Source organism: Heteronotia binoei, chromosome 2, assembly GCF_032191835.1.
Source record: "Heteronotia binoei isolate CCM8104 ecotype False Entrance Well chromosome 2, APGP_CSIRO_Hbin_v1, whole genome shotgun sequence".
Lineage (NCBI taxonomy): Eukaryota > Metazoa > Chordata > Lepidosauria > Squamata > Gekkonidae > Heteronotia > Heteronotia binoei.
In genome coordinates, this window is record NC_083224.1 from 199792965 (window position 1) to 199914860 (window position 121896).

The following is a 121896-nucleotide window of genomic DNA, read 5'->3' on the forward strand; positions in this document are numbered from 1 at the left end:
TTTCTGCTTTCCCTACTTGACTTCTTTCCCATTTCTACCGAAAAGACATGGGCTTTTTAGGTAGGAAAAGCTCAGCGGGAACTCATTTGCATAGTAGGCCACACCCCGACATCATTGTTTCACACATAGGGTTGCCAATCCCCAGGTGGGGGCAGGGATCCCCCGGTTTGGAGGCCCTCCCCCCGCTTCAAGGTCGTCAGAAAGCGGGGGGGGGGAGGGGAGGGAAATGTCTGCTGGGAATTCGTATTATTTCCTATGGAGATTTATTCCCATAGAAAATAATGGAGAATTGATCTGTGGGTATCTGGGGCTCTGGGAAAGCAGTTTTTTGAGGTAGAGGCACCAAATTTTCAGTACAGCATCTAGTGCCTCTCCCCAAAATATCCCCCAAGTTTCAAAACAATTGGACCAGGGGGTCCAATTCTATCAGCCCCAAAAGAAGGTGCCCCTATCCTTCATTATTTCCTATGGAAGGAAGGCATTGAAAAGGTGTGCCGTCCCTTTAAATGTGATGGCCAGAACTCCCTTTGAAATTCAATTATGCTTGTCACAGCCTTGATCTTGGCTGCACCCCTAATGTCTCCTGGCTCCACCCCCAAAGTCCCCAGATATTTCTTAAATTGGGCTTGGCAACCCTATTCACACAGGGGTTTTTTTGTAGGAAAGGGCCAGCGGGAACTCATTTGCATATTAGGCCACCCCCCCTGTGTGCTTCCAAAATCCAAACAACTGTTTGAAAAAAACATTTCCCTATGCAAATTTCCCCTCACTGCCCTCCCCCCAAAGATTTCAGTGGCAGATACAGAAGTGGAAAACATACTTCCTTCACTCGAGCTGTTTTTGTTCAAAGGTGGAAAAGGTTTTGGAAGCGGCCACCCTAATCAGGAGGACACCAACAATGTTTGAAGGTTCATGAGGACCACCCATGTGTTTCTCCTTCATTTCCCTCTTGAGAGTTCCGGCACTTCTTTTTCTAGAAAAATGCCCTCCCTAGGGAGCTGGGGTTTGGTGGTCAGGAGTGTGTGTTCGGGACAAGAGACCTTAGGTGAGGGAGCGGGCATGTTATGGGGGACATCTCACTGCCAGATTCACCCCCTGGCTCCTTTCTGAAATAACAGCCAGCTCGAAAGACGAGCAAAATAAGGCACCATTCGGAAGCCTGAGGGCCAAACCGTTTTTCTTTTCAGCTCAGAACAGGTGAGAGGCCAGGAGATCGGTAACTGGATCTTTCCAGTCTTTTAAAATAACTTTTTGAGGCCAAGCCAGCTGATGGCTTGGAGAATGCATTTAAAGTTGCTTTCTTCCCACCTCCCTCTGCCCCATCTATTTCCCTCCTTCCTTCATGCTCTCAAACATCTGATCTTCATGTCTTGCGGCTCTCAAACATCTGACATTTATTCTATGTGGCTCTTACGCTAAGTGAGTATGGCCACCCCTTTCTATGGTATTTAGTCATTTTAAAGGAATTTTTAAAGCCAGGTACGAAAGAGATGCTCTTCCTCCCCCTTAAATGTTTAGCAAAAGTTCAAGAGGGAAGAACAATTCACAAAAACACAAAGGGGTGGAAGGATTGTTGATGTCGCAAGGGGTTCCTCAAGCATCCCCTGTGTTTCTCAGAGGTAGAAGGAGGGGGGGGGGCTTGTGAATTATGAAGCTGGCTGCACTAGTGATACGGAAGCGCCAAAATGGAGGCCACCATCCCATAAGAACAAAACACACCACTGAGAGGACAACTGCAGCGTCAGAAGTGACATAACATGGAAATACATAAAGGTGGCATTGGCTACTAGCAAAAAGGGGAACCGCCAGAAAAGGAAAAGTATGACTTTTTCATTTTTATTATTTCCCCCTTGCTTTGCACTGCTATTATATTTGTATATTCCCTACACATTTCTTTTAAGAGGCCTTATTGATTATACTTCTGTTGTGTTTGTGGTGGTATTTGGGGTTTGGGGTCTTCAATTTATATCCAGTATCTTGGCCTACATTTGCTACAGCTGCCACAGCAATTGCTTTGGAGAGCCAGTTTGGTGTAGTGGTTAAGTGTGTGGACTCTTATCTGGGAAAGAGGGATTTGATTCCCCACTCCTCCACTTGCACCTGCTGGGGTGGCCTTGGGTTAGCCAAGGGCAGCTCCTGTTAGAGCTCTTGAAAGGGCAGCTTCTGGGAGAGTTCTCTCAGTCTCACCCACCTCACAGGGTGTCTGTTGTGGGGGAGGAAGGGCAAGGAGATTGTACGCCGCTCTGAGCCTCTGTCCTTGAAAGGGCGGCTTCTGGAAGAGCCCTCTCAGCCCCACCCACCTCACAGGGTGTCTGTTGTGGGGGAGGAAGGGAAAGGAGATTGTAGGCTGCTCTGTCCTTGAAAGGGCAGCTTCTGGGAGAGCCCTCTCAGCCCCATCCACCTAACAGGGTGTCTGTTGTGGGGGAGGAAGGGAAAGGAGATTGTAGGCCGCTCTGAGCCTCTGTCCTTGAAAGGGCGGCTTCTGGGAGAGCTCTCTCAGCCCCACCCACCTCACAGGGTGTCTGTTGTGGGGGAGGAAGGGGAAGGAGATTGTAGGCCGCTCTGAGCCTCTGTCCTTGAAAGGGCGGCTTCTGGGAGATCCCTCTCAGCCCACCCACCTCACAGGGTGTCTGTTGTGGGGGAGGAAGGGGAAGGAGATTGTAGGCCGCTCTGAGCCTCTGTCCTTGAAAGGGCGGCTTCTGGGAGAGCTCTCTCAGCCCCACCCACCTCACAGGGTGTCTGTTGTGGGGGAGGAAGGGGAAGGAGATTGTAGGCCGCTCTGAGACTCTGTCCTTGAAAGGGCAGCTTCTGGGAGAGCTCTCTCAGCCCCACCCACCTCACAGGGTGTCTGTTGTGGGGGAGGAAGGGAAAGGAGATTGTAGGCCGCTCTGAGCCTCTGTCCTTGAAAGGGCGGCTTCTGGGAGAGCTCTCTCAGCCCCACCCACCTCACAGGGTGTCTGTTGTCGGGGAGGAAGATAAAGGAGATTGTGAGCCACTCTGAGATTTGGAGCGGAGGGCAGGATATAAATCTGCAGTCTTCTTTTTCTTTTTTTGGAACTCAACTTGCAAGCATCCTATCTTGCAAGGCTGGCTTCTTGATTAATACCAGGTGAGGCTGGAGACTCTGTCCCTGGGACTTTTAGCTGGAGGGTTCGTCAGAGGGGCTGGTGGAGGCTTGTTCCCCTGGGCACTGAAGATCCACTCTCCAACATTTTGTGTTCTGATCTCACCTGACCTTTCAGTGCCTGCAGCAGAGAAGAGCAAGAGCCCAGTAGGGCCTTAAAGACTAACAAAACTGGTGGCAAGGTACGAGCTGTCGTGAGTCTTCAGGTATATGAAGAAGTGAGCAGTGACTCACAAAAGTCATCTGCGGCTGAGTCATGTGTATGGAAGTTAAGGACTAGAGCAGGGGTGTCAAACATGCAGCCTGGGGGCTGAATCAGGCCCCTGGAGGGCTCCTATCAGGCCCCCAAGCTACTGGCTGTCATCTGCTTCTTCCTTCTCCCTCTTTCTTGCTTCCTTCTGCATCACAACTTGCTTTTGAGGCTTGCTCAATCACACAGGAGCAACAGAGCAAGGCCTCTATTTTTTCCATTGGCTGAGGCTCCTCCTAATTCCCTAGAAATGGAAGGAAAGAGCCAGAGTTTCCTTTGCTCAGTTTCCTGGAGCCCATAGGAGAGATACAAACAAAGCATCTTTAAGACCAACAAGTGCTAATATTTTAATCTTAAACAGGTACACACATGGCCTGGCCAGGCCAGACAAGGTCTCATTTGTGTCAGATCTGGCCCTCATAACAAATGACTTTGATATCCCTGCACTAGAGTCCATGCATGTCGATCTATTCTGCTTGCCTGCTTCGCCTTTTCAAATTCTGTGGGTTCTGGTTCGTGGCAACCTTCTTTTATATGTTTAGGCATCTATTTTACTTCTGATTTATTGTATCATTGTATTATTTATTTGTAATATTCACAAATTATTATTATTATTTGTAATATTTATTGTAGTATTGTGTTGGATTATTATGCCATTAAAGGTGGAATTCACTGTTGCAGGAGGTGGTGGTGGCTACAAACATAAAAATATGGAGCAGAGGTCCGTCAGTGGCTCTTAGCCACAGCATATTGTTGGAACTCTCTTTCTGGGGCAAGTGATGCTCTGTATTCTTGGTGCTTGGCGAGGAGGGGGCAAAGTAGAAGGGCTTCTAGCCCCAATTGTGAATCTCCTGACGGCACTTGGGTTTGTTTGTCTTTTGTTTTCTTTTTTGGCCACTGTGTGACACAGAGTGTTGGACTGGATGAGCCATTGGCCTGATCCAACATGGCTTCTCTTATGTTCTTATGTGACCCAGAGTGTTGGACTGGATGGGCCACTGGCCTGATCCAACAGGGCTTCTCTTATGTTCTTATGTGACCCAGAGTGTTGGACTGGATGGGCCACTGGCCTGATCCAACAGGGCTTCTCTTATGTTCTTATGTGACCCAGAGTGTTGGACTGGATGGGCCACTGGCCTGATCCAACAGGGCTTCTCTTATGTTCTTATGTGACACAGAGTGTTGGACTGGATGGGCCACTGGCCTGATCCAACATGGCTCCTCTTATGTTCTTATGTGACACAGAGTGTTGGACTGGATGAGCCATTGGCCTGATCCAACATGGCTTCTCTTCTGTTCTTATGTGGCACAGAGTGTTGGACTGGATGGGCCATTGGCCTGATCCAACATGGCTTCTCTTATGTTCTTATGTGACCCAGAGTGTTGGACTGGATGGGCCATTGGCCTGATCCAACATGGCTTCTCTTCTGTTCTTATGTGACACAGAGTGTTGGACTGGAGGGGCCATTAGCCTGATCCAACATGGCTTCTCTTATGTTCTTATGTTTGTTTGTTTGACTGGAATTGACTCACAAAAGCTCACCCTCTGCTGCAAATTTGGTTAGCCTTTAAAGTTAGTCTTTAAAGTTGGACTTTGCTCTTTTCTCCTGCTCCAGGAAGACTAACACGGCCACCCATCTTGACTTATCTGAAGAAGTGACCAGTGACTCACGAAAACTCACCCCCTGCCACAAATTTGATTAGCCTTTAAGGCGCTGCTGTACTCTTGGTCTTTTCCGCTGCTACAGGCAGACTAACACAGCTCCCCATCTTAGGGTTGCCAAGTCCAATTCAAGAAATATCTGGAGCCTTTGGGAGTGGAGCCAGAAGCAAGGCTGAGACAAGCAGGATTGAACTCCAAAGGGAGTTCTGGCCAACACATTTAAAGGGACAGCACACCTTTTCAATGCCTTCCCTCCATTGGAAATAATGAAAAATAAGGGCGCCTTCTTTGGGGGCTCATAGAATTGGGCTCCCTGGTCCAATCTTTTTGAAACTTGGAGGGGATTTTGGAGAGAGATACTGGATGCTGTGCTGAAAATCTGATGCCTCTAGCTCAGAAAACAGCCCCCAGAGCCCCAGAAACCCCCAGATCAATTTTCCATTCTATCCTATGGGAATCGGTCTTCATAGGGAATAATGGAGTGCCCAGCAGACATTTCCCTCCCCCCCTGCTTTCTGATGACCCTGAAGCAGGGGGAGGGCCTCCAAAGCGGAAGGTTACCTGGAGATTGGCAATCCTAGCCCATCTTGATCTGCCACAAACGGGCGGCAGGAACTGGTTCAGGAATTAGACACAATGAGAACATGGGAGGAGGACCTCAGGCGTGATACAGAAGAGGGGAGTGGGGCTAGCAAGGGGAAGTAACAGTAGATATGAAGATGCCAGGGATTAAAAGACTCAGTCGTTTAGTGATGCAGGATTTAAGGTGGTGGCCAGTGATGAGGGACAAATCCTGCCAACATGAGGGAGCTGTGGAAGGTATCAGAGGTGAAAACGTCCCAAACATTTCTTCGTGTTGCTTATTGTCGGGTCCGAGCAGCACCCACTCTCCTCCGGGGGCTAGGGGGGCGACGGGTCTGCGTGGAGAACATGGTCCGCAACCCGGATGGGTAAGCCACCACTTGGGAAGAGCCCCGCAGCTGTTCGTTGCCTCTCATTTCACGCTGGATCTCAGTCAGCGTCTGGGCAGGGAACTCAAGCAGCCGTTGGAAGAAGCTCTTTCGCCCCACTGGCTTCTCGTGGCAGGTGAACGTCACGGCGACCCCCGTAGTGGACTTCATCTCGCGCGAGAAACCATCCGAAGTCCCATCGAAGCAGCGGCCAATGGCGATCTCCTTGGCTAGGCGCGGGTTCTGGTCTGTCACGGTGTAGATGCCATAGTTGTGGCCCAGTGGATCCACTGGCGCCAACATGTTGAAGACTGCAGTGTCGTTATTTTCCACCAGGGGTGGGTGACGGCCTAGGTATTCCCTCAGGTAGCTGTTGACAGACGTGCGCCGGCAACTTCCCTGAGGGATGATGGACACCAAAGTCCTGTCCACCAGATCTTGGTCAAACAACATCCCACTGCACTTGAATTCGACACAAGCCGCCGAGCTGTTATAGATGGTGAGGTCTCGGACACTACGGGCGTCCCGTAGGCCATAGAGTTGTCCTCGACTCCTTGGATGGCTGCCGCCCACATTCCGTGACCGCACCATGTATTCCTGAGGCCCGTTGATCTTCACTTTCATATAGCAGGCACGGAACTCCTGAGGGTTGGGCCACCAGGAGAGGTAGTCTCCCATCCAGGTGGTCAAGTCACTCTCCTTGAAAGGCACCACATTGTATTCGTACTTGTCCACTTCTACCCTGTAGAACCGGAAATGGTTGGCTGTGACCGGGGCCTCTTCACATTGCTTCAGACTCCGGTATGCATAGATGGGCCCATTGGTCTCATCGATGTTGTTCTGGTTGGGTTTGGCCAGGTTAATCTTGAAGGCCGTCTTCTTGAGGGCAGGGTCATCGTGGTCGGTCCGCCGGTAGCCAAGTTTATTCAAGTAAGGCTGGGAAACTCCAATAGCCCCAGGATTGAGCATTGGGCTCGACGGTACAGCCTCCAGTTCCTCCCCTCCCATGGTAGCTGTGATATAGGCTGTGTAAGCGTCAGCTCGTTGTCCATCACAGAAGGCAGGCAAGCAAGCCCCGTTGGGACCAGTCACCACGCTGTCGAACCTCCCCCAGGCCTGAGGATTGGATGGATAGCCAGGCCTGGGTTCAAGGTTGATGAGGGTGACTACTATCCCTTCCATCTGCTCATCAGGCATGAAGTGCTCATTGATGTAGGCCCGGACTTTGACGAAGCAGCGGCGGTTCTCTGGAACGTCTAGGTTGAAGAGGCGGCGTTCGCGGATCTCCAGGTTGCCGATGAGAAAGGCCCTCTCCTCACGCTTCCCCCTCTTCTCCTTTGTCTGCTTGAAGGACCCTTCTTCCTCCCACAGGCCTGTCGTGGGGTTGAGGGACCACAGCTTCATTTTCTGGATGTGTTCTGGCATCTTGATCATCTCGGCATCCATCTTGACTTCCACGCGCCCCATTTCTAGTGCCTGGTTGGTGTCTTCTTCCCAGAAGTCAACTGAAAACATGCCATAAGTCCTGAGTGGGAAGACATCTCCTTCTGCATTGATGTAATTCAGGTCGCTGGAGGCTGTGTTCACAGTGGTGATGTCCCGGGGGTCCACAAAGGTAACGCTGGCTTTTACAGTGCCGTTGTACGCTCGCCCATCGGGCCTGAAGAAAGACGCAGGAGGGATGACAATTTCCCCAATGGGATCCTCTCCAGCCACCTCTCCCAGAGGAATGACGTTGGTCTCCATCGCTTCCAAATGAACAGGGTCTTTCCTCCTCATCAGTTTGACATCCTGGAAGACAGCTCCGCCACGCTGGTCGAATGGGAAGACCTTGACAGCGTCCACAAATTTCTGCATCCGGTCCACAAACTTGACCACCATGCGCTGTGTGTTGGGTGGCACCTCAATGGTGAAGGTTCCCTTGTAGCCGGTGAAGCCTATCTTCTCAGCGCCTAGGTAGATCTCGCCAAAACGCAGGGGCTCCCCGTTGTCGGCTGCCGAAACTTTCCCACGGACCAGCACCTTGGGTTGGGTACAGGAGGCGCACCCGCACTCGGCTACCACCTTGATGGGCAGGATGTAACCGACACAATGGATCTCCCGCACCTCCATCCGGAGCGTCCCGCAGCAGTGCTCCACCCCATCTTGGCACTGCAAATTGTCCGCCAAGCTTCCATCGCAAAGGGCCCGGGGGCAGCGTCCCACGTTGTAGAAGTGGGAACCTGTGCTTTCTTGGAAACACTCATCCGGAAGTCTGATGAGATACTCCTCTGGCTGAGCCATGCAGGCAGGCACTTCTGGCTCTGCAACGGGAGAGAGGACAAGAATGTGAGATATTAGGATGTATTGTAGGCAACGTTCCCTCTAAGCTGCAGAGTCCTGTGAGCAAAAATTCTACTTTGTGAGATGCTGGCATTAAAGCTGGGAGCTCCTGCATAAACTAGTGTGCTCTGGGGTCATCCTTCCTGAGCTAAGGCAAAAAGGTGTGAGCTAGAGGCTAAAAATCTGTGAGTTAGCTTAGAGGGGACACAGATTGCAGGTGTCTCCAGCGTGGTGCTCTTTTCTTGGCGTTGGCCAAGTGCAGGGCCGGTGCGAGGGTTTTTGGTGCCCTAGGCAAGCCGCCCACTAGCGCGAGATGAGTGTGAGATGAAGGAATAAAAATTGTGAGAATACTATTTGATCCTTTTAGTTGGAGGTGCCAGGGACAAGACCTTGTGCATGCGAGAAAGATGCTCTGCTACTGGGCTGTGGCTCCCACCCCAGGGCTCTGTTAAAGTAGAGGAGGAAGGATGAGTGGCAGCAGACAACTTCAACAGTAGCCAGTTTCTAGAAGCTGTCATTGGCTCTTCTTCAGCTTTTACAATTGGTTAATTTATCCCTGCCGGGCTCCTCGGAGCACACTACACAGGTGCTGTCCGCTTTCATATTTCATGGGTCTGTAACAGACCCAAGGAACGCAAAACCGGCCGAGCAGCATCTGTGCTTCATGGAGTCTGCTTTCCATTGGGGAAGGCGGGCTCGAAGGAGCACATATGCTGCGCATAGGAGAGGGGGTGCCTGGTGGTGCCCCTTTGGCCAGCTGGCACCCTAGGTGGTCACCTACTTGGCTACATCCATGTACCGGCCATGGCCAAGTGTTTTAAGAAAGTGAGTGGGGCAGGGCAGGGCTTGTGTCCAACAGTGCTTCTGATTTGCCACTGGAGACCTGTTCCGATTAAAAGGACCCCTATTAAGCAGAGCTTTTGGCTGAAATGTTGATGAGTTCCTATTAGATTTCATAGAAGGGACTCTATGATTCATCTAGTCCAACCCCCTGGGCAATGCGGGAAATTTACAAATGGTTCCTCCATATGCACCCCCAGTCACCTCTACTCCATGCCCAGGAAATGGCATTATTACTGAAGAACGTTTCTTGAACTGAGACCAGTTTTGCACTAGACCTATAATCCTGGTTTATCCCTGTCCCCAAACTGTCATTCTACACTAGAATAATAGAATCAGAGAAACCAACTCTATGACTCTATGATTTTAGTGTAGAATGTCAGCTTGGGGACAGGGCTAAACCAGGATTAAGACTGAGATAAACCAGGATTAAAATTGAGATATTTAGTTCTTGGTGTAGTGGTTAAGTGCGTGGACTCTTATCCAGTTTGGTGTAGTGGTTAAGTGTGTGGACTCTTATCCAGTTTGGTGTAGTAGCTAAGTGCGTGGACTCTTATCCAGTTTGGTGTAGTGGTTAAGTGCATGGACGCTTATCCAGTTTGGTGTAGTGGCTAAGTGCGTGGACTCTTATCCAGTTTGGTGTAGTGGTTAAGTGCGTGGACGCTTATCCAGTTTGGTGTAGTGGTTAAGTGCATGGACGCTTATCCAGTTTGGTGTAGTGGTTAAGTGCGTGGACTCTTATCCAGTTTGGTGTAGTGGTTAAGTGCGTGGACTCTTATCCAGTTTGGTGTAGTGGTTAAGTGCGTGGACTCTTATCCAGTTTGGTGTAGTGGTTAAGTGCGTGGACTCTTATCCAGTTTGGTGTAGTGGTTAAGTGCGTGGACTCTTATCCAGTTTGGTGTAGTGGTTAAGTGCGTGGACTCTTATCCAGTTTGGTGTAGTGGTTAAGTGCGTGGACTCTTATCCAGTTTGGTGTAGTGGTTAAGTGCGTGGACTCTTATCCAGTTTGGTGTAGTGGTTAAGTGCGTGGACTCTTATCCAGTTTGGTGTAGTGGTTAAGTGCGTGGACTCTTATCTGGGAGAACCAGGTTTGATTCCCTACTGGGTTTGATTCCCTACTTGCACCTGCTGGAATGGCCTTGGCTCAGCCATAGCTCTGGCAGAGGTTGTCCTTGAAAGGGCAGCTGTTGTGAGAGCGCTCTCAGCCCCACCCACCTCACAGGGTGTCTGTTGTGAGGGAGGGAGATAAAGGAGATTGTAGGCCGCTCTGAGACTCTGTCCTTGAAAGGGCAGCTCCTGGGAAAGCTCTCTCAGCCCCACCCACCTCACAGGGTATCTGTTATGGGGGAGGAAGGGAACGGAGATTGTGAGCCGCTCTGAGACTCGGAGTGGAGGGCAGAATATAAATCCAGTGTCATCTTCTTCTTCTACTACTACTACTTGTATCTGAATTGTGACCACAGTTCTATTTCATTATCTGCATTTACTATGATTATGTTCAGTAGACTGATGTCCACTGGTACTTGTGAATTTTTGAGAATTTTTTGATGGTCTACCCTTGCGTTTTCCGTATTTCCATGCCCAGAAGATGGCAGAAAGCCTCCAGGCTCCCTGGCCAAACCGGCCTGGAGAAAAGTTGCTTCCTGATCCCAAGGTGGTGACCATCATTTCCCTGGGTGTAGAAGAAAGGACCGTGAGAACTAAGCACTGATGCTACCCTTCCAACCCCACACTGGAACTGCTCATTCGAGTACATCGAGGTCCCCAACCTTCTGGAGTCTAATGGCATATTTGGAATTTTGTCACTGGTGCAGTGTGGGACACTGCAGTACTGCAGCCCAAACTCTGAAGCTGCCTCCCCTGCAAGGGGAGACAGCCTCAGAGCAAGGCAGGCAATCCTGCTGCCCTTTCCTCCACCGGCAGCTGGGCGGATGAAAGGAACCGCAGCCTTGGTGGACCCACCAGACCCATGGTGGGGCGCAGCCGTGCGAGTGGCCTGGGGCAGCAAAAACCCCAGCCCCCAGAGTGGACGAGAGCTTTCCCTGGCTGGGATGAGGCAACTGCTCACCTACGATTGTCAAGTGGGCGGAGGACGATTTGATGGCACCCAGGTCGCTGCTGGCTTTGCAGTGGTAGGAACCCGCCTGATGCAGCCCCAGGTCTTTTAGCACCAAGCTGCTGTCGTATTTGTACACCTTCCGATCCAGGAGAGTCCCGTTGTGATACCTGGAGAATCAGGAAAGGGAGCAGTTGGAGACTGACCAATCAGGAGCCCGGTGGCATTACAGCAGATTCCCCACACTTTGTTTATTTATTTCATAGAATCATAGAGTTGGGAGGGACCTCCAGGGTCATCTAGTCCAACCCCCTGCACAATGCAGGAAACTCACAAACGCCTCCCCCTAAATTCACAGGAACCTCATTGCTGTCAGATGGCCATCTAGCCTCTGTTTAAAAACCTCCAAGGAAGGAGAGCCCACCACCTCCCGAGGAAACCTGTTCCACTGAGGAATTGCTCTAAGTGTCAGGAATCAAAGACTTGGAAGGGACCTCCAGGGTCCTCTAGTCCAACCCCTTGCACAATGCAGGAAACTCACAAACGCCTCCCCCTAAATTCACAGGATCCTCATTGATGTCAGACGGCCATCTAGCCTCTATTTAAAAACCTCCAAGGAAGGAGAGCCCACCACCTCCCAAGGAAGCCTGTTCCACTGAGGAACCACTCTAACGGTCAGGAAGTTCTTCCTAATGTTGAGCCGGAAACTCTTTTGATTTAATTTCGACCCATTGCTTCTGAAATTTATTGGTTTACAAAATTCAATTTGTCCGCTGCCTTTCCTCGCAAGCAGGGCTCAGAGGGGCTTACATCAGAAAAAATACGATAAATAATAAAAGTAAAACCACATTAAAATATTAAACATCGATACTAAAACAACATACAGTCCAAGATGGCAATAAATATTTCAGCATCCACTGGGCCCCCTGGGGGAGAGGAAATGTGTAGAGGTAAAGGGGGGGGGAGGCTGGGACTGGGAGTGTGACCATCACTGTCCTCAAAAAAATGCCTGGAGGAACATCTCTGTTTTGCAAGCCCTACAGAAAGATAATAAATCCTGTAGAGAACAGATGTTCTCTGGCAGAGAGTTCCACCGGGCAGGGGCCAGGGCCCCAAAAGCCCTAGCCCTAGTTGAGGACAGCCAGATCTCTCTCAGGCCAGGGACCCAAATATATGTGAGTCCCTGACTGCTAAGGGCCTTGAAAGTCAGAACCAGAACCTGTTAAGGGGTCGTTTTGTCTCAGGCTTTCCTGTTGTTCATCTGTAAGTGAAGACAGAGGTACTATTTTGCTTAGCAAAGAATGAAGACTAACATTTTGTAAGTGAAGACAGAGGTACTATTTTGCTTAGCAAAGAATGAAAACGGAGTAACATTTTTTAAGTGAAGACAGAGGTACTATTTTCCTTAGCAAAGAATGAAGACGGAGTAACATTTTTGATTGTAGGCCACTCTGAGACTCACATGGACATCTCCTGATGAGCAACAGAAATCAGATTGATTATATACTCTGCAGTCAAAGATGGACAAGCTCCTTGCAGTCAAAGATGGACAAGCTCCTTACCTGGAGCTGACTGCGGCTCAGATCATGAGCTACTCATTGCAAATTTCAGGCTTAAACTGAAGAAAACTGGGGAAGCCATTAGCCCATTCAGGTTTGACCTTGATCACATCCCTTATGAATATACAGTGGAGGTGAAAAATAGGTTTAAGGAACTAGAGTTGATAGACAATGCCTGAAGAACTATGGGCGGAGTTTTGTGACATTGTACAGAAGGCAGCAATCAGCACCATCCCAAAGAAGAAGAATATGCAAGAAAGCAAAGTGGCTGTCTGATGAGGCTTTACAAATAGCTGTGGAAAGAAGGAAAGAGAAAAGCAAAGGTGAAAAGGAAAGGTTCACTCAACTGAATGCAGATTTCTAGAGAACAGCAAGGAGAGATAAGGAAGTCTTCCTGAAGGAACAATGCAAAGCAAAAGAGGAAGATAATAGAATGGGAAGGACAAGAGATCTCTTCAAGAAAATTGGAGAAATCAAGGAAATGTTTCATGCAAAGATGGCCACGATAAAGGATAAAAATGGTAGGGACCTAATAGAAGCAGAAGAGATTAGGAAGAGGTGGCAAGAATACACAGAAGAATTATACAAGAAGGATCTTAATGTCCTTGACAACCATGACAGTGAAATTGCTGACTTTGACCAAGACATCCTGGAGTGTGAAGTCCAATGGGCCTTAGAAAGCATTACTAACAACAAAGTGAGCGGAGACGATGGCATCCCAGTTGAGCTATTCAAAATCCTAAAAGACGATGCTGTTAAAGTGATGCACACATTATGTCAGCATATTTGGAAAACGCAGCACTGGCCACAGGATTGGAAAAGGTCAGTTTATATTCCAATCCCAAAGAAGGGTAATGCCAAGGAATGTTCAAACTGTCACACCATTGCACTTATTTCACATGCCAGCAAGATCATGTTAAAGATCCTACAAGCAGTATGTAGATCGGGAACTACCAGAAGTTCAAGCTGGGTTTCGAAGCAATAGAGGAACTAGAGATCAAATTGCCAACATTCGCTGGATTAGGAAGAAAGCAGAGGGGTACCAGAAAAATGTCTATTTCGGCTTCATTGACTACATTAAAGCCTTTGATTGTGTGGATCACAACAAATTGTGGCAAGTTCTTAAAGAGAACTTGTGGGCATTCAATGAAATTGCTGAGCAGTCAAGTTAAAACGGATAAAAGGAAGTACTTCACCCGAAGGGTGATTAACGTGGAATCCACTGCCACAGGAGGTGGTGGCAGCTACAAGCATAGCCAGCTTCACGAGGGGGTTAGATAAAAATATGAAGCAGAGGTCCATCAGTGGCTTTTAGCCACAGTGTGTATGTGTGTGTGTGTGTATATATATATATATATATATATATATACACACACATACACACACACATACACACTGTGGCTAAAAGCCACTGATGGACCTCTGCTCCCTGTGTGACACAGAGTGTTGGACTGGATGGGCCATTGGCCTGATCCAACATGGCTTCTCTTCTGTTCTTATGTGACGCAGAGTGTTGGACTGGATGGGCCATTGGGCTGATCTAACATGGCTTCTCTTATGTTCTTACCATCCCACTTCACATGTCTCCTGAAAAACCTTATACAGAAGCCAAGAAGCAACAATCAGAACAGGATATGGAACAACTGATTGGTTTAGAATAGGAAAAGTTTGACTTATTGGTATCCAATAAGTATTTGAACACCACTGAACTGAAAGGATATCAGGATATTAGCACCGTATTTTTTAAAATTGGAGGACGGTGGAAGACAGGAGGGCCTGGCGTGACTTGGTCCATGGGGTCGCAAAGAGTCCGGCTTGACTGTGCGACTGAACAACAACAATTAAATATACTCCTTCCCCACCTGTGCCATTTCAAAAAAATTCATTTAAAGTTTTTTTTTCCTTTTTCAAAAAGTTCAGCCAGAACTGCTGCATGAGAGCCCCCACTCAGCCACCCAAAGTTATATGTCCCACCCTCCTGCCCCCAAATCCCATCACTCACCAGTAATATTTCCCTGGCTCAGGGCTGCCTTGGGCACTGCAGCAAAATCGCACCTTTGACCCAACTTTCCTCACCTTCGATTCAGGATGGACCACCATGTAAGGCTTTTCTGCCAAATGTGGAAATGCAACATTATTGGCTTGCTTTTTATACATTACAGCCCTCTGAAATCAAAGGCATGGAGGAGAACTTTATCAGCAACTCCTAGCCATGGTGACTGAGGGGAACCTTCACAGTCAGAGAAGAAGACTGCAGATTTATACCCTGCCCTTCCCTCTGAATCAGAGACTCAGAGCAGCTTACAATCTCCTTTATCTTCTTCCCCCACAACAGACACCCCTGTGAGGCAGGTGGGGCTGAGAGGGCTCTCCCAGAAGCTGCCCTTTCAAGGACAACCTCTGCCAGAGCTATGGCTGACCCAAGGCCATTCCAGCAGCTGCAAGTGGAGGAGTGGGGAATCAAACCCGGTTCTCCCAGATAAGAGTCCTCACACTTAACCACCACACCAAACTGACAGTCAACCTCTGAATTCCAGAGCCAGGAGACAACATCAGGGGAAGGCCTTGGCCTCTATGCCCTGTTGTCAGCCCTGCAGAGGAAATGGATGGCCACTTTGTGAGACAGGATGCTGGACTAGATGGACCTTCACTGGTCGGATCCAGCAGAGCTCATCTGATGTTCTTATGAAGGCCTCAGCCTCTATGCCCTGTTGTTGGCCCTCTAGAGGAACTGGTTGGCCCCTGTGTGAGACAGGATGATGGATTAGATGGACCAGTGGTCTGATCCAGCAGGGCTCTTCTGATGTTCTTATGAAGGCCTCAGCCTCTCTGCCCTGTTGTTGGCTGTCCAGAGGAACTGGTTGGCCTCTATGTGAGATGGGATGATGGACTAGCTGGACTACTGGTCTGATCCAGCAGGGCTCTTCTGATGTTCTTAATGAAGGCCTCAGCCTCTATGCCCTGTTGTTGGTCCTCCAGAGTAAATGGTTGTCTACTGTGTGAGACAGGATGCTGGACTAGACGGACCACTGGTCTAATCCAGGAAGGCTCTTCTGATATTCTTAATGAAGGCCTCAGCCTCTCTGCCCTGTTGTCGGCCATCCAGAGGAACTGGCTGGCCACTGTGAGACAGGATTCTGGACTAGATGCACGATTGGTCTGATCCAGCAGGGCTCTCCTTATGATCTTAAGGCAGCTTATAATAAAACAGCAGTAGAGAGCTAACTGAAATATTTAAACATTAATACGACAGAGAGCTGGCGCAGCAGACTGTCTGAGCTCAGTGGTCTAGGCAGCCTGTTTGGATCTCACCAAAGCCAATACCTGACTTGTTTCAGATGCCATGCAAAACCAGGGTTTAATTAAACTAAATGGTTAGTTTGATTATCTTAATGTGGGACTTCAGGGTCTGTCAGAGCAGGGTCAGAAGCCATGCAGTGGAGTTACCACGAAGCACATTGCTGTGGAGCTTGGAAATAGTCTCTCTCTCTCAGCCTAACCTATCTCACAGTGTGGTTTGAGGATAATGGCGGAGTGAGCGACTCAGCATGCGTGGTCATTGGGGGGGGAACTACATCGCTCTAAGTTTGCATAGATGCCATCTCCTTGAATGGGATGCCTCTCGTCAGGGGTCGTTTTGTAGAAAAATAGGTGGCGGAGCTCATTAGCATCACTCATTGGCATATGCAGCCATCCTCAGCCAAAAGCATCCTGATGCAAGAAAGGAGAGCCCCAGGCGAGCGAGGCCTGCTTGGGCTGGCTAGAGATCCAGCCAGCCAAGTAGGCCTCACTCACCTGGGGCTCTCCTACCCACCTCCCTAGTCAAAAGGCCAGCAAGCCACCCGCCAGCCAGAAATCACAGAAGCTGAGAAAGGGTGGTGCGGGCTTCTCCAGGGGTTAATGAAGGCTGCTGGGGGTGTGGCAAAGCCCCTGGTGGCTGGCTGGCTGCCCGCTCTCCTAATCCAGGGATTGTTATGCAGCTGCACCTCCTATTCAACGGACAAGGTAGGTGGGGAGGAAGAGGGGGAACCCTCAGAAAGGTTCAGGAGCTGTGCTCCTGTGAGCTCCTGCTGAATCTGAGGCCTGCCTCCCATTGTCCTAGCCTGAGAGCTGCCCTCTGACCCTTCCTCTTTCACTTTGTCCTCTCACTCACTGCACATGGCCTTCCATGGAGATGAAGGTCTCCCCTGGAGAGACAATGCCCTCATACTCCCAACACGTGTGATGCTGGACAAGGTGTGATAGGGAAAGCACTCTTTAGATTAAACTTCTCTCTCCTTTTGATTGCAACCTGAATGGACTGGAACTGGATCCAGTTGAATAAATGTAAATTTACGAAGTTTCCCTTTTTGCAATATGCTTCTTGGGAGACCTATTTAATGCACTCAGTTATCAGGCTTCTGTGACTAGGTAAACTCTGCTATATTGACCAAAGATCCCACTAGATCAGGGGTGTTGAAACTCATTTGTTATGAGGGACGGATCTGACATAAATGAGACCTTGTCAGGCTGGGCCATGTGTGTCATAAAATGGAATGTCAAGTAGAAGAGATTATAAACTTTACAAAGGGCACAGACAAACAATTTTTTTTAAAGATTTCAGGTTTTCACGGCTGGTAACATCATTAGGGTTTGTAGAATCTTTCGGGCTCAAGTGCCGTGTTCTACTGGAGAAAGTTTTCCTTCCAGACGTTTCGTTCTCAGCTGCGGAGAACATCCTCAGTGGCGTTGCAGCCGGAGCAGGTGCTCTGACCTTCTTGGCTGCTGTGCATTGAGTGAGGCCAGGGCTGCTGGAGAGCTGCTATTTCTAGGCTGCAGGGGCTGTGATGAAAGGGCAATTGGTTTGTGGATTTGCCCATTGTTTGGTGGGGCTTTCCTTTAACAGAAAGGAAGAAGGCATTTTCATCCACCAATCTTGGTACCCAGCTCTGCAAAACACCCTACAGACTATAAATTGCAGAAAGTCACAGAACAACCAGCACATTACACAGAACAATCAGCACAGTCAACAACCATCTTCCTTATCTTCACACCCCTTCCAACCCTCCCAGCAATTAACACAGAACAATGGTCACATTCAACAGCCAGTTTCCTTATCACTACCCTTCCAGGAAGCCCCACCAAACAATGGGCACATCCACAAACCAATTGCCCTTTCATCACAGCCCCTCCAGCCTATAAATAGCAGCTCTCCAGCAGCCCTGGCCCCACTCAATGCACAGCAGCCAAGAAGGTCAGAGCGCCTGCTCTGGCTGCAACTCCACTGAGGATGTTCTCGGCAGCTGAGAACGAAATGTCTGGAAGGAAAACTTTCTCCAGTAGAACACGGCACTTGAGCCCGAAAGATTCTACAAACCCTAATTTTTTTTAAGCTTAAAAGATGCTTAAAAGATTAGCACTCTTGCAATCTTTTGCTTAACGGTTTCTGATAACTGACATCTCTTGCTCTGAATTATTGCATCAAAATCTGGAGGAAAATGTCTGTGCTATAGCAATCTTGAATATGCTGTTCAGGTGTTGTTCAGGTGTAGTGTCTGTAAACTGCAAACCTACTTTTTGATTTATTGAGATTCATTGCAGAAATCTCATGGTCAGTGCTTTGATCCTAAGACCCAGGGGAAAACATGAAATGGCTGGACATTGTGAGCTTTTCTACATAAGTTGCTTCATGTGCTGGTCAGCCAGTGGAGATGTGGAGAAACACCATTTTAGTCAATGTTGGTGCTTCATTGTGAGGGAACAGTAAACTGCTAGGCAGGCTTGGGCCTAGCCTTCCCCTCACTCCCCCCCTCCCTTACAGAGCCAAACCAACAACGCTAGGGGGAAAGTCTCCTAGAGCGGCAGGAAGTTCTTTTGTTCTTGGCATGTGTTAGGCAGGAAGAGAGGCAGTTTGCAGCTGGCGCTCTGGAAGAGAGGTTGCTTGCCTGTGAGCTCCTGCCTGTGGGGGAGGCCTGCTCAGGAAAATGAGGCCTCCAGGCAGTAAGACCAAGTAAGTCATCCAAAAAGGCAGGGTGTGTTTAGATCAGGGACAGTAAAATGCGTTTATAACACATTTTGTTTGTCAGGCTGTTTGCTGTACGGGTGCTGTGCTGTGCTAACTTTTTAAATGCAACTGTTTTTGTTTTGTTTTTCTTTCCCTTTCTTTTTCTCTTTTAAATAAATATTTTTTTTGCTGTTTTAAATGCTGGCAGTCAATCTCTGTACCACATAGATCCCCGACCGCTTAGACCACGCTGTGTTAGGAAGGGGGCCCCGGGGAAGGGGGAAGGCATGCAGTTGGATAAGGTGCCAATCCTCCAGGGGTGCCCCAAAGAAGTGCTGAGGTCTCTGTAAAACCCAAGTGCAGGGTGGCAGAGGACCTTGAGGCCTGGCCTCATAGCTGGAGAGGGGGATTGGGAGTCCTGTTCCTCTCAATCTGAACCCCTAGACTGAGCAGGTGGTGGCAGCGAGCCCAAGGGGCAGGAGGAGAAATAGCTCCCTCCAGGAGTTGGCGACTCAATAGGGAGCTGACGGGACCGGGTCTGAAGGCAGAATCGGGCCAGTTCCGCCACAGGAGAAAACAGAGGCTTTGCTCTGTGGCTCCTGTGCAGTTGAGCAAACCTGACAAAGCAAACGGTGATGCAGAAGGAAGCAAGAGAGAGAGAGAGAGAAGGAAGCAGAGTGCGTTGCGGGCCTGATAGGAGCCCTCTGGGGCCCTAATTCAGCTCTTGGGCCACATGTTTGATACACCTGCACTAGATAAAGGCAGCAAGACAGAGGACAGCAAGGCCATATTCATCCTTAGAAGGAGGGTGTGTCAGACAGACAGATAATTCCCTCTCACCAAGTCTGCGGAGCACGATCTCTGCCAGGGATGTCCGAGGGCCGTCAGCAACAACAGAGATGCTGCCTGTGGCAAAACGCTCTAGCCTGGCACTAATATTGGTGCCACTCCCAGCACAAATGCCATGGATGGTGAACCGGCCCTGGTGGTCACTCTTTGCTAGCACAGCCGCTGGCCGGTCCGTAAGAAAGATCCGGGCATTGGCGAGAACCATCCCGCTGGAGCTCCATACAGTCCCCGAAAGGGTGTGGTTAGGGCAGATGCAACCATTGCAGTCCTTGTCGGGGATGCCCACGTCGCAGCTGAGTTGACAAGCTAAGAACAAGGAGGCAAGATGGCATTTTTAGAAGCGGAGGGTACAAATTTGGAGTCTCTAGCAGAGGGGGCAGCGCTCGGTGACAGGGCACGAGCTTTGCAGAAAGCCTAATCCCAACACGGCCAGTTAAGGATGTTACAGATGTTGACCAAAGAATTTGCTTTGCCAGAGACAATCCTGAACTGGAAGGACCAAAGGACTGAGTCTGCAGTAAGCAGCTTCATGTGCACAAGAACAAAAACTGACGCATGAACACATGGAACTGCCTTATTCTGAATCACCTTCATCCGTCAAAGTATTGTCTACGCCAGGAGTGGCCAAACCGCAGCTCAGGAGCCACGTGTGGCTCTTTCACACATATCCTGTGGCTCTCAAAGTCCCAGCCCTCCCCACACACACACACACACACACACACACACACACCATTCGCCAGCTTGGAGAAGGCATTTCTCTCTTTAAATTAGTTCTCCAAGCCAAGCCAAGTGCTTGGAGAATGCATTTAAAGTTAAAGTTGCTTTCTGTCCACCTCCCCCATCTATTTTCCTTCCTTCCTTCCTTCCTTCCTTCCTTCCTTCCTTCCTTCCTTCCTTCCTTCCTTCCTTCCTTCCTTCCTTCCTTCCTTCCTTCCTTCCTTCCTTCCTTCCTTCCTTCCTTCCTTCCAGAAAATCCCTGCAGACGGCAACATCTGCCTCCCGGAAGGAGAAGGGCGCACACAAGGTGACTTGGCAGTGTGGAAGCACCAAGCTGCGCCAAACCGTTTCTGGCTTTTCCCCCCAAGCAAGCCAATGGGAGTGCTTGTGTGCAGGAACATTCTGCCCCTTTAAAAAACACCGAGCAGCGGCTTCTGAGGCACCTCCTCGTGCGGAGGCACCCGCCCGCTGCATGGATGAGATGGGGCCGCCTCCCTGGTACGGTGGGGAGGCTTCGGGCCGGCACTTTTTGAGCCGTCCCTCTTTCAGCTGCCTGCTACCCGCCCCAGAATGCCTGTCTGCTATCAGCTGTGGACTCACATTCTAGCTGTATCTGAAGATACGATATGGTTGCCAAGTCTAACTCAGATAGTACCTGGGGGCTTTGTGGGGTGGGGCCGGGAGACTTCAGGGGTGGGGCCGGGAGACTTTCCCTAAAACAAACAAATAAAAACACAGCAGTGCAGTTCCCCTGAATAGTCTTCATTTCCTCATCCAAGCAGCTGCAAATCATCTCTCTCTCTCTCTTTCACACACACCACACACACAGAGAAGCAAAAACAAAACAGTTTGCAGTCCCACACTCTTGTGGTCTCACTGGGGCAATTCACTCACGAGTTGCTGAACTTCCAATAACACAGGGAAACCAAAGGTTCGAGTTTACCTTTTGCTGTGCAGACGACCTCTGAAAAGCTTGTGCAACAAACGGAGGGTCTGGGCTGCTTTCACAGCTCCTGGGAGCAGCCAGGTTGTTCTGCCTGCTCACCCTGCCCCCATTCAGCCTTAAAGACACAGACACACCATCCAAACAGGAAGCCTTTGCAAGCTTTCCCCTAGCATTCTGAAGGGGAAAAGCACATGGTAGCTGGGGGTCGGAGCTTCTCCCTGCTGGCCAGCTGACTGGGGACGGGAAAGAGCCTGGGAAAGCAGGAGAACCCCTGCTGGGACCTGGGGGTTGGCAAGCCTAATTAATGTGAGCAGTGACTCATGAAAGCTCCTCCCCTTCCACAAATGTTGTTAGTCTTTAAGGTGATGCTGGACTCTTGCTCTGTTTTACTGAATCAGGCAAGACAACCAATGAACAAGGCAGTTGAGCTAAGAGAGAATCCAAAAACGGCACGGGAGGTGCCCTCACCACCCTTGCCCCCCCCTCTTTCTGCTGAAGACGTCACACACCTGGGCAAGGTGTCTGGGAGCACTTCTGAACCTCTGACGGACGCCCGACGCAGCGCGAAAGCTTGGACTTCTGGCAGTTCCGCCTCCTCACCTGTTTCCCTCCACTGCCGCAGGTCTTGGGACAGGGACTCCAGGGCCCCCAGGAACTCCATTTGGTCTCTAGGGGGGAGTCAGAATTTAGCGTTAGAACACTCTCACTGTTTAGGTCTACATCCTAAGGCAGGGGTGTCGAACCCACTTGTTATGAAGGCCAGATCAGACGCGAATGTGGCCTTGTTGGGCTAGGCCATGTGTATCATAACATGTAATGCCAGGTAGCAGAGATATAAATTTTATAACGGAGACAGAGATGCTTTCTTTCTTTTTTTTAAAAAAGTGCTTTATTTCTATCTCATGGGATCGAGGGAACTGGGCAAAGGAAGCTCTGGCTCTTTCCTCCCTTCCCCAGTGGACCAGAAAGGGGAGGAGCCTCAGCCCATAGAAGAAAGAGAGGTTTGGCTCAGTAGCTCTGCTGTGTGACTGAGAGAGCCTAGCAAAGCAAACTCTCACTCCCTCTCCTAGAGAGTAGCCTCAGCCAGTGCAGAAAATAGAGGCTTGGCTCAGTAGTTCTGCTGTGTGACTGAGAGAGCCTAACAAAGCAAACTCTCACTCCCTCTCCTAGAGAGTAGCCTCAGCCAGTGCAGAAAATAGAGGCTTGGCTCAGTAGTTCTGCTGTGTGACTGAGAGAGCCTAACAAAGCAAACTCTCACTCCCTCTCCTAGAGAGTAGCCTCAGCCAGTGCAGACAATAGAGGCTTGGCTCAGTAGTTCTGTTGTGTGATTGAGAGAGCCTAGCAAAGCAAACTCTCACTCCCTCTCCTAGAGAGTAGCCTCAGCCAGTGCAGACAATAGAGGCTTGGCTCAGTATTTCTGCTGTGTGATTGAGAGAGCCTAGCAAAGCAAACTCTCACTCCCTCTCCTAGAGAGTAGCCTCAGCCAGTGCAGAAAATGGAGGCTTGGCTCAGTAGTTCTGCTGCGCGATTGAGAGAGCCTAGCAAAGCAAACTCTCACTCCCTCTCCTAGAGAGTAGCCTCAGCCAGGGCAGAAAATAGAGGCTTGGCTCAGTAGCTCTGCTGTGTGATTGAGAGAGCCTGGGAAAACAAGCTTAGATGCAGAAGGAAGCAAGAGAGGGAGAAGGGAGAAGATGACAATGAGTTGCTTGTAGGCCTCATAGAAGCCCTGTGGGGGCCTGATCTGTCCTGTGGGACGCACGTTTGACACCCCTGTCCTAAAGTATCAAAGAAATCTCGGTCTCCAGCAAGCTGGTACTTAACCTTAGAAGCTCACAGTCTAGGTTGCGTTGTCAAGATGAAGGTGTGAAAAGCATTGCAAAACTGGTAGTTTTAAAGAAGAAGAAGAAGAAGATATTGGATTTATATCCCGCCCTCCACTCCGAAGAGTCTCAGAGCGGCTCACAATCTCCTTTCCCTTCCTCCCCCACAACAGACACCCTGTGAGGTGGGTGGGGCTGGAGAGGGCTCTCCCAGCAGCTGCCCTTTCAAGGACAACCTCTGCCAGAGCTATGGCTGACCCAAGGCCATTCCAGCAGCTGCAAGTGGAGGAGTGGGGAATCAAACCCGGTTCTCCCAGATAAGAGAGCCATGGCTGCCCCAAGGCCATTCCAGCAGCTGCAAGGGGAGAAGTGGGGAATCAAACCCGGTTCTCCCAGATAAGAGTCCGCACACTTAACCACTACACCAAACCAGCTCTCCTGGCTAAAGAGAGAGAAATACACAGAAGACAGGACTCTCGAGGGCTGTAAATGGAACCTCCATGTACAGGGGCAGTGTACAACTGGGAAGGACAGTTGCTGCTTTGGGTTTCCTGGAAGCATCTGGCTGCCCACTGTGGGAAAAGGATGCCAGACCTGTGAGCTTCAGAGGTCAGAGCAACAACTCATGCAGAGACACAACAGGGCAACCTCTTCTAATGGTGGCAGAAGCCTCAAAAATGGTATATTCTATGGCTCAAGACAGCCCACAGCGATTGGCTCTATTGCCTCTGGATCCATTTAAAACTCTCCTTCCCCAAGTGTCCTCCTGGGAATGTTTTCTCTCACAACAGAAATGAGGATCTGCCTACAGGTAAGGACTTCTGGAAGCTTGGCATCACTCCGGAAAAGGATCTGTCATAAATATGTGAAGGCAGAGAGTCCTGTTACGCTCTACATCGGGAATTATCTTGTCACACCTGTCGAACTCATGGGATCGAGGGAACTGGGTTTGACACCCACACCCCGAAGGCGTGGCAAGACAAACCTCATTCCGGGCTGGAGTGAAACCAGCAACTCATGCAGGGATGCAGCCGGCAGCCTCTCAGCACAGCCACCCCTTAGAGCAGGGGTGCCAAACATGCAGTTCGAGGGCTGAATCAGGCCCCCGAAGGGCTCCTATCAGGCTCCCGAGCAACTGACTGTCATCTGCTTCTTTCTCCCTCACCCTTGCTTCCTTCTGCATCACAGCTTGCTTTGCCAGGCTTGCTCAATTGCACAGGAGCTACAGAGCAAAACCTCTATTTTCTCAATTAGCTGAGGCTCCTCCCTTGGGGAGGAAGGGGGGGGAGGGAGAGCTTGTTTTTCCAGGCTCTCTCAATCGCACAGCAGAGCTCCTGAGCCAAGTCTCTCTTCCTTCTATTGGCTGAGGCTCCCCCCCCCAGTCCCTTGGGGGAGGAAGGAACGAGCCACACTTTCCTTTGCCTTTAAGACCAATGAGTGCTAATGTCTGTGTTTGTCTGTGGCCTTTATAGAGTTTATATCTCTGCTACCTAATCTTAAATAGGTATACGCAAGGCCTGGCCCAGCCCGATGTGACCTGGCCTAACCTGACATGGCTAAACCCAACAAGGTCTCATTTATGTCAGATCCGGCCCTCATAACAAATAAGTGTTACACCCCTGCCTTACAGCTTTCCAGAGACTTCCAGCACTTTGAGTCTTAATTTCTCAGCCCAAAGTTTTCTCTCGTGGTACTCAGGGGTGGGAATTGCCAATCTGTTTTTCATTTCTGGGATTTCAATTACAACTGCCCCCCCACCCCCCCACCCCCGGGGAATAGCCTCACTGCTGCTTTGAATTGATTTTAAAAAATAAAAAATAAAGTGACAGGAAGATGCTTTTTTCTTTTTTTTTTAAAGAAGCACTTTCTTTTCTTCACCCCATTAAAAGAGATCAGGTGTCTCTTCTGCGCAAGAATGTTTGAGGTTCTCCAAACGAACTGCCCAAAAATGTACTTGGCTTTTAGACATCCTTGCCTTGGTCATTAAAAAAAATACCTTTGGTCATTCAAACAAGCCTTCCAAAAACTTTAAGGCAATCGCTGACATTCCTTCCCAGTGACACACTGGCACCACTGGGGAACCAGGGTGTTCTACCAAGCACCTCTCCCCATCCACAATACAAAAAACGGGTTTCTTTTCAGCCCTGCATTATCTTCCAAATAATTGCATTTCATTATCCCCACATTCCAATGCCAACAACCCGAACCCCCACCCCTCATCGGAAGCAGAAAAGTATAAGAAATGACCCCTCGGCCCCAATCTTTGTAGCTGGCTTTGGACTCAGCCTGTTAGAAGAAGAGAAGAGGGAAGGGATTGGATTTAGACCCTGCCCTTCCCTAGCCAAAGGAGTCTCAGAGCAGCTTACAAATCTCCTTTCCCTCCTCCCCCACAACAGACACCCTGTGAGGTTGGTGGGGCTGAGAGAGCTCTCCCAGGAGCTGCCCTTTCAAGGACAGAGTCTCAGAGCGGCCTATAATCTCCTTACCCTTCCTTCCCCACAACAGACACCCTGTGAGGCGGGTAGGGCTGAGAGGGCTTTCCCAGAAGCTGCCCTTTCAAGGACAGAGTCTCAGAGCGGCCTACAATCTCCTTTTTCCTTCCTCCCCCACAACAGACACCCTGTGAGGCAGGTAGGGCTGAGAGGGCTCTCCCAGAAGCTGCCCTTTCAAGGACAGAGTCTCAGAGCAGCCTACAATCTCCTTTTTCCTTCCTCCCCCACAACAGACACCCTGTGAGGCGGGTAGGGCTGAGAGGGCTCTCCCAGAAGCTGCCCTTTCAAGGACAGAGTCTCAGAGCGGCCTACAATCTCCTTTTTCCTTCCTCCCCCACAACAGACACCCTGTGAGGCGGGTAGGGCTGAGAGGGCTCTCCCAGAAGCTGCCCTTTCAAGGACAGAGTCTCAGAGCGGCCTACAATCTCCTTTTTCCTTCCTCCCCCACAACAGACACCCTGTGAGGTGGGTGGGGCTGAGTATCAATCTTGGGGGTGGGTGGGGAATGCAATAGTGCAGGGGTGGTAAACAGTAGCTCTCCAGAAGTTTTTTGCCTACAACTCCCATCAGCCCCAGCCAGCATGGCCACTGACTGGGGCTGATGGGAGTTGTAGGCAAAAAACATCTGGAGAGCTACCGTTAGCCACCCCTGTCCTGTATCACGGCCCTGGTGCATTTATACCAATTTGGGTACCAGGTTGCTGTAAGTCAGTTGCAACTTGCCAGCACTGTCTACCACCACCAGGGATTCTCTAACATCTATTCCTCTCCGCCCCCGAAAGAGCGATGACTGGGGTAAGTTGGGATTTATTAATGCACTATTGCAGGGGTGGCCAACGGTAGCTCTCCAGATGTTTTTTGCCTACAACTCCCATCAGCCCCAGTCAGTGGCCATGCTGGCGGGGGCTGATGGGAGTTGTAGGCAAAAAACATCTGGAGAGCTACCGTTGGCCACCCCTGCAGTATTGCATTCCCCACCCACCCCCAAGAATACTACTGTTGGAGTGAGCGGCTCAGCATGCCTAGACATTTGGGAGGGGAGGGGGGTGCTATATCACTCCAATGAAAGGGCAGCTTCTGGGAGAGCCCTCTCATCCCCACCTGCCTCACAGGGTGGTGGCAATATATGACTTGGGAAATTTATTTATTGCACTCAGTATCATGCATCTATGACTGGATTGTTTTATGTTTTTATTTATTATGTATTTATATATTTTTATGTCTCTGGTTTATATCAATATTGGTTTTTATATGACTTTTGTGGAATGTAAGTCGCCCTGAGCCTGCATTGGCGGGGAGGGCGGGATCTAAGCCAAACAAACAAACAAAGAAGGTAGATTTATACCCCGCCCTTCTCTATGAATCAGTCTCAGAGTGGCCTACAATCTCCTTTATCTTCTTCCCCTACAACAGACACCCTGTGAGGCAGGTGGGGCTGAGAGAGCTCTCCCAGAAGCTGCCCTTTCAAGGACAACTCTTGCGAGAGCTATGGCTGACCCAAGGCCATTCCAGCAGGTACAAGTGGAGGAGTGGGGAATCAAAACCAGTTCTTCCAGGTAAGAGTCCGCGCACTTAACCACTACAACAAGCCACTACATCAAATAAATACTCTACTACATTAACCAAACATTCCAATACTTAGTGCCTCATGTTTTGGCCTATTTTTGCTGCTGGTCTTTCCAATTCCTTGACACTCTATGTCAGGGGTTGCCAACGATAGCTCTCCAGATGTTTTTAGTCTACAACTCCCATCAGCCCCAGCCAGCATGGCCAATGGCTGGGGCAGATGGGAGTTGTAGGCAAAAACCATCTGGAGAGCTACCACTGGCCACCCCTGCTCTATGTCACTGACATAAAAACAGGTGCCAATTTTCACAGTAACGTTTCTGTAAAATTCCAGTAGTGCGGCTGGGGAGGATAAAAGGCAACCGTGGTTTTGTCCCAAGTGGGGAGAAGCTTGCCAGAAACTGGGACATCAGAACCAAAACAGTATGACCAAAAAACATATCCCCAAAGATGAATATAAAGGGGGGAAAAACAAGCTTATTCGATTCATTATCCATAAGCGCCCAAATTTTGCCTTTCTAGGTCTTGTAGATATATCATAATGAGGCTGGTAATGCAAAGACATGAAGTCCCCCCCAAAAAACAGAAAAACGTTTGGGCTACCTTGGCATGGTCCGGAGCTGCAGGTTCGACGTTCTGTGGGTTTCCCCAAACATTTCAGCCGCTTCCCCAGAACTGAGCCAGAGCCATTCACGCACGTCCGGTTCCGAATCTGGACACCGCTAACACCACAGGCAGTCCGCGAACAAGCGCTCCAGGGTGACCACTCTGCCCACCCCAACCAATCTGTGGGATCTGTTGGAAAACGAGAGATGGAGGAAGGGCAGGGTTCGGAGACAGGGATGATGTTAGAGGATGGGATAGCAATGGCCAAGGGTTATATTGTAGAAAAATAGGTGGAGGAGCTCATTAACATAACTCTTTAGCATATGCCGCCGCCCCCTCCAGCCAAAAGCAACCCAATGCAAGAAAGGAGAGCCCTGGGCAAGTAAGGCCTGCTTGGGCTGGATAGAGATCCAGCCAGCCCAAGCAGGCCTCTCTTGCCTAGGGCTCTTCTGGGCCTCCCCTCTAGGCTTCCCAATCCCCAGGTCCCAGCGGGGGATCCCCCGTTTTTATAGGCTTCTCTTCGCCCCCAGCCAGCTGGCCAGTGGGGGAAGCCCCACCCCCACAGTCATCATGCAGTTGTAGAGCTCCTGCAGGTTTAGAAACCTGCAAACTGATCCGTTTGTAAAATGTGTGCCTTTAAGGCTGAGCAAGAAACAGGAAGGGCTTCATGGGAAAGGGTCAGTAACAGTTTCGATGGAGAACGACCCCTCCCTTTCTTTTGCTTTTGTTTTCACAGCAAGGAAAGTTCTGCAGGAACAAGATCTAGTAAGTATTTGTGTGTGTGAGAGAGGGAGGGGGCAGGGGATTCCCTGGTTTGGAGGCCCTCCCCCTGCTTTAGAAAGCGTGGGGGGAGGGAAATGTCTACTGGGCACTCTGTTATTCCCTATGGAGAACGATTCCCATAGGGAATAATGGGGAATTTGTCCGTGGGTATTGGGGGCTCTGGGGGGGCTATTTTAACTCTATGAGGTAGAGGCACCAAATTTTTAGTATAGCATCTAGTGCCTCTCTCCAAAATACCCCCCAAGTTTCAAAACGATTGGACCAGAGGGTCCAATTCTATGAGCCCCAAAAGATGGTGCCCCTATCCTTCATTATTTCCTATGGAAGAAAGGCATTTAAAAAGGTGTGCTGTCCCTTTAAATGTGATGGCCAGAACTCCCTTGGAGTTCAATTATGCTTGTCACACCCTTGTTCCTGGCTCCACCCCCAATGTCTCCTGGCTCCACTCCCAAAGTCTCCTGGCTCTGCCCCCAAAGTCCCCAGATTTTTCTTGAATTGGACTTGGCAACCCTACTCCCCTCCCCCCCCCCCAGTCAAAAGGCTGGCAAACCACCCACTGCCCAAAATCCCATAAGAAGTGGAGAAAGGGTGGTGTGGGCTTCTCCAGGGGTTAATGAAGGCTGCTGGGGGCGTGGCAGAGCCCGTGGTGGCTGGTTTGCTGCCCACTCTCCTAATCCAGGGATTGTTATGCAGCTGCACCTCCTATTCAATAGGGAGGGAGGAGGAGGCGGGACCCTCAGAAAGGTTCAGGAGCTGTGGTCCTGTGAGCTCCTGCTGAATCTGAGGCCTCAAGGTCACCCAGCAAGCTTCATGGCTGAGATTTCAAACAGCTTCGGGTTCCAGTAGCACAGCATAGGAGCCATGCTGAGAAAAAAACCTGAGGCCCACGTTTGACAAGCAAACCTCTTTTCATGCCAAACTCACCTGCCGGACACAGGAAGCGGACGTGGTAATTGGAGCAGCTCTTGCCCCCTGGCTGATCCCGGTTGAGGCATCGGAAGCCCTCCTGGGGACTGTAGCGCACCACCTCGCCCACCTCTTCGGGCAGCTCCCACTCCGTGGTCCGGGCTTGGATTGCTGTTGGCTGGGAGCACAGCCGCTCCCGGTAGTAGAAGCGAATGGCCTCTAAGGTCTCAAAATCCCCCTCGCCCCCAGGATGGTCCACGTTGAACCACGATGTCCATTCGCCTACGAGAGAGAGGCAAACTGGCTGTTTCTCAGAATAAGACTAGGAAACAAGCAACATCCTTTCCCCTGACTCTCGAAGAGGGTACAGTCACCTTTAATCAGCCACTAAATTAAATAATTGCATTAGTTTTATGCAGAGCCTTTTTTGGTAGAAAAAGCCCAGCAGGAACTCATTTGCATAGCAGGCTACACCCGCTAATGCCAAGCCAGCCAGAACTGTGTTCCTGTGCTTTCCTGCTCAAAAAAAAGCCCTGATTTTGTGTTGTTTTGAGCAAAACACAAGAACTGCAGGGGAAGCATTCATGATGCTTGTATTTTGGAGCTTCCACAATTTATTATTTGTTTGTTTTATTCAATTTTTAGCCCGCCCTTCCTGTAGAACAGGCTCAGGGCAGGTTACATCATAAAAACAATCAACAGTAAAAATACCAATTTAATATATAGAAAATCTAAAATTACGGAAAACAATAGGCACTAAAATGGCAAATTTTGCCTCACAAACATGGTGTGATTCTGCCCCCTTGAGCACAGATCTGAAAACACCTGAGCTGTTATTTAGCAGAATGACTTGCTTTCATGAGAGGTGTCTCTCTGTGTGAGTTGCTGCTCTGGAAGAGCCTCCTAATTAGGAGGCAGCAGCAATACCTCAGCCTTCTCTTCTGAGGAGAACAGTATTCAACATGGCAAAAACAGAACATATAAAGAGGGTATGAAGTTCCAACCTAGGATCAGCGTAGCGTAGTACATAAACACCTAGTTTCTTTAAATGAAACTAAGCTCTCAGGGCCAGATGAATTACATCCAAGGGTTCTAAAAGAGCTTGCGGATGTAATTTCTGAGCCTCTGGCTATTATTTTTGAAAATTCTTGGAGAACAGGAGAGGTGCCAGAAGATTGGAGGCGGGCCAAGGTTGTCCCCATCTTCAAGAAGGGGAAAAAAGGCAATCCAGGTAACTACCAACCCGTCAGCTTGATGTCTATACCTGGAAAAGTTTTAGAACAAATCATCAGTCAGTCCTGGAACATTTAGAAAGAATGGATGTGATTACTAAGAGCCAGCATGGTTTTCTCAAGAACAAGTCATGTCAGACTAACCTGATCTCTTTTTTTGAGAAAGTAAATACCTTGCTGGATCAGGGGAATGCTGTAGACATCATGTATTTTGATTTCAGTAAGGCTTTTGAAAGGGTTCCACATACTATCCTTGCTGACAAGTTGGTAAAATGTGGTTTGGATCCCGTTACTGTTAGGTGGAGCTGTAACTGGTTGACAGTTTGCACCCAAAGAGTGCTTGTGAATGGTTCCTCATCCTCTTGGAGAGGAGTGACAAGTGGAGTATCTCAACGATCTGTCCAGGGACCTGTTTAATTCAACATCTTTATCAATGATTTGGATGAATGAATAGAGGGAATGCTTATTAAATTTGCAGATGATACTAAATTGGGAGGGACTACAAACACAGAAGAAGACAGAAACAGGATACAGGATGACCTTGACAGGCTGGAAAACTGGGCTAAAATCAATAAAATGAATTTTAACAGGGATAAATGTAAAGTTCTGCATTTAGGTAGGAAAAATCCCATGCATGGTTAGAGCATGGGGGAGACTTGTCTTAGCAGTAGTATGTGCGCAAAGAATCTAGAGGTCTTAGTGGATCATACGCTGAACATGATTCAACGGTGTGATGCGGTGGCTAAAAAGGCAAATGCAATTTTGGGCTGTATCAACAGAAGTATAGTGTCCAGATCACGTGATGTGATGGTATCACTTTACTCTGCTCTGGTAAGACCTCACCTTCAGTTTTGGGCACCACATTTTAAGTAGGATATAGACAAGCTGGAATGGGTCCAGAGGAGGGCAATGAAGATGGTGAGGGGTCTGGAGACCAAGTCCTATGAGGAAAGGCTGAAGGAGCTGAGGCTGTTTAGCCTTGAGAGGAGGCGGCTGAGAGGATCACCATCTTCAAGTACTTGAAGGGCTGTCATATAGAGAATGGTGTGGAATTGTTTTCTGTGTCCCCAGAAGGTAGGACCAGAACCAACGGGTTGAAATTAAATCAAAAGAGTTTCCGGCTCAACATTAGGAAGAACTTCCTGACTGTTAGAGCGGTTCCTCAGTGGAACAGGCTTCCTCGGAAGGTGGTGGGCTCTCCTTCCTTGGAGGTTTTTAAACAGAGGCTAGATGGCCACCTGACAGCAATTAAGCTCCTGTGAATTTAGGGGGAGGTGTTTGTGAGTTTCCTGCATTGTGCAGGGGGTTGGACTAGATGACCCTAGAGGTTCCTTCCAACTCTCTGATTCTATGAATACAGTAATTTTTTTGAGTGCGAATAACTTCTGAAGCAGTCAGGCATACTTCTCCAGTTGTTTCTTCTACTCTGTTATCCGTATTCCTTGTTCATCTTTGGACTGGGTCATTTATTTAAAGGGGTAGAGCATCTGCTTGGTAAGCAGAAGGTCCCAGGTTCAATCCCTGGCATCTCCAACTAAAAAGGGTCCAGGCAAGTATTCTGCATTCACATTCTTGTTCATCTTTGGACTGGTCGCTTATTTAAAGGGGTAGAGCATCTGCTTGGGAAGCAGAAGGTCCCAGGTTCAATCCCTGGGATCTCCAACTAAAAAGGGTCCAGGCAAGGAGGCATGAAAAACCTCAGCTTGAGATCCTGGAGAGCCGCTGCCAGTCTGAGTAGACAAGACTGACTTTGATGGACTGTGGGTTTGATTCAGCAGAAGGCAGCTTCATATGTTTATAATCACCAGGTAATTCTCCCATACAAGGCGTATCAATTACCAGGTTTAAAAAAAACCAGATTTCATATTATCCTATTTTCTCTTTGTTTTTAACTCTATAGTCCTCATCATCTCTTTATTTGGTGGAACTATTGTTTTATTTTATTCCTGTAGAAAAGAACAGGGGTTTTTTTTGTAGCAGGAACTCCTTTGCATATTAGGCCACACACCCCTGATGCAGCCAATCCTGCTGGACTTACAGTAGGCCTTGTACTTAAAGCCCTGGAAACTCTGGGAGGATAGGATACATCAGGGGTGTGTGGCCTAATAGTCAAAGGAGTTCCTGCTACAAAAAAAGACCTGGGGAAAAAATAAACAAAGCATGTCACTGAACAATTTGCTCTTTAAAAACCTCTGTGAATCTGGATGTGTTTTCAGGATTTGCCCAGAGTTCAGAATGTGACATTTTTGGCTCTGATGTCATTCCCCATCCAAAGAAGGACTTAAATTATAACCCACCCCCAAATCGTGGGATATAATGAAAGAGACCCACCAGTCATTTCCATAGGGAGATTGCTTCTGGGGGTCCCTGTTTTCTTCTGTTTGTATGACTGCTTGAGTTTGGCTGAATCATTTCTCCTCTGCACATCTGCTGGGAAACCAACAAGTTCAAAGAGGCAAAGAAGTAATACCTGTAAAGACTTACACAGGTGTTTTTGTAGGCAAAAGCTTATTTCATCAGGTGCATGAAGCAGACAGCAAAGGTGTATGTGTTTGCATCTCTTTGTTTATCTATTTCATATCGTGGGCTTATATTCCGCTCTTTCCTATAAGAACATAAGAGAGGCCATGTTGGATCAGGCCAATGGCCCATCCAGTCCAACACTCTGTGTCACATAAGAACATAAGAGAAGCCATGTTAGATCAGGCCAATGGCCCATCCAGTCCAACACTCTGTGTCACATAAGAACATAAGAGAAGCCATTTTGGATCAGGCCAGTGGCCCCTCCAGTCCAATACTCTGTGTCACATAAGAACATAAGAGAAGCCATGTTGGATCAGGCCACTGGCCCATCCAGTCCAACACTATGTGTCACATAAGAACATAAGAGAAGCCATGTTGGATCAGGCCAATGGCCCATCCAATCCAACACTCTGTGTCACATAAGAACATAAGAGAAGCCATGTTGGATCAGGCCAGTGGCCCATCCAGTCCAACACTCTGTGTCACATAAGAACATAAGAGAAGCCATGTTGGATCAGGCCAATGGCCCATCCAATCCAACACTCTGTGTCACATAAGAACATAAGAGAAGCCATGTTGGATCAGGCCAATGGCCCATCCAGTTCAACACTCTGTGTCACACAGTGGCCAATATATGTGTGTGTGTATATATATATAGATAGATAGATACACACACACATACACACACACAAACATATATATATATATACACACACACACTGTGGCTAGTAGCCACTGATGGACCTCTGCTCCATATTTTTATCCAATCCCCTCTTAAAGCTGACTATGCTTGTAGCCGCCACCACCTCCTGTGGCAGTGAATTCCACATGTTAATCACCCTTTGGGTGAAGAAGAATTTCCTTTTATCTGTTTTAAGCTGACTGCTCAGCAATTTCATTGAATGCCCACGAGTTCTTGTATTGTGAGAAAGGGAGAAAAGGACTTCTTTCTCTACTTTCTCCTGGAGAGCCAGTTTGGTGTAGTGGTTAAGTGTGTGGACTCTTATCTGGGAGAACCGGGTTTGATTCCCCACTCCTCCACTTGCACCTGCTGGAATGGCCTTGGGTCAGCCATAGCTCTGTTATCTGGGAGAACCGGGTTTGATTCCCCACTCCTCCACTTGCACCTGCTGGAATGGCCTTGGGTCAGCCATAGCTCTGGCAGAGGTTGTCCTTGAAAGGGCAGCTGCTGTGAGAGCCCTCTCCAGCCCCACCCACCTCACAGGGTGTCTGTTGTGGGGGAGGAAGGTAAAGGAGATTGTGAGCCGCTCTGAGACTCTTCGGAGTGGAGGGCGGGATATAAATCCAATATCTTCTATCTTCTTCATTTTCATCCCATGCATAATCTTGTAAACCTCTATCATGTCACCCCGCAGTCGACGTTTCTCCAAGCTAAAGAGCCCCAAGTGTTTTAACCTTTCTTCATAGGGAAAGTGTTCCAAACCTTTAATCATTCTAGTTGCCCTTTTCTGCACTTTTTTCCAATGCTATAATATCCTTTTTGAGATGCAGTGACCAAAACTGTACACAGTATAACGGGCTCAGGGCGGATCACAGCATAAATTAGACAATAAAACCTAGAATTCAAATTTAAAACAATACAATAAAACCAAAACAGTTGAACGATAAAATGAAATAAAGTCCATCACCAGCAGAAAGGGCACATTTCACAAAGTACAGTTTTTGGCCCAAGAAAAAGTGATGGTGTTAATAATCAGATTTAGCATCATAACAAGGCTATAAGCCTGACGTTGCAACAAGGGAGGCCGACTGATGGAATAGTTGGTGGAACAGGACGCCCACTGCCTCAACCAAAGCCTGTCAGACCAGCTCCGTCTTAAAGGCCTTACGAAATGACAGTAGCTCAGGTAGGGCCCAGATCTCCACTGGGAGCTGATTGCACCAGGCAGGGGCCAAAGCCTATAAAACAGGATATTGAAAAACTGGAGTGAATCTACAATCGCAGATAAATTGTATCCAAAAAGAGATATGCAGGTCAAAGGCGATGTCTGGCTTTCACCGATAACCTGTTTAAAAAACTGCAACAGCACAAAAATCCCACCGATAAACAATGAAAAATGTATGAAAAGTCTATTTGGAAAACACATACAATTAACAGAGGAAAAAAACATAGATTCAGGTGGGTCACCGTATTGGTGTGAAGCAGCAGAATAAAGTTTGAGCCCAAAGGCACCTCTAAGACCACCAAAGTTTCATTCTGCGTATAAGCCAGGGGCGTCGAACTTATTTGTTATGAGGGCCAGATCTGACATAAATGAGACCTTGTCGGGCTGGGCCATAGGTGTCGTAAAACGTAAGGCCAGTAGGGTTGCCAAGTCCAAGAAATATCTGGGGACTTTGGTGGTGGGGCCAGGAGACTTTGGGGGCGGGGCCAGGAGACTTTGGGGGCGGGGCCAGGAGCACGGGTGTGACAAGCAGAATTGAACTCCAAGGGAGTTCTGGCCATCACATTTAAAGGGACAGCACACCTTTTAAAATGCCTTCCTTCCATATAAAATAATGAAGGATAGGGGCACCTTCTTTTGGGGCTCGTAGAATACGAGTTTTGAAACTTGGGGGGTATTTTGGGAAGAGGCACTAGATGCTATACTGAAAATTTGGCACCTCTACCTCAAAAAACAGGCCCCCCAGAGCCCCCGATACCCACGGATCAATTCCCCATCATTCCTTATGGGAATTGTCCATGGAGGTGCATAATGGCTGTGGGGGTGGGGCTTCCCCCGCCGGCCAGCTGGCTGGGGGAGGGGGGAAGCCTGTAAAACCGGGAGATCCCCCGCTGGGACCTGGGGATTGGGAAGCCTAAAGGCCAGGTAGCAAACAAACTTTATAGAGGACACAGACAAATGCTAAGATTTTTTAACAGCCTGAAATAAAACATGCTTAAAACATGAGCACTTGTTGGTCTTAAAGGTGCTTTCTTTGTATTTCTCCCATGGGATCCAGGGAACTGGGCAAAGGAAGCTCTGGCTCTTTCTTTCCTTCCCCAGGGGACCAGGAAGGGGAGGAGCCTCAGCCAGTAGAAGGAAGAGAAGTTCGAAGTGATTGAGCAAGCGTGGCAAAGCAAGCTGTGATGCAGAAGGAAGCAAGAGGGAGAGAAGGAAGCAGATGACAGCCAGTTGCTCGAAGGCCTGATTCAGCCCACGCACCGCATGTTTGACATCCCTGGAATAAGCTATCTATCACAAGCACTCACGCTTCTTCAGATATCAAGATGAAACCAAACCCCAAGAAAATCCAATGACGACTCATAAGGAAACATGAATAAGCAAACTGCAAACAGTGAATTACATCGCTGACAGTCAGCCACAGATCAAAAAGCTGAAAGCTTAATGAACAACATATATTACAGGACATCTGGCGTTATCTTCCTCAAATTAATAAACGTTATTCTTTTCTTCAAATATACAGTGTGCTTCTCTCTGTCTCTCTGTGACCTAGCATTGAGTGAACCTGTCTTCAGGTATTTGTTTTATTGCCTGCTTGTTTTGAAGGGTTGCCTTTTTCTTTTTCTTGGCTTCTGCTGATACATATCCAAGAAATAAGGGGGGGAAACACCTTTTTTGGGGGGCATGTTTGCCAAATTCAATGGGGATTTTCAACAATTCTGTGCAAATCTTGCCATTCATCAATGTGGGGACAATCCTTGATTTCTTTTATTTGTTTGGGGAAATTCATAACCTGTTGTCAAGCATTGTTTATTCCTTTCTGATTTTAGTTGCCAGAATGTAGAAATGTTACTAACCATGAATTGAGCTATGCACATCAAAGTAGCACCGCCCCCCCCCCCCCCGTTCCTTTGCTTCTAATAACAAATGCAGGAATGTACTCTTTGAAGATAAAACCTCCTGGGACTAATTCCCAGACCAGCAAGGCTGGAACCCAGGATGCGCCATCCGCAGTAGAGATAAGAAAGTTACAGTGAGAAGTTTCACACGTGAATGTAGGGTTGTTTAGAGAATGTAGAATTGTTTATAGAACCTTTGATGTGCCATCTTTAAGTATGCATTTTACTGTTATACTGTAAGAGTTCCAATACCTAGCTCGGCTGAGCCACATAGATTATCAATAAACCAAACTTTGTTTCACAATTCAAGGACTGGTTACTTTGAGATCTAATGCTTGACACCTGCACTCCGATTTCCCACTAGCATTACGCCACTCTCCCTCTCCTCTTCTCTGTGGGGCTGCTGATGGATTTCGCCCCACCTCTCTTCAAGTTCCCTCCGCAGCAGGCAGGAACCTCTGAAAACCGGTTTCTGTCTGCCGCGGAGGGAACTTGAAAAGGGGTGGGGCGGCTCACTGGCTCGGGGCAGCTCGTGCAAAATCCAGCAGCGGCCCCGCAGGGAAAAGGAGCAAGGAGACTGAAACAAGGTGAGTGGGAAATGGGTCTCTGCCTCTGTGTTTGTGAGACAGTGTAGGGCAGGGGTCCCCAACCCCTGGGCCGCGGACCGTTGACAACTGGGCCATGAGTTGTATAATTATTTCATTATATATCACAATATAGTAGTAGTAGATGATGATGATAACAATAATAACAATAACAACAACAGCACCAATAATAATAGGATTTTTATCCTGCCCTCCAAATCTCAGAGCGGCTCACAATCTCTTTTATCTTCCTCCCCCACAACAGACACCTCTTGAGGCAGGTGGGGGTGAGAGAGCTCTTATAGCAGCTGCCTTTTAGCTATAGCTGACCCAAGGCTATTCCAGCAGCTGCAAGTGGAGGAGTGGGGAATCAAACCTGTTTTTCCCAGATAAGAGTCCACAGATTTAACCACCGCAGCAAAATAAAAGCACAATTGTATCATCCCGAAACCATTGCCCCTCCGCTCCGGTCCGTGGAAAAATTGTCTTCCACAAAACTGGTCCTTGGTACCAAAAAGATTGGTGTAAGATATCACTGCAGCAATTAAAAAGCAGGCAAAAATTAATATCTAACATGTTTATAAGGGCAGACTTATACAGAAAAGCCTGGTTCACACATAGGCTTGCCAATCCCCAGGTCCCAGCAGGGGTTCTTCCGCTTTCCCAGACTCCTTTCCACCCCCAGTCAGCTGGCCAGTGGGGGGAAGCCCCGCCCCCACAGGACCATGTGCCTTTGCACCTCCGGAGGCTTCAGTCTCCGATGGAAAGGCTTCCTCTTGGGATGGTGTGTCTGTGTTACTTTGAAGAAGTTGGCAGCAACTCGTGAGTAGAGAGGCCGATCCCCCTTCAGAGTCACCAGAAACGGGGGAGGGGGGGAGGGAAACATCTGCTGAGCACTTCATTATTCTCTATGTGGAGATCGATTCTCATAGGGTATAATGGAGAATTGATGTGGAGGTTTCGGGGGCTCTGGGGAGCTATTTTTTGAGGTAGAGGCACCAAATTTTCAGTATAGTATCTAGTGCCTCTCCCCAAAGTACTCCCCGAGTTTCAAAACGATTGGACCAGAAGGTCCAATTCTATGAGCCCCAAAAGAAGATGCCCCTATCCTTCATTATTTCCTATGGAAGGAAGACATTTTAAAAGGTATGCTGTCCCTTTAAATGTGATGGCCAGAACTCTCTTGGAGTTCAATTATGCTTGTCACACCCTTGTTCCTGGCTCCACGCCCAAAGTCTCCTGGCTCCACCCTCAATGTCCCCAGATATTTCTTGAATTGGACTTGGCAACCCTATTCACACTTGAGGTGGCAGAGACTGGAGGTGCTTCAGATGGTGGGGGTGGGGTGGAGGGGCATTCCATGCAAGTAGAACACTAGCATCGCAAGCAAAGAGAGCAAGGCAACTAGAATGATTAAAGGGTTGGAACACTTTCCCTATGAGCTTGGGGCTCTTTAGCTTGCAGAAATGTCGACTGAGGGGTAACACGATAGAGGTTTACATGATTATGCATGGGATAGAGAAGGTAGAGAAAGAAGTACTTTTCTCCCTTTCTTACAATATGAACTCGTGGGCACTCCATGAAATTGCTGAGCAGTAGGTTTAGCATGGATAAAAGGAAGCAGTAGGGTTGGAATGGATTAAAGGAAGTAAAAATCACGAAGAGTGATTAACCCATGGAATTCACTGCCACAGGAGGTGGTGGCGGCTACAAGCATAGCCGGCTTCAAGAGGGGATTGAATAAACATATGGAGCAGAGGTCCATCAGTGGCTATTAGCCACAGCGTATTGTTGGGGGCAGCAATGTCTGGGGCAGTAATGCTCTGTATTCTTGGTACTTTGGGGGGGGCACAGTGGGAGGGATTCTGGTGTCCTGGCCCCACTGGTGGACGTCCTGATGGCACCTGGGGTTTTTTTGGCCATTGTGTGACACAGAGTGTTGGACTGGATGGGCCATTGGCCTGATCCAACATGGCTTCTCTTATGTTCTTGCATTTGGGGAAGTGATGCTCTGTATTCTTGGTGCTTTGGGGGGGGGGGGCAACAGTGGGAGGGCTTCTGGTGTCCTGGCCCCCACTGATAGACCTCCTGATGGCCCCTGGTTTTTTTGGCCACTGTGTGACACAGAGTGTTGGACTGGATGGGCCGTTGGCCTGATCCAACATGGCTGCTCTTAAGACAGATTTGGAGGATGGAATCTGAAGAATCCCCACATTAATAGTGTCTGTTGTGTGGGAAGAAGATAAAGGAGACTCTGCTCTGAGACTCTGGTTCAGAGAGAAGGGCGGGGTCTAAATCTACGGTCTTCTTCTTCTTGATCCCTAGCTACTGGGGAGGGGTGCTATTGGACAAGTAGTGTGGTGTTCAAAGGTGTCCAGGGAACTGGGCGGGGGGGGGGGGAGACTTTTGCTGCTTTTGGCTGAGGCAGTGGTGAAACACACTGGGGCTGGAAGAGGCAGGCAGAGGTGGGAGAAATTCTGTATTCCAGGGAGAAAGTCAGATGATGAAGCATTTCGGAAGCTTCCTTATTCACTTGACAGCCGTGGAGTAGTGATTAAGAGTGGTGGACTCTAATCTGGAGAACCAGGTTTGATTCCCCGGCTTCTCCAGTTGCAGTCAGCTGGGTGACGTTGGGCCAGTCACAGTTCTCTCAGTGCTCTCTCAGCCCCACCTACCTCACAGGTGTTTGTTGTGGAGAGAGGAAGAGAAGGTGATTGCGAACTGCTTTGAGACTCCTTCAGGTAGTGAAGGAAAGGAAAGGTCCCCTGTGCAAGCACCAGTCGTTTCCGACTCTGGGGTGACGTTGCTTTCACAATGTTTTCACGGCAGACTTTTTACGGGGTGGTTTGCCATTGCCTTCCCAGTCATTCACACTCCCCCCCCCCACCCAGCAAGCTGGGGACTCATTTTACCGACCTCAGAAGGATGGAAGGCTGAGTCAACCCCAAGCCGGCTACCTGAAAACCCAGCTTCCGCCGGGGATCAAACTCAGGTCGTGAGCAGAGCTTAGGACTGCAGTAGTGCAGCTTTAACACTGAAGAGCAGAGTATAAAACCAAGACTGATTCCTCACTAGCCTTATGCCGCTCTCACTCTCCTCTTTTCCATGGGGCTTCAGTCGGATTTCACACTATCTGTCCGGGGGGGCTGCAACTCGATCCGCCTCTTTCGCACAGCAAACAAGATCTTCGAAAAACCAGTTTCTGTTTGCCGTGCGAAAAAGGCAAAGCGAGTTGCAGCCCCGGGGAAGATAGTGTGAAATCCTATGGAAGCCCCACAGAGAAGAGGAGCGGGAGAGCGGGATAAGGCTAGTGGGGAATCAGTCCAACTCTTCTCCTTCTATGAGGGAGGGAAGAGATCTCTTCTGCCCCACAAACATTCCTGTTTTATAGCAAAAGGACAATTTCTTTCAACAGATCGGGACCAGCAGGATTCTCCACTTCTGCACTTTGCACACTGTACAAACAATAGGGTTGCCAAGTCCAATTTAAGAAATATCTGGGGACTTTAGGGTGGAGCCAGGAGACATTAGGGGTGGAGCCAAGAGCAAGGCTGTGACAAGCATCATTGAACTCCAAAGGGAGTTCTGGCCATCACATTTAAAGGGACACCTCTTCAATGCCTTCCTTCCATAGGAAATCATGGATAGGGGCACCTTCTTTTGGGGCTCATAGAATTGGACCCCCTGGTCCAATCGTTTTGAAACTTAGGGAATATTTTGGGGAGAGGAACTAGATGCTATACTGAAAATTTGGTGCATCTACCTCAAAAAACAGCCCCCCAGAGCCCCAGATACCCGCGGATCAATTCTCCATGATTTTCTATGGGAATAATTCTCCATAGGGAATAACAGAGTTCCCAGCAGACATTTCCCTCCCCTCCCCCCGCTTTATGATGACCCTGAAGCGGGGGGAGGGCCTCCAAACCGGGGGATCCCCTGCCCTCACCTGGGGATTGGCAACCCTAACAAACAATGACAATTCCAGTATAATATGACTCTTATCCAGGGGTCGTTTTGTAGAAATATAGGTGGTGGAGCTCACCCAGGGATTGTTATGCAGCTGCACCTCCTATTCAATGGACAAGGTGGGGGGGGGAGGAGGGGAAACCCTCAGAAAGGTTCAGGAGCTGTGCTCCTGGGCGGTCCTGCTGAATCCGAGGCCTGCTCTTATCCAAAATGGGCCATGGCTGGGCAGCCAGTAGAGACAGAATACCATGTTCTGGTGGTAGACTTCTTCCTTATCCTCTCCAGAAATACTGACGTCTGGCTCTAGAGCCAGGAGAGCAAAGTGGAATCTCACGTTCAAAGGCAGTATAACTGAAGACAGCTGACAGTTTGAGGGGGGGCGGGGATTAGAATTAGGTGCCCAACAGTTGGCTGTGTTCCCTCTGTGTCTACACATGCTTCCACTCTGGAGGAAAGGGACTGTGGCCCCTTCTAGCATGGCAGGCACTGCCCGAGAAGCCTAAGGGGGAACAAATGAATTAATGAACAGTGAATGGTGCTCCACTGTGTTCGGTGGCTGGAAGAGGCACCTGCCTGCACAGAGGCCTTGGGTGTCCCACAGCAGAGCTGATCTGAGCTTCTGTTAAGTCCTGCTTACAGGATCGCAACACAACCATGCTCCACTTCCTCTCCGCCCTCCGCTCCGAATCTCAGTCTCAGAGTGGCTCACAATCTCCTTTCCCTTCCACCCCCACAACAGACACCCTGTGAGGCAAGTGGGGCTGAGAGAGCTCTTACAGCAGCTGCCCTTTCAAGGACAGAGTCTCAGAGTGGCCTACAATCTGCTTCCCTTCCTTCCCCACAACAGACACCCTGTGAGGCAAGTGGGGCTGAGAGAGCTCTTACAGCAGCTGCCCTTTCAAGGACAGAGTCTCAGAGCGGCCTACAATCTCCTTTCCCTTCCTTCCTCACAACAGACACCCTGTAAGGTGGGTGGGGCTGAGAGAGCTCTCCCAGAAGCTGCCCTTTCAAGGACAGAGGCTCAGAGCGGCCTATAATCTCCTTCCCATCCATCCTCCTCCATATCAGATAACCTGTGAGGCCGGTGGGGTTGAGAGATGATGATATTGGATTTATATCACGCTCTCCACTCCGAATCTCAGAGTCTCAGAGCGGCTCACATTCTCCTTTATCTTCCTCCTCCACAACAGACACCCTGTGAGGTGGGTGGAGCTGAGAGGGCTCTCACAGCAGCTGCTCTTTCAAGGACAACCTCTGCCAGAGTTATGGCTGATCCAAGGCCATTCCAGCAGCTGCAAGTAAAGGAGTGGGGAATCAAACCTGCTTCTCCCAGGGAAGAGTCCGCACACTTAACCACTACACCAGAGAGAGCTCTTACAGCAGCTGCCCTTTCAAGGACAGAGTCTCAGAGCGGCCTACAATCTCCTTTCCCTTCCTCGCCCACAACAGACACCCGGTGGGGCAGGTGGGGCTGAGAGAGCTCTCCCAGAAGCTGCCATTTCAAGGAAAGAGTCTCAGAGCAGCCTACAATCTCCTTCCCCTTCTTCCCCCGCATCCTGTGAGGCAGGTGGGACTGAGAGAGCTTTCACGGAAAGCTGCCCTTTCAAGGATAACCTTTGCCAGAGCTCTGGCTGACCCAAGGCTATTCCAGCAACTGTAAGTGGAGGAGTGGGGAATCAAACCCAGTTCTCCCAGATAAGAGTCGCACACTTCACCACTACACCAAGCTGGCTCTCAGAATTAGCAGGATTCCCTTACCATTTCTGCCCCATCGCGCAGATTGTGCTGCTTTGTAAGTTCATGCAAGGTGATCGATTTCCAGGTAGCCCAATGTGGCTTTGACATTCCGAGATTCCATGCTATAATTCTGCGCACCATCCCGCCACCCCTCTTCCCGACCGGTGCACTTTTGTATACTGAATGCCGGAAACTAGAAGAATTACCTTGAGCTGAGGCGGCATCTAACACAACAACGAGGAAGAGAAAAGCAGACTCAGGTGGCAGCATCCCTCCACACCAGAGCTGGGGTGGGACGGGCAGGAGAAAAGTCAGCAGCTGAACGTCTCTGGAGCAGGCGGCTTTGAAACTGGAGCTGGAAAGAACAGCAGGGATTTATAGGAGGTTTCCCCTCTGCTCCCTCTTCCATTGGTTTGACCGCTTCTTTGGCCAGCAAACCCTTGATGGGGGAAATAAGAGCTACCGGGAAAATAAAGTTCTTTGACTTGACCAAAGCTGGAAGAGCATCTGATTGCTTTTTCTTTTTCTTTTCTTTTGGCATTGTTATTTTTGGGAGATCTTCCACAGTAGCCTTTATGGACTGAGCTGCAAAAAGCAGATTGTGCTTGGAAGAATGAGAAAAGGGAATAAAACCACACCGAATGAGCTAATGCAAACCAGAGACCCGGCAAGCTTCAGCTGCGGTTTGCTGATTAGAGACTCGGTTTGCGACTGGTGTTTTCACGACAAGGAGGTCTTGCGCCTGACATTATTACAGCCCGCTTCTCTTCAGCTGGGTTCAAAAGAGGGGCTGAAAATAAAACTGCCACCGTTCTAATTGCCTCCCTAAAAATGCAGCCTCAGTTGGAACTCTATGAAGAGTGCTGGTTGTCCCATTGTAAAAAAGGGAACATTTATTGGAAATATCTGTTCCATTAGATAGAAGAAGAAGACATTGGATTTATATCCCGCCCTCCACTCCGAAGAGTCTCAGAGCGACTCACAATCTCCTTTCCCTTCCTCCCCACAACAGACACCCTGTGAGGTAGATGAAGATATTGGATTTATATCCCGCCCTCCACTCCGAAGAGTCTCAGAGCGGCTCACAATCTCCTTTACCTTCCTCCCCCACAACAGACGCCTGTGAGGTAGATGAAGATATTGGATTTATATCCTGCCCTCCACTCCGAAGAGTCTCAGAGCGGCTCACAATCTCCTTTCCCTCCCTCCCCAAAACAGACACCCTGTGAGGTAGATGAAGATATTGGATTTTTATCCCACCCTCCACTCCGAAGAGTCTCAGAGCGGCTCACAATCTCCTTTCCCTTCCTCCCCACCACAGACACCCTGTGAGGTAGATGAAGACATTGGATTTATATCCTGCCCTCCACTCCGAAGAGTTTCAGAGCGGCTCACAATCTCTTTCCCTTCCTCCCCCACAACAGACACCCTGTGAGGTAGATGAAGATATTGGATTTATATCCCGCCCTCCACTCCGAAGAGTCTCAGAGCGGCTCACAATCTCCTTTCCCTTCCTCCCCACAACAGACACCCTGTGAGATAGATGAAGATATTGAATTTATATCCCGCCCTCCACTCCGAAGAGTCTCAGAGTGACTCACAATCTCCTTTCCCTCCCCTCCCCAAAACAGACACCCTGTGAGGTAGATGAAGATATTGGATTTATATCCCACCCTCCACTCCGAAGAGTCTCAGAGCGGCTCACAATCTCCTTTCCCTTCCTCCCCCACCACAGACACCCTGTGAGGTAGATGAAGACATTGGATTTATATCCCGCCCTCCACTCCGAAAAGTTTTTGAGCGGCTCACAATCTCCTTTACCTTCCTCCCCACAGATAGGCTCAAGTGCTTTTCTCTCAGTGCTGGGGAAGGAATTGATCAGGTGTTGGGTTTTCTGTTTTCAAAAGGAGAAGGGCCATGTTTGAATTCTCTGTTCCAGTAAGATTCAAATCCAGTACCATCTGAAAGACCAGCAAGATTTCAGGGTATAAGTCAGGGGTGGCCAAACTATATTCTGAAGCCTATATTCTGTGGCTCTTGAAGCCCCGTCAGCCGGCTTGGAGAAAGCATTTGTCTCTTTAAATCACTTCTTCGAGCCAGCCGGAGGCTTGGAGAATGCATTTCAAGTTAAAACTGCTTTCTTCCCACCTCTCTCTCCACCAACCAACCTTTCTTCTTCCTTCCTTCCTCTCTCAAACATCTGATGCTCATGTCTTGTGGTTCTCAAACGTCTGACATTTATTCTGTGTGGCTCTTACATTAAGCAAGTTTGGCCACCCCTGGGGTAAGTTCTCAACAGCCAAAGCTGAGGGGAGTTTTGACTCTCGAAAACAGGTCCCTGGAAATCTTGCGGGTCTTTAAGGTGCCACTGGGTTTGAATCTCGCTCTTCTACGGCAGACCAATGGAGCTACCCACCTCAAACTGCCCGTCCCAGTAGGTAGTTTTAGGTAGGGTTGCCAATCCCCATGTGAGAGCAGGAGATTCCCTGGTTTGGAGGGCTTCCCCCCGCTTCAGGGTCAACAGGGAAGGGAAGCCCAAAATCACATCAGGGGAGGCGGCGGGGGGGGGGGGAGGAAATGTCTGCTGGGCACTCCATTCCCTATGAAGATCGATTCCCATAGGGTATAATGGAGAATTGATCTGCGGGTATCTGGGGCTCTGAGGAAGCACCAGATTTTCAGCATAGCACCCAGTGCCTCTCCCCACGATACCCTCCATGTTTCAAAAAGATTGGACCGGGGGGGGGGTCAATTCTATGAGCCCCCAAAGAAGGAGCCCTGAGCCTTCCTTATTTCCAATAGAGGGAAGGCATTTAAAAGGTGTGCGGTCCCTTTAATGTGATGGCCAGAACTCCCTTTGGAGTTCAATGATGGTTGTCACACCTTTGCTCCTGGCTCCACCCACAAAGTCTCCTGGCTCCACCCTAGGGTTGCCAAGTCCAATTTAAGAAATATCTGGGGACTTTGGGGGTGGAGCCAGGAGACTTTGGGGGTGGAGCCAGGAGACATCGGGGGCGGAGCCAAGAGCAAGGGTGTGACAAGCATAATTGAACTCCAAAGGGAGTTCTGGCCATCACATTTAAGGGGACTGCACAAATTTTTAAATGCCTTCCTTCCATAGGAAATAATGAAGGATAGGGGCACCTTCTTTTGGGGCTCATAAAATTGGACCCCCTGGTCCAATCTTTTTGAAACTTGGGAGATATTTTGGGGAGAGGCACTAGATGCTATACTGAAAATTTGGTGCCTCTATCTCAAAAAACAGCCCCCCCCCAGAGCCCCCAATACCCGCGGATCAATTCCCCATCATTCCCTATGGGAATCGTTCATGGAGGTGCATGATGGCTCTGGGGGCGGGGCTGCCCCGCCAGCCAGCTGGCTGGGGGAGGGGGGGAAGCCTGTAAAACCCTCTGGGACCTGGGGATTGGGAAGCCTACTCCACCCCCACTGTCTCCTGGCTCCACCCCCAAAGTCCCCAGATATTTCTTGAATTGGACTTGGCAACCCTAGTTTCAGGTGGGTAGTGTGTTAGTCTGTAGTTGCAGAATAAGATGCTAGTTCAGTGACGCCTTAGACCAATAGCATTTTCCAGGGAATCAGATTCATTGAGTCAGACTTCAGATATCTGACAAGAGCTTTGACTCACGGAACCTGATACGGTGGACATTTTTCCTGGCCTTTAAGGTGCTATCGGGCTCAAATTTTGTCCTGTCCCAGTAGTATCCAGTAGGAATCCAGTAGTATCCAGTAGTGTTCAGTAGGAATCCTGAACACCAGGACTCATTTTGTAGAAAAATAGGTGATGGAGCTCATTAGCATCACTCATTAGCATATGCCCCCCCCCAGCCAAAAGCAACCCGATGCAAGAAACGAGAGCCCCAGGCAAGCGAGGCATCCTTGGGCTGGATAGAAATCCAGCCAGCCCAAGCAGGCCTCACTCACCTGGGGCTTTCCTGGGCCGCCCCCCACCCCATCAAAAGGCAGCAAGCCACCCACCACCCAAAATCACATAAGAAGTGTAGAAAGGATGGTGCAGGCTTCTCCAGGGGTTAATGAGGGTTGCTGGGGGCGTGGCAAAGCCCCTGGCTGCTCGCTCTCCTAATCCAGGGATTGTTATGCAGCTGCACCTCCTAGTCAATGGGCAAGGTAGGTGGGGAGGAAGAGGGGGAACCCTCAGAAAGGTTCAGGAGCTGTGCTCCTTTGAGCTCTGGCAGAATCTGAGGGCTGCTGAACACAGTTCCGAATCTAACACCATCAAACCTTTTTTGCTTTCCATGGAAAAGATCTCAGATTCAGCCCCACGCCTCCATTTAAAGGATCTCAGAATGCTGAAAGGGATGTTCTTGACCTGGAAACCTGGAGGGCTGCAGAATAGACAACAGATATCACAGGCAGCTTTGTGTGTTCTAAGAGAAGGACCATGGCTGGAGGGAAATGTTCTATTCAGCTGCCTTTATCGACTATCTCTTCCAGTGTCTTAAAAGCCCAGACGGTGTTTAACCAACAAAGCTATGTTAGAAAAACAAAGGGGGCGACAGTATGCTATATGCAGCGCACAACAGACATCGGCAGCTGCAGTGTGTAAAAAGTCAGGCTGCAACGTACAGTGGGTTCCTGTGCCCACACTGTCATGTGGGAGCACTAGAAGCAAGATGGGATTGAAATGTTGTGGAGATAGGCTTTTGACAGTCCCTCAGTCCGGGCATTCCTTATTCTCAGGAGAGAACTTTTGAAGAAAACATTGGGAGTGTGTGTATTGTTACATTATTTCTAGGGAAAACCTGGAAGTGACAAAGGGTAGTTTGGTGTAGTGGGTGAGTGTGTGGACTCTTATCTGGGAGAACCGGGTTTAAGAACATAAGAGAAGCCATGTTGGATCAGGCCAATGGCCCATTCAGTCCAACACTCTATGTCACACAGTGCCCCCCCCCCCAAAATTATATATAAATACACTGATGGACCTCTGCTCCATATTTTTATCTAACCCACTCTTGAAGCTGGCTATGCTTGTAGCCGCCGCCACCTCCTGTGGCAGTGAATTCCACATTTTAATCACCCTTTGGGTGAAAAAGGACTTCCTTTTATCCGTTTTAAACCGACTGCTCAGCAATTTCATTGAATGCCCACGAGTTCTTGTATTGTGAGAAAGGGAGAAAAGTACTTCTTTCTCTACTTTCTCCATCCCATGCATAATCTTGTAAACCTCTATCATGTCACCCCGCAGTCCAAGCTAAAGAGCCCCAAGTGTTTTAACCTTTCTTCATAGGGAAAGTGCTCCAACCCTTTAATAATTCTAGTTGCCCTTTTCTGCCCTTTTTCCAATGCTATAATATCCTTTTTGAGGTGTGGTGACCAGAATTGCACACAGTATTCCAAATGAGACCACACCATCGATCTATACAGGGGCATTCTGATACTGGCTGATTTATTTTCAGTTCCCTTCCTAATAGTTCCCAGCATGGTGTTAGCCTTTTTTATTGCAATCGCACACTGTCTTGACATTTTCAGTGAGTTATCTACCATGACCTCAAGATCACTTCCTTGGTCAGTCTCTGCCAGTTCACACCCCATCAACTTGTATTTGTAGCTGGGCTTTTTGGCCCCAACATGCATTACTTGGCACTTGGCCACATTGAACCTCATCTGCCTTTGAGTCCCCACTCCTCCACTTGCAGTTGCTGGAATGACCTTGGGTTGGCCATAGCTCTTGTAGGAGTTGTCCTTGAAAGGGCAGCTGCTGGGAGAGCTCTCTCAGCCCCACCCACCTCACAGGGTGTCTGTTGTGGGGGAGGAAGGAAAGAAGACTGTAGGCCACTCTGAGACTCTGTCCTTGAAAGGGCAGCTTCTGGGAGAGCTCTCTCAGCCCCACCCACCTCACAGGGTGTCTGTTGTGGGGGAGGAAGGGAAAGGAGATTGTAGGCCGCTCTGAGACTCTGTCCTTGAAAGGGGCAGCTTCTGGAGAGCTCTCTCAGCCCCACCTGCCTCACAGGGTGCCTGTTGTGGGGGAGGAAGGGAAAGGAGATTGTAGGCCGCTCTGAGACTCTGTCCCTTGAAAGGGCAGCTTCTGGGAGAGCTCTCTCAGCCCCACCCACCTCACAGGGTATCTGTTGTGGGGGAGGAAGGGAAAGGAGATTGTAAGCTGCTCTGAGACTGTCCTTGAAAGGGCAGCTGCTGTGAGAGCTCTCTCAGCCCCACCTGCCTCACAGGGTGTCTGTTTTGGTTGGGGGGGGGGGCGGGGAGGTAAGGGAGATTATGACCGCTCTGAGCCTCTGAGATTCAGAGTATAGGGCAAGATATAAATCCAATATCTTCTTCTTCTAGTTCTAGGAATCATTAGAACCAATGCGGTTTTACCACAGAGTTTCTGGAGATTCCTAGAACTACCCTCTGTCACGTCTGTGCTTTCTCCAGAAGTGATGTAATTATGTGTGCACAGGCCTGCATGTCCCAAAACCTCCTGTCAGTCGCCAGGCAGATAACCTGTGTGGGAAGTGGTTGAAGGCAACTTAAGGACTGAGAGATCAAGGTATGAATCTCCATACTGCCTTAGAAGCTTTTTGGGTAACCTTGGCATCAGGTTGCCAGCCTCCAGGTGGGGCCTGGAGAGTCCCTGGAATTACAACTGAACTGCAGACTACAGAGATCCCTGAGGAAAATGGCTGCTCTGGAGGGTGGCATTAGCCTTTGTTGGGGTCCTTCACTAAATTCTGCCCCTCCCAGGGTCCACCCCCAAATCTCCAGGAATTTCCCAACATGGAGTTGGCAACCCTAGCTTCTGCTATGGTATGTCCGAGGCTCTTTTCATGTTCCTTTCCAGGGGGGCGGGGGAGAGACCATTTATTTTTTAAAAAATCAGCTTTGAAATCAAAGCATCAGCAACATCCCGGAACGAAGGCATATTTTCAGTGCCATGAACTTCCACTTAGGTCCAGCCATCTTCTGTCACTCGTTAGAGCCTGTCACCCGGGCCTCAGATTTGGCAGGAGCTCACAGGTGCGCAGTTCCTGAACCTTTCTGAGGGTCCCCCCTCTTCCTCCCCACCTACCTTGTCCATTGAATAGGAGGTGCTGCTACATAACAATTCCTGGATTAGGAGGGTGGGCAGCCAGCCAGCCGCCGGGGGTTTTGGCACACCCCCAGCAGCCCTCATTAACCCCTGGAGAAGCCCGCATCACACTTTCCCCACTTCTTATGGGATTTTGGGCAGTGGGTGGATTGCTGGCCTTTTGACTGGGGGGGAGGGCAGACCCAGGGCCAAGGAAAAGACAAGTAGAGTTCAAGATCTTTATTCCAGCATCATGGGCATACACACGCGTTGTCGGAACTGACCTTCCCGCCAGTCCCTCCAACTTGTAAACCTTTGCCCTGGCTGTTAGAATTCAAGCTAAAGTGTGCCAAGCTAAAGAAGGGGTTTTGCGTGGGGTTTCTATTAAGCTCTCATCACCACAGGTGTCGTTATCAGCTCCCGGGTCGCATCTCCTCCAGCTCCCAGACATACCATCCTCCACTCTGATAAGCAGCAAGCAATGAGCTACATCAAAAGCAGCATAGCTAGCACAAGTACAGCATTGTATGATTTCATACGTATGGCAAGAGGAACAAAATGGAATGACTCTTGACAAGCCCCAGGTGAGCGAGGCCTGCTTGGGCTGGCTGGATCTTTAGCCAGCCCAAGCAGGCCTTGCTCGCCTGGGGCTCTCCTTTCTTGCGTCAGGTTGCTTTTGGCTGGTGGTGGGTGGTGGCATATGCAAATAAGTTCCACCACCTATTTTTCTACAAAACGAACCCTGCTAACCTCTGAACACTTTCAAAGTGGGCCCTGATATTTTCTGGGAGGGAGAGGCATAACCCACGTTCCTGCCCACATCCCAGAAAAAAATGGCATCAAATTCCCTTTGCATTTTATCTTCTCCTTCAGCCTGGGGATAGACTTTCTCTCAGCAGCTCCTTTCTAGTTCCCCAAGAGAAGAGCTGAAGGTAGCCAACCAAGAGAGATAACAGACCTTTCACAGCCAGCTGGGCGTAGGGTTGCCAAGTCCAATTCAAGAAATATCTGGGGACTGTGGGGGGTGGAGCCAGGAGACATTGGGGTAGAGCCAGGGGCAAGGGTGTGACAAGCATCATTGGACTCCAAAGGGAGTTCTGACCATCACATTTAAAGGGACCCCACACCTTTTAAATACCTTCCTTCCATTGGAAATAATGAAGGCTAGGGGCACCTTCTTTGGGGGCTCATAGAATTGGACCCCCTGTTCCAATCGTTTTGAAAGTTGGGGGGTATTTTGGGGAGAGGCACTGGATGCTATACTGAAAATTGGTACCTCTACCTCAAGAAACAGCCCCCCCAGAGCCCCAGATGCTCGCAGATTAATTCTCCATTATTTTCCATGGGAATAAGTCTCCTTAGAGAATACTAGAGTTCCCAGCAGACATTTCCCCCCCCCCCCACCTCCGCTTTCTGATTATCCTGAAGCAGGGGGCGGGCCTCCAAACCGGGGGATCCCCTGCTCCTACCTGGAGATTGGCAACCCTCGTTGGGTGTAATGGTAAGTGTGTGGACTCTAATCTGGGAGAATCGGGTTTGATTCCCCACTCCTTCACATGGAGTGATCTTGGGTCAGTCATAACTCTTTCAGAGCTGTTCTCTCAAGAGCAGTTTTCTCAGAGCTCTCTCCACCCCACCTACCTCACTGGGTGTCTTTGTTGTGGGGAGCGGAAGGGAAAAGAGATTGTAAACAGACTCCGAGACGCCGAAAGAAGGGTGGGGTATAAGTCCCATCTCCTCCTCCACCTCCTCCTGCTTCCAAAAATGAATCTCAAATTTGTTACTTGCAGTAATTGTGAGGGCATTGACTGGGGCACGGCTGAGGCTGCTCCGGGGATATAGGTTAGCCAGCTTCAAGTTAGGAAATTCTTGAAGATTTGGGGCTGGAGCTTGGGGAGTAGTGTTGCCAGCTTCCAAGTGGGGCCTGGAGATCTCCCGCTTTTACAGCTGATCTTCAGCTGCCAAGAGATCAGCTCCCCTGGAGAAAATGGCTGCTTGGAAAGGTGGACTCTATAGCCTTGTACCATGCTGAGGCCCCTCCCCTTCCCAAACCCTGCCCTCCACAGGCTCCACCCCCAAAATCTCCAGGTATTTCCCAACACAGACAGGGCTGGCGCACCCATTAGGTGACCTTAGGTGGTCGCCTAGGATGCCGGCCTTGGGGGGTGCCAAATTGGGCACTGTCTGGGAGGGTGGAGGCCGTCCCCTCCCTTGTGGGTGATTTAAATCATGCGGGAGGGTAGGGGCGACTCCCACCCTCCCAGCCTAGGATGCCAGAGAGCCAAGCACCAGTCTTGAACACAGACACGGAAACCCTACTGTGGCTCAGAGAGCCTAGTCTAACATTCTGAGAACCATGTGGTATAGTAACCAAATATCTCCTGGTTCGACTCCTGTCCTTATCTATACAAACCAAAGATTCTCCCCTCCTTCGTCTGATCCTTTCAACAACCTCCCCATGGGATAGGTCGGGATGAGAACATGTGATCTGTCCCAGGTCACAGCAGTGTGGAGATTAAACATCTGTTATTTCATGGTGCAACTTGGCACAGAGGCAACCAGGCTCGGGAAATGTCTCTCCTCTTCCACCTGTTCCTCTTCACTCCCCTCTCTCAGGTTGCTGACCTCCAGGTGCGGCTAGGACAGGGGGGGCCAGACTGCAGCCTGGGAGTCACATGTGGCTCTTTCACGCATCTTGTGTGGCTCTCAAAGCCCCCACTGCTCAGTCAGCTGGCTGGGAGAAGGCATTTGTCTCTTTAAATCACTTCTCCAAACCAAGCCAGTCAGCAGCTTGGAGAATGCACTCAAAGTAGAAGTTGCTTTCTTTCCACTTCTCCCTCCCTCCTCCCTTCCCCCATCTTTCTTTCTTTCTTTCTTTCTTTCTTTCTTTCTTTCTTTCTTTCTTTCTTTCTTTCTTTCTTTCTTTCTTTCTTTCTTTCTTTCTTTCTTTCTTCCTTCCTTCCTTCCTTTCTCTCTCCCTCCCTCCCCCCCTTCCTTCCATCTTGCGATTCTCAAACATCTGATATCCGTATTTTGCGGATCTCAAACATCTGACATTTATTCTGTGTGGCTCTTATGTTAAGTGAGTTTGGCCACTTCTGGACTAAGAGATCTCCCAGAATTGCGTGATACTGAGGTCCCTCCGCTCCCCAAACTTCGGCCCCACTTATCCAAGAATTTCCCATCCTAGAGTTGGCAACCCCACCCCCTTGGACTGAAGCCCCCAGGTAAACCTCCCTACAAAGAGGAAGTCCAGGCTGAGGAGCCTTGGTGCCAGTGTTCCCTCTGAGCTGAGTTAGTGTGAGCTAGCTCACAGATTTTTAGCCTCCAGCTCACACATTTTTGTCTTAGCTCAGGAAGGATGACCCCAGAGTGCATTAATTGATGCAGTCGCTCACCACTTTAACGCCAGTAGCTCACAAAGTAGAATTTTTGCTCACAAGACTCTGGAGCTTAGAGGGTGCCTCCATGCAGAAGGCCAATTTCTGGGGGATTTCCCATGACTCACCTGGGGCGGTCGCTTATCCACACTGCATAAAATATCCTTCCGGTTTTGTCCGTCCAAACTTTGCTGGAGTCACTGCCGCTGCAAACACATTCCAAATTGCTCGCTGAATCAGCAGAAGAGAGGGGAGGAGGTCAAGCGCTGGTCTATAAAAAGGGTGGGTGGATTTTGCACCGCCCTGCCCCAACGGCCCCTGCTGCAGCAGCCAAGAGCTTAGAGTCGGGAGGTTGGGCTAAAACATCCATGCGCCAACCCTTTGGAGCACTCTGTGTGCTGCTTTGCAGCATATTTCCTCCCACTGCGCGAGACCCCAAGCAGGGGCATCACACCCCACCTCCCAAAAGGTGTGACCTCCACCCCAAGAGGTCTTAAAAGTTGCAGCATTTATAGGGAAGGGCCTGTAGCGTGGTGGGTAGAGCATCTGCTTTGCACGCAGAAGTGGTTCAGTCCCTAGCATCCTTAGAAGGAGAAGGTACCAAGTGATGTTAAAGAACTCTACTTGAGGCTTGGGCGAGCCACTTCCCAGGCAGAGGAGAGAACTCTGATTCCATATAAGGGAACTTTATATGCTCCACCCCCAAAGTCTCCTGGCTCCATCCTCAGATATTTCCTGAGATGGCAACCAGTGTTCCCTGTAATCTGAGTTAGCGTGAGCTAGTGAACGGATTTTTTAGCCTCCAGCTCACACATTTTTGTCTTAGCTGAGGAAGGATGAGCCCAGAGCACAATAATTTAGGCAGCAGCTCACCAGTTTCATGCCAGTCGCTCACAACTTTAATACCAGTAGCTCACAAAGTAGAAATTTTGCTCACAAGATTCTGCCGCTTAGAGGGAACATTGATGGCGACCCTAGCCCACCTTCAGGGTAGGGTTGCCAATCCCCAGGTGGGGGCGGGGGATTCCCCGGTTTGGAGGCCCTCCCCCCGCTTCAGGGTCATCAAAAAGCGGGGGGCGGGGGAGGGAAATGCCTGCTGGGCACGCCGTTATTCCCTATGCAAATTGATTCCCATAGGGTATAGTGAAGAATTGATCTGTGCGTATCTATGGGGGGGGGTGCTGTTTTTTGAGGTAGAGGCACCAAATTCGAAGCATACCATCCAATGCTTCTCCCCAAAAGACCTAACAAGTTTCAAAAAGATTGGACCAAGGGGTCCAATTCTATAAGCCCCCAAAGAAAGTGCCCCTATCCTTCATTATTTCCAAATGGAGGGAAGGCATTTAAAAGGTGTGTGGTCTCTTTAAATGTGATGGCCAGAACTCCCTTTGGAGTTCATTTATGCTTGTCACACCCTTGCTCCTGTCTCCACCCCCAAAGTCTCCTGGCTCCACCCCCAAAGTTCCCACATCTTTCTTGATTTGGACACGGCAACCCTACTTCAGGGAGTGACCTTCTGCCTGGTCTTGCCTGTTCAGGGCCTTATATACTGTTCAAGCTCCACCTCCTCACCAGTGATTGGTTCCTCCATTTCCCTCCATTTTCCCCCTCAGCCCAATCATAAGGCTTGGAGGGTGCTTTGAGAACTGTAGGCCTCTAGGAAAATGTACAAGAAAGCCTCAGGCCTTTGTTGAACGAGAGGCTTCCTTGAGGCCTACAGGCCGCTCATACTTAGGCTTCCCAACCCTCCCGCCCTGGCGGGGGACCCCAGAATTTCCACCCTCTTCCCCCGCTCCCCAAAAAAACGGAAGCGGGGGGAGGGAGTGGAAATGGCGCCGGGGAGCATGGCGAGCCGCCCCATCCCAGAGCAGGTGAGGCCGCTGCGCCGCTGCCGCCCCCTCCCCGCCCACCGCAGCTGCTCCTCCGAGATGGGCCCAAGCTGAGCCCATCTCGGAGGAGCAGCCAAGAGGCAGCAGCAGCGCAGGGGAGGGCGAGGCAGGCCAGGAGCATGGCGAGCCGCGAATCCGGGCCCTTCTAGGACCCGGACTCGCGGCTCGCCATGCCCCCGGCCCGCCTCCACCCCCCCTCCAATTCCACGGCGGAGCGGGCGAGGCCGCTGCGCCGCTGCCGCCTCTTCTCCGCTCGCCGTGGCTGCTCCTTTGAGATGGGCTCAGGCTGAGCCCATCTCGGACGAGCAGCCACGGCGAGCGGAGAAGAGGCGGCAGCGGCGCAGCGGCGGTGCCCACTCCAAGACGGGGCAGCTCGCCACGCTCCCCGGCGCCGTTTCCCCCCTCCCCCCTAGCTCCACCCCAGTGTCTCCTGGCTCCACCCCCAAAGTCTCCTGGCTCCACCCCCAAAGCCCCCAGATATTTCTGGGGTTGGACTTGGCAACCCTACTCATATTGCAGCCTGAAGCCCAGGATCGTGACAGAACACCTTACATAGCTTAAAGGCCAAAAAGTGGGGCATGAAAGAAAAAGAGGAGTGTTATGGCTTACTAACATAGTTGCTTCATAAATCAGTGGAAATTAGGGTTGCCAATCCCCAGGTGAGGGCAGGGGATCCCCCAGTTTGGAGACCCTCCCCCTGCTTCAGGGTCGTCAGAAAGCGGGGAGGGGGGGAATGTCTGCTGGGAACTCCCTTGTTTCCTATGGAGACCGATGGTAGTAGTTCCCAACTTTTTTGGCATCAGGGACCAGTTTTGTGGAAGACAATTTTTCCAGGGACTTTGGGTAGGCTTGCTAATCCCCAGGTCCCAGCGGGGGGTCTTCCACTTTCCCAGTCTCCTTCCCGCCCCCAGTCAGTTGGCCGGTGGGGAGAAGCCCCGCCCCCAAAGCCACCATGTGATTTTTTCCCCCCTCCGGAGGCTCCAATCTCAGATCGGAAAGGCTTCCTCTTGGGATGGAGTGTCTGTGTTACTTGGAAGAAGTTGACTGCAACTCGTGAGCAGAGAAGCCAATCCCTCGCTTCAGCGTCGCCAGAAACACGGTGGGGGGAGGAAATGTCTGCTGAGCACTTCATTATTCCCTATGTGGAGATCGATTCTCATAGGGTATAATGGGGAATTGATCTGGAGGTTTTGGGGGCTCTGGGGAAGCTGTTTTTTGACGTTGAGGCAGCAAATTTTCAGTATAGTATCTAGTGCCTCTCCCCAAAGTACCCCCCCCAAGTTGCAAAACGATTGGACCAGGGGGTCCAATTCTATGAGCCCCAAAAGAAGGTGCCCCTATCCTTCATTATTTCCTATGGAAGGAAGACATTTAAAAAGGTGTGCTGTTCCTTCAAATGTGATGGCCAGAACTCCCTTGGAGTTCAATTATGCTTGTCACACCCTTGTCCCTGGCTCCACCCCCAAAGTCTCCTGGCTCCACCCCCAAAGTCCCCAGATATTTCTTGAATTGGACTTGGCAATCCTAACTTGGGGGGAATGGTTTCAGAATTATGCAATTGTGCACTTTATTTCTATTAGTTTGGTGTAGTGGTTAAGTGTGTAGACTCTTATCTGGGAGAACCAGGTTTGATTTCCCACTCCTCCACTTGTAGCTGCTGGAATGGCCTTGGGACATAGCTCTCACAGAGCTGACCTCGAAAGGGCAGCTTCTGGGAGAGCTCTCTCAGCCCCACCCACCTCACAGGGTGTCTGCTGTCGGGGAGGAAGGGAAAAGAGATTGTAGGCCACTCTTAGACTCCGTCCTTGAAAGGGCAGCTCCTGGGAGAGCTCTTTCAGCACCACCTCCCCACCCTCCCGCCGCCTCACAGCATGTCTGTTGTGGGGGAGGAAGGGAAAGGAGATTGTAGGCCACTCTTAGACTCCGTCCTTGAAAGGGCAGCTTCTGGGAGAGCTCTCTCAGCACACACACCCCCGCCGCCTCACAGAGTGTCTGTTGTGGGGGAGGAAGGGAAAGGAGATTGTAGGCCACTCTTAGACTCCATCCTTGAAAGGGCAGCTTCTGGGAGAGCTCTCTCAGCACCCCCACCCCCGCCGCCTCACAGCATGTCTGTTGTGGGGGAGGAAGGGAAAGGAGATTGTAGGCCACTCTTAGACTCTGTCCTTGAAGGGGCAGCTTCTGGGAGAGCTCTCTCAGCCCCACCCACCTCACAGGGTGTCTGTTGTGGGGGAGGAAGGGAAAGGAGATTGTAGGCCACTCAGACTCTGTCCTTGAAGGGGCAGCTTCTGGGAGAGCTCTCTCAGCCCCACCCACCTCACAGGGTGTCTGTTGTGGGGGAGGAAAGGAAAGGAGATTGTAGGCCACTCTTAGACTCTGTCCTTGAAGGGGCAGCTTCTGGGAGAGCTCTCTCAGCCCCACTCACCTCACAGGGTGTCTGTGGTGGGGGAGGAAGGGAAAGGAGATTGTGAGCCACTCTGAGACTCTGAAATTCAGAATGGAGGGCGGGATATAAATCCAATGTCATATTATTATTATTATTACTACTACTACTACATTGTAATATATAATGAAATAATTATACTACTGACGGCCCAGCTGCTAACAGGCCATGGACTGGGGACCCCTGCCATAGGGTGTAATGGAGAATTGATCCGTGTGTATCCGGGGCTCCAGGGGGCCTGTGTTTTGAGGTAGAGGCACCAAATATTCAGCATAGCATTCAATGCCTCTCCCCCAAATACCCTCCAAGTTTCAAAAAGATTGGCCCAGGGGGTCCAATTGTATGAGCCCCTGAAGTGTGGGTAAACTCAAGAAAAACTCAGATAGTGGACGACCACACATGACAGTGTCGCGCGGAAGTCAACTTTAAAGCTTCTGATAGGAACAATTCCAAGCAAGAGGTTCATGTGAAAACAGCAGCTGGCTCACCGTCTCCCCCACACTTATTTTCAAAAGTGCCACAAGAATAATATTCATGCATTTATCCATTCATTCGTGACATTATTGACAGGTTCTTAAAGGGGACTTTTTTAAAAAAAAATACAGAACTGCTTCGGGCACTGGGGAGGGGTGTCATGGTGAGGTCATAGGCGGTCAGCCAATCACAACCCTCCTCAGACTTGCAGACTAGGCTATTTTTCAGGGCCCTCGCCCTCCTGGTTTAGAGAGGTGCTGTTTCTAAAGGGCTGTTTCTAAAACAGCACCATTGCTCTCAAAAAGCGAACGAAAAGGGACAAGCTTGGGGTCTGGAAAGTGAAAACATCCACTAAGAGAAGAAAAACAATAAGACAGTTGGATATGTTTTTTTAGGAAAAAAGCACTCTGCTCTCAGCAAAATGTAAAACATTGGTGGAAACTTTAATGGGAATCATAAAAGCTATTTTAAAATGCATCTATACAGGAATTCTATAATTTATTTTAAAACCAGAGGCCCCTCCTGAGGCAGACGGGGCGTACCCAGACTCCCTGTTCGCCTGGCTTACACAACATAACTAAGCATTGCTTTTAATCCCACCCACCCCTGAAATATTCCAATGCGCAGAAGCTGACATGGGACTCCACCCAGCTGCACCATCCCAAATATGCAGTTGTTTGGGGGCGGGGGCAGAGAAAACCCAGTTCAACCTGACAGCGAAAGCCTCTGGATCCTTAAAGAGAAACCACACATTCCGTGCCAATGTACTCCGGCAAATTGAGTTCAAATTTCTTCTGCACGTCGTAAGGGAGAAAACGCCCGGCCACCAGGTGGTGCTTGCCCATGAATCGGGTGGCGCACTGCTTGGGGGCGGCCAACGAGACGAGGACGTCGGGACTGATTCCTTCACTGCTGCCTGCCTCCACGTCCCACCCTGAAGAAAGAAACAGGAGAAGGATTCAGCGATCACTGGGCCGGGTCAGATCAGAAGATCCCATCTCATTCATAGTATCCTAGACTTGGAAGGTACCTCCAGGGCCATCTAGTCCAACCCCCTGCACAATGCAGGAAATTCACAAAGACTTCCCCCTAAATTCACAGGATCCTCATTGCTGTCAGATGGCCATCTAGCCTTTGTTTAAAAACCTCCAAGGAAGGAGAGCCCGCCATCTCCGAGGAAGCCTGTTCCACTGAGGAACTGCTCTAACAGGCAGGAAGTTCTTCCAGATGTTGAGCCAGAAACTCTTCTGATTTAATTTCAACCCGTTGGTTCTGGTCCTACCTTCTGGAGCCACAGAAAACAATTCCACCCCATCCTCTATTTGACAGCCCTTCAAGTACTTGAAGGTGATCTTATCACCTCTTAGCCGCCTCCTCTCCAGGCTAAACATGCCCAGCTCCTTCAACCTTTCTTCCTAGGACTTGGTCTTCAGAACCCTCACCATCTTTGTCGTCCTCCTCTGGAGCTTGTCTATAGCCTTCTTAAAATGTGGTGCCCCAAACTGAATACAATACTCCAAGTGAGGTCTTACCAGAACAGAGTAAAGCAATACCATTACTTCACCTGATCTGGACACTAGACTTCTGTTGATACCGCCCAAAATTGCATTTGCCTTTTTAACCACCACATCACACTGTTGACTCATGTTCAGCGTCCCTTCTCTGAGAAAGAAGGGCGTCAACTTGGCAGCAGCCCTTCCTCCCTCCCTGTTTTGTCTTCAGAGGTCAAGGGAGGTAGACTGCTCCTGTGCTTGGAGACTCCATTTCTTTAGTATAAGAAAATAGGAAGCCCTGCTGAATATAAAAATGAGGAAACAAGATGGTGGTTTCAATGGAACCAATAGTGGCCAGGTACATGCTTCTGCTCAAAAAGGGCAATTAGAATGATTAAGGGGTTGGAACATTTCCCCCATGAATAAGGTTAAAACGCTTGAGGCTCTTTATCTTGGAGAAATTGACATGACAGAGGTTTACAAGATTGTGCATGGGATAGAGAAGGTAGAGAAAGAAGCACTTTTCTCCCTTTCTCACGATACAAGAACTCGTGGGCACTCAGTGAAATTGCTGAGCAGTCAGGTTAGACTGGATAAAAGGAGGTACTTCTTCACCCAAAGGGTGATTAACACATGGAATTCACTGCCACAGGAGGTGGCAGCTACAAGCATAGCCAGCTTCAAGAGGGGATTGGATAAACATCTGGAGCAGAGATGCACAGTGTATGGAGCACAGTGTATTAACAGAACTCTCTGTCTGGGGCAGTGATGCTCTGTATTCTGGGTGCTTGGGGGGGGCACAGTGGGAGGGCTTCTAGCGTCCTGGCCCCACTGGTGGACCTCTTGATGGCGCCTGTTTTTTTTGGCCACTGTATGACACAGTATGTTGGACTGGGTGGGCCATTGGCCTGATCCAACATGGCTTCTCTCATGTTCTCAGCCTGTCTTCCATCAAGGTAACATACAGAAAGCGGTTTCCCACCCAAGCACTGACCCAGATAATTTTCACTTTTGCAAGATTAGAAGACTGTCGATTTATACCCCACCCTTCTCTCTGAATCAGAGGCTCAGAGCGGCTTACAATCTCCTTTATCTTCTCCCCCCACAACAGACACCCTGTGAGGCAGGTGGGGCCGAGAGAGCTCTCACAGCAGCTGCCCTTTCAAGGACAACTCCTGTGAGAGCTATGGATGACCCAAGGCCATTCCATCAGCTGCAAGTGGATGAATGGGGAATCAAACCCAGTTCTCCCAGATAAGAGCCCCCACACTTAAAAACTATACCAAGATGGCTTCATCATGTTCTTTCAGAACCCTGGGCCCCTTTGTGGAACGGGCCTCTGTCCCCCTCAGAGCTTACAGACTGATACCTCACCCCAGGGATCATTTTGTAGGGAAAAGGTGAAGGAGCTCAGTAGCATATCTCATTTGTACATGCCCCAGGATCTATGTAAGAGCCCCGTGGCGCAGAGTGGCAAAGCTGCACTACTGCAGTCGGAGCCCTCTGCTCACGACCTGAGTTCGATCCCGGCAGAAGTTGGGTTCAGGTAGCTGGCTCCAGGTTGACTCAGCCTTCCATCCTTTCGAGGTCGGTAAAATGGGTACCCAGCTTGCTGGGGGGAAAGTGTAGATGACTGGGGAAGGCAATGGCAAACCACCCCGTAAAAAGGTCTGCCGTGAAAACGTTGTGAAAGCAGTGTCACCCCGGAGTCGGAAACGACTTGTGCTTGCACAGGGGACCTACCCTTTCCTTTCAGGATCTGTGTGCAGCGGGGAGAAAACTCCTCACTGCATGCAGACCCGGGCTGGAGGTTCAGGAGCTGTGCTCCTGTGAGCTCCTGCTGCATTCAAGCCCTGTCTTACCCCAGGCCTCGTTTTGGGCAGGAGTTCATAGCAGCAGGGCTCCGGGAACCTCTAAATTTTATTGTGCTCCTTCTTTCTTAAGGAAAGGAAAAGTCCCCTGTGCAAGCACCAGTCATTTCTGACTCTGGGGTGACGTTGCTTTCACAACATTTTCACGGCAGACTTTTTACGGGGTGGTTTGCCATTGCCTTTCCCAGTCCTCTACACTTTCCCCCCAGCAAGCTGGGGACTCATTTGACCGCCCTCGGAAGGATGGAAGGCTGAGTCAACCTTGAGCCGGCTACCTGAAAACCCTGCTGCCACCGGGAATTGAACTCAAGTCATGAGCAGAGCTTAGGACTGCAGTACTGCAGCTTTACCACTCTGTGCCACGGAGCTCTATTTCTTTCTTAACCCCTCCCCCCCTCCCCTCAAAAAACTTGCTTCTGGACTCCATGGTTCAACTCCCCTGTAAGAATTTTTCTGAACGCTAAAACCTGACAAACTTTTTGTAATATTTCCCCCCACAAAAAATGGGAAAATAACCAAAACATACAAAGCAGAAAGATGGAAATCTTCCTCATGCCATTGTGGCAACACAGGAGAAAGTAATTTTAAAAGTGTGATGGGAGTAAGGTTTTGTTATGACAATTCTAATTCAAGAAGCATTTGAAGGTAGATGCTGAGCTGATATAATTTAGTACACCTTCTGGTGATGTCAGGGGTTAGGGTTGCCAAATCCCCTGCAGCTTCCAGAGGGGGTCTGTTTTCGCCTGCACGAAGCGCACATGGCATGATGACATTAGTTGGAAGTGACATCATCGTGCCGGTGATGTTGCGCCCTGGCCGTTCTAGAAGCGTCTGGGAAAACTCTATGGTTTCCCCGGACACTCTAGCAATTTGGGAAGGAAAACTCTATGGTATGACTTAGAATTGTCATAATAAAATTTTACTCCCATCATACTTTTTAAATGACTTTCTCCTGTGTGGCCAAAGTGGCATGAGGAAGATTTCCATCTATCTGCTTTGTATGTTTTGGTTATTTCCCCATTTTTTTGTGGGGGAAACCATAGAGTTTTTCCTTCCAAATTTCTAGAGCATCCAGGAAAACCATAGAGTTTTCCCGGTGGCTCCTAGAGCAGCTGGCGCACGATGGCACCAGTACGATGATGTCACTTCCGGGTGACGTCATCACGCCAACAATGTTGGGGAAGGATGCCCTTGCCAGCCCAATGTGGGCCGGCGGGTTGGGAACCTCCAGGGCGGGAGAAACCCCGCCCAACCCGGGAACTTGACAGCCCTCTCAGGGGTGTATGAGAGATGCAAATTAGTTCTGCAAATGAGTTGTGCTAATGGGCTCCGGCTCCTTCTTTTCTACAAAACGACCCCTGCCTGGCCCTGCTGAAACCTGCGGCAGACAGGGAAAAGGCTGAATAAGGTGGGAAGCTGAATGTGTGAAACAGTTTTGTGGGGTTTGAAGCAGGGCGTCAGAGGGGGGCAGAGCAGGGCAGAGCAGCAGCTCCTTTACCCCGCTGGCCTGCCCTTGAATCAGAGCTCACGGAGGGATGAGAGAAGTGTGGGCTAAACACTCCCCACCCAAGCACCGCCATCGGGTCTCTGCCTGCTTTTAGGTGGCACAGAAAGCAGCAGACGGGTTTCCACTGCTCCGCTGGCAACTGGCACAGAGCGAGGGACAGCAGGTCAAGGACCGAAGCGGAGAGGGGCATCTTCTCCGCCCCCCCCCCAAAAAAACTCCCCCCGCGCCTCATTCTGTACCTCCCAGAAGCCACGGCTCCATCTGGAAGGGAACCCATTCTGTCAGTGCCAGCGGGCCGTCAATATTTTTCTTGGGGGGAGATCTTATACCTCTTGATCTCCGAGGCCAGCGACTGCCTGTTTGTTCTTCCGCACAGCAAATTCCGATGCCTGATGGAGATACCAGCTGCCTCCCGCCAGACGCAGCAAAGCCGCTCTGAATATGACATCATGTCTCAGTTTGGGGGGAAAAAAACGGATGCCTTTTTATAGGAAGACCCGCTTCGAAAGACTTTGCTGGAGGAGACAGCTACTGTCCATGCCTGGGCAAGGAACTCAGCTGCGGGGGGCGGGGGGGGAGGGACACAGGAAAGTTATGCAATGATACTCAGGTGTGGCAGGTTTCCAGCTCATGGAGAATGCTGCGGAGCGGGGGGAGGGGGGGCTTTCAATAGCAGGGAGTTTCACAGGAAACTGTGTACCTTTTTCCCTTTTGCCTGGGCAGAATCCTGTCACCCTTCATAACTTCAAGACAGCAGTGATCCAACAGGTAAAGCTTTCCTGGTCTATGCTGTGCCTCTTAGAGAGCCAGTTTGATGTCATGGTGAAGTGTGCGGACTCTTATCTGGGAGAACTAGGTTTGATTCCCCACACCTCCACTTGCACCTGCTGGAATGGCCTTGGGGCAGCCAGAGCTCTCTTATCTGGGAGAACCGGGTTTGATTCCCCACTCCTCCACTTGCACCTGCTGGGATGGCCTTGGGGCAGCCAGAGCTCTCTTATCTGGGAGAACCGGGTTTGATTCCCCACTCCTTCACTTGCACCTGCTGGAATGGCCTTGGGTGAGCCATAGCTCTCTCAGAGGTTGTCCTTGATAGGGCAGCTGCTGTGAAATCCTTCTCAGCCCCACCAACCTCACAAGGTGTCTGTTGCGGAGGAGGAAGCGAAAGGAGATTGTAGGCCGCTTTGAGACTCTGTCCTTGAAAGGGAAGCTTCTGGGAGAGCTCTCACAGCCCCACCCACCTCACAGGGTGTCTGTTGTGGGGGAGGAAGGGAGAGGAGATTGTAGGCCTCTCTGAGACTCTGTCCTTGGAAGGGCAGCTTCTGGGAGAGCTCTCACAGCCCCACCCACCTCACAGGGTGTCTGTTGTGGGAAGAGAAGATATAGGAGATTGTGAGCTGCTCTGAACCTGTGATTCCAAGAGAAGGGCGGGGTATAAATATGCAATTCTTCTATTGTGGATAAGAACATAAGAGAAGCCATGTTGGATCAGGCCAGTGGCCCATCCAGTCCAACACTCTGTGTCACATAAGAACATAAGACAAGCCCTGTTGGATCAGGCCAGTGGCCCATCCAGTCCAACACTCTGTGTCACATAAGAACATAAGAGAAGCCATGTTGGATCAGGCCAATGGCCCATCCAGTCCAATACTCTGTGTCACATAAGAACATAAGAGAAGCCATGTTGGATCAGGCCAATGGCCCTTCCAGTCCAACACTTTGAGTCACATAAGAACATAAGAGAACCCCTGTTGGATCAGGCCAGTGGCCCATCCAGTCCAACATCTGTGTCACATAAGAACATAAGAGAAGCCATGTTGGATCAGGCCAGTGGCCCATCCAGTCCAACACTCTGTGTCACATAAGAACATAAGAGAAGCCATGTTGGATCAGGCCAGTGGCCCATCCAGTCCAATACTCTGTGTCACATAAGAACATAAGAGAAGCCATGTTGGATCAGGCCAATGGCCCATCCAGTCTAACACTCTGTGTCACATAAGAACATAAGAGAAGCCATGTTGGATCAGGCCAGTGTATGTATATATATATATATATATAGCTAATAGCCACTGATGGACCTCTGCTCAGTTGTCAGGGCCGGCGCGTGGGAGTTGGCCAAGTAGGCGGCTGCCTGGGACACCACCTGGCATAGGGGTGCCAGAAGACACCCCATCTCCTCATGCACCACACCTGCTGCCATCCTAACCTTGCCAGGCGAAATCAGGGTCCGGGGCAGCAAGCGCACTCAGAGTCTGGCTCTGAGTGTGTCCGCTGCCTTCCGACCTTGCCGAGGCTTCCCGAGCCTTGGCAAAGTTGGGATGTGTGGCAGCGAGCATGCTCAGAGTCAAGCTCTGAGTGCACCCGCTGCCATCTGGACCTCATCGAGGCTCGGGAAGCCTCAGCAAAGTCGGGCGGGAGGGGGCAAGAGGCAGACCAAGCCATGCATCCTGCCCCATGCCCGGCCCTCTCCTGTTTCAGAGAGAGCCAGGAAGAGGTCTTTCCAGCTCCCTCTGAAGCGGTTGAGGGCCAGGCACAGGGGTGGGCCAAGCGCTCGTGCTTCACGCCCCTGGTGACGTCACTTCTGGTGATGTCATTCGGCCCCACGCACTTTGCGCATGTGAATAGACCCCCTTGGTAGGGATGGGGGCACAGGGTTCAGCTCAGGGCGCTAGAACCCCTAGCGCTGGGCCTGGTGGTTGTCACAGCTGTTAAGGGCACTGTCATGATCCTGGTCCTACTGAGGCCTGCAAGCCCCAGGGAAGCCTGCCTGGGAGCTATACTGAAAAGCCAACATTTCCCAGGATCCCTTTTGTCCCTCTGATTGGGTGGCCAGGGTTTGGAGGGAAACTGGCCCAGAGAGGGGTGGGGCCTGGGAGGAGGAGATAAAAGGCCCAAGCCCAGGCAGGGGGTGTTCTTTTCCTAGGAGGCAGAGCTGAGGGAGAGCTGCTGCCAGGAAGAGACCCTCGCCCTGTGAGGAAGGGGCGAGTAGGCCCAGGTCTGACTGAGACAGTTAGGGACAGGAAGTTCAACAACAACAACAACAACAAAATTTTATTTGTATCCCGCCCTCCCCGCCGGGGCAGGCTCAGGGCGGACACGTTAGGGCATTTTGGTTATATTTCCCTTCACCTTTTTACTGTTTTATGCACCTTGTTTGTTTATATTGCACTGACTTTAAAATAAACCTTTTTGTTGTTCACTCTGCCTGGTCCTCACACCCATTATTTGGCTTGTGCGGGTACTCTGGGCCTTCTCAAGGGAGACCCTTAACCCAGAGTGGTGACAGAAATTGATAAGACCCCCCCTGAGTCGTAACAGGCACTAAGCCTCTGTTTACCTAACAGTGGTAGGGGGTATTGTTGGAATCTTTTAGGGGTCACTATAGGCCAATTCCAGGTAGATTTGCTGATTTGTCCTGGAGAACTTCCAGAATTATAACCAGGCCTCGTTTTGGGCAGGCGCTCCAGAACCTCTAAATTTTATTGTGCTTTTTCTTACCCCGCCCCCCCCCCCCCCGCACCAAATACTTCTTTCTGGGCTCGATGGTTCAACCCCCCTGTGAGAATTTTGCTGAACTCTTCGATTTGGCCAACTTTCTAATATTTCCCCCCACAAAAAAATGGGAAAATAACCAACACATATAAAGCAGACAGATGGAAATCTTCCTCGTGCCACTGTGGCCACATAGGAGAACGTAATTTTAAAAGTTAGATGGGCGTCAGGTTTTAAGACGACAATTTTAATTCAAGTAGCATTTTAAGGCAGATCAAGAAAGCAGGTCAAGAAAGGTAGCCTCGGATTCACAGAGTTGGAAGGGGCCATCTAGTCCAACCCCCTGCTCAATGCAGGACCAGCTGTCTAGAGCATCCCTGACAAATATTTGCCCAGACGCTGCTTAAAAACGCCAGTGAGGGGGACTCACCACCTCTCTCAGTAGCTGATCCCACTGTTGAACAACTCTGGTTGTTAAAAACTTTCCCCTAATATCCAGCCAGTGCCTTTCCACCCTTAGTTTAAACCCTTTATTGTGAGTCCTCTCCGCTGCTGCCAACAGGAAAAGCTCCCTGCCCTCCTCTAAGTGTTGTTGTGGTTCAGTCACACAGTCGAGTCCAGCTCTTTGCGACCCCATGGACCAAGTCACGCCAGGCCCTCCTGTCTTCCACCATCCTCCGAAGTCTGCTCAAATTCGTGTGTTATATCAGTAATGCTGTCCAGCCATCTCATCTTTTGCCGTCCCCTTCTTCTTTTGCCTTCTGTCTTTCCCAGCATCAGGGTCTTCTCCAGTGAGTGCTCCCTTCTCATTGGGTGGCCAGAGTATTTGAGCTTCAGCACCTGTCCTTCCAGGGAACAGTCTGGGTTGATTTCCTTTAGGACTGACTGATTTGATCTTCTTGCAGTCCAAGGGTCTCTCAAGATTCTTCTCCAGCACCACAGCTCGAAAGCATCTATTCTTCTGCACTCAGTCTTCCTTATGGTCCAACTCTCACAGCCATACTTTACTAGTGGGAATACCATTGCCTTGACTATACGGACTTTTGTTGGTGAGGTGATGTCTCTACTTTTTATTCTACTGACAGCCCTTCAAATATCTAGAGAGAGCCATCATGTCCCCCCATGTCAACCTCCTCTTCTCCAGACTGAACCTTCCCAAGCCCCTCAGCCTTTCCTTCTAGGGCTTCTTGGTCTCCAGGCCCCTGATCATCCTCGTTGCTCTCCTCTGCACCCGCTCCGTTCTGTAGTGGCAGAGATTATAATAGGATGTGACCAATGTTCCCTCTAAGCTGCAGAGTCTTCTGAGTAAAAATTTTACTTTGTGAGCTAATGGCGTTAAAGTTGTGAGCTGCTGCATAAATTATTGTGCTCTGGGGTCATCCTTCCTGAGCTAAAACAAAAATGCGTGAGCTGAAGGCTAAAAATCTGTGAGCTAGCTCACACTAACTCAGCTTAGAGGGAACACTGGATGTGACCTAAAAGCTTTAAGCAGCACAAGGGAGAGTAGGGTTGCCAATCCCCAGGTGGGGGCAGGGGATCTCCTGAGTTGGAGGCCCTCCCCCCACTTCAGGGTCATCAGAAAGCGGTGGGGGGGGGGAATGGAAATGTCTGCTGGGCACTCAATTATTCTGATAAGGTGTCAAGCGCTGATATTTCCGATAAGGTGTCAAGCGCCGATATTTCCCAATAACAGAGTCCTTTTGTTTTGAATCAAAAGATATGTTTATTTCAGGAAACTCAGGAGCTCTACCAAGGACACAAGCCTTGGGAGTAATGGAATACCAAGGGTTACAAAGTTGCTATATAGGATATCATCAAAGGTTACAATACAGATGCATGCTTGAGTCACGGGTTCAAAGGTTACTAAGCAACTATCTATTTACTACTAAAGCATCCTAGGCCATTGAAGAACATCAGAAACATTCTCACACTGCTCTGTGAACAGATAAACCAGGGGGAGGATATCTTGAGGTACCAACTGCTAGCCTACACCATAAACATCCCAGGGCCAGATGGCTTTGCTACGTGCCCTCTGGGTTGTAAATAATGGAGGAGAGCATGCCTGGTGACGTGCTCTCTGCATAGTAAAAGCTGGTCAAGAAATGAGTGTGTTTGACATACTGCCCCCCCCCTAAGGCACCCTCCTGGGTTTGAATGGATATTTAGCATAAAACTGTTTAACTAGGGCTGGGGCCCTTACATTTGAACATTACCCACTCGTCATGGGCTGTCAAGAAATGTTTCCACCTAATCAGAAAATATAACATACCCCCTTCAGCTTAGCATCTAAGATTTCTTTTACTTCGTGATGATTTTGATCTCCCACTGGGATAGGTTCCGGCCCCTGTGGTCTAGGGTGCCAGCATGTCACGCCAGGGTTTTTCCAGAGTAAACTGCAGTGAAAAATTGGGTGTATCTTACTAAACATCTTTGGCAACTCTAGTTATACTTTATTGCTCACTCGTTTTATACGAAATGGTCCCAAAAATTTGTAGGCCAGTTTTTTAGAAGTTTGTGGTAACGGTAAGTTCTTAGTTGACAAAAACACAGTGTCTCCCACCTTAAAATCCCAAGCGGGTGAATGGTGCTTGTCATAATGTTTTTTGTATGTCTCTTTAGCCATGTCCATGTTTTCCTGGATGTTGCTCAAGGTTTTCCCCAATTTCCCCCACCATTGCTCAAAGGTGGATGGGCTTTCTGCTGTCAGTCCTCCCGATAATTGGGGAAAGGGCTTCCCTTCATATCCATTCATCACTAGGAAGGGGGAGGATTTGGTGGAGCTATGCATGCTGTTATTATAACCATATTCCGCAAAGGGGAGCAGTCCTGCCCAGTTTGACTGCTAGTAGTTCACAAAGCACCTTAGATATTGCTCCAGCAATGCTTTCACCCATACTGTCCGTCTGTGGGTGATACGCGGGAGCTGAATCCCTGTTAATTTACAAAATTCCTGCCAGAAGTTGGCAACAAATTGTACTCCTCTGTCACTAATCAATTTATCTGGGAAGGAGTGTAATTTCACCACATGTTGAAAGAATAATTGGGCTAGTCTCTTAGCTGTTGGTATTTGAGAGCATGGAATAAAGTGCGCTTGTTTAGAAAAGGTATCCACTACTACAAGAATTACGGTTTTCCCTTGGGATGGAGGGAGTTCCACGATAACATCCAGCAACACCACCAACCAGGGTTGGGTTGCTGTTTCTAAAGGCTGTAATAGTCCTGGCGGCTTTCCTTCTTGCTACTTTGCCATTAAACAGATTGGGCAGGAAGCCTCATACTCGGATATATCCCATTTCATAAATGGCCACCAAATTCCTAGGTGCAGAGTTTTGACATACCCAAAGTGACCGGCGATCTTGTTGACATGGCATGATTGCAGAACTTATTTTCGGAGGCTCTCTGGTACGTACAGTTTACTGTCTTTGTACCAAAAGTCTCCTTCCCTCTTTATACCCTCAGGTCTCGCGTCTCCTTCCTTCTCCACCTCTTTACTCAGCCTCTCCCCGCACTGTTCTTTGGTTGCTTTTCGCATTGTTTGTGAGTTTGTAGTCACAGCTCCCCCCAATTGGTTGGGGGAGATTAATGAATCGATCATCTCTTCTCTTTGACTGTTATGCTGGGGAAGGCGTGACAGAGCGTCTGCCAAAAAGTTCTTAGACCCTGGTATGTGTTTTAGCTTGAAGTTGAATTTGGCGAAGAATCCCGTCCACAGGATTTGTTTTTCGGTTAGTTTCCTATGCCCTGTCAGAGCTTCCAAATTTTTATGGTCCGTCCATATCTCAAAAGGGACCCTCGCCCCCTTGAGCCACGATCTCCATGTCTTTAGTGCAACTCCATGTCTTTAGTTACAGCAAATGCCTCTTTGTCCCACACTGACCAATTCCTTTGATCTTGGGAAAAGTTTTTGGAGATGTAAGCTCAGGGTTTTAGGGACCCCCCCCCCCAATTTGGTTGCATTAATATTGTCCCCACAGAGACATCACTTGTGTCGCATTGAACCACAAAAGATTTTAATTCATTGGGGTGGATTAAGATTGGTTCACTCGTAAACAGTCTCTTTAATTTGTTAAACGCCTCTTGACAACTTTCTGTCCATTTTAATTTTGCTTCCGGCCGTTTGACTTCGGGACCTTTCCCCTTCGTCTTAAGTAGGTTGGTCAGGGAGAGCATGGTGTAGGTGAACCCTTGTATAAAATTATGATAAAATTTGCAAATCCAATGAAGGATTGTAACTGTTTATGTGTTCTCGGGGGTTCCCAATCTAACGTAACTTGTATTTTAGCTGGGTCCATCGCCAATCCTTTCCCCGACACTCGGTAGCCCAGGTAATCCAGTTCCGTCTTATGGAACTCACATTTAGATAGCTTCACATATAATTGGTTCTCATAGAGTGTCGCTAGTACTTCCCTCACCAGTTTCATGTGCGAGGGGAGGTCTTTTTAATAAATAATTATATCATCCAAGTACACTACTACCCCACAGTAGAGATACTTAAGTAGCATTTCATTTATGAAATTCATAAAGACCCTGGGAGCCCCTTGAAATCCGAAAGGCATGACTAAGTATTCTAATTGTCCCATCGCTGTGTTAAACGCCATCTTCCATTCATCCCCCTCTTTGATGCGCACCCGGAAGTAGGCATCTCGCAAATCTAGCTTGGTGAAAATCTTCCCTTCCGATACTGTGCTTAATAAGTCTTTTATGAGGGATATGGGGTACGCATTGGACGCTGAAATGGCATTAATCCCCCTAAAATCTGTGCCCAGTCTTAGCCCCCTGTCCTTTTTTCCCCCCTAAACAACACCGGGACGGCATGGGGGGCAGTGGCTGGTTGGATGAAGTCATGTTTTAAGTTTTTATCTGAGAACACTTGTTTTAGGTTGCGGTATTCCTTCGGGATCAGTCAGACCTCTCTGGAACTGCTCGATCTTCATCTGCCCGCTCCAGCCTCGTACTTTGGCAGCATTGGCTCGGAACTTGGCCGCGTACTCTCTCACTGACTTGGCCCCCTGTTGTAAGTCCCGCAGGGTTGTCAGCGCTCGGGTCTCTTGCAAGGGGTCTTCATACTGCGTCAGTAATGCCCGCAGGAACACCGCCACCATATCTAGTTCAGGGCTCCGGGTTTCATAAAGGCTCATCTTTTAGCGGCTCCCTTCAGTTTGGATTCTAAGTAATCCACTCAGCTGAATTCATCAGGGAAGATGTGGCCTCAATAATACATGAAGCTATTAGCTTGTATCGAAAAATACTCCACCTCTTCTGGGTCCCCATCGAAGGTGGCATCCAGTTCTCTGCCTTGGCCGTAGTCTACTGGGCCAGGCCGCGGCAGTGGTGGCAGTGGCAGTGGTTGTTGCGGTTGCTGAGGTGGGGGTTGTAGGGGCTGTTGTGGTTGCCCCCCCCCCTGGCGCTGGTGGTTGCAGTGCCCGCTCGAGTTGCCTCCTCACCTCTTGGGTCATGAAAGCGTTATTCACTCGCATTTCTTTTCTGAGGGTTCTGGCCATTTCCACCATCTCAAACCATCATTTGGAGGAAATCCCTTGGGTCGGGATCTTGCTCTTTTCCTTCCTAGTTAGGGATTGGGTTGGTGCCCTGGTCCTTTTGGCCGTCACCTCCACTTGCCTCTGAAGTGTCTTGGTCGTTATTGTCCCCCATCCTAGTGCATGGGGGGGGGGGGTAGCACTAAGATCGCTTCTCGCTGTGCTGGCACTTCATTCATCAGACTGGTAGACCTTCTGGGGCCCCAATCCTTTGGGGCTATGAATAGTTGCTGTATGTGCAGCGGGGAACCTCTTCCAGCTGGCCTCCTGGCATCGAGTATGTGCCACGGAGGCTGTCTCGGGGCTGTACCTGGTCCTTGATCCTCGCCAACCAGCAGTTCGGGGTTGTCAGGGGCCTCTCTGTTATCTGGAGCTCTCTCTGCCATCGCATTAAAAAGTTTCAAAGTTCGGTTAAGTCCCTAGTGGGATTACTCCCAAAATGTCAAGCGCCGATATTTCCCAATAACAGAGTTCTTTTGTTTTGAATCAAAAGATATGTTTATTTCAGGAAACTCAGGAGCTCTAACAAGGACACAAGCCTTGGGAGTAATGGAGTACCAAGGGTTACAAAGTTGCTATATAGCAGGGGTGGCCAACGGTAGCTCTCCAGATTTTTTTGCCTATAAATCCCATCAGCCCCAGCCAAAATGGCTGGTGCTGATGGGAGTTGTTGGCAGAAAACATCTGGAGAGCTAAAGTTGGCCACCCCTGCTATATAGGATATCATCAAAGGTTACCATACAGATGCATGCTTGAGTCACGGGTTCAAAGGTTACTAAGCAACTATCCATTTACTACTAAAGCATCTTAGGCCATTGAAGAACATCAGAAACATTCTCACACTGCTCTGTGAACAGATAAGGGTTGTCTGTGTGAAACCAGGGGGAGGATATCTTGAGGTACCAACTGCTAGCCTACACCATAAACATCCCAGGGCCAGATGGCTTTGCTACATGCCCTCTGGGTTGTAAATAGTGGAGGAGAGCAGGCCTGGTGACATGCTCTCTGCATAGTAAAAGCTGGTCAAGAAATGAGCGCGCTTGACATAGGGTATAATGAAGAATTGATCCATGGGTATCTGGGGCTCTAAGGGAGTTGATTTTTGAGGTAGAGGCACCAAATTTTCACCATAGCATCTGGTGGCTCTCCTCAAAATAATCCCCAAGTTTCAAAAAGATTGGACTGGGGGTGGGTCCAATTCTATGTGCCCCCAAAGAAAGTGCCTCCTATCCTCCATTATTTCCAATGGAGGGAAGGCATTTAAAAGGTGTGCGATCCCTTTAAATGTGATGGCTGGAACTCCCTTTGGAGTTCAGTTGTGTTTTCCACACCCTTACTCCTGGCTCCACCCCCAAAGTTTCCTGGCTCCACCCCAAAGTCTCCAGATATTTCTTGAGTCGGATTTGGCAACCCTAAGGGAGAGAAAAATCAGGTGGGTCAAGATGGACATACCAGAGGGAACATCCAGGCTGACAAGAGGGATCCGGATTTGCTTGAGAGTAGCCAAGACACTGATGTACGGCTCTGCTACCTCGGTCGGGTTCGTCTCCATGCCCAGAACGGCATCGATCACCAGGTTGTAGGCATCGCTGATCAGCTGAATCTGGTAGGGTAGGAGAGAAGGAAAGAGGAGGCCATGGTTGTCCCCGATTCACCATCGTGATGTGCTCTCGAAGCATCCGTATCCCCAGGGCTTTTTCTGTAGCAGGAGCTCCTTTGCATATTAGGCCTGATGTAGCCAATTCTCCTGGAGCTTTCAGTAGGCCCTGTAAGAAAAGCCCTACGAGCTCTTGGAGCAGGGGTGGCCAAACTTGCTTAACGTAAGAGCCACATAAAATAAATGTCAGATGTTTGAGAGCCACAAGACATGAACATCGGAAGGAAGGAAGGAAGGAAGGAAGGAAGGAAGGAAGGAAGGAAGGAAGGAAGGAAGGAAGGAAGGAAGGAAGGAAGGAAGGAAGGAAGGAAGGAAGGAAGGAAGGAAGGAAGGAAAAAAAATAGATGGGGTAGGGAGAAGTTGAAAGAAAGCAACTTTAAATGCATTCTCCAAGCTTCTGGCTGGCTTGGCTTAGAGAAGTGATTTAAAGAGTCAAATGCTGTTTCCAAGCTAGCCAATGGGGTGGTGAAGGCTTCAAGAGCCACACAATATGTGTAAAAGCCACAATTTGGCCACCCCTGTCTTGGAGGATTGGCTACATCTGGGGCATGTGGCCTAATTTGCCAATGAGTTCCTGCTACAAAAAAAGCCCTGCACATTCGACAGGCTGAATTGGACTGGGTTCCACTTAGGCTTGGGGCTGGAGAAAACGGCTGCTTTGGAGAGTAGGCTGTATGGCATTATAGCGTGCTGAGGTCCCTCCCCAAACCCCACCCCTAAATCCCCACAGATTTCCTAGAGTTTGCAACCCTAGTTCCACTCCACACTCAACATCACATCAGATGCCTCGTAAACATCCCACAAGGCCCAACACCATGGACAGTGGGGAGCAGGCCTTGAATTCTGCAGGAGCTCACCGCTTCTGAACCTTTCTGAGGGTTCCCCTTCCTCCTCCCCACCTACCTTTCCCATTGAATAGGAGGTGCAGCTGCATAACAATATCTGGATTAGGAGAACGGGCAGCCAGCCAGCCAGCCACCAGGGGCTTTGCCACACCCCCAGCAGCCCTCATTCACCCCTGGAGAAGTCCAAGCCATCCCTTCTCCACTTCTTATGTGATTCTGGGCAGCAGGTGGCTTGCTGGCCTTTTAACTGGGGGTGGGGGGGGGAGTGGCCAAGGAGAGCCCCAGGTGAGCGAGACCTGCTTGGGCTGGGCGGATCTCTAGCCAGCCCAAGCAGGTCTCACTAGCCCAGGGCTCTCCTTTCTTGCATCGGGTTGCTTTTGGCTGGTGGGGGGGCAGCAGCATATACTGAGTTATGCTAATGAGCTCCACCACCTGTTTTTCTACAAAACGACCCCTGGGAGGAAGTCCACTATGAAGTTTCCTTAGAAGTGAGTCTCATTCAGTATATAAAGTTGTCAGCTCTGGGTTGGGAAGCACATGGAGATTTTGGGAGTGGAGCCTACAGAGGGTGGAATTATGGGATGGAAGGGGACTGATGGTTGCCAGGTCCCACTCAAGAAATATCTGGGGACTTTGGGGGTGGATGTCAAGTCGACGGATTCAAGAATGAGTCGAAGTTGATACTAAGTTCCCATTTATTGATAACCGGTACTCTGGCGCAAGCCTCTAGCTTGCTAAGAATGAAACCAATACAGTGATACATGGGTTTTAAGGTACACTTCAGAACATTCCTACGGGGGGGGGGGGGCGTTTACAGGAGGAAACATTCACACACAACTACTAGATACTTCCTCAGACGATAGCTAGCAAATGCTCTTGAATTGTTATGCAAGGCTTCCTCCCACCTCAGGCCCTGAGAAGGTGCCGGCTAGTTCCTTCACCCCAGTTACAAATCAAAATAAGAAAAGGGGGGAAGGGGAGCAACTAAGGTAGAACATTAGCAGCAGTGAATCCATTATGATTTTAACAGAGCCTATTGCTTAGGCCATGATCCCCCAGTCTTAAGTCGTTATTAGTTGATCTTGACAGTGGAGCCAGGAGACATTGGGGGTGGAGCCAGGAGCAAGGGTGTGACAAGCATCATTGAACTCCAAAGGGAGTTCCGGCCATCACATTGAAAGGGACTGCACACCTTTTAAATGCCTTCCCTCCACTGGAAATAATGAGGGATAGGGGCCCTGCCTTTTGGGGCTCACAGAATTGGACGCCTTGGTCCAATATTTTGGAAACTTGGGGAGGGTTTTGAGGAAAGGCACCGGATGCTATGCTGAAAATTTTGGTGCCTCTGCCTCAAAGCACAGCCCCTTCAGAGCCCCAGATACCCACAGATTGATTCTCCATTATACCCTATGGGAAATGGTCTCCATGGGATATAATGGAGTGCCCAGCAGACATTTCCCTCCCCCCCACTTTCTGATGACCCTGAAGCGGGGGGAGGGCCTCCAAAGAGGGGGACCCCCCTGCCCCCACCTGGGGATTTCTCAAACACAATTACTGCGTAATTCGTGGGATAATCCAAGCTGGGGATTGGCAGCTCTGAGTCATAATACCATGGAGTCCACCCACCAGAGCTGCCGTTGCCAATCCCCAGGTGGGGGCAGGGGATCCCCCGGTTTGGAGGGCCCCCCCACTTCAGGGTCATCAGAAAGCTGGGGGGGGGAGAATGTCTGCTGGGCACTCCATTATTCCCTATGGAGACCAATTCCTATAGGGGATAATGGATAATATATCTGCAGGTATCTGAGGCTCGGGGGGGGGGGCCCTGCTTTTTCAGGTAGAGGTGCCAAATGTTCAGCATGACATTCTGTGCCTCCCCCCAAAATACCCTCCAAGTTTCAAAAGGTTTGGAGCAGGGGGTCCAATTCAATGAGCCCCCAAAGAAGGTGCCCCTATCCTTCATTATTTCCAAAGGAGGGAAGGCATTTAAAACCGGGCAGTCCCTTTAAATGTGATAGCTGGAACTCCCTTTGGAGTTCATTCACGCTTGTCACAACCTTGCTCCTGGATCCACCCCCAATGTCTCCTGGCTCCACCCCCAAAGTCCGCAGATATGTCTTGAATTGGACTTGGCAACCCTATCTCCAGGAGAATTGATCTTGCAGGGAGGTTGACGACCCCCTGAAAGTACTCTGTTAACATTTTCTTCTTCTGGGAACCCTTTTATGGTTCAAATGTGTAAGAACTGTGGAGATCCCCAAAACCGGCCTCTTTCTAGAGAAACTAGAACCAAATTTGTGCGGTGTACTTTTCACTCTTTACCAATTATTACATTCAGTGTTGTATCAAATACCACATTTCTCTCAATGCGCCAAGCTTTGCTTCCTCTTTTATATATTGCAGTGTTGTTATATAAAAAAAGATTATTCAAAAACTTTGCTCTTTCCCAGTTTTTCCATCCTTAATTTCATTCTGATCATGCCTCCTGGAATCAGGTTTTTTTTTGGTCCCTGGGAAATGGGGAGGGGAAGCTTCTAATTACTGCTTTTCATCCACTTGTAAAGTGATTGCTCACTCATTTTTTTTAAAAAAAACTGCACCAATTACAATCCTAAAGGGGGAAATAAGTAATCGATTGTTTTGGAGAAGGAGAAAAGTAGTAATTAAGAAGGGAAAGTGTTAATTATAGCCTCTGCACTCCCTCAAACCCCAAGGAAAAGAAAGTAATTAAGAATCTGTTCAGAAATACCAGAATGAATGGTAATGAGCAGGACTGCAGTTGTGGCTGGCTGGGTTTCAGGGGGTGTGTAATTTAATATGCAAATGAGTTCCTGCTGGGCTTTTCCGACAAAAAAAACCCTCCATGTGAAATGATGGTGACAGCAGGGGGTGTGGCCTAATATGCAAATGCATTTCTCGAGGCTTTGTTGTACCAGGGACTTTTTTGCACACTAGGCTGCACCCCCCTGATGTAGCCAATCCTCCTGGAGCTTGCAGTAGGCCCTGTAAGCTCTTGGAGGATTGGCTACATCAGGAGGGTGTGGCCTAATATGCAAAGGAGATCCTGTTAAAAAAAAAAAGCCCTGGAATTTCTGCTGGACTTCTTCTATATATAAAAAAGCCCTGCTAAGAGCAGCCATAGCAAAATTTAAAGGGACAGGAGCCCTATAAATTCTCAGTCTTTTGATCATAGTTTTGCCCAGGGCTTTTTTTTGTAGCAGGAAAGTTTATGTTTAATTTGATTTATACCCCACCCTCCCCGCCAAGGCAGGCTCAGTCAAAGAAATCCTTTGCATATTAGGCCACACCCCTCTTATGTAGCCAATCCTCCAAGAGCTTACAGGGCTCTTCTTACAGGGTCTACCGTAAACTCTTGGAGGATTGGCTACATCAGGGGTGTGTGGCCTAATATGCAAAGGAGTTCCTGCTACAAAAAAAGCCCTGGAAAGCTCAGCACAGTTCACCCTTCCCTCCCTCTTTCCTTGGAACAACCTTGTGAGGTAGATTAGGGTGACAGAAGAAGAAGAAGAAATTGGATTTATAGCCCGCCCTCCACTCCGAATCTCAGAGTGGCTCACAATCTCCTTTCCCTCCCTCCCCCACAACAGGCACCCTGTGATGTGGGTGGGGTTGATAGGGCTGTCACAGCAGCTGCCCTTTCAAGGACAGGGTCTCAGAGTAGCCTACAATCTCCTTTCCCTCCCTCCCCCACAACAGGCACCCTGTGAGGTGGGTGGGGTTGATAGGGCTCTCACAGCAGTTGCCCTTTCAAGGACAAGGTCTCAGAGCAGCCTACTATCTCCTTTCCCTTCCTCCCCCACCTCAGACACCCTGTGAGGTGGGTGGGGCTGAGAGGGCTCTGCCCTTTCAAGGACAACCTCTGCCAGAACTATGGCTTACCCAAAGCCATTCCAGCAGCTGCATGTGGAGGAGTGGGGAATCAAACCCGGTTCTCCCAGATAAGAGAGCTATGGCTGACCCAAGGCCATTTCAGCAGCTACAAGTGGAGGAGTGGGAAATCAAACCTGGTTCTCCCAGATAAGAGTCCACACACTTAACCACTACACCAAACTGGCTCTCAGCAAGAGACTGGCCCTTCACAGTGGAGTGCCCATGTCTTCCTCGTCTGATGCTCCTGTACCCACTACTCAACACTAGACAGTTGCACTTTAATACTCCTCCCTCAGATAAATGGGACAGCACTTTACCCAACAGGCTTAGAAAAAGACAGAAAAAGCAACATACAAAAGTTCTGTACTGATGACACTGACAGTCCAGATGAATGAAAATCTAGGACAGATTATGGCTCATGTGGAAGAAGCCCATGCCCAGCTGGGACACCTGCAAGCTACTCAATCGTAAGACACCTCAGTGCCAGAAGTGCGGATGGATAAGATGCTCTCACCACTACAACTATTCAGAGTAGGGTGGTCCCAAACTAGGGATTCTTGAAACGGGACTTGTTCTGTATAGAATCTAGGGCAGCTTGCTGGTGGAATGGTGGCCGTATAAGAACATAGAAAGAGCCTGGCTAGATCAGACCAGAGGTCTATCTTGTCCAGCATCTTGTCTCACACAGTGGCCAGCCAGTCCCTCTGGAGAGCCAAAAACAGGGCAGAGAGGCTGAGGCCTTCGTAAGGGCATCAGAAGAGCCCTGCCAAATTAGACCAGTGATGGTCCATCTAGTCCAGCATCTTGTTTCACACAGTAGCCAGCCAGTCCCTCTGGAGGGCCAACAACAGGGCAGAGAAACCAAGGCCTTCATAAGAACATCAGAAGAGCCCTGCTAGATCAGATCAGTGGTCCATCTAGTCCAGCATCCTGCCTCACACAGTGGCCACCCAGTTCCCCTGGAGGGTCAAAAACAGGGCAGAGAGGCTGAGGCCTTCATAAGAACATCAGAAGAGCCCTGCAATCATTTTAATCCATGCTGCTCTGCAGTGCCACCTCTGTGGATGGCCAGTGGGTGGGATTATATCCACCAGTCTTCTGTATGGTTACACCTGGCTCTACAATAGGTTTGCCAATCCCCAGGTGGGGGCAGGGGATCCCAGGTTTGGAGGCCCTCCCCCGGCGTCAGGGTCATCAATGCGGGGAGGGGAGAGGGAAATGTCTGCTGGGTACTTAATTATTCCCTATGGAGACCGATTCCCATAGGAAATAATGGAGAATTGATCAGCGGGTATCTGGGGCTCGGGGGGGGGCTGATTGTTGAGGTAGAGGCACCACATTTGCAGCATAGCATTCAATGCTTCTCCTCAAAAGACCCTCCAAGTTTCAAAAAGATTGGACCAGGGGGTCCAATTCTATGAGCCCCCAAAGGAAGTGCTTCTGTCGTTCATTATTTCCAATGGAGGGGAAGGCATTTAAAAGGTGTGCTGTCCCTTTAAATGTGATGGCCAGAACTCCCTTTGGAGTTCAATCATGCTTGTCACACCCTTGCTCCTGGCTCCACCCCCAATGCCTACTGGCTTCACCCCCATGTCTCCTGGCTCCACCCCCTTGTCTCCTGGCTCCACCTCCAATGTCCCCAGATATTTCTTGAATTGGACTTGGCAAACCTACTCTAAAAAAAGAGGTAAAGTTAGTCCCCTGTGCAAGCACCAATCGTTTCCGACTCTGTGGTTGCTTTCACAACGTTTTCATGGCAGACTTTTTACGAGGTGGTTTGCCATTGTCTTCCCCAGTCATCTACACTTTCCCCCCAGGCAAGCTGGGGGCTCATTTTTTCCGACCTCGGAAGGATGGAAGGCTGAGTCAACCTGGAGCCGGCTACCTGAACTCAGCTTCCGCCGGGATCGAACTCAGGTCGTGAGAGCAGAGCTTAGGACTGCAGTACTGCAGCTTTACCACTCTGCGCCACGGGGCTCTAACCCTACTCCACAAAGCAGCAAATGCCATATTTTGAGGGACTGAGAGAAGAGTGGGCATGAGCAGGTGTTAAAAAGAGCAACCATCTTCATCAGCAGGCTTCTGTGCTCATGAAACGTTTCATCCGCTGCTTTGCTGGAACAAAACAAAAGAACAAAGGCCCTTGCAGGCCAGTCTCCAGCACCCAAGCCTTAATTATGGTTGGCACGGCCAAGGGCTGCCGCAGTGTCGCTTGATTTGCTCCCTAATTAATACCCTGCAGAGAATTTTGTTATTTTAAGAAGGCTTGACTCGCGGGCGGCTTCGTCCCAAGAATGAGACCTCAGCGCTCTTGCAGCGAGAAGCTTCGGTTTCACTGCAATTTCAAGAAAGACGGCAGTTTAACAAGAAGACTTTGGAGGGGAAAAGCTGTTACCGAAGACGCCCAGGCCTTAAAAAACCAAATTAGAAACCGTTCGTTCCCCCCCCCTCCCCGCCTCCTTCTGAGCAGCGGCCCCCCAACTGAAATTATGAGGCCTGCCCCAGAGGCAAGCAAGAAGAAAGGGGTTCCAACAGCTTCGGAAGCCAAACACTGCCTGGTGTTTTACTGGTAACGGGAAATTGATCCTGCCGCTCGCTTCCAAGAACTCGGGACCAAAACTATTGGAAAGGAGGGGGCATCTTTGCCCCCGTCTCTTTGTGTGTGCATAAAATGGGATGTTAATTTTAGGCCACAATCCTTGGCGGGACAACTAGAAGGCTCCTACGGGGGCTCAGGGAATCGGTGTCGGATTCGACTAATTCTTTTCACAAGTAGAACAGAATTCCAGTCCATATATGGACCTTTTACATTTCTGGTCATCTGAACGAAAAGCCCAGAACTCCAGAGGGTTCAATTAGGGCTGCCAAGTCCAATTCAAGAAATATCTGGGGACTTTGGGGGTGGAGCCATGAGAATTTGGGGGTGGAGCCAGGAGCAAGGTTGCGATAAGCACAGTTGAACTCCAAAAGGGAGTTCTGGCAATCACATTTAAAGGGACCGCACACCTTTTAAATGCCTTCCCTCCATAGGATAGGGGCACCTTCTTTGGGGGCTCATAGAATTGGTCCAATCCTTTTGAAACCTGGAGGGTTATGCTGAAAATGATGGGAAAATGCCAAAAACGATGCTATGCTGAAAATGTGGTGCGTCTACCTCAACAAACACCCCCCCCCCAGAGCCCCAGATACTTGCGGATCAATTCTCCATTATACCCTATGGGAATCGGTCTCCATAGGGAATAATGGAGTGCCCAGAGGACATTTCCCTCCCCTCCTGCTTTCTGATGACCCTGAAGTGGGGGGAGGGCCTTCAAACCGGGGGATCCCCTGCCCCAATCTGGGGATTGGCAACCCTAGATTCAATACTTGCCCAAAAGTTACAATGAAGACGGACTTCATAGAAAACGAGAGGTCAGGGCATCTCATTGGCTATGTTCTCTTGTCAGATTTGAAACCAGGGGTGCCAGCCTCCAGGTGGGACCTTGGAATTCCTTTCTCCAGACTACAGAGCTGCATTCTCCTGGGGAAAATGGCTGCTTTGGAAGGTGGACTCTGTGGCGTTGTGTCCCACTGAGGTCCGTGTCCTCCCCGGGCTCCATCCCCAAATCTCCAGGAGTTTTCCCCACCTGGAGTAGCAAACCTCCCCCTAATCTCCTGCTGATGGCCAGGGGGGAGTTGGCAACCCTATCTGGAACAGAAAAGCCATAGTATACACCAGGGGTGGCCAACGGTATCTTTCCAGATGTTTTTTGCCTACAACTCCCATCAGCCCCAGCCAGCATGACTGATGGGAGTTGTAGGCAAAAAACATCTGGAGAGCTACCGTTGGCCACCCCTGGTATACACCAACAAAGTGAACTCTGGTTTATCCACCATTTCTAGCCCAGGGATGGCCAAACTGTGGCTCAGGAGCCACATGTGGCTCTTTCACACATATTGTGTGGCTCTCGAAGCCCCCACTGCCCCGTCAGCCGGGTTGGAGAAGGCATTTGTCTCTTTTAAATCACTTTTCCAAGCCAAACCAGCTGCTGGCTTGGAGAATGCATTTAAAGTGAAAGTTGCTTTCTTTCCACTTCTTCCTCCCCATCCCTGCCCCCACCCCAAGTCCTGCCCCCTTTGCTCACCTCTGTGGGCAGATAGGAAAGAAATGGGATATCCATCTTCTCACACTGTGTAGTGAAATCTCGGTATAGAGGGTTAGAGGACCTCTTGGGGTAGAAGATTGTTGGCTCGTATTCCTGGAACAGGAACAGAAAGGAAAGAGCCAGAAAAATCACTGCGCTATACTCAAGGGTTCATAAAACATTTATACCGTAGATCTCTCTTTACTGTATTCAAAGCAGTTTACAATATAAAAGACTAAAATAAACAAAAACAGAGATAAAACAGCTGACAGAAGCAATAAAATCATGCTGTACCCTTAATCTGGTCAATCTGGCTACAGGGATCCATACCATAGTAACCTCGGGGCTAGACTACTACAATTTATTCAACCCAGTCCTGCCCTTGAAGACATCTCCAGCTGGAACAGAAGAGCACTGCTTGGTCACTATCAGGAGCTACACAGAATGTGTCTATTACACCTATGCTCCAGTCACTCTATTGGTTATTGATTAGTTTTCAGACTGAGTTCAAGGTTGAGGTCAGGGCTTTTTTTGTAACAGGAGCTCCTTTGCATATTAGGCCACACACCCCTGATGGAGCTTGCAGTAGGCCCTGTACTAAATGTCAGAACTTGAAGAACTTCAAACGAGGCCCAGTACTTCGTTACAAAGTATAGGTGTTTATTGAGAACTAAGTTCATGAAGGCACAGAATAACTCTGATAACGGGTTTAGCATTGGTTACAATTTTATGCGGTTGTTACAGAAACAATCAAGTTGGTTCTCACACTTCCAGAGACACTGGTCTGTTCCCAGAGTCTGTTATCAGCAGAGGGAGGAAGGAGTCCTGCTGCGTTGTCCTGGGCGGTTGCCTTCAAAGGACACCTGCAGGCTATTCCCAGGGGCTATCTGTCATTCCTCCGGCGGTTACAGTTTGTTTGAAATGCAAAGCACTTTGATTAGAGGCCTAGCTATGAGTCTACAGGGTTAGTATTGGCACACAAGATGGAGTCAGTTAGGCTAACATTGCTAAGCTTAGCAAGCAGGAAAAGCACAAGTTCTGACACTAAGAGCTCTTGGAGGATGGGCTACATCACGGGTGTGTGGCCTAATATGCAAAGGAGTTCCTGCTACAAAAAAAGCCCTGGGTTTGGGTTATTATCTACTAGGTCCTTCAAAACTGTGGAACTGCCTCTTGTGATATTCTCCATGGAGGACGCATCAATCACCTGAGCAAAGCCTTCAGATGGATAATGAACACATATCTAAATATTCTGTGATGGAATGGCTTGCTTGAGGAGGTAAGGAAGGACCTAGGGTTGCCAATTCCCAGGTGGGGGCAGGGGATCCCCCAGTTTGGAGACCCTCCCCCCTCTTCAGGGTCATCAGGAAGCAGGGGAGAGGGAGGGAAATGTCTGCTGGGCACTCAAGTGTTCTCTATGGAGTCCAATTCCCATAGGGTACAACGGTGAATTGATCTACGGGTATCTGGTGTTCTACAGCCGGTTTGGTGTAGTGGTTAAGTGTGCAGACTCTTATCTGGGAGAACCAGGTTTGATTCCCCACTCCTCCACTTGCACCTGCTGGAATGGCCTTGGGTCAGCCATAGCTCTGGCAGAGGTTGTCGTTGAAAGGGCAGCTGCTGTGAGAGCCCTCTCCAGCCCCACCCACCTCACAGGGAGCCTGTTGTGGGGGAGGAAGGGAAAGGAGATTGTGAGCCGCTCTGAGACTCTTCGGAGTGAAGGGCGGGATATAAATCCACTATCTTCATCTACCTCACAGGGAGCCTGTTGTGGGGGAGGAAGGGAAAGGAGATTGTGAGCCCCTCTGAGACTCTTCGGAGTGAAGGGCGGGATATAAATCCAGTATCTTCATCTACCTCACAGGGTGTCTGTTGTGGGGGAGGAAGGGAAAGGAGATTGTGAGCCGCTCTGAGACTCTTTGGAGTGGAGGGCGGGATATAAATCCAGTATCTTCATCTACCTCACAGGGTGTCTGTTGTGGGGGAGGAAGGGAAAGGAGATTGTGAGCCGCTCTGAGACTCTTCGGAGTGGAGGGCGGGATATAAATCCAATATCTTCATCTACCTCACAGGGTGTCTGTTGTGGGGGAGGAAGGGAAAGGAGATTGTGAGCCGCTCTGAGACTCTTCGGAGTGGAGGGCGGGATATAAATCCAATATCTTCATCTACCTCACAGGGTGTCTGTTGTGGGGGAGGAAGGGAAAGGAGATTGTGAGCCGCTCTGAGACTCTTCGGAGTGGAGGGCGGGATATAAATCCAATATCTTCATCTACCTCACAGGGTGTCTGTTGTGGGGGAGGAAGGGAAAGGAGATTGTGAGCCGCTCTGAGACTCTTCGGAGTGGAGGGCGGGATATAAATCCAATATCTTCATCTACCTCACAGGGTGTCTGTTGTGGGGGAGGAAGGGAAAGGAGATTGTGAGCCGCTCTGAGACTCTTCGGAGTGAAGGGCGGGATATAAATCCAATATCTTCTTCTTCTTCTTCTACAGGGGCTGTGTTTTGAGGTAGAGGCACCAAATTTACAGAATAGCATCCAGTGCCTCTCAACACACTCTCCAAGTTTCAAATAGATTGGACAGGGGGTCTAATTTTGTAAGCCCCCAAAGAAGGTGCCCCTATCCTTCATTATTTCCAAAGGAGGGAAGGCATTTCAAAGGTGTGCTGTCCCTTTAAACTTGATGGCCAGAACTCCCTGTGAAGTTCAATTATGTTTGTCACACCCTTGCTCCAGGCTCCACCCCAGTGTCTCCTGGCTCCACCCCCAAAGTCCCAGGATATTTCTTGAATTGGACTTGGCAACCCTAGTGTCAAGCATCGATATTTCTCAATAATCAGTGTTTTGTTGCTAAATCAAAAGTTGCTTTATTGTAGAAACTCAGAAGCTTTACCAAGGACAGAATCCTTGGAAGTAATGACTTATACATGGCTACATAGTTGCTATATAGGATTACTTCAAAGGATAGTATAAAGATGCAATTTGAGTCACGGGTTCAAAGGTTACTACACAGTATCTCTTTTATTACTAAGGAATTCAGGCTATTAAAAACATCTCCCTTTCTCACACTTCTCCGAGACCTGATAAGAACTGTCTGTGTGAATCTGGGGGAGAGGCACCTCACAGCTTTACCAGCCAGGCTGTAGCATAAACATCCTTGGGCTAGATAGATTTACTGCTTGCCCAACCGTTGTAAAGAGGAGGGGGGCGGTGGATACTAGTGGCCTGCTCTCTGTCTAAGAAACCATCATGGCACTTAGAAATATGCATGCTTGACACCTAGAAGGATCTCACATTTCTGTTGTTTTGCAGAATATGTAATAACAATAACTGTGCACCCTAAAACCACGAATTAAACCATAGCGACCACAAGAGCATGGTTTTTTCAAGGCATGGGATGAACAGAATCGGTTTGCTGTTGCCATTATATGGGAACTGTAGACGGTCTCCCATCCAAGGACTAGTGCTGTGGCCAGGATTTTAAAAGTTTGGAGCACCCTTTCCCCTCCACTGCGGGGGGCTTGCCGCTTCTCAGAAGCTTTCTGGGGTGGGGCAAAAGCTGGAGGCTCTGAAAGCGGCCAAGTCGAGGCAGCCGACCCTGAAACTTTGGAGTCAAGAAGGAGCTGCACCTTGCATGCAAGCAGCGAGGTTTCCTTCCGCCTCCCTCTCCCCCACCCCTCCTTGGCCCATTCCACACAGCTTCCTCCATTTCCCACCCCTCCACCTCCCTCCTCTCTGCCTGCTACTTTTGCTGCTGCAGTGCCCTGTGCCCTGCTCAGCTCTACCGCTGATGACGCTTTGGCAGCTCAGCCATGGCAAAACACAGAGAGAGAGCAGGCTGCCCCCTAAAATCTGGGGTGCCTTGCCTGGAAGTTGGGGGCAGTTCCCCCACAGGCCCCTGTGTGGCTACAGGCCTGCCAAGAACCAGCCTCTATCCAATTCTGCTTCGCTTCCAAGCTAAACTAGGCTATTCAGAGCTGCAGGCTGGGTACCCTTATTCAAGAAAGCTTTTTAATAAGGGGACTTTCTCGGCTTGGCTTCGCGAACGAAGATTTAAGAAGGGTGCAATAGTCCACGTTTGCTGCAGGCTCGCTGGTGGCTGACAAGACCAATGTGGGACAGGCAGGTCCGGCCACAGCGGCTGCAGGGAAAAGTCTGATTTAGGGTTGGTCCTGTAGCAGTGCGATTCTTCCTCAATCTCCTTTTGTCCTCAAGACCAGCTATGCGTGCGTTCTCAAAGGAAGAGACAGCCTGGTGGATGGTGTGCCTCCATGCTTTGCGATCTGAGGCTAGGTCAGACCACTGGTGATGGTTGATGTGACAGGTGCTAAGGGATTTCTTCAAGGAGTCCTTGTACCTCTTCTTTGGTGCCCCTCTATTTCGATGGCCGGTGGAGAGTTCGCCATACAGGGCAATCTTGGGAAGGCGGTGGTTTTCCATCCTAGAAATATGCCCTGCCCAGCGCAGCTGCGTCTTCAACAGCAGTGCCTCGATGCTGGTAACCTCTGCCCGCTTGAGGACTTCAGTGTTGGTCACAAAGTCACTCCAGTGGATGTTGAGGATGGTGCGAAGGCAGCGCTGATGAAAGCGCTCAAGGAGTCGTAGGTGATGACGGTATAAAACCCACGATTCGGAGCCATAGATGAGGGTTGTCATCACAACCGCTTTGTAAACATTGATCTTTGTGCCTTTTTTCAGATGCTTGTTGCTCCACACTCTTTTGTGCAGTCGGCCAAATGCACGGTTTGCCTTTGCCAGCCTGTTGTCAATCTCCTTGTCGATCTTGGCATCTGAGGAGATGATGCACCCCAGGTAGCTGAACTGCTGGACTGTCTTTAGAACTGATTCACCCACAGTGATGCAGGGAGGGTGATAATCTTCCTGGGGTGCAGGCTGGTGGAGAACTTCTGTCTTCTTCAGACTAACTTCTAGGCCGAATAGCTTGGCAGCCTCTGCAAAGCAGGACGTCATATGCTGCAGAGCTGATACCGAGTGGGAGACGAGTGCAGCATCATCAGCAAACAGTAGCTCTCGGATGAGTTTTTCCATTGTCTTGGAGTGTGCCTTTAGTCGCCTCAGGTTGAACAGGCTGCCATCGGTGCGATAGCGGATGTAGACACCATCGTCCTCATCTAGATCTACTGCGGCTCTTTGAAGCATCATGCTAAAGAAGATCGTAAAGAGAGTTGGCGCGAGAACGCAGCCTTGCTTTACACCTGTGCCTATTGGGAAGGGCTCCGAGAGGTCGTTGCAGTGTCTGACTTGGCCTCGCTGGTCTTCGTGTAGCTGGATGATCATGCTGAGGAACCTTGGGGGACATCCTAAACGTTCCAAGATTTGCCACAGGCCTTTCCTGCTAACGGTATCGAAAGCTTTGGTAAGGTCGACAAAAGTCACATACAGAGCCTTGTTCTGTTCCCTGCATTTCTCTTGGAGCTGCCTGAGAACAAATACCATGTCGGTGGTGCTCCTGTTAGCTCTGAAGCCGCACTGGCTCTCTGGGAGGAGTTCTTCTGCAATGGTGGGCACCAGTCTGTTCAGGAGTATTCTGGCAAGGATTTTGCCTGCGATGGAGAGCAGGGTTATCCCCCGGTAGTTGGAGCAGTCTGACTTTTCCCCTTTGTTCTTGTATAGGGTGATGATGATTGCATCGCGAAAGTCCTGTGGTAATTTGCCTTGTTCCCAGCAGGTGACAAGTACTTTGTGAAGTGAGCTATGTAGTACTGTGCCCCCATGCTTCCAGATCTCTGGTGGACTAGGGGACTAGGGGTTCATTTAATAATACCTATGGGGATTTTAGGCCAGTTTCATTTCACTGTTTATTGTCAACATGCCTCTGATTTTACTGCATTGTTCACTAATTTTGTACTCCGGCTTATTGCATTCTTATATATCCTGTTGTTTCTGCATCTTCTAGTTTTGTAACCCAGTTTTATGCATTCTTTGTATGTATTGTACTATTTTTACTACATCGGGTTTTCTTGTTGTTGTTCATTCGCACAATCGAGTCCGACTCTTGGTGACCCCCATGGATCAAGTCATGCCAGGCCCTCCCGTCTTCCACCATCCTCCGAAGTCTGTTCAAATTCGTGTAAGTTACATCAGCAACGCTGTCCAGCCATCTCATCTTTTCCTGTCCCCTTCTTCTTTTGCCTTCTGCCTTTCCCAGCATCAGGGTCTTCTCCATGGAGTGCTCCCTTCTCATTGGGTGGCCAAAGGATTTGAGCTTCAGCTTCAGCATCTGACCTTCCAGGGAACAGTCAGGGTTGATTTCCCTGAGGACTGATTGATTTGATCTTGCAGTCCGAGGGACTCTCAAGAGTCTTCTCACCACATCTCAAAAGCATCTATTCTTCTGCGCTCGGCCTTCCTTATGGTTCAGCTCTCACAGCCATACATTACTACTGGAAATACCATCGCTTTGACTATACGGACTTTTGTTGGCAGGGTGATGTCTCTACTTTTTATTATACTGCCCGGGTTCACCTTAGCTGTCCTCCCAAGGAGCAAACGTCTTTTAATTTCATGGCTGCAGTCACCATCTGCAGAGATCTTGGATCCCAGAAGTCCGTCACTACTTCTGTTTTTTTTAACACCTAATAATTCTAACAGACCAGCTCCCTGTATGAATAATACTGTCAATTTTGTTTAACATATATTATTTCTACTTGAATTGGTAATGTTTTCTTACATGACAATTGCCTCAAGCAGGCCTCTGGCATATAAAGTCCCTAATTAAACTGCATTTTTGGCATAAATTCCCTAAGCAAACGTCACGATCTGCCTTGACTCCAAATAGAAATGCAGACTATAATTAAATGCATTAGGATGAGATCATAAAAATCAAAAACCTTAGAAGGGTTGCAACTTAAAAACAAGAGGATAGTAAATTTAAGCAGTGGAAAGGAGCAAAAGTTCACAAGCACCTTAAAGACTAGCCAAATTTATGGCAGGTTATGAGTAAATTGTGCATCACTCACTTCTTAGTCTTTCAGGTGCTAAGAAGTGAGCAGTGACTCACAAAAGCTCACACCCTGCTACAAATGTTGTTAATAATGTTGCTAATCTTTAAGGTGTTAAGAAGTGAGCAGTGATTAAGATGGGGTTAGATAAACATATGGAGCAAATGTCCATCAGAGGCTATGTAAGGTACAAATGGAACGCTATGTTTGGGGCAGTGATGCTCTGCCTTCTTGGTGCTTGGGGGGCAAGAGTGGGAGGGCTTCTTTGGTTTTGGCCCTGCTGGATGGACCTCCCACCTGGGATTTGGCCACTGGGGGACACAGAGTGTTGGACTGGATGGTAGGGTTGCCAGGTCCAATTCAAGAAATATCTGGGGACTTTGGGGGTGGAGCCAGGAGACTTTGGGGGTGGAGCCAGGAGCAAGGTTGTGACAAGCATCATTGAACTCCAAAGGGAGTTCTGGCCATCACGTTTAAAGGGACCCCACACCTTTTAAATGCTTCCCTCCGTTAGAAATAATGAAGGATAGGGGCACCTTCTTTTGGGGCTCACAGAATTGGACCCCCTGATCCAATCCTTTTGAAGCTTGGAGGGTCTTTTGAGGAGAGGCACTGGATGCGATGCTGCAAATATGGTGCCTCTACCTCAAAAAACAGCCTCCCCAGAGCCCCAAATACCTGCAGATCAGTTCTCTATTATATTATATGGGAATTGGTCTCCATAGGGAATAATGGAGTGTGCAGCAGGTATTTCCACCCCACCCCCCACTTTCTGATGACCCTGAAGTGGGGAGAGGGCCTTTAAGCCAGGGGATCCTCTGCCCCCACCTGGGGATTGGCAAACGTACTGGATGGGCCATTGGCCTGATCCAACATGGCTTCTCTTATGTTCTTATGTGACACAGAGTGTTGGACTGGATGGGCCATTGGCCTGATCCAACATGGCTTCTCTTATGTTCTTATATGACACAGAGTGTTGGACTGGATGGGCCACTGGCCTGATCCAACAGGGCTTCTCTTATGTTCTTATGTGACACAGAGTGTTGGACTGGATGGGCCATTGGCCTGATCCAACATGGCTTCTCTTATGTTCGTTCGCGAAGCCAAGCCGAGAGAGAGAGAGAGATTGTCACCTTTCCAGATAATCCCATTTAACCTTAAGTATCCAGCCATTCCCATTTATCTCCCTAGTCTAATACCTTGGAGCCGCCCCAGGCAGCATTGCAGCTTGGAAATTTCCAGGTTCACCGGACTAAGCTGAAGTTCATTGGCCCAAACTGGCATCCAATTAGGTGTCAGCAAGGAACTCACCATTGGCTCTGCTAATGTCCTGCCTCCTTGGTGATCATAGAGCCTCCCCCTGCTCCTCCCCAAGACCTCCCAGCACCTAAGGGGTCTAAGAGAGTCTATTTAACCTCTGACCCAACTCCACTCATGTGTGCATCTAACAGTATCCCAGTTACACTGCCTAGATCCATCCCCAATTCTGGCCACAGTTTTGGGTCCATTTCCCCTGTCCTCTTATGTCGCCATTGGAAACCTTCCCTGAAGACGACGATGGTAAATATGACCCTGTTTGTCTACCCATATATGTTACCCCTATCAATCTATCTGTATTTCCTTAGACCTGTGTGAATGCGTGAGTGTTTTGTATTTTTACCTTGTATGAAAGAACTATTATTCTAAATAAATTACAATTGGTTTTTATTAAATTAGAGTCCTTTTATTGAGCATTGACTATCTGGATGGTTGAGCCTGGTATACATTGGTAAAAAGATTCCTATTAAAGCCAAGTGTCCATTAAACTAATTCCCCAAACTCGTTTTGAGGGCATTTTGGTTTACACTTCTCTTATGTTCTTATGTGACACAGAGTGTTGGACTGGAGGGGCCATTGGCCAGATCCAACATGGCTTCTCTTATGTTCTTATGTGACACAGAGTGTTGGAATGGAAGGGCCATTGGCCTGATCCAACATGGCTTCTCTGATGTTCTTATGTGACACAGAGTGTTGGACTGGATGGGCCACTGGCCTGATCCAACATGGCTTCTCTTATGTTCTTACGTGACACAGAGTGTTGGACTGGATGGGCCACTGGCCTGATCCAACATGGCTTCTCTTATGTTCCTACGTGACACAGAGTGTTGGACTGGATGGGCCACTGGCCTGATCCAACATGGCTTCTCTTATGTTCTTATGTGACACAGAGTGTTGGACTGGATGAGCCATCGGCCTGATCCAACATGGCTTCTCTTATGTTCTTATGTGACACAGAGTGTTGGACTGGATGGGCCACTGGCCTGATCCAACATGGCTTCTCTTATGTTCTTATGTGACACAGAGTGTTGGACTGGAGGGGCCATTGGCCAGATCCAACATGGCTTCTCTTATGTTCTTATGTGACACAGAGTGTTGGACTGGATGGGCCATTGGCCTGATCCAACAGGGCTTCTCTTATGTTCTTATGTGACACAGAGTGTTGGACTGGATGGGCCACTGGCCTGATCCAACAGGGCTTCTCTTATGTTCTTATGTGACACAGAGTGTTGGACTGGATGGGCCACTGGCCTGATCCAACATGGCTTCTCTTATGTTCTTACATGACACAGAGTGTTGGACTGGATGGGCCACTGGCCTGATCCAACATGGCTTCTCTTATGTTCTTACGTGACACAGAGTGTTGGACTGGAGGGGCCATTGGCCTGATCCAACATGGCTTCTCTTATGTTCTTACGTGACACAGAGTGTTGGACTGGAGGGGCCATTGGCCTGATCCAACATGGCTTCTCTTATGTTCTTATGTGACACAGAGTGTTGGACTGGATGGGCCATTGGCCTGATCCAACAGAGCTTCTCTTATGTTCTTATGTGACACAGAGTGTTGGACTGGATGGGCCATTGGCCTGATCCAACATGGTTTCTCTTTTGTTCTTATGTGACACAGAGTGTTGGACTGGATGGGCCATTGGCCTGATCCAACATGGTTTCTCTTTTGTTCTTATGTGACACAGAGTGTTGGACTGGATGGGCCACTGGCCTGATCCAACAGAGCTTCTCTTATGTTCTTATGTGACACAGAGTGTTGGACTGGATGGGCCATTGGCCTGATCCAAAATGGCTTCTCTTATGTTCTTATGTGATACAGAGTGTTGGACTGGATGGGCCATTGGCCTGATCCAACATGGCTTCTCTTATGCTCTTATGTGACACAGAGTGTTGGACTGGAGGGGCCATTGGCCTGATCTAGCAGGGCTTCTCTTATGCAATTCCATCCATCAGCTGAGAGCAATCTACCTGCTCTGTTGTTGGGTTCCCAGACACAGAGTGTTGGACTGGATGGGCCACTGGCCGGATCCAACAGGGGTTCTCTTATGTTCTTATGTGACACAGAGTGTTGGACTGGAGGGGCCATTGGCCTGATCCAACAGGGCTTCTCTTATGTTCTTATGTGACACAGAGTGTTGGACTGGATGGGCCACTGGCCGGATCCAACAGGGGTTCTCTTATGTTCTTATGTGACACAGAGTGTTGGACTGGAGGGGCCATTGGCCTGATCCAACAGAGCTTCTCTTATGTTCTTATGTGACACAGAGTGTTGGACTGGATGGGCCACTGGCCGGATCCAACAGGGGTTCTCTTATGTTCTTATGTGACACAGAGTGTTGGACTGGAGGGGCCATTGGCCTGATCCAACAGGGCTTCTCTTATGTTCCAGCTTAGGGCACCCTGAAGGTATTTGAATATTAAGGAATTCATGGGGCAGGGGAGTACCTACAAACACACGCAGGTGCCGCGCACATGCCAAGCCGATGGCTCCATTCTGTTCGCAGCCGCAGACCACCAGCAGTGTCGGCTGCTTCTTCGCCAGAGAACGCAGAGGGAAAACCTGCAGAAGGAAAAGCCCAATCGCATGAGAATGCAGCAAAAAGCCACGTCACTGAAACACAAAAGCAACATCAACAAAAAGTTTGAAAGTAGGTCTCAAAGAGGAGCCAATAACAGTGAAGAGGCTGGATTTGAGCTATGTACTATATTTGGAGAGTGCATTTCAGTAGTCTACACCTACATTTATCTCTGCAGGCCTTAAAACGCCCTCGTGAGGGAGGCTAGCTATTAACAATAGAGGGGTAAAAATGCAATTGATAAAATTCTGACCCCAAATTTATAAATCACGCATTTATAGAAGTTCAGGGTAGGTGGAAGAAGCCAAAAACTCAGCTTAAGTTTGCAATCAGTTTTTAATCCTTCTCTTCTGTGGAGATCCTGCCGTATATTCCAGGAGGGCTAAAATGGGAATTCTGATACGGCTGGCATCGAAATTTGGTTAGCTCCATCCAACAAAAGTTGACACAGCTGGTACATTCAGCCAATCTGATTGAATGGCAAATGTATCTAATAATATCAGTACCATGGAGGGGGTGCCCAGTTATTTCTGCCTACGATATTCCATTAAAGGAGGCCAATTATCCCTAAATAGACATTAATAATTGAGGGATTAGGTGGCTTACAATCTCACTGCATCAATGCAGGCTGTTGTGTTTAAATAGCTTTTTTCGGCTATTTTTAAAGCCCCACCATTAACTGTGAACAAAGGAGACAATCTTGGCATAGCCTGATGGCTTATTGCGCAAATTAGACTTTGCTATTCCAAGATGGCCGCTCCAAAGTGCCAAACACCTGTTGGGAGGATTTGCAGCAGTTAAGACTCTGTGTTCTTGAAAAGGGGCCTTCGAAAGTCAGCCAAAGGGCAACCAATGCAAAATGGACAGGCCATACTCTGTCTGTTCCAAAGCCCCTTGCAAAATGTCCTACTTCCTGTCTAGGCTCTGCCTACAGTTGCGACTTCCAGTAGGGTAGCCAGTCCAATTCAAGAAATACCTGGGGACTTTGAGGGTGGAGCCAGGAGCAGGGTTGTGACAAGCACAATTGAATCCCAAAATGAGTTCTGGCCATCACATTTAAAGGGACCGCACACCTTTTAAATGCCTTCCTTCCATTGGAAACGAAGGATGGGGCACCTTTTAGAGCTCATAGAATTGGACTCTCTGGTCCAATCCTTTTGAAGAAGAAGACTGCAGATTTATACCCTGCCCTCCTCTCTGAATCACTCAGAGCGGCTTAAAATCTCCTATATCTTCACCCCCCCACCCACAACAGACATCCCATGAGGTGGGTGGGGCTGAGAGAGCTCTCCCAGAAGCTGCCCTTTCAAGGACAACCTCTGCAAGAGCTAGGGCTGACCCAAGGTCATTCCAGCAGGTGCAAGTGGAAGAGAGGGGAATCCAACCTGGTTCTCCCAGATAAGAGTCTGCACACTTAATCACTGCACCAAACTGGCTCTCTAAGAAAGTAAACAAAAAGAAGATACTGGATTTGCAACTCCCTGAGGTAAAGGGACTGTCCTATTGTCATGCTCTGGGATATGCTTTGTAGGCTCAGGAAAGCCTGAGTGGTAGTAGGGGGATAGGCCTACAACTCCCAGAATCCCTGTAAGGCTTTGGTGCCATTTTGGGCCCATCAGAGAAAAAGGAGGGCTTGAATAAAAGGCTGGGGTGGGGTGGAAGCCTGGTTTCTTTTCCTAGGAGGCAGAGCTGAGGATAGGGTTCCCAAGTCCAATTCAAGAAATATCTGGGGACTTTGGGGGTGGAGCCAGGAGACTTTGGGAGTGGAGCCAGGAGACATGAGGGGTGGAGCCAATATCAAGGCTGTGACAAGCATAATTGAACTCCAAAGGGAGTTCTGGCCATCGCATTTAAAGGGACCTTTTCAATTCCTTCCTTCCATAGGAAATAATGAAGGATAGGGGTACCTCCTTTTGGGGCTCATAGAATTGGACCCCCTGGTCCAGTCATTTTGAAACTTGGGGGATATTTTGGGGAGAGGCACTAGATGCTGTACTGAATATTTGGTGCCTCTACCTCAAAAAACAGCCCCCCCCCCCAGATCCTCAGATACCCGCGGATCAAGTCTCCATGATTTTCTATGGGAATAAATCTCTATAGGGAATAACAGAGTTCCCAGCAGACATTTCCCTCCCCTCCCCCCGCTTTCTGACGACCCTGAAGCGGGGGGGGGAGGGCCTCCAAACCGGGGGGATCCCCTGCCCCCACCTGGGGATTGGCAACCCTACCTGTCCTATAGCGTTCCCAAGGCCCAACTGGCATCCCCAGCAGAAATCTCAAATGTGGGTGTTTTTTGGGGGGGGGGAGGAAGTGGGGGGGAAAGGAAAGCATTCACGACCCCCCCTCAATAACTGCACAGTGGCAGACTTTAAAAACTGCCCGGCGTTTCCTCCGCATCCTGAGGTCACGTTCCCGCACAGCCTGGCCTGGCCTGCAAGCAATTAAAACCCAGATGAAGTCATTAAGCCAGTGCAGCAGCTGTCCAAAACTAACAGGCCTAGGGGAAAGGGTTGGCGCACGCCAGGCCCTCTGTTTAGCATCCAGCGGAAACCACCGACAGGCACTACCGTTCCAGAAGCACACGCATGCCTTTGCTAGAGGCCGCTGGGTGGCTACCACATTCCAGAGGGGTGGGCGTTGTCAACAGTGGCTGGGACTTTGCACTCAGCCTGGGCTGAAGGGGGGAAACAACATGGCAGAAGTGGCCCAACACGAAGCAAGGAAAGACCACCTCCACCGCTCCCGGACTAGGGCTGCCAACTCTAGATTGGGAAATTCCTGGGAATTTGAGAGTGGGGCTTGGGGAGGGGTGGGTTTGGAGAGGGAAGGGAACCCGGTGGGTACAGATGCCCGGGCCTTGAATTCAGCAGGAGCTCACAGGAGCACAGCTCCTGAACCTTTCTGAGGGTTCCCCCTTTTCCTCCCCACCTTGTCCATTGAATAGGAGGTGCAGCTGCATAACAATCCCTGGATTAGGAGAGCGGGCAGCCAGCCAGCCACCAGGGGCTTTGCCACGCCCCCAGCAGCCCTCATGAACCCCTGGAGAAGCCTACGCCACCCTTTCTCCACTTCTGATGTGATTTTGGGCAGCGGGTGGCTTGCTGGCCTTTTGACTGGGGGGGGGGCAGAGGCCCAGGAGAGCCCCAGGTGAGCGAGGCCTGCTGGGGCTGGCTGGATCTCTAGCCAGCCCAAGCAAGCCTCACTCGTCCGGGGCTCTCCTATCTTGTGTCCGGATGCTTTTGGCTGGTGGGGGAGCGGCATATGCTAATGAGTTATGCTAATGAGTTCCACCACCTATTTTTTAAAGAAAACAATCCCTGGGGAATCTGCCAGCCTTCAAGTGGGACCTGGGAATCCCCTGGAATTTCATTTCCTTTCCAGACTCCACGAGATCAGTTCCCCTGGAGAAACTGGATCCCTTGGAAGGTGGGCTCTAGGGCCTTGTACCCTGTGACGGAACCGGCCTGATTCTGCCTTCAGACCCGGTCCCGTCAACTCCCTATTGAGTCGCCAACTCCTGGAGGGAGCTATTTCTCCTCCGGCCACTTGGGCTCGCTGCCACCACCTGCTCAGTCTAGGGGTTCAGATTGAGAGGAACAGGACTCCCAATCCCCCTCTCCAGCTATGAGGCCAGGCCTCAAGGCCCTCTGCCACCCAGTACTTGGGTGTCACAGAGACCACAGCACTTCTTCGGGGAACCCCTGGAGGATTGGCACCTTATCCAACTGCATGCCTTCCCCCTTCCCCGGGGCCCCCTTTATAACGCAGTGTGGTCTAAAGCGGTTTGGGGATCTATGTGGTACAGAGTTTGACTGCCAGCATTCAAAACAGCAAAAATATTTATTTAAAAGAGAAAAAGAAAAGAAAAGCACAACGAAAACAGTTGCATGTAAAAGGCTAGCACAGCACAGCACCCGCACAGCAAACAGCATGACAAAGAAAAGGTGGTTATACACGCATCCTACTGTCCCTGGTCTAAACTTGCCCTGTCTTGTGGATGACTTACTTGGTCTGACTACCTGGGGGCCTTTTCCTCTTGAATAGGCCTCTTCCACAGGCAGGAGCCCCCACACTGGCAACCTCTTCCTTTGAGCGCCAGTTGAGAACTGCTTCTCTTCCTGCCTAACTCACATACCAAGAACAAAAGAACTTCCTGCCGCTCTAGGAGGCTTTCCCCCCTAGAGTTGTTGGTTTGGCTCTGGAAGGGAGGGGGGAATGAAAGGAGGGCTAGGCCCCAAAGCCTGCTTAGCAGTTTCATGTTCCCTCCCAACTAAGATGGCGTTTCTCCACATACCCCACTGAGGTCACTGCTCTCCCCAAGCTCCACCCCCAAATCCTCAGGAGATCCTCAGCCTGGAGCTGGCAACCCGACACCCCCAAATCTCCACCCATGGCCAGGGGGTAAGTGGCAACCCTACCAGCGGAGTATAATGCCACAGATGCAGGGGTATCACTAACAAATTATTGCACAAAACCAAATTCCCAAAGCTGAGTCCACTCATAACAATCTTCGATAGAGTGGATATCGTGCCATAGCTTCCATCAGTGTGTCCTTGCTCCTTCTGGACATTCTCTGATGTGCATGTAAATTCATTCATTTGATAGTCATAGGAAAAAGGAAAGGTCCCCTGTGCAAGCACCGGTCGTTTCCGACTCTGGGTTGATGTTGCTTTCACGTTTTCACGGGAGACTTTTTACGGGGTGGTTTGGCATTGCCTTCCCCAGTCATCTACGCTTTCCCCCCAGCAAGCTGGGGACTCATCTGACCAACCTCGGAAGGAGGGAAGTCTGAGTCATCCTGGAGCCGGCTACCTGAACCAGCTTCCGCTGGGATCGAACTCAGGTCATGAGCAGAGGGCTGCGACTGCAGTACTGCAGCTTTACTACTCTGCACCACGGGGCTCTTCACATTCATTTGATAGTCATACAATATTCCTAATCCACTATACTGAAGATTAGGGTTGTCAAGTCCCCCGCGGCCTCCGGTGAGGGATTTTTCTCAGGCGCGCACAGCGTGATGACATTACTCGCAAGTTATGTAATCATGCCGGCGATGCGTCACGCTGGCCGCTCTGGGAGCTTCTGGGAAAACTATGGTTTTCCCAGATGCTCTAGCGATTTGGGAGGAAAACTCTATGGTACCAAACTGGCCAAACTGTGGCTCAGGAGACACATGTGGCTCTTTGTGTGGCTCTTGAAACCTCTACTGCCCTGTTGGCCCTGGTACCATAGAGTTTCCCTCCCAAATAGCTAGAGCATCCAGGAAACTATAGAGTGTTCCTGGAAGCTCCTAGAGCGACCAGCGCGCAACATTGCCGGCACAATGACGTCAATTGTGAGTGATGTCATCGCGCCGGCGACAGCAGGGGATCCCCCCACCAGCTCAATGCATGCCTGCAGGCTGGGGACCTCCCAAGCAGGAGAACCCCCACCCAGCCCGCCAGCCCTATTGAAGATAGTTTTGAGTGGACTCAGCTTTGTGCAATAATTTGTTATTGATACCCCCTTTGAATATTTGTATGTTAATCTTAGTAATATTATCACAGTTGTATTTTTTTGTACATAGTCATTGTGGTGACAACTCTCCTAATACTGCATTTTCTCCAGGGGAACTGCTTGAAGATCAAGTTGTAATTCTGGGGGGTGGTCTCCAGGCCCCACCTGGAGGATGGCAACCCTACCCCGGATGGTGGATATGGAACACTGTTAAGACCACCAGAGAAGGGGCAGTGCACAGCAGGAGAGAAATGCCCTAAAGGTAAGCATGGTCTCCCCCCCCCCACACACTCAAAAAAAGATTCTGAGTGCTTATCTGATTCACAACAGCCAGCAATGCAACTGGTGTAGTTTTCTCCAGCCTGGAGGTGCCAACCTGCTCTTTGAGCCATCATCCCAGGGCCTGGAGTTGTTGCAGGCTCACCTTGGCAACGGCCATGGCACACGCATGGCCCCAGATCTCAATCAACTGCTGCTGTCCAAACTTGAATTCTTCCAGGAGCTCCTTCTCGATGGCCTCGGCTTCTTCTCTACTGCAAGACATGCAAGGGGAGGAGAGAGGAGGGGGATGATCTTAGAAAAGTATGGCGGGGCATCAGATGGTTCCAAAATGTCACTGGGATTAGAAAATTCATGGGGTCTCTGGGTGACGGTCACTTTGGGTAACCTAAACTTCCATCTGCAGGGGCATTGGACCTTTAATGCCAGAAGAAAGGGTTGGTCTTTAGTTGTTCACTGCCCAGCTTGCAAGTATCTAGAGCAGGGGTCCTCAAACTTTTTAAATAGGGGGCCAGTTCACTGTCCCTCAGACTGTTGGAGGGCCGGACTGCCGTTACTGTACAAGGCCGTGGGCCGTCAGTTCTCCGTCTTCTGCATCTCTCTCCCTTCCCCATACCACACACCCCGGCCTGGGAACTCACCTCACCTCGGTATCACCTCACACTCTGTCTCCGCCGCCTCAGCCCAGTGCCGGAAGTGTGCGTTGCTAATGCGAGTTTAGGTCAAACGTCACTTCCGGTCTGATTTTGCCATAACCCGGCGGGCCACATAAACGTCCTCAGCGGGCCACATCTGGCCCGCGGGCCGTAGTTTGAGGACCCCTGATCTAGAGCAAGGGTGGCCAAACCGTGGCTCTTTGTGTGGCTCTTGTACCTCCCACTGCCCTGCTGGCCAGCAAGGAGATTGCATTCCGCTCTTCAAGTCCAGCCAGCCAGTGGCTGGGAGAATGCATTTAAAGTTAAAGTTGCTTTCTTTCCACCTCTCTCTCCCTCCCCATCTATTTCCCTTCCTTCCCTTCCTTCTCCCTCCCTCCCTTTCCTTCTCTTGCAATTCAGTCCCTGAATATACAACACAGCGCGAATACGAGCACTGAGATGAGCAGCAGGAAACCATGGGTCAGCTGACTGTAAGGGACAGACACTGACCGCCTATGAAGATCTGTGGCAGGAAGTTTAACCAGTCAAGATTGGACCTGACTGGGAAGTGGGCTGTTCCGGGGAATGTATATTATAGGGGACCCGGACCTGCCATGTGGTCTTTGTGATATACTAGCTAATAAAGTATGTTGACTGTTACTCATGTCCGAACCCATTATATCCTTCCTTCCTTCCTTCCTTCCTCCCTTCCTCCCTCCCTCCCTCTTTCTCTCCTTCCTCCCTCTGATCACAATCTCGTTTACCTTCCCCACCTCCCACAACAGACACCCTGTGACATGGGTGGGGCTGAGAGAACTCTCCCAGAAGCTGCCCTTTCAAGGACAACTCCCATGAGCGCTATGGCTGACCCAAGGCCATTCCAGCAGGTTATCAGGGTCATCAGAAAGCAGGGGGAGGGGAGGGAAATGTCTGCTGGGAACTCTATTATTCCCTATGGAGATTTATTCCCATAGAAAATCATGGAAAATTGATCCACAGGTATCTGGGGCTCTGGGGGGGGGCTGTTTTGGGGGGTAGAGGCACCAGATTTTCAGTATAGCATCTAGTGCCTCTCCCCAAAGTACCCCCCAAGTTTCAAAAAGATTGGACCAGGGGGTCCAATTGTATGAGCCCCCAGAAAAGGTGCCGCTATCCTTCATTATTTCCTATGGAAGGAAGGCATTGAAAAGGTGTGCCGTCCCTTTAAATGTGATGGTCAGAACTCCCTTTGGAGTTCAATGATGCTTGTCACAGCCTTGATCTTGGCTCCACCCCTAATGTCTCCTGTCTCCACCCCCAAAGTCCCCAGATATTTCTTGAATTGGACTTGGCAACCCTACAGCAGCTGCAAGTGGAGGAGTGGGGAATCAAACCCAGTTCTCCCAGATAAGAGTTCATTCGTGCACTTAACCACTACACCAAACTGGCTCTCAAACAAGAGAGGAACAAAAACGAATGGGAAATTTTCCAAGCTAAAATGGCGAGCTGGACCATTCGGTAGCGTCACCCTTCTCAGCCGCAGGAGAGACAGTTGCCTGCGGAGGCCATTTCTAACCTTCAGCAGTGTTGAAGAATGGAGTGTTTGCTGTGAAAAGGCCTGACCTCGATTTCTCCCTGGCTTCTCCACCCACCCACCTGGAGCAGCAGCCTCTCAGAATGGCTGGATTCATCTCGCTTAGCTGGCAAATCAGAATTCTGGAGCCCACGGAAGCTGTCAAGGCTTGGTGGGGTTAAAGTCTGGTCAGACGGCTCCTGGACAGAAAGGCCTCTTATCTCCGCTCGTCTTGCCTTTCCTTTCCCTTTTCAAACATAGGTGGGCAACGCAACAGACCGGAATCTGTTATGTAAACCTAAACAATGTCCCAGTTGTTTCATCCTCCCTTTGGGTCTCCAAACACTCTGGCAGCAGATGCAAGACTCCGGGAAGAAAAATGTGGACCATAATCGTTAACAGCTGTTCGCCGGGACCCGCAAATGGCAAAACAATCCACATTGCGGACCGTCCTGTCATTTTACGATCCAAAAAGTGGAAGTGGGTGTCTGTGTATGCAACCCGTTCCTGGGAGGGAAGTATCAGTCTGGGTAGCGGGCCAAGAGGACAGCGTTACGTGAAATCGAAGTACTCATTTGAACGGTTTTCACACTCCCTTGGCTATCATTCATTCATTCAGAACTTTACTGGCATAAAAGCAATAATGATTCGCAATCAAAAGTAGATACAAAGGCCTGAACTATAGTAAAAAAGGTAAAGGTAGTCCCCTGTGCAAGCACCAGTCGTTGCCAACTCTGGGGTGACGTTGCTTTCACAACGTTTTCACGGCAGACTTTTTTACGGGGTGGTTTGCCCTTGCCTTCCCCAGTCATCTACACTTGCCCCCCCCCCCCAAGCAAGCTGGGTGCTCATTTTACGGACCTCGGAAGGATGGAAAGCTGAGTCAACCTGGAGCCGGCTACCTGAACCAGCTTCTGCTGGGATCGAACTCAGGTCATGAGCAGAGGGCTCCAACTGTAGTACTGCAGCTTTACCACTCTGCAGCACAGGACTATATATATATATATATATATATATATATATATATATATATAGTAAGAACAGTACATAAAACAATCTATTAAAATAGCAGCGAATGATACAAATCAAGACTAGACACCCAGCAATTAAAATACAGTAGTATGCCTAGATTTAATTTTACAGGCTTCTACCAAGAAATTCGCAACACATGTAGTAATGTGGGGATTAACATCTTCTAAAAAGTAGGCTAGAGTTTTCCTTTTAGTAAATACATTCTGTTGGAGATATTCAGCTAAAAATTGCCTACGTTGTGAGGCCAGGAGAGGGCATTCTAAAATAATACGGGATATAGAATCAAGGACTCCTAATTCGCATGGACACAATCTATTTTGGAAAGGTAGCTGTCTAAACCTACCAAAGAGAACTGTTGATGGGAAGGCATTTAAATGTGCCAGAGTAAAAGTCCGATGATGGAATGGGGAATCTGAAGTAAAAAAAATAATGGGATGTCTTCCCATGTCTTTGGAGTATACCTAGATTGGCTGCAGAGCAAACGGGGGGGATGTGAGGGGAACACTTTTTGGTATTCGTGATCCTTAAGCCTTAGTTGGATTGTTCTTAAAATATATAATTCGTCACATATCAAGAATGCTATCAAGAAAGCATTCAAGAGAGATTCAAGCTTAGGAGCACCTGAGAGACCAACAAGATTTTTTTTGGGGGGGGGGCGGGGGGGCGGGATAAGTTTTCAGTAGTCAAAACTCCCTTCATCAGATATAAGACATCCCTGAATCCTTTATCCCATCTGAAGGTGGGAGAAATGGGATGCAAGGATTCAGGGACCTCTGTTTTTACTTGGCTCTGATGAAGGAGCTTTGAACTGTTCTTTGCATTATATTCGAAAACTAATACCAGGGGTGGCCAAACTTGCTTAATGTAAGAGCCACATGGAATGTTTAAGAGCCACAGGACATGAACAGCAGATGTTTGAGAGCCGCAAGACACGAACGTCAAATGCCTGAGAGCCACAAGACATGGACGTCAGATGTCTGAGAGCCGCAAGACATGAATGTCAGATGTCTGAGAGTCGCAAGACGGAAGGAAGATAGGGAGGGAGGGAGAGGTGGAAAGAAAGCAACTTTAACTTTAAATGCATTTTCTAAGCCACTGTCTGGCTTGGCTTGGAGAAGTGATGTAAAGGAAGAAATGCCTTCTCCAAGCTGTCTGACGGGGTGGTGGGGGCTTCAAGAGCTGCACAATATGTGTGAAAGAGCCACATGTGTGAAAGAGCCACATGTGGCCACCCTTGACTTATACCCCCCCCCCCCCCCAAATCTTATAGGTTTCTCAGGTACTGGACTTGAGTCAGCCAGTTTGGTGTAGTGGTTAAGTGTGCAGACTCTTATCTGGGAGAACCGGGTTTGATTCCCCACTCCTCCACTTGCACCTGCTAGCATGGCCTTGGGTCAGCCATAGCTCTGGCAGAGGTTGTCCTTGAAAGGGCAGCTGCTGTGAGAGCCCTCTCCAGCCCCACCCACCTCACAGGGTGTTTGTTGTGGGGGAGGAAGGGAAAGGAGATTGTGAGCCGCTCTGAGACTCTTCGGAGTGGAGGGCGGGATACAAATCCAATATCTTCTTCTTCTTCTTCTCTACTGTAAACTAATAGAACAAAGCAGTAGACAGGTGGCACTTTTAAGACCAACTAAGTTTTATTCAGAATGTAAGCATACAAAAGCTTACTAAGTTTTATTCAGAATGTAAGCTTTCGTATGCTTGCGTTCTGAATGAAACTTAGTTGGTCTTAAAGGTGAAACTTGTCTACTGCTTTGTTCTATGGCTTCAGACCAACGCGGCTGCTCACTTGGATCTCTCTACTGTAAACTAACGCAGCTCCCCTCTGAAAGTACATTCAAGATAGGAAGTTCCCCAAGGCTTATGGAGAAAAAGTCCCGAGTGATAAATCACCCAGTCTCCTGGCTCCACCTCCAAAGTCTCCCGGCCCCAAAGTCCCTAGATGAGTTAGACTTGGCAACCCTACAGATGACTGAACTCACTTTACAATACAAAGAACAGTTCAAAGCTCTCACACCTTCCGGGCTCTGTTTGTGTGAACTTCCCACAAGCCTCTAGCTGGCCAAGTGTTGCAAACAGGTTAAGACTACCAATAATGTACTGGATTTGCTTCAAGGTGCTGTTTTTAACCTTTAAAGCCCTATATGGCCAGGGTCCGGCATGCCTTAGGGACCGCCTTTCCCTGTATATGCCCCAGCGAGCACTTTGGTCCGGGTCTCGAAACCTGTTGACAGTCCCCAGTGTCAGGGAAGTTAGGCTTCAGTCAGCTAGAGCCAGGGCCTTTTCTGCTGCTGCCCCTAGCTGGTGGAATGAGTTGCTGGAGGACGTTAGAGCCCTGCAAGAGCTCCCATAATGGCACTCTTCCACCTTGCTTCCCCATAATGGCAACTTCTACAGCAACCGATTAGGCCCATAAACCAGAAATTTAACACCACTCTGGACTTCCTACCACGCTATGGCGATCTGGGGTCCCTTCGGAACACTTAATACTGATCATTCAGTTATACTGCTACCATCGAAATTAATTGTTTCATGAATTAATGCACTAGCACCTACTGATATGTTAGAATCATAGAGTTGGAAGGGACCTCTGGGGTCATCTAGTCCAATTCCCTGCACAATGCAGGAAACTCACAAACACCTCCCGCTATATTCACAGGATCTTCATTGCTGTCAGATGGCTGTTTAAAAACCTCCAACGAAGGAGAGTCCACCACCTCCCGAGGAAGCCTGTTCCACTGAGGAATCGCTCTAACGGTCAGGAAGTTCTTCCTAATGTTGAGCCGGAAACTCTTTTGATTTAATTTCAACCCCTTGGTTCTGGTCCTACCTTCTGGGGCCACAGAAAACAATTCCACCCCATCCTCTAGATGACAGCCCTTCAAGTCCTTGGAGATGGTGATCCTATCACCTCTCAGCCACCTCCTCTCCAGGCTAAACTGAGGATCAATTCTTTAACCACTACACCAAACTGGCTCTCTTCAGTGGCCCACAAGCGAATCCCTGTGCAGCATTTTGCCTTTCCAGTGTTCTAGCGCAGCCCTTTTTGCTTAACCTTCTGGCGCCCTCTAGCGCCGCCTCAGGAAAGAGCAAAGTCTTCTTTTTCTGGGAGAGGCTTTGAATTTATTTATTTATTTATTACTTTACATTTATATCCCGCCCTCTCCGCAAGCGGACTCAGGGCGGCTTACAATATCATAAAAACAATCAATTCCATAAAACATATAAAAACATAGTTCACTTATCAATTTAAAACTATTTGCGCTGTCTCAATCCAGTCTGGCGGTATTGGGTTCTGACTATGACCACCAGCTTCTGTAGGATGTCCGGTGGCAGCCCATTTTCAGTCAACCAGAAAAGCTTGTCTAAACAGTTCGGTCTTACAGGCCCTGCGGAACGCCGACAAATCCCGCAGGGCCCTTATAGCTTCTGGGAGGGTGTTCCAAAGTTCTGGTGCTGCCACCGAGAAAGCCCTGGGTCTTGTTACGCATAGCCTGGCTTCTTTTGGGCCAGGGGCAGACAGCAGATTTTTTGTCCCTGATCGCAGTGCTCTCTGGGGGATATATGGGGAAAGGCGGTCCCGTAGATAGGCAGGTCCCTGACCATAAAGGGCTTTAAAGGTTAGTACCAACACCTTGAAGCGAACTCGGAACACAACAGGCAACCAGTGCAGCTCTCTCAGCACTGGCCGAATGTGCTCCTGTCGTGGTAGCCCCATTAACAGCCGTGCCGCAGCGTTCTGCACTAGTTGTAGTCTCCGGGTTAGCGTCAGGGGTAGCCCCATGTAGAGAGCATTACAGTGATCTATTCTTGAGGTGACCGTAGCATGGATTACCGTCGCTAGGTCGCTGCGCTCCAGGTAAGGGGCCAGCTGCCGTGCTTGCCAAAGATGGAAAAAGGCACATGAGGCTCGTCCCTCCAAAACACGATAGAGGTTTATAAAATCTTCCATGGGATAGAAAAGGTAGAATATAGGGTTGCCAATCCCCAGGTGGGGGCAGGGGATCCCCTGGTTTGGAGCTCTTCCCCTTGCCTTAGGGTCATCAGAAAGCCACGGCGAGAGAATGTCTGCTGGGCACTCCATTATTCCCTATGGAAACCGATTCCCATGGGTATAATGAAGAATTGATCCTCACGTATCTGGGGCTCGGGGGGGGGGGGAGTTTGGAAGTAGAGGCACCAAATTTTCAGCAGAGCATCCAGAGCCTTCCCCCAAAGTCCCCTCCAAGTTTCAAAAAGATTGGACTAGGGGGTCCAATTTTATGAGCCTCCAAAGAAAGTGCCTTTATCCATTATTTCCACTGGAGGGACGGCATTTAAAAGGTGTGTGGTCCCTTTAAATGTGATGGTCAGAACTCCCTTTGGAGCTCAATGATGCTTGTCACAACCTTGTTCCTGGCTCCACCCCCAATGTCTCCTGGCTCCACCCCCAATGTCTCCTGGCTCCACTCCACAGTCTCCTGGCTCCACCCCCAAAGTCCCCAGATACTTCTTGAATTGGACTTGGCAACCCTAGTAGAGAAAGAAGTACTTTTCTCCCTTTGTCACTCGTGGGCACTAAGTAGGCTTAGAACAGATAAAAGGAAATCCTTCTTCACCCAAAGCGTCGTTAATACGAGGAATTCACTACTGCAAGAAACATCTGGAGCAGAGGTCCATCCGCAGCTCTTAGCCAAAAGGTCTAGATGGAACACTGTCTGAGACAGGGATGCTCTGTATTTTTGGGGGGCAAGAGTGGGAGGGCCTCTGGAGTTCTGGCCTCACTGGTGGACCTCCTGATGGCCCCAGGGTTTTGGCCACTGTGTGACACAGTGCTAGACTGGATGGGCCATTGGCCTGATCCAATATGGTTTCTCATGTTCTTATGTCTAGGGCAATGATGCTCTGTATTCTTGACACAGGGGGGCAAGAGTGAGAAGGCTTCTGGAGCTCTGGCCCCACTGATGGACCTCTTGAGGGTACCTGGGTTTTGGCCACTGTGTGACACAGAGTGTTGGACTGGATGAGCCACTGGCCTGGTCCAACATGGCTTCACTTATGTTCTTATATCTGGGGCAGAGATGCTCTGTATTCTTGACGCTTGGGGGGGGCAACAGTGGGAGGGCTTCTGGAGTTCTGGCCCTGCTGATGGACCTCCTGAGGGCACCTGGGTTTTGGCCACTCTGTGACACAGGGCATTAGAATAGATGGGCCACTGGCCTGATCCAACATGGCTTCTCTTATGTCCTTATGTTCTCTTAATCAAGAAGACTCTAGCAGAGCCGCAAAAAGGCAAACAGATTTATTATGGCAGGAGCCTTGGTAGTTCAGAGGCCGCACTGTCAGAAACATTAAATGTTATCATTAGCGTGGAAAGAGAGAGAGAGAGAGAGAGAGAGAGAGATGTGCAAGTTGTAAACACAGGCACCAAAATGCCACAGAATGCCAGAGGCCCAGTTTATGTGGCATTTCTAGGCAAACCTCAAAATAACAGCCTGCTGAACAGAGAAAGACAGAAACGCAGAGACCAGGGCTGCAGGAAACCTGGGTACAAACTTCATCTTCATCAGAAGAGCCCTGCTGGATCGGACCAGGAAGTCATATGAACATATGAAGCTGCCTTATACTGAATCAGACCCTGGGTCTATCAAAGTCAGTCTTGTCTACTCAGACTGGTTAGCGTCAACCTTCACCTACAGCTCGGGAAAGGTTGCAAATCAGGGCACAGAGACCCAAATCTCCAGCTGCTGTTGCTGTGTCCCACTGAATACAGATGGTATTCAGAGTTATTCTGCCTCTGTACAACAAAATATAAAAATGCAGCTTTGCATAGCCAGTGCCAGGTTTAATTGCTTTGCAACTTGCAAGCAGCCTCTGCTGATAAAAGCAGAAGTTCAAAGAGACAAAGCTTGTGAGGAGCGCCCAGATAGCTTATCTCGGGGAGTTACCGAAGACTATCCACGTCAACAGTTTGTGCAAATGGTCCCTGGGAATGTGGTGCGGGGTGGGGTGGGGGGGTCTGCAGTGGAAAGTTACTCTGAAGTCTTAAGTTTTGATTCAGGCTACAGCTTTACACTTGTGCAATGCTATGTAACCAAAGAGTATAACTGAAGAGAACAACCCTACAAGGGTGTGACTTTTCTTTGCAGACTTATTTCTGTGATCACCATTTGCCTGACGAGTAAATTTTTAAGCTTGTTACCCGGTTACCTGTCTATTTGGGCTTTCAGCTAGACCAGGGGTGGCCCAATTTGGTTAACATAAGAGCCACAGGTATATCAGTTGTTTGAGAGCCGCAAGACATGAACGTCAGATGTTTGAGAGAAGGAAGGAAGGAAGGAAGGAAGGAAGGAAGGAAGGAAGGAAGGAAGGAAGGAAGGAAGGAAGGAAGGAAGGAAGGAAGGAAGGAAGGAAGGAAGGAAGGAAGGAAGGAAGGAACATAGATGGGGAGGAGGGAGAGAGGTAGAAAGAAAGCAGCTTTAAATGCATTCTCCAAGCCACTAGCTGGCTTTGAGAGCCACACAAAATGTGTGAAAGAGCCACATGTGGCTCCTGAGCCACAGTTTGGCTACCCCTGAGCTAGACAACGAAGCTGGTGAATTCCACAACATTCAGGTTCCATCAATGGAACTATTTTTATGACCAACAAACCCCCTTTGAAAGTATTCTAAGCTAACATCCTGAGGCAGTGAGTTCCAAAAGTAACTCCATGATTTGTGAAGAAATACTACTTTTTCTCTTCCCTGGGTTCCCCAGGAATCTAGGATTGGGAGGTGTCTTTCTTTCTACTTGCTTTCTTCACACTGCACATGATTTTGTAAACTTTTATTAAACTAAAACACCCCCAACATCTTCAGCAACTCTTGATCATTTTGAAGCAGTCCCCTACATTATTTCTGCATTCTAGACATGCTCTAGGGTTGCCAACTCTGGCTTGAGAAATTCCTGGAAATTTGGGGGTGGAGCCCTGAGGTGGGCATGGATGTGATCCTATAGAGTCCCCCCACCCCTCAAGCAGCCAATCTCTCTATGGGGACTGATCTCCTCTGTCTGGAAATGAGCTGTAAGTCTGAGAGTACTTCAGGCCCCAGCTGTATGTTGGCAACCATACCACTCAGGCAGGACTTGATAACACTGCACTGTGAGTGAATGGACATTATTTTAACCAAAAAAATGGCAACTTTCGGAAACCACTCTCTCAAGGTAGTTTCGCTGCTGACCTTTCTTAAAAAAAGAATCCAGGTGGAATGTGCTGATTTAGATTACGTTAGCAAGTTTAATTTCCTTTATTTAGGCCTCCATAGAGACAAACCGGCATATCTGCTCTTAATCAGCCACTTTCTGGGACAGATAAAGGCAGCTCAAATTTATGAAGAAGAAGAGATTGGATTTATACACTGCCCTTCACTACCTGAAGGAGTCTAAGAGTGGTTTACAATCTCTTTTCCCTTCCCACAACGGACACACTTGCTGTGAGGTAGGTGGGGCTGAGAGAGCTCTGACAGAAACTGCTCTTGAGCAGAACAGTTCTGAGAGAACTGTCTTGGGCGCACATCTTTAATGCTGGCTGCTCACAAAGTAGAATTTTTGCTCACAAGACTCCACAGCTTAGAGAGAGCATTGGTCATAATCTACCTTGAGCTTTGTATGGAAGAAAGACAGTAATGAATACTGTAAATAAATACGGTCCTGAACACAGTTTTAAACGAGCTGCAGTGATCTGACTTGCGATCGGTGCCCAACGTCACAAAGAGATGTTATCTCCAGCATGTTTTCCAAGGGGGAGAAATGTCAAAGTTCAAACTCTGCCTGGAAACCATGCCATCGGCACAGGAAATCCTGCACTCAGCACATGCTCAGAGGCACCTATATTTACCTCCACTTGTTTATTCCAACACAGACTGTGGTGAAGGAAACAGATCCTGGGGCCAAAGCCCACTGAAATCAAATTTTGCAACAATTATGACATTTGTATGTGATCCTTAAGCATACTGAGGAGGAGGAAGAGGAAGAAGAAGAACATAAAAGAAGCCATGTTGGATCAGGCCAATGGCCCATCCAGTCCAACACTCTGTGTCACATAAGAACATAAGAGAAGCCATGTTGGATCAGGCCAATGGCCCATCCAGTCCCACACTCTGTGTCACATAAGAACATAAGAGTAGCCATGTTGGATCAGGCCAATGGCCCATCCAGTTCAACACTCTGTGTCACATAAGAGAAGCCATGTTGGATCAGGCCAATGGCCCATCCAGTCCCACACTCTGTGCCACATAAGAACATAAGAGTAGCCATGTTGGATCAGGCCAATGGCCCATCCAGTCCAACACTCTGTGTCACATAAGAGAAGCCCTGTTGGATCAGGCCAATGGCCCATCCAGTCCAACACTCTGTGTCACACAGTGGCCAAAAAATCCAGGTGCCATCAGAAAGTCCATCAGTGGGGCCAGGACACCAGAAGCCCTCCCACTGTGCCCCCCCCCCAAAAGCACCAAGAATGCAGAGCATCACTGCCTCAGACATAAGAACATAAGAGAAGCCCTGTTGGATCAGGCCAATGGCCCATCCAGTCCAACACTCTGTGTCACATAAGAACATAAGAGAAGCCATGTTGGATCAGGCCAATGGCCCATCCAGTCCCACACTCTGTGTCACATAAGAACATAAGAGTAGCCATGTTGGATCAGGCCAATGGCCCATCCAGTTCAACACTCTGTGTCACATAAGAGAAGCCATGTTGGATCAGGCCAATGGCCCATCCAGTCCCACACTCTGTGCCACATAAGAACATAAGAGTAGCCATGTTGGATCAGGCCAATGGCCCATCCAGTCCAACACTCTGTGTCACATAAGAGAAGCCCTGTTGGATCAGGCCAATGGCCCATCCAGTCCAACACTCTGTGTCACACAGTGGCCAAAAAATCCAGGTGCCATCAGAAAGTCCATCAGTGGGGCCAGGACACCAGAAGCCCTCCCACTGTGCCCCCCCCCCCCCAAAAGCACCAAGAATGCAGAGCATCACTGCCTCAGACATAAGAACATAAGAGAAGCCCTGTTGGATCAGGCCAATGGCCCATCCAGTCCAACACTGTGTCACACTGTGGCCAAAAAACCCAGGTGCCATCAATAAGTCCATCAGTGGGGCCAGGACACCAGAAGCCCTCGCACCTTGCCCCCTCCAAAAGCACCAAGAGTGCAGAGCATCACTGCCTCAGACATAAGAACATAAGAGAAGCCCTGTTGGATCAGGCCAATGGCCCATCCAGTCCAACACTCTGTGTCACATAAGAACATAAGAGAAGCCATGTTGGATCAGGCCAGTGGCCCCTCCAGTCCAACACTCTGTGTCACATAAGAACATAAGAGAAGCCATGTTGGATCAGGCCAATGGCCCCTCCAGTCCAACACTCTGTGTCACATAAGAACATAAGACAAGCCATGTTGGATCAGGCCAATGGTCCATCCAGTCCAACACTCTGTGTCACATAAGAACATAAGAGAAGCCATGTTGGATCAGGCCAATGGCCCCCTCCAGTCCAACACTCTGTGTCACATAAGAACATAAGAGAAGCCATGTTGGATCAGGCCAGTGGCCCATCCAGTCCAACACTCTGTGTCACATAAGAACATAAGAGAAGCCATGTTGGATCAGGCCAATGGCCCATCCAGTCCAACACTCTGTGTCACATAAGAACATAAGAGAAGCCATGTTGGATCAGGCCAATGGCCCATCCAGTCCAACACTCTGTGTCACATAAGAACATAAGAGAAGCCCTGTTGGATCCGGCCAGTGGCCCATCCAGTCCAACAGTCTGTGTCACATTAGAACATAAGAGAAGCCCTGTTGGATCCGGCCAGTGGCCCATCCAGTCCAACACTCTGTGTCACATAAGAACATAAGAGAAGCCATGTTGGATCCGGCCAGTGGCCCATGCAGTCCAACACTCTGTGTCACATTAGAACATAAGAGAAGCCATGTTGGATCCGGCCAGTGGCCCATCCAGTCCAACACTCTGTGTCACATAAGAACATAAGAGAAGCCCTGTTGGATCAGGCCAATGGCCCCTCCAGTCCAACACTCTGTGTCACACAGTGGCCAGAAAAGCAGCCATTTTCTCCAGGGGAACTGATCTCTGTCATCTGGAGATGAGTTATGATTGCAGGGAATCTCCAAGCCCCACCTGGGGATTGGCAACCCTACTTTAATGCCAGTAGCTCAAAGTAGAATTTTTGCTCACAAGACTCTGCAGCTTAGAGAGAACATTGCCTGTGAGGTAGGTGGGGCTGAGATAATGGCTCGGAGAGAACCGTGACTGGCCCAAGGCCCCCCAGCTGGCTGCATGTGGAGGACGAGTGGCGACTCAAACCCAGTTCTCCAGATCAGAGTCCACTGCCGTTAACCACTACATCAAACTGGCTCTCAATTTATGTAGAGTACACAGAGTTGCCAACCTCCAGCCATTACGGCTGATCTCCATACAATGAAGAAAATGGCTACTTTGCAGGGTGGGCTCTGCAGCCTTACAGCTTGTTGAGGTCCCTCTCCGCATCAAACTCTACCCCCAGGCCCCCCAAAAAAATCTCAAGGTATTTCCCAAGCAGGATTTTGCAACCCTAAGAAGAGATCAAAACAGTTTCTTGGAGGGGGATGCAGAAAAAACATCACCTTTGCTGGGGAATAGGGAATAGCCAGTTTGGTGTAGTGGTTAAGTGTGTGGACTCTTTTCTGGAAGAACCGGGTTTGATTCCCCACTCCTCCACTTGCATCTGCTGGAATGGCCTTGGGTCAGCCATAGCTCTGGCAGAGGTTGTCCTTGAAAAGGCAGCTGCTGTGAGAGCCCTCTCAGCCCCATCCACCTCACAGGGTAAAGGAGATTGTGAGCCGCTCTAAGACTCTTCGGAGTGGAGGGCAGGATATAAATCTAATATCTTCATCTACCTCACAGGGTGTCTGTTGTGGGGGGGGGGAGGGAAAGGAGATTGTGAGCCGCTCTGAGACTCTTCGGAGTGGAGGGCGGGATATAAATCCAATCTCTTCATCTACCTCACAGGGGGTCTGTTGTGGGGGAGGAAGGGAAAGGAGATTGTGAGCCGCTCTGAGACTCTTCGGAGTGGAGGGCGGGATATAAATCCAATATCTTCATCTACCTCACAGGGGGTCTGTTGTCGGGGACGAAGATAAAGGTGATTGTGAGCCACTCTGAGACTCTTCGGAGTGGAGGGTGGGATATAAATCCAATATCTTCATCTACCTCACAGGGGGTCTGTTGTGGGGGAGGAAGGGAAAGGAGATTGTGAGCCGCTCTGAGACTCTTCGGAGTGGAGGGCGGGATATAAATGCAATATCTTCATCTATCTCACAGGGTGTCTGTTGTTGGGGAGGAAGGGAAAGGAGATTGTGAGCCGCTCTGAGACTCTTCGGAGTGGAGGGTGGGATATAAATCCAATATCTTCTTCTTCTTCCCTGTAGAATTTCAATTCAATCAACCCTGTTTGGATTTTTAGTGGTTAAAAAAGCACAAAGAGGCTTTGTTTGGGGTGGGGGGGGGGGAGGGGATAAGTCTAACCTTCCTGCAACCCAGTCTGCTTTTTAAAAAAATATATCATTTAGTGTTCCTGAAATCATCACAAGATGTGTTAAGCAGCGGTGCTTAACATTAGTTTATTTGTGCACACTGCACACACTGAGCAAGATTCTTCTCTCTTTCTCTCTCCCTCCGAGTCGACAAAGAAATGACCTCAAAGTGCAGTCATTCCATTTTAACGGGTGCTTTGTATCTGTTGCCACAGAAACAGCCTAAGCCTATTTGGTTTTTTAAAAAAAAAAAAAAAGAGAGAGAAAAGAAGTGCCAAAAAAATACCCACAATGCACAGATAGAACTTGAGATGGGGGGAGACTAACATGAGCCAGGATTCTATAGGCCATGTCCCCCCCCCCCATTCTCCCCACCCTTCCGCACAATGACTCAACAGTAGCACTGCCACATTTGGTTTTGCAAACATTCTGGTACCTCTGTGCATGTACAGAGTACCATGTCCCTGAGTAGAATACATTTTGGGATATTATTTAAAGGACTTCTGCATTCTGGATTCCTAAAAAGAAGAAGACTGCAGAATTATACCACGCCCTTCTCTCTGAATTAGAGACTCAGAGCGGCTTATAATCTCCTATATCTTCTCCCCCCAAAACAGACACCTTGTGAGGTGGGTGGGGCTGAGAGAGCTCTCCCAGAAGCTGCCCTTTTGAGGACAGAGTCCCAGAGCAGCCGACAATCTCCTTTCCCTTCCTCCCCCACAACAGACACCCTGTGAGGTGGGTGGGGCTGAGAAAGCTCTTACAGCAGCTGCCCTTTCAAGGACAACTCCTACGAGAGCTATGGCTGACCCAAGGTCATTCCAGCAGCTGCAAGTGGAGGAGTGGGGAATCAAACCCGGTTCTCCCAGATAAGAGTCCGCACACTTAACCACTACACCAAACTGGCTCTCACTACACCAAACTGGCCTAACTCCAGTGGTTTCTGACCATGCACAGAGTGCCTTTTTCCTGAACAAAACAAATGTCGACCAAGTGGAACACCTGACCAAAATAATGTAAGAACACAGCACTTTTGAGCACATGCAGGGTGTTAAAGTAGAGAAATAATTAAATTATTTAATGAAAGCAGAGAAATAATGAATATACAGTCTTCTCACCCTCGTTTGACATGCGCTTGTTGGGCAGCTGTCCAGGAAGTGGAAAAGTGGGCCTACCGGTGAAACTCTACCTGGGCCACACCTGTTGACTACAACTGTACAGGATCAGTATGTGTTTGTGGGGAGGGGTGTGTGTGTGGAAATTAACAGAAGGTCATCAGAAGGGGGCAGCCTTATATTGCCTCCCGCTTCTTAATCGCTCCCTCTTCACCCCCAAAGTCCTCTCCCACCTCCATTACTCTGGCAAATTAGGCCCACTTGATGGTCGCCATGGAGACCAGCGTTTGAATGCTGTCAGCTGTCATTGAGTCACGATTCACACAACTCTCCAGTAGCATCGGGATGTGGGCGCAGCCATCACTGTTGATGTTTTCCGCACAGCCTGGGTCAACAAACAACCCCCCCTCCCTCCTCATCGCATTTTGGCTTTCTCGGGGCATGCAGAGACACACCAGCTAGCCTCAAAGAACAGCCATAGGAACAAGAATGCCAGCCCCCTGGACAACTTCAGCCATCTTTCTGGTGCAACGCAACGGGGTGTGCATGCATGCACCCAGGACCGGCAGAACGTAACCTTTTCACTCCAGTATTCAGCCATGCTTCCTGGGAGAGTTAACCGGGTTGTGAGGCCCTAGTTAGCACAAGCGACAGCCAAAGGAGAACTATGCCGCTACTTTGGCCAGCGCAGTACGCCCCAAACCAAACCTGTTCCTTGCCAAAAGTCCAGCAGGACGTGTCCCTATGAAGAGCCAGCTTGGCATAATGGCTAAGAACACTGGAGGAGAAGGAGAATAGAAGAACTGCAGATTTATACCCCACCCTTCTCTCTGAATCAGAGACTCAAAGCGGCTTAGAGTCTTCCATATTTTCTCCCCCCACAACAGACACCCTGTGAAGTGAGTGGGGCTGAGAGGGCTCTCACAGCAGCTGCCCTTTCAAGGACAGAGAGCAGCCTACAATCTCCTTTACCTTCCTACACCACAACAGACACTCTGTGAGGCAGGTGGGGCTGAGAGAGCTCTCCCAGAAGCTGCCCTTTCAAGGACAGAGCCTCAGAGTGGCCTACAATCTCCTTTCCCTTCCTCCCCCACAACAGACACCCTGTGGGGCGGGTGGGGCTGAGAGGGCTCTCCCAGAAGCTGCCCTTTCAAGGGCAGAATCCCAGAACAGCCTTCAATCTCCTTTCCCTTCCTCCCCCACAACTGACACCGTGAGGTGGGTGGGGCTGAGAGAGCTCTCCCAGAAGCTGCCCCTTCAAGGACAGAGTCTCAGAGCAGCCTACAATCTCCATTCCCTTCCTCCCCCCCAACAGACACCCTGTGGGGTGGGTGGGGCTGAGAGGGCTCTTACAGCAGCTGCCCTTTCAAGGGCAGAGTCCCAGAGCAGCCTTCAATCTCCTTTCCCTTCCTCCCCCACAACAGACACCGTGAGGTGGGTGGGGCTGAGAGGGCTCTCACAGCGGCTGCCCTTTCAAGGACAACTCCTACCAGAGCAAGTGGAGGAGTGGGAAATCGAACCTGGTTCTCCCAGATAAGTTCACGCACTTAACCAGTACACCAAAGTGGCTCTCCAGGTGTGCACCTCGCCCCTGCCATAAAGCCTCACCTTTCCCACAGGGGTGTTGTGGTGACAATGCCTGAAGGAACACAGAACGATGCGCGTCGCCCTGAACTCTTTGGAAGGAGTGCAGCATTTTTTAAAAAAAAATAAGTGTTGTAATCAACCAAACACAAACAATTGCTTCCCCTATTCTGGATTTGGTCCCCAAACGGACTCCCTTTGGCCCAGACACAGCAACTGCGAACGGATCGGCACAGCAGGCTGAGAGGTTGTCAGGGGTCACGAGATTGCGATGCACCCCAGCTGGAAAATGCAGGGGGGTGGAGTGGGGAGTCCGCTTGCTGTCTTTCTGCCTCTGTTCCCAGGAGGGGGGGGGGGGGAAGCACATGCACCTGAGCCCCCCACAGCCATGACGACACTGCTGCTTACCTCAGGTAGCGGAGCGGCTGGATCTCCTTTTTGCCATGGGAGGAATTGCAGCCGGCTTTCTCCATGGCTTTGCCTTTCCTTCTGCGGTGGCACCTGTCACGGCAACGGTGGGCCCCCCCCAGCCCACCCCCACAAGCCAGCCCCTCCTGCTTCCTTGCTCTTTCCTCTCGAGAAGAGGGGGGAGAAACAGCAAGAAGAGGGGAGAGAAAAAATGCAAAAGCAGGAGGGGGGAAGCAACCGTGCAGCTCCCCTTGGCAAACAGCTGTGCCAGTGTGGGCACAACAGGAGCTGAGGGAAAGGAACTGATTGGTCAGGTCCTTGCGAGGAGAAATACAGAGTTCTCCCCTCCACCACTCCCATTACCCAATGGGAAAGCACGGGGTGGGGGGTGCATTAACCCTTTCCAGGACCCCCAAGGTGGCTAAGAACTGTGAATGCCTTTGGACAGCACAATCCAGAGGACATTCAGAGAGGGCAGCCTCCAGGGTCACCTCTGTCCCTCCACCCGTGCTCTGGACAGTCTCCCTAACAGGCAGGAGACCAACAGGAAGGGCTTTTAGGGCAAGATACAAATCCTACCACTTCAATGCTGAGTTCATAATAGCGAGTTATTACCCACGACTCAGAAAATCTAGACAGATAGAAAAGTTAAAGCTAATAGATAAAAAGGTAAAGGTAGTCCCCTGTGCAAGCACCAGTCGTTTTTGACTCTGGGGTGACGTCGCATCACAACGTTTTCACGGCAGACTTTTTACGGGGTGGTTTGCCATTGCCTTCCCCAGTCTTTTACACTTTCCCCCCAGCAAGCTGGAAACTCCTTTTACCGACCTCGGAAGGATGGAAGGCTGAGTCAACCTGGAGCCAGCTATCTGAACCAGCTTCCGCTGGGATTGAACTCAAGTCGTGAGCAGAGGGCTCCGACTGCAGTACTGCAGCTTTACCATTTTGCAGAGATCATAGAATCAGAGTTGGAAGGGACCTCCAGGGTCATCAACCCCATGCACAATGCAGGAAACTCACAAACACCTCCCCCCAAATTCACAGGATCTGCATTGCCGTCAGATGGCCATCTAGCCTCTGTTTAAAAACCTCCAAGGAAGGAGAGCCCACCACCTCCTGAGGAAGCCTGTTCCACTGAGGAACTGCTCTAACGGTCAGGAAGTTCTTCCTAATGTTGAGCCGGAAACTCTTCTGATTTATTTTCAACCCATTGGTTCTAGTCCGGCCTTCTGGGGCCACAGAAAACAATTCCACCCCATCCTCTAGCTGACAGCCCTTCAAGTACTTGAAGATGGTGATCAGATCACCTCTCAGTGGCCTCCATTCCATGGGGAGGGTTAACATCCAGGGAATCTGCCTCAATATTTTTCATTTTGTTTTGTGATTATTATTATTTTTTTTAAACGTGCTCACCTGCACATACATAGATACAGGATATCCCAAATTCTACTCGAAGAAGAGGTGTTTAGATCCCACATTTCTCTAGTTTGGTGGTGGAAAGGGTTGTCAAGTCACAGCTGAATTGTGGTGTCTTCACAGGGTTTTCAAGGCAAGAGATGTTCAGAAGATGTTCAGGAGAGCCAGTTTGGTGTAGTGGTTAAGTGTGTGGACTCTTATCTGGGAGAACCGGGTTTGATTCCCCACTCCTCTGTAGGGATTCAGTTTTAAGAGCAGAGATATTTAACTGCGCCACAGAATGTAATGTATTGAAGCTTTGTTATGTTATGATAAAGAAACGTGCTGTTTGTGTGATCTGCGCAGGCGTTATCTGTGGTTACGTTGACCAGACACATATAATTAATTGGCTAATGTTGGTGGAATGATGTGAGGTCATGGTTTCAATAAAGGCTGGACGGACAAAGGCAGGAGGAGTCTTCTGAGAGGAGTTTTCTAAGACTACAGATTCCCTCTCAACCTTTGTGCGCACCTTTTCTTTAACCAGACGTCTCCCGGAATTTCTGTTGTCTCCTAAATCTTTCTTTCCGCACCTCAATGTTGGAGCAGGTTCTCTTACACTCCTCCATTTGCACCTGCTAGAATGGCCTTGGGTCAGCCATAGCACTGGCAGAGGTTGTCTTTGAAAGGGCAGCTGCTGTGAGAGTCCTCTTAGCCCCACCCACCTCACAGGGTATCTGTTGTGGGGGGAGAAGATATAGGAGATTGTGAGCCCCTCTGAGACTCTGTCCTTGAAAGGGCAGCTTCTGGGAGAGCTCTCTCAGCCCCACCCACCTCACAGGGTGTCTGTTATGGGGGAGGAAGGTAAAGGAGATTGTGAGCCGCTCTGAGACTCTTCGGAGTGCAGGGCAGGATATAAATTCAATATCTTCATCTACCTCACAGGGTGTCTGTTGTGGGGGAGGAAGGTAAAGGAGATTGTGAGCTGCTCTGAGACTCTTCGGAGTGGAGGGCAGAATATAAATCCAATCTCTTCAACTACCTCACAGGGTGTCTGTTGTGGGGGAGGAAGGTAAAGGAGATTGTGAGCCGCTCTGAGACTCTTCGGAGTGGAGGGCAGAATATAAATCCAATCTCTTCATCTACCTCACAGGGTGTCTGTTGTGGGGGAGGAAGGTAAAGGAGATTGTGAGCCACTCTGAGACTCTTCGGAGTGGAGGGCGGGATATAAATCCAATCTCTTCATCTACCTCACAGGGTGTCTGTTGTGGGGGAGGAAGGTAAAGGAGATTGTGAGCCGCTCTGAGACTCTTCGGAGTGGAGGGCGGGTTAGAAATAAACAGGTTGCTTACCTGTAACTTATGATCTTCGAGTGGTCATCTGTGCAGTCACACACATGGGTTTTCCCGCTGGAACGAACCCGACCTCGGAGAATTCAAAGCTAGCCTTAAGCGTTATTTTTGGCGCGCACTTCCTCCCGCCCTGGGGAGCAGGCATCCACTGCGCATGCCTGGAGCGGGGGGAAGGCGCTCCACCCACCAGTTTCTTTCCAGCCGCTGTTAAGTGCAATAGAGTCTAAGGGATGTAGAATCGCAGAAACAGCAGCGGGGACGGATGGGTGGGCGTGTGTGACTGCACAGATGACCACTCGAAGATCATAAGTTACAGGTAAGCAACCTGTTTATCTTCTTCGTGGTCTCTGTGCAGTCCCACACATGGGTGACTGATGAGCTAACCTGCACGGAGGTGGTTGCTGTTTCTGCACGGAGGTGGGTGCTGTTTCTGAAAGAGAAATTTCAGAAGTTAGGTTATACATAACAGATCAGTAAAGGTACTCCCACTCACCATTGGAGAGCATGGCAGCTCAGTTGAAGATGGAGCGGAGTACGGCTTGCCCGAAGGAAGAATCTCGCCTTGCATGAATGTCCATGGCATAATGCGTGGCGAAGGTGGACGATGAAGACCATACTGCTGCTGCACAGATGTCTTCAACAGGTATGCCCCTCGCAAAGGCGGAGGATGTGGCTAGTGCCCTAGTAGAATGTCCCCTTAGAGGTTCTGGAACTGGTTGTTTAGCTAACTTGTAAAAAAGTGATATAGCCTCAACCAGCCATTTAGACAGTCTCTGTATAGAGAGTTTTTGCCCCTTCTTGTGGGTTCCGTAGGAAACAAACAATGCGGTATCTTTGCGGAATGCAGCAGTCCTGTCCAAATAGAAGGCAAGGGCTCGACGCACGTCGAGGTTATGGAGGGATTTCTGTCCCGAATCCGAGGGGTGTTGGAAAAAGGATGGCAAAGTGGTTACACTTTGGAGGTGGAAGGGTGACACCACTTTAGGTAAGAAATTTGGGTCCGGCCTCAGGACCACTCTGTCGTGATGAAAGACAGTGTAGGGTGGATCAGATCGAAACGCGCAAATGTCACTGGCCCTTTTAGCTGAGGTGAGTGCAACTAGCAGGGCTGTTTTCCACGATAAAAGGTGCAAGGGGATAGACGCCATCGGTTCGAAGGGCGGCTTCATCAATTGACTGAGCACGACAGATAGACTCCATGTAGGGCAGAGTTGCCTAGTCGGAGGTTTAAGATGGAGGATTCCCTTCAAGAAAGATTTTGTAACAGGATGTGCGAATACTGTGCGGCCCTCGATGCTCTGGTGGAAGGCAGAGATGGCTGCCAGATGCACCTTAAGTGAGGAGTAAGTGAGACCAGATTCCGAGAGACGGTATAAGTAAGGATCTGCGAGATGGAGGAGGATGCAGGGTGGAAATTATTGCGCATGGCATATTGAGTAAAGCGTTTCCATTTAGCTATGTAGGATTTCCTAGTAGAAGGCTTCCTGGCGTTTAAAAGGATGTGTCTGACGTCGTCAGGAAAACCTAAAAACTGATCCTCCAAGCTGTTAATTTGAGGACTGAAGGATTGTGGTGTAGGACCCTGCCCTTCTGTTGTGACAGAAGATCCTGTACCTGCGGGAAGCAGTGATAAGTCTTGTTCGATAGGAGGAGCAGAGTGGTGAACCACACCTGGCGCGGCCACCAAGGAGTGATCAAGATACAGTCCGTG

General features: G+C 49.5%; 2 protein-coding genes across 2 annotated transcripts; both read right to left on the minus strand.

Moving 5' to 3' along the window:
- Positions 1-5878: 5878 nt before the first annotated feature.
- LOC132567178 (cartilage intermediate layer protein 1-like) lies at positions 5879-33090 on the minus strand. Its single transcript, XM_060232838.1, has 8 exons — positions 32996-33090; positions 29451-29714; positions 27741-27932; positions 21769-21927; positions 19588-19902; positions 14767-14875; positions 11218-11375; positions 5879-8290 (listed from the first exon to the last, which is right to left on the minus strand). Exons 1-8 carry the CDS (start codon positions 33006-33008, stop codon positions 5898-5900), a joined length of 3603 nt encoding a protein of 1200 aa, XP_060088821.1. The 5' UTR covers positions 33009-33090; the 3' UTR covers positions 5879-5897.
- Positions 33091-58918: 25828 nt separating this feature from the next.
- On the minus strand, positions 58919-117736 carry YJEFN3 (YjeF N-terminal domain containing 3). The gene is made up of 6 exons (XM_060233445.1): positions 117439-117736; positions 99704-99812; positions 93657-93767; positions 82922-83035; positions 73860-74010; positions 58919-59441 (listed from the first exon to the last, which is right to left on the minus strand). The coding sequence occupies exons 1-6, from the start codon at positions 117501-117503 to the stop codon at positions 59242-59244; spliced, it is 750 nt and encodes a 249-aa protein (XP_060089428.1). The 5' UTR covers positions 117504-117736; the 3' UTR covers positions 58919-59241.
- Positions 117737-121896: the final 4160 nt, after the last annotated feature.

Bases quoted from the DNA above. Each gene is read 5' to 3' on its own strand.
- YJEFN3 (XM_060233445.1), bottom strand. From the start codon at position 117,503: ATGGAGAAAGCCGGCTGCAATTCCTCCCATGGCAAAAAGGAGATCCAG. The intron at 99,813-117,438 runs GTAAGCAGCAGT...CATGTCTTGCAG, and splicing joins CAGCCGCTCCGCTACCTGAG to TAGAGAAGAAGCCGAGGCCA. The intron at 83,036-93,656 runs GTAGGTACTCCC...TTCCTGTTCCAG, and splicing joins CGCGGCACCTGCGTGTGTTT to GAATACGAGCCAACAATCTT.
- LOC132567178 (XM_060232838.1), bottom strand. The intron at 21,928-27,740 runs GTAGCCCAAACG...ACTCCCCCCTAG, and splicing joins CAGCTCCGGACCATGCCAAG to AGACCAAATGGAGTTCCTGG. The intron at 19,903-21,768 runs GTGTGTGACGTC...CCTTGTTCTTAG, and splicing joins CTCCCAGACACCTTGCCCAG to CTTGTCAACTCAGCTGCGAC.